This window comes from Clarias gariepinus, chromosome 10 (genome assembly GCF_024256425.1).
Source record: "Clarias gariepinus isolate MV-2021 ecotype Netherlands chromosome 10, CGAR_prim_01v2, whole genome shotgun sequence".
NCBI lineage: Eukaryota > Metazoa > Chordata > Actinopteri > Siluriformes > Clariidae > Clarias > Clarias gariepinus.
The window spans coordinates 13,207,383-13,329,278 of NC_071109.1; the positions used below are offsets into that span (position 1 = coordinate 13,207,383).

The 121,896-nt window shown below is 36.7% G+C and overlaps 5 protein-coding genes across 9 annotated transcripts; 2 read left to right on the top strand and 3 right to left on the bottom strand.

Annotated features, from left to right (window-relative positions):
- Nucleotides 1–64,509: 64,509 nt before the first annotated feature.
- Nucleotides 64,510–68,748, bottom strand: rhogd (ras homolog gene family, member Gd). 2 transcript variants are annotated; one of them, XM_053505796.1, is made up of 2 exons: nt 68,665–68,748; nt 64,510–66,686 (listed from the first exon to the last, which is right to left on the bottom strand). In XM_053505796.1, exon 2 carries the CDS (start codon nt 66,655–66,657, stop codon nt 66,082–66,084), a length of 576 nt encoding a protein of 191 aa, XP_053361771.1. In that variant the 5' UTR covers nt 66,658–66,686; nt 68,665–68,748; the 3' UTR covers nt 64,510–66,081. The 2 variants fall into 2 exon arrangements, with proteins under 2 accessions (XP_053361771.1, XP_053361773.1); XM_053505798.1 differs by having other exon boundaries at nt 68,612–68,710.
- A 4,841-nt stretch (nt 68,749–73,589) lies between these two features.
- Nucleotides 73,590–86,130, top strand: si:ch211-274f20.2 (calnexin). Its single transcript, XM_053505874.1, has 14 exons — nt 73,590–73,822; nt 74,593–74,666; nt 74,814–74,872; nt 76,717–76,858; nt 78,394–78,475; nt 78,564–78,756; nt 79,086–79,275; nt 81,356–81,469; nt 81,984–82,140; nt 82,782–82,979; nt 84,820–84,939; nt 85,106–85,208; nt 85,309–85,382; nt 85,462–86,130. Exons 1-14 carry the CDS (start codon nt 73,751–73,753, stop codon nt 85,471–85,473), a joined length of 1,590 nt encoding a protein of 529 aa, XP_053361849.1. The 5' UTR covers nt 73,590–73,750; the 3' UTR covers nt 85,474–86,130.
- Nucleotides 86,131–86,956: 826 nt separating this feature from the next.
- Nucleotides 86,957–99,295, bottom strand: sybl1 (synaptobrevin-like 1). 4 transcript variants are annotated; one of them, XM_053505877.1, is made up of 10 exons: nt 99,192–99,289; nt 97,674–97,780; nt 95,902–96,027; nt 93,677–93,831; nt 93,519–93,576; nt 92,489–92,626; nt 90,745–90,835; nt 89,935–90,002; nt 89,758–89,850; nt 86,957–88,383 (listed from the first exon to the last, which is right to left on the bottom strand). In XM_053505877.1, the coding sequence occupies exons 4-10, from the start codon at nt 93,820–93,822 to the stop codon at nt 88,315–88,317; spliced, it is 663 nt and encodes a 220-aa protein (XP_053361852.1). In that variant the 5' UTR covers nt 93,823–93,831; nt 95,902–96,027; nt 97,674–97,780; nt 99,192–99,289; the 3' UTR covers nt 86,957–88,314. The 4 variants fall into 4 exon arrangements, with proteins under 4 accessions (XP_053361852.1, XP_053361850.1, XP_053361851.1 ...); XM_053505875.1 differs by lacking the exon at nt 97,674–97,780; XM_053505876.1 differs by lacking the exons at nt 97,674–97,780; nt 99,192–99,289 and adding an exon at nt 98,677–98,956.
- Nucleotides 99,296–102,960: 3,665 nt separating this feature from the next.
- polr1d (RNA polymerase I and III subunit D) lies at nt 102,961–112,863 on the top strand. Its single transcript, XM_053506072.1, has 5 exons — nt 102,961–103,052; nt 106,022–106,119; nt 106,970–107,046; nt 108,417–108,499; nt 112,535–112,863. Exons 1-5 carry the CDS (start codon nt 103,011–103,013, stop codon nt 112,580–112,582), a joined length of 348 nt encoding a protein of 115 aa, XP_053362047.1. The 5' UTR covers nt 102,961–103,010; the 3' UTR covers nt 112,583–112,863.
- Nucleotides 112,864–113,014: 151 nt separating this feature from the next.
- LOC128531889 (endothelin receptor type B-like) lies at nt 113,015–121,471 on the bottom strand. Its single transcript, XM_053506071.1, has 8 exons — nt 121,275–121,471; nt 118,415–118,869; nt 117,052–117,164; nt 115,198–115,402; nt 114,891–115,040; nt 114,652–114,785; nt 114,383–114,491; nt 113,015–114,297 (listed from the first exon to the last, which is right to left on the bottom strand). The coding sequence occupies exons 2-8, from the start codon at nt 118,799–118,801 to the stop codon at nt 114,160–114,162; spliced, it is 1,236 nt and encodes a 411-aa protein (XP_053362046.1). The 5' UTR covers nt 118,802–118,869; nt 121,275–121,471; the 3' UTR covers nt 113,015–114,159.
- Nucleotides 121,472–121,896: the final 425 nt, after the last annotated feature.

A 121,896-nucleotide genomic window follows, 5' to 3' on the forward strand; every position in this document is an offset into this window, starting at 1 on the left:
AATAAAGCATGTGTTTAAAGAGCTATTCAAAGTCTGCATGTACTTTAGACTGAATAAATGTATCACATGAGCATGGTTTATACTGCCTTTGAGACTGAAAATAAAAGATGATTATGCATCATTACAAAGAACATTTTAGAATGCAAGAGCATTTTAACACTTTTCACAAGTTCAGAAGTTTGAACACTGCCATGTTTAGGCATGTTTAGGCTATTTAACCTGATTTATTTTTGTATTTATTGTAACCATAACTGGGAAGTCAATTTAAATATTTAAAAATTTCTCTTACTAAAAACAGAGACAAGTTTGATTTTTCTTTCATATCATATTTGTGCTGGCATTAGTTCTTTGAACTGGCAATAACTACTGCCCTGTATCCTTCTCTTATTTTGTTTATAAAACACCATATGACATTCAATAAAAAAAGCACATGTCTGTAGTTTTGGTCCTGACTAGTTTTATGAATTTTAATGAAATGCACAGTATTTTATATGCCTAAAAGAAACTCACCAATCTAAAATGATATTTCAATGGACAACGAGGTTATGAGCCTCTGGCTGAATTGACAGGGATATTCTGTTTGGCCTCTTCCTGAGGCTCCCAAAGAGGCCTTTTTTTAAATTCACTTCCAAGCCCTTGCGAGTGTTTTCGCTTCTTCAGCTGTCAATTTGTTCCAAGATTCAAGGTCCTTGTTCAGTACTGCAGCTCTCCAGTAAGTATTGCCTTATCAGCTCATTTTCAACAGTTTATATTAGTATGCTGCCTGGTGTTCTGGAGCGAAAGGCCAAAGCCAAGTCATTAAAAGGGGCTCCTATCAATCAAGAACCTGCTGCAGAAAGTACGATTTACACACATACACATCCAAATCAATAATGCATACTGGGCTTGTATTCAGAGTTAAGTGTGTGTAGAGAGGATTTATTACCAAAATTGTACACAGTGGTATTCAAATGTATATCCAACGTGACTACAGACTTGAGCTTCTCACACAGTTGCACAGGATAGGAATGTGCAGGTGGAGGTTTACAGAAAACAGAAGTGTTTGAGTTTTATGTGAATCACACCTTAAACAATTCTCAGGTGCAATAAAACACCATAAACACAACGTGGTAAGATTTATGTTTTGACTTTAAATAAACTAAAAACATTATGGAATCCCATTTAAAGCTAATATTAAATTCATTATATAGACCCTAAAATTAATGGAAGTATATGATTTTTTTTTCCACAAGTAAGATATTCGATATATACAGTATAATAAATTATGAACAACAACTTATCTTTCTTAATGTGACCAAATTGACCATTGGGCTGTTTATTTGGCATTTAAAAAATGTTTAAGTCATAAACATAAATATTAAGTGTCTTTGCAGTTATTTTAATATTACAATTAACATGGGTGTTTTAGTGGTAATAAGCTTGTGTTTGAGCTTTGCTGAAGATGGATGGCTATAGGAGGAAAATACATGGGCCTTTTTTAGTTTTATTAAACTTTAGAGATTGTTTTGGGTAAAATCCCCAGAAGTTCAATCTTTTCTAAAATAAAAGGACATGTTTTGGACTTGTTAAAGCCGAGCGTTATCTCTATGATCAGGTCGTTTTTCTCTTCATTCAGAAGAAAAGAAGGATGAATTTTGTTTTTGAGTGAACATCGATGGCATTATATTTATATAATATTAGTTTTTATCGTTGTTAGTTGTTTAATAAAACCTAATGCATTACTGTTTTGCTAATAGGTTCTATGAGGTACATTTTAGATTGTTTGTTTAATAGATAAGGTTTTGGGCATCCTCTAAAAGTGTGTTTTTGTTCATATATTCTTCAGGATAGAATCAGAGCGATACCAGAACAAACTTATAACAGGCACAGATGTGCACATGCATGGATATAGCAGGACTCATAATACCTGTTATCCTTGTAGCTGTTTCAAAAAGTGAAAGATTGCTTTGCTGTCTAAATGTTTTTATTAGTTAATGTAAGCTAGAAACACAGCTATATTTTCTGTGCTGCTGAGGGCAACCAGAAGCTTTTAAGGTGGAATGTTTCCTTGAAGGTTACCTAAGGTTGAGATTCAATTATTTCTTACATATACAGTATTATTATTATTTTTTTGCATATTGAAGTTATGAAACTGGAGTCAGAGTGCATGGTCAGCTAGGATACAGCGCCCTGGAGCAAATAGGATTAGGAGACTTGCACAAGGGCAGTGCTGGGGCTTGAACCCCGACCTTCTAACTAGTAACAATCAACACCTTAAATTTTACCATGCCAAGTTACACAATTCTATTAATTGTTTTTTAAGCTTTCTTGCATAACATATACTTTATTGATGGTTGGACCTTTAAGTCCTTATCAAAAAGGTATATGAATTACAATCAGAGAAGGCAGGTATTTTTTTCTCTACACTACATGAATATAATGCTTGATTATAAATTAAAATATATAAGTACACTTAGTATATAAAGTATATAAGTAAGTATAAAAAACCTATGTATGTCACAAAAAAACGGGAGTATAGTCAAAGTACAATAGAAGATTGAATGGTTTGTATTTATAAACAGAAAAAATGGCCAAGTCTAAGGATCTGAGTGACTTTAACTAAACCCTAACAAGGGCAAAATTAGGGTGACTAGACGACTGAGTTAGCACATCTCAGTAATGACAGGTATTGGGAAGTGTTCCCAGTATGCAATGGTTAGTACCTGGCAGTGGTCCAGTGGGAACCCAAGGCTCAATGATGTGTGAATGATTAGTAAGGCCTAGGCTTGTCTGGTCTGATCCCACAGAAGGGCTACTGCAGCATAAACTGATATAATAGTAATGTGTCAGAACACATAGTACATTGCAGCTTGCTACTTTTTGTGCTGCATTGTCACAAACAAAGTGACCCCTGTCTACAATGGGCAAGTAATCACCAGAACAAGATGATGGACCAGAAAATAGAATACCCAGCCACATGGCATATTTTTTAACTGAACCAAATTTAGAATGATTAATGTGATTATTATAACTTGGACAATTCATGCAGCACTATATTGCCTACGCATAATATTCAATAAAAGTTTCTTTTTTTAGTATTTGTCATCCTCTCATTTATGTTTCATCATACTAGTCTATTTTATTTTTTACATAATGTAGACATTGTTATATAAGACACTCAACATTTACATTTACATTTAGGCATTTAGCAGACGCTCTTATCCAGAGCGACTTACATTTTTTTTTTTTTATCTTATTACACATCTGAGCAGTTGAGGGTTAAGGGCCTTGCTCAAGGGCCCAACAGTGGCAACTTGGTGGTTGTGGGGTTTGAACCTGGGATCTTCCGAACCATAGTCCAATGCCTTAACCACTGAGCTACCCCTGGCCCGTTGTAACAAAACACGAAATGCTACCTTAAGCACATGAAGGAAAAACAAGTGGATGCTATGATGAAATCAAATATTATAGTAGTTATCATGACAAAGGTACAAGCACTTTGCTATATAACTGGACACAAGCTACAGTATTATGAGAGCTCATGGCAGCATACAGTATAACATACTGTATTATATGAACACCTTTTAACATCCTTAACATGTAGTGTTCAAGTAATTTCTTTTTTACTAATAACCGTTTTCTTGTCATGCCATGCTTACCTGTGCACAATCTTGGGGTAAAAACTTTATCTTGTATTTAAGATATTACAACACAAGATCTCATTAGTACCTCTTCTGCAACCTTTTCAGAACTTCAAAACACTCTGGTCTTGCATATTCCTTATCATCAGGTACTGTATCTAACGAAATGCCTTGAAGTCCAAACGTTTTTTCAGTCTGAGATGAGTGGATATGTGTTAATGCTGAGATCTTGAGAATCATATGAAATGGAACACTGTGTTTTTCACCTGTGCATAATCAAAGGTTTTACTAGAGATAAAAGCAAATTACTATAGAAAAAGTTGGGTAAAATTCTGTTATTCCTTAGACTGTGTAACTTTTGCGAGATAGAGACTACAAGAGAGAGAGAGACTTTTGATTAAATATACCTAAGAAAACTTGGCTGTTTGCAACATTGCCAGCTCATTTTCATCATCAAGCAGTAAGTCAAAAAATGCATTCAGTTTAAATGTTAACATTGCAAAAAATTATTGTGATTAGTTTCTGCACTATGGTCTTCTGTGTGCTAAGAGAATACACATTTTTTAAAAGTACTTAACAGAACTCTTTTATTAAGTAATGGTTTTAAGGGTAATTTTAATGAGGGCAGGCTTTTTTTGGTTATCTTTTTGTACTTTTTGAAAAGCAATGAGTTGCCCACTGAGGGACAAGGTTCAGTAAGCAATGCCATCTGCCATGAGTGCTGCAGCCTGGGTTGTAAAGCATGACTACAATGATCTTTAATCTTCGGGAAAAACGGCCAAAATGGAATGTATTTATCCCTGGCCATGGCTGCCTTAATGGTGTCTATAGTGTTCTTTGTCAGTGAGTTAGGATCTCAGAGCCTTCACACAAATACTGAGGATTCACAGTATATGTACAAATAAATTGTTATGCTTGATCTGACACAATGTTTCACATGGATAAGCTTCCCAGGAACCCTCAGGTTATGAATTTTAGGCTTTAAGGATCTTGGATATTAGTTTGTGCATACAACATAATAATAGTTTAATAGAGATTTCTCCTTCTATTTTCTATAGTAAGTATTAAAATGCATGATCATTAGGATAAATGATCACTGACAAAATGATGTCCCTCTGAAGCTTTTTTTTTTTTTTTTGTTTTAACAGCACATTCTGTAATTTTCAAATCATCTTACACTACAGAAATGTTCCAGCAATTGACACTTCATATTGCATTCACCTACCCCTGGCCCTATACTATATATATATTGTCTATGCACAATACAGTTGCATTCTGGAATGCACTGTGTTTCTACACTTGGTACTGTTGATTGTTAAGCTGTAGCAAACACAACGACCCCCAATGCAGTTGTATGCAATAAATGAATTCTGAATCTATCAGTGATCCCTCACTAACTTCTCCTTATTTCTCTGAAGACTTCTTACAGTAGATCAAAATTACACCCGACTATTACAAAACATGTCTACTGAGAACTTCTTCCAGAAAACTGACAGCTACTTAAATATACAGGTTACTATAGGAACAATAATGAATTTGAACACATGCATTAATTTAAACCTTGCAGCCAAACCTTTATCTGAGACTAACTGTTCTAAAAAAAATTTATTCACACCATCTGACCATTTGACACAACCACTGTAATATAATGCAATATTGCTTAGTATTTGTTTAGACATTTTAGACATTGATTTTAGCTGATTATACGGATAATATCTTCAGGTCAGAACTTCATCTTAAAAGACACCATAAATTAAATTGTTAAGCTTTAAAAAAAAAAGTAATGAAACTGGTCTGGACGAAAATGATGGTATCCTTAATTTAATATTGTGTTGCAAAACCTTTCGAGGCAAGCACTACAGTCATGTGATTTCTGTAACTCTAAGTGAGATTTCTCTTAGGTGAGATTTCCAGACTGCATGTTTCAGCTCTTTCCACAGATGCTCCATAGGATTTACATCAGGCCTCATAAAAGGCCACCTTTACATCTAAACTCCCTGGAAGTTCTTCTAAGCTCTTTGGTTACCATTTGTATTATCTGTTTCTTCTATTTGTCATCAATTTTACTCCCATGACCATAGAGGTTGACCATAGTCCTGTGGACCTTAAACTTCTATATAATATGAGCAACTGTGTCCACAGGAACACCAACTGCTTGGGGATGGTCTTATAGCTTTTACCTTTAACATGTTTGTCTATCATTTTCTTTCTAATTCCCTAAGACAACTATCTCCTTAGAGTTCTGTGGTCTATGTTCAGTTTGATACACACCACGATACCAATCAGCACAGTGACCACTACAGACTGACTGATTCCAAGTTTGAAGACACCTGTTGTGTACAGAACACACTTTAGTTTAACATGGCCCTATACTCAAAGTATTTTCAATCTTTTCTAAGGGTGCCATCATTTTTGTCCGGCCCAGTTTTGCTAGTTTGTTTTTTTAAATGCTTCTTTTAAATTACAATTCAAAAGCAATGTCTGATCTTCTTTAGTAGTCATTTTATTTTATTATTAAATTTCTTAGTTGCAAGTTATTTCAGTGAGTTTTATCTTTCTATAACGGAAGGGTACCAATAATAAAGGTAATGCGTAAATACCGCTGTAGGTTTAAAAGAAAAAGCCATTCATCTTTCTGCCCTTAAGATTAATCCAATGAGTGTTTTGAACTCAGCCAAATCTCATTCCTTGCTGTATCTGATGTCTTTATCAATAATAAGACAAAAGAGATGGCCACACACCCACACACTGCCTTCCTGCACTGCTTTGATATCTTTAGCACAACACAGTACAAAAGGGATGATTATCCATACAAATACATATACATATACACCTATCACATACACCTATAGACTATATCCATGTTACTGTATATCCTACAATACAGCAACAGAAGTTGACATGTTTTATGAGGCACACGAAAGAATCTTCATGATAAAAATTAAAAGGTGACAAGAAAAAGTTATAACAAAGTTCATTAAAACAAACAAGCTTTGTCTTTAATAAACCATAAGTAGTGTTAACAAAGTAAATCAGCATACTGTATATAAAGAGCATTTGTGTTTGAAAGTTTTGTTAATATGTTCAAATTAATTCATGATATAATTTATATAAAAATATAATGTGAATTATATAATTATTCAATTATTGAATTTGTATAAATCATATAACGTTTGTATAAATTAGCAAAAATCAAAGCATGTTATATAGTGTTTATAATCAACCAAACTCAGTATAGGTGATGTGAATAATGTTGATTATCTTATTACAGTGGCACCTGTATTATTGCAAATATGAGTAAATGATTTACTGTAAATAACATAGGCAGCATGATGCATGATAGTGGAGTGACAGTTCACTGCTCCAGAGACACACAGTCAGTCCTGAGCTTGAGTTACTGTCTGTGTGCTACATGTACACAAGTCCTCTGGTTCTCTTCAACCTCTCATGTTCATGCCATTAGATGGATTGGTCATGATAATTTGCCTCCAGGGACGAATAAGTGAGATGTTTGTGCATGATAGTCTGATGAGTGCAACCCTGCTTGGAACCCATGTCCAGGGTTAGCAGGATAGGTTCCAGACTCTTGACCTTGATCAGAATGAAGCAGTTACTGAAGATGAATAATTGTACATATTGGTGCTTTATAAAAATCTAAAAAAAAAAAAAAATATATATATATATATATATATATATATATATAGCTCTGGGTAAAGCCTAATGTTAATGTGTAATTATATAACACCAGTGTTAGCGTTTTACATGTTCCCATGAAGTGTTCCTGTGTTCAGTCATAAAAGCATGCCAATAGGTGGTTTAGCTATGCCCCTAAATGGCCACTTTGTGCAAATGAGTCTGTGAGTGGTGTCCTGATGGATGAAATCCTGTTTCTTGTCCTGTGTTGCCAAAACATGCTCTGTATCCACTTAGACATTGATCAGAACAAAGCACTTAAATGCTAGTTAAAAAACAAAAAACAAAAAAACAAAACAAAAGCAAAAACCTTTCTTAACAAGAAGAATTAAGATAGCATTTGATAACCGTACTATAAATGAATTTGTAACATTCATTCCATAAGTACGAATATGTTTCTAAAAATATATTTAATGTTTTATTGCAAATTCCTTTTATGATACAAGACTTAAATCTCTCTCTCTCTCTGAGAGTGTGTGTATGTGTGTGTGTACCACCATGCTACACTAATGAAGAACACAGATACAACTCTCTCTCTCGCTCTCTCTCTCTCATGAACATTTTCTCTCTGACATTGCTGTATCCTGTTTAGATGTGATAGATGGGGTACTGCAGCAGCATCTAGCAACCAAACTCACCTGAGAGCTGCAGATCATCCTCTCAGATACCATACCCTATCTAAAGCATACTAAAGCTTGGTATACATATAAAATATGGGAAGAGACTATACCCTAAACATTGTGTCTTCTTGGCTTTGAAGTGGAATTGTTATTCTTTTTTTAGTAGGTATCGTTTGATCTCTAATTGTGTTTTTCACTGTCTGGTCTGATGCTCATGGTTTTTGCTACAAACTCCTACAGTTTCAAAAGGATGACTTGCTGTGGTTCCAACAGTCTCTGAACTCATTAGCTGGACCATAGCTCACAAAGAGTGAGATCCAAATATGGTGGTGCTTCAGAAAAAAATAGAAAAACTGATTACTTGGTACTGTGCATGGTGTTGTACATGAATAATGACAATTAGTTACTGTACAAACATAGTTCTCTAATCTTCTTCAACGGTCTATGGATCACAATAACTTTTTGTCACAATCCTGGTATTTATTAACCAAGATTATTTATTCAGCTTTATTATGGCAGCTGCTGCAGTATTTCTTGGCACGCCATAGCTGTTTCTATAGATGTTACTGTAGTGTCATGGCAGTCCTCTGACAGCTGCATGCTTTTGGACTTTGGTGTTTCAAGGGATTTCATTTTAACATTTGTTTTGCGTTACATGCCTGTTTTCATAGTGCCTATTTACATCCTGTTTGCTGTAGCCCCATTTGTAGGTCTCTGTAGATTGGCCAGCTAGAATTGCCCAATTTAAACATTGGCTAATTTTAATCTTAACTCTATTTTACTGATATTGATAACATCATCATAATGCTTCAGCTGAATGTCTTTCCTTCTGATCTCCCTTTTCATATAGTGGCATCATGGTATTTAGTCTTCTAGTTTATGCTTTGACAGACTTGGATATGGATAAAATAACCAGTCATCAGGGCAGCACTTTGCCAGGGGTGTACAGAAAAAAAAACTAAATAAAAGCTCAATGTGATCAAATTTGAGTGATTAGTTTTTTCATTTGCATGTAACATTTGTCATTTCACGGGGTGGGTCAAGTACTCTTATTAGTGCCAGGAAACTGAAGTACAAGATGAGAAAGAGGTGGCATGTCTCCCTATAGAACTATGACCGCAGTGGAAAAGCACACATCTAACTTTTTACAGCAATGCAGTTATAAAAATCAATAACAACAAAATGCTACAAAACAACCCACTATAATACATTATATTAAAACTGTGAAGATAATGTAATGTAACTTTATAATGTACTGTATACTGTAGGTTTGTAGGCATGGGTTATTCATCTGTTTTGTGTGAAATTGTTCGGAATAATATATATTCAGTCTGCACATAGATGAGGTGAAATGTTTTAGTCTTGACTCTTAATTGGAGTGTTTATGACCTAATTCTTTTTCAAATAAAATAAATGAATTAGAAAAGGTTAAAGCCATTTGGTGCTTTGATTAGAAAAAAAGGTGAAAAGAAAAGGAAAAACAGGCAAAAAATAAAGTTATGCAGCAATGTCATCACTTTATGAGTGTAATATTATGTGTGTAATAAAACAGGCTAGTATAACACCTTTGTTACCCTGTGTTGCTGCGTTGCTTGTGAGTTTTTATCTTGTTCTGCTATATAAATAAATTAAAGTTATGCTTTTCTTCTTTTTTTTCTTTCCCTTTTTATAGTGGTGCGCTGAAGGGAAGTTCACCCAGGGTGATATGCACCCTATAGCTGCCTCTGAGTGTATGGCTACAGTATATGGCTCATTAACATTGAGCAATTGTGAAATTGTGATGGATTTGTAGATCACATCAAAGCCAGTAGTCATTTTACTTAAAATTCACAATCGATGCCATTGATTGAAAGAAAAAGCAGAGTCTGGATTAAGGGACAGAAATCCATAATCAGTAAGTCCAAATACAAGCATAAGAACGATGAGAAAAGTAAAACTGGAGTAACATTGCTAAACAAATAGCATGTCAAATATTACAATAATTAAAAAAAATTAAATGCAATGTAGGAATGTGTTTGATTTCAAACTAGACAACAAGGGGTGTGTAATGACACAAGTACAATAGGATAAGTACAGTGAGACAATATGGGGAAGAATCTATGACAATTGCAGTAAATAACACACTTTCATGGCCAGTGAATCCCTGGTTGTAAAGTCTACCCTCAAAGGGCAGACCATCAAAGAGCAGACCATCAAATACACTCCTACACTGACCATCCTTTAATTCCTAACACTGACAGGCTTTGCTGCAGTGGAATGGCATGCTACAAAACACCAAATTGTTTCTTTTCATAGAGAAATCACTTTGAATTACATTGTCAGCTTGTGATTAAATACAAAGTTAAAAACAAGGCTAATGCTAATGTGAATTTTATTTTATTTTCATTAGGCCTATATAAACCAGAATCCATTTGGAAAGATCTGTCTCTGTAAACATGCTGCAGCACAGAAGGCATGATTATCTAAAGTGAAATAGTATTACACATGTCAAAAATGTCAAAAGCCTTTCAAATAAAACAGGACATGACCAGAAGTAGACGCTGCACATCACACTACAAATCACACAGCAGATAACCTTAAATGTCCAAAGACATAGACTGTAGACATGTACAGTAAAGAAATCATAAACATACATGTCACTCATTTCTTTTTCAAACAAACCTAACAATGGTTTCCAACTACTGTACTATAATATGGTAACTCATACCAGGAATCTCTGAAAGCATTAATAAACAAGAATTTATTTGAACGTAACTTGGATAGACATCAGAATCGTTATACTACTCATACCTCTACACAAAGTAACCAAATTATTAGTTCCATTGTGATTTACATGCCTGGTCTTTTATGTCCAAAATCTAGAAACAAATGTATTCTTTTACTCCATTTATGCCAGCATCTTCCCTTTGCTTTACATATATATATATATCAGTCAACATCTGTGCACTGTTGTATGTACTGTTTACTATAATATTGTGACCACGTATGTGTGAAAGCATGTAAAGCATTTTTTTGTGTGTGTGTCAAAGTGTAGTGACTGTTCTTTAGTGACTGTATTGCAACAATAGCCGCCTTGAAGAAAAAAAGTTGTCTGTAGCCGTGTGGGAGATGGTCCTGTTTAGAGGAGTGATTCCATTTGTATGTGTGTGTGAAAGTTGTCAAGTTGTCCTACACTGTACCCCCCTCCCCCTGTCTTACTCCAGCCACAATTCTTTTCGAAGGTAAAGTGCAGGTTAATTTAATTTATTTTTGTATTTTGTATGAAATATTTTTTTATATGAATATTTTTGGGATGTGGAACAAATTATTGGAGTTTTCATTATTTCTTATGGGGTGAATTTGACATACAAGTGCTTTGATATACAAGCACGGTTCTGAAATAACTTATGCTTGCAATCCAAGGTTCTATTTTTTTTTCTCAAGTAATTATCATACAACCATAGTAGAAAATGTATTCAAAGACTAGTGTCTCACACAGTGAAGCAGTTTATATTTATATCTTTGTTATGTGTTACCTATTACATAGCTCTGCAGCTGTCGTTATGTACTTTATATGTAGTAGATTATTTGGATGATTAGTTAGAAAACATCTTATTTTTATTCTATTTTAATTCTGTGATAATTCTAAGTTTTAGTCCATCTGTAAAGCTGCTCTCCATCTCTGTAAAAGGTCTTATCAATGGCACATTAAGATCCTGGAGTTATCTGCATAGATTTAGCAGGCGTAGGCAGATTGTGAATAGAGTGCAAGTTTTGCAGTGTCAGGCTGAGTCACACTCTGGCTCTATGCAGTGCTGAATGGGGCTACAGGAACGCGGCAGCCTCATACATCATAATTCTCTTCTATACGCCACCTGGCCAGCCCCCATACTCCTTCAGGGACTCTCTTGAATTACAGATATACACTGCACCAAGTGCACAGCTTTCTCATCTGTCAGTTCATAACCACCGTAAAGACAAGCAGAAGCAGCAGAAAATCACAAATGTGTTTGGAATATTGGCAGCTCACACATGGATGTCAACACAAAGAAACATGAAGAAAATCAGAGGCAGCAAAAGACTGCAATGGTTAGCTTTAACTGTCAATCTCGTAGCCATCGCTCAAAATGCACAGACATTTTTGTCCTTGTAAGAGTCAACTGCGGACATACAGTAATTGTAGCATAATTGTTATTTAATTTATGATATACTATTTATTATGGGAATGAGCTAAATGTTCTAAACCGGTCAAGTTGAATTTTCTATTGTTCTGGGGACATTTAGTTTTGATTTAATGCTTGTTAACAAACCAGGATGAATTTTGAGATTTAAAACTAAGACTTGTTAAAATTTTTCAGACTAGCACGCACATGTTACATGCACGTTACATGCACCGCTATCAATAAATATCCGATATTGTGCTGTGACAAGTTTCTTTTTTTACTGTCGCACTTCAATGATTCTTATTTTTCTAGGAATCACTTACATTGTAAATATAATAAATATAATAATGATTTAAATATTAATATGATATAATCTATCCTATTCAAGGAGTTTTCAGTAATTTGTTTAACTACTGATTTTTTAAAATTAGTTTTTATAGTTTATCCAAAACAATTATAGTTCAGCTTTGTGTTATCCTTCTAAAGACATAATCAGTTAATTTCACAAATCCCAGAGGTGTGAGGGTGTGAGAACAAAGGTGCCAGGCTGTTACATAGACTGTAGGGTGTTTTTTTTTTTTTTCGCTCTTAGTAATCATTGAACATTCAGAGTTGGAAACATTTGTGAGATTTGTTTGAAAAAGAAACGAGTGACATCCATTTTTAACTGCAACCTTTAAAACTGCTGAGTCTCAGATAATATTTTTTCACTGTGGGGTAATTACTGGTGTTGCAACAGCTAGTTCTATTTAAAAGATGACCTTTAGGTGACATTGTGTACTATTAAATGCTTCCTGTAGAATGAGGGCTGCTCATGTATTGGCATAGGGTCATGTTTGTGAAAACAAGCATCCTCAAAAACCTTCTAAAATCTAGTTGGCCTTGGACCCCAACAGCCAAGCGCACACTAAACTGACTGCGATTGAACGAGTGGAGTCTGCACTGCAACTGAGGTGCGAATTAGAATGATTTATACACCCTATGCTTGTGATCAGAAAGTAAACAGAAACATTCAGACCTCAGCAGAATCAATCAACAGGCAGTCCCTCTGAGAAGTGTGCTCCTCCATCACCCCACTGAGACCCGCTGAGCTTGCTGCAGCGCTAAATGCTAAATGCCTACCCTACTGCTGCAGCAAAATTGATTCTTAAATTGAGTTGTAAGAAATGTCATTATTTTAACATTCTATAAGTCACAACTCTGGCTATGTGGCTGTCAGGATATTCATAACAAAGGAATGTACAATATTGCACAAGATCATTACAAAAGTATTTGTCACAATCTGCACAAAATGCTTACATTTCTGTTGCGAGGTGCATGCTTGTCCCTTTGGAACTGCTCACTTTTAATATTATGACAGAGGGACAACATTTTGTCATCTACACCTACTTCAGCACCACCACCACTTACCCTTACCCCTAGAACAAATTCAAATAAGTAACACACAGATGATGTCTCTAACTACCATTTAATTTCAATTTCAATTTACCAGTGTTATAGTCTTATCCAGGCCAGAATCTGTTTTGCATGCATATACTGTACTAAAAGTGAGTATAATCACAAAGCAGTGGTTTCTAAGCACAAGAAACAATAAATTACTTTCAGATTAGTCTATGACAATTATATTCCTTTTTTTTGCAAGAAGTGAAAATGAACCAGCAAATAATAATTAGAGGCAAATCAAACAGTAATTAAAGAAATTACTGCAAAGAATTAAATGGGATGAAATTATAGGTGGATAAATAAATGTATCTATGTTATCTAACAGTTAGCCAACAATCTTGATGGCTACATTAATCAAATTATCGAATAGATTGTTTGGAGAATTGAAATACTGTATAACGTATTTGTCCACAGAAATAATGATAAAAGTAATATAAACAGTTTCCTCCACACAATTATGGCTTATTTTATTGGAACCAATTTGTATTCTATAACTTGTGATGTACTGCTGAGTTGCCTGACTTTTATTGCAGTAAGTGCTTCGAGCATTTTCTGTCTCATTATGGAGCACACATAGTTTTAATAGAAGTTTTAAAAGTTTTAAAAAGGAGCTCATAAACCAATCTGACACCTTGGGGTGTGGCCAGTGGGTCCCAGGGGTTTACCCTTTGACGCCCCCTGCCACTGAAGCTACTCTGTAGGGTGTGTTAGCATTGGAAAACATAAAGTCATGTTTAAAAGTTATTGCTCGCTATGTTTTTTTGTGCAAAAACATAAAAATAATTTCATTATAGTCTCAATATTAGGCAAATACAATCTTAAGCAACATACAACATATCTCATCATGCCATTATTTATTTAATAAAACTGTACTCATAACTGCCATTATTTATTTAACTACCCTTTACTGCATTCACATGATTGTAGTTGCAGCCAGGTGCTGCTAATCATCATTCTTTAAATAACTGATCATGAAAAGATGTGTAGACCTCTATAAAAGCAGAAGTTTGGGCGGTTTGCTGGTCTGCATTCAGGTGTGTGTTAAAAATTTTGGCAAGAAGGAAAGTCATAAGCAGTGGTTTGAGCACTGATTATTGCTGCACATCAATCTGAAAAGGATTGTAAAACCATTTCCAAGAAACGTTTTACAACGTTCTACAGCGAGAAAAAATTTTAGATTTATAAAAGTTGCCAATTTTTCCAGGAGTGAACGTCTCAACACATTCACCCAAAGGTCAAACCATGCAATGCTGAGAGAAATACAAAAAACCCAACAGCTATCACTCAGGCTATAAAGGCCTCACTAAACATGTACTGTAAATGTTAAAGTTCACAACAGCACAATTAGAAGAAGACCGAACAAATGTGATTTGATTAGAAATGGTTCCAGAAGAAAGCCTCTTCTGTCTAAAAAGAACACAGACCCATGACTAAGCTTTGCAAAACTGTATCTAAACATTCCCCAAGGCTTCTGGAACAATGTCCCCACACATTGCTAACCTAAATTGTTCTTGTCGATTTGTTCCTTACAAGATCAAAAGAATCCGCCCATTTCTTTCTTCACAGGCCACTCAGGTGCTTTTTCAGTCCCTTGTTATTTCAAGACTGGACTACTGCGTCTCACTTCTGGCAGGTCTGCCTATGTCCACAATTTGACCTTTGCAGCTGATCCAGTCTCACAATCCAGTCTCGTTTTCTTCCACCACCACCCCACTTCTCCACTTCCTGGCTTCCTGTAGCTGCCTGCATCAAATTCAAAACCGTGATGCTTGCCTACAAAGCTAAAAATGGCCCAGCACCCACTTACCTCTCAGCTCTAATCACACCACTCACCGCTCCACATTCCCTCTGATCCTCCAGCACTGCTCGTCTGGTCCCACTATCTCTCAGGGATCAACAGGACATTCATCCAGACTCTTTTCTGTTCGGGCACCTAGGTGGTGGAATGAACTTTATCTAGATGTCTGTACAGCTGAGTCTTTGACTATCGTTAAACGAAGACTCAAGACGTATTTGTTTCTTCAGTACTTGAACTAATTCCCCAACCGCATTAAAAAAAAAACCTCTTCCCAACTGTGTTGGACTGATGGCACTTAGTTAGTAACCTAGTAACCCAGTGTTAGTATCTGTCCAATGATTGAAACTTTAAAGGACTTTTTGTAAGTCATTCGGGATAAGAGTGTCTGCCAAATGCCTAAATGTAAATGTAAAAGTAGAGTTGTTTCCGCTTGCCCAGATCAATGTTTGTTGAAAAACCAAACATCGTTTCAGCAGAAACGCCTCATATTCAATGTCAACCACGGCTGTGGAGGGGTGATAATTTAGACCCCCTGCCCTGCACATTTTTCTGTTTTTCCAGCTTTATCACACACATTTCAATTTAGCAAAAATGCTTAATTATCATAGTTAGGTACAGGTGTGCTGGGAGCTGGGACAGCACTACAATATGTAGGGCAGTGGTCCTCCAGGACCAGGGCTGGGAACAACTGTTCTACAGCACACAAAGACCTTCTGTTTGCTTCGAAGTAAACAAACAAATCCTGATTCAAAAAACACGGCAGCTTGTGCAAGATTAATTCAGTGACAACCACTGATATACTGCTACAGTTTGAATTTTGCATACCCACTGTCACTCACAGTTTAGATATTAGTCAATCTAGTTTATTGTTACTGGCTGAGGATTTAGTAGAGGATTTAATTGTAATGCACAGACAGAGGCACATGTAGATGAAATGTGATTGAATGCAATTGTTCAGCATGGAACAGAGTTAGATGAAGCTTCATTTATGTAAGTGCTTTATCGCCTTTTCTCATTTTGTCAAAGAATGCAGAAAAGTGAGTTTCCTGAAAGCTACAGCAGGGATGTGAGGATAGATTAGCTGAGAAAGAAGGTCTTTTGCTCTACTGAGCTGCACTGTTACACATCTGTCCCTGCCATTAGGTTCACAACATATAATGTATCAGTTCACTGAATGTTATAGGAGAAAATTCTCATTTTTGTTGCCTTGGGTCATGTAAAGCTAAACACGGACAATTCATTTCACACGCCATTTCTTCCCAGAACTGCACGTTTCATCTGCTCTAAAAACACTATAGGGACAAACTGTGATTTAAAATCATGTCTTGTTTAGTTTAAAAATTCAACCACTTAAATGTGGGAGCAATCAACAATGTCGGGCTGTATGACAAACAGCAGTCTAGAGGATAGTGGAAAGGTGGATAAAGAACAGACAGGAAAAGTGTAGCCCAAACAGCAAATGTTAGGATAAAGAGGATCTGGTTTCCTCTACAGCTAGCCTTTCCAGAGTCCTGTAAATTAACATATTTCATGCATTAAAAAAGAAAAGAATTAATTAATTTTATCTTGAAAATGAAATATGTAATGACATGCTATGTTATTAAATTATGGAAACCATTTGACTAATTACATAATTCACATGTAATATAAGAAACATTCTACAAACAGTTTGTTTTACTCATTCAAATTGCATGCAAAAATCACAAAACTCATAAAAGCATTTTTATAAAATAAAAATTGAAACTCAGGGCACAGGCATGCTTAAAACTCACCTTTCAAATTTAAAATATGTGGCATGAGCAAGGTAAATAAGTAAATAAGTGCACCCAGACTGTTTCACTGGGAATCAAAACCTCCTCACTTCTCCCTCCTGACACAACAAACACAAACAGAGAGCCCATAAATGTGATTGAGATGGCACTTAGGTAATGTGGCTGCCTGCCTAAAAGCTCTGTTCCAGCCGGAGATTATAGTTCCATTCACAGCAAACAGAGTGACATTTACAGCGGCAAATCCGTGGGAGGAAACCAAGCTTTAATTCAAGCACACACACATGCACAATAACACAGCATTTAGGTCACAGGAATATCTTGCATCTACACAGATGTCGTTTGTTTAAACGCTACTGTTTAAGCAGTGGTAGTAAAAATGCAGTAAATGTTAAATAATAATAATAATAATAATAATAATAATAATAATGGAAAGTGTATTGCATCATGGTTTTGTTTCCATAAAAGGTACTTTGAGATTTCAGACAAAATTCAAATGTGAATTTTCTTTTACATTAAACTGTAGAGTAAGATTAAGATTTGGTATCACTGAATGAAAACAGATATTACTACGGATGCTGGTAAATACTAGCCAAGTATGCTGCAGCAATATCCAGGCTTTTCTTTTTAAACACATCACGAATCTTGATTTGGAAAATAATTCTGGCACATAATTATCAGGGTTGTTGTTGTTGTTCAACGTTTAATCCCAACTGTGCTCTGTTGGCTGTAGGCAGTACACTCTGCAGCATTCCCTTGTGTTGCAAAGCACCAAGAATGTAGTCAAATTAAGCTAAACACAATAAGTAAACAAAATCTACAACAAAATAAAAAAACTTCTTATAACTATCCACATTTTTGTAATGTGTTGTTCTTAGTAGTGGCTGACAGGTGCACAGAGTAAAACATGAAAGGTAAGTAAATAATTGAAAGAGTAGCATTACTGTTATATTTACCTGAGGGCGATATGACTTATGTTCGTAGCATGGCGTCAGAAACATTTATTTGAGATGAGATACTTCTATGCAATTCTGATAACACATGGATACTAATATTGACCCTGCATTAACCTTACCAAGTCACTATGTGGATATTATTGCTTTTGCTCCTGTCATATATAATTTACAGATTGCATTGTGAAGGACAGCTTGCACCATTCGTCTGAGGAGACCATATTTTTTGTCTGATACTTATCATTCTGTCAAAAATAATAGTTATAAAAATTCTCAATTCCAAATCTTTTTTGCTATATGTCACAAACTTACATGGTAATGAATGGCCACCTGCTGCATTGTCACTTGAACAGCAAAACTAGAACACAGCCATTTTATTGTCTGCAAACACACATGGTTTTTGGTCATTTCCCAAAATGTTTACCTATCACTATTACTTATTGGATTGCCTCCTTTAGGCATAATTATGTTTAAATATATTCCCTGTCTTTCACAATTAATAAACATTCCTGTATAACCAACCCATAATTTTGATAGTACCTTGTTTTTCCAGTAAGATCTACTAACCAACACTGTGGCACTCCAGGAACAGGTGATCTGATGACACTTTAATTGCATATTGGTTTGCACTCACCTTCTAATTAACTTCCCCCATCCTCCACCTGCCCTTCAATGACATACATGAAAATCTCAAACAAGTACATTTCTGTTCCAATTCCAGGAGTTCATGGTTCAGTAGGGTGTTCATGGTATTGTATCTTTGCTCAGTGTGTCCAATTGTTAATTTTTAATTCTGACTAGCTAATAATTAAATATTTAGTTAATAGAATACACACATTAACAGTTACATGAAGTGTCATTTTAAAATTTCATTAACAACTTATTAAGTGTGACCAACCTTTTTTTTTTGCAATATATATATATATAAACAGTAGAAATCTTAGGAATCTGCTCCACTGCTTCTCTCTAATGCATTATGTGTATAGGTCTAGTAAACATTATAAATATTTGATTCATGGTCCTACATGAGGGTTTATCTCCATCTCTATTACATTGCAAATAATTTATTGCTGCTGCTTAAAAAAATATAGGTTACATTGTGATATACCTGTATGAAACATGTTTGTGTTGTTTAAAAGACATTTATATTCCAAATTAAAAATGCAGCTCTGAACACGTTTTTATCGTTTTAATGTGGCATCATCACAGACACTTGCTCCAAACACAAGCTCAAATAATGCTGTAAGTCCTGTCCAGGCATATGATTAGGTGTAGAATGGCTTAATGAGCCTACTTCCTTTAGAAACTCTACTTTTTCTTTCTTTTTTTCACTTTGCAATGTCATCTTAGGTTGAATTTGTTTTGTATTATTCGCATTACCAGATGTGTCATTTTCAGTGACTCCAGAAAATTGGGGATTATATAAAACATCCCAAATTTTATCTGACAGTCAGGCAGGCTTGTTTACCGACACAACTGAAATTTGCAAAAGCAACAGTATGAAAAAACTTGGGAGCTGGTAGGGAAATTAATAGAAAATAAGGCTAAAAGGCGGAAACATTTAAATCACATCATGATTTATGAAAAAAATGAAGCAATGCAAAATGCAAGAAGAACCCATAGTCTAGAAAATATGCAGCTTGCAAATTTTTATCTCCTCGTATTTACAAAGAACATTTCTGGCATGGTGGGATTCACGGTTAGTTCAGCAGTACAGTAATCGCTTTTCCTTCTGTGTAAAGCATTGTGTGAGCTCAAATCCAGTGGTATGAGGGGGGCTGCTTTCACCACCAACAAGGTTAGTATCTCATTCGGAACTTGTATGCCAGAAATACCCTAATAATATACTTTGAACAAAGGATGCTTTTGATCAGGAAAAAAGTAAAAAGATATCTGACCTTACTGTGACTGTAACTATGTTTGGATACTGTAAATATCAAAATGTAATAAGTTCATCTTGGTTGCAAAGATGAATCCATGTGAATCATGCATGTACTGTAAATGTACAAACACACTGTCGAATTCACAAGTATATTAGAAAATTGATAGATAGCTAATTCAATTGAATTTTGTATACAGTGCTTTTAACAATTGTCATTGTTGCTTGTGGTAAAGATTTGAAAAGATTTAAGATTAAAGAATTAAAGATTAAGTAACATCTTTGAAGAAATAAAACTGGAAGAAAAAGCTATTTAAAAAAGTATTTAGATTCTTGTTTTAAGACCTTTATAAAAAATTGTTGTTGTGTGTGATTTTATAATTCCATAAAAATCCTACAAATATTTCGCCACTCGTTCTTGGGATAACAAGAATTTTAAATGGATGAATGATAAATGGAACAAACAGACAACTTGAAAACAAAATGCCTCCTTCACTCAGTGCTTAGGGTTAATGATAAATCATTGTTTACCCAGGGAATATTAGTCATATGCAGAGTTGTATTACACAGATAAATGTTAAAGAGATACTGCATGAAAAAGGAAATAGTAAGAAAAAAATCTCTCTCTCTCTCTCTCTCTCTCTCTGTATATATATATATATATAAAAGTTTGGGGTCACTTTCTAACTCAATGATTGTTCCTGATTTTTATTTATTTCTACATTTTAAAGGAATGCTGAAGGCGTCCAAAAATGCATTAATCTTCTTTGAACAGTTGATATTGACATGTTTCTGCTACTTATGCTCTGTAAAGACTTTATAATGCAGAGGTAGGTTTAGGTCTCACCTTCCTGGGAAGGCCTTCATGAGAGCCAGTTTCATTATGGTGCTTGACGGATTTTGCAAATGCACTTGACAATACTATTCTTGCAAGAACTATTACAGAAAGGCTGACCTCTGTGTCTTAAAATAACAACTAACTGTTGTTTTTGTTGTAATTACGTAATTACCTAATCCCATATGTGTTATTTTATAGTTTTGAAATTCCCAGTATTGTTGTAGAATGTAGAAAATAAATCACTTACAAAAAACAAAGAAATTTGCAAATGACCCCAAACTTTTGAACGGTAGTGTATATATATTGTCTATGTTGCTGGATGAATTTTCCTAGTTGCATTTATCACATTTAGCAAATTGGATTAAAAAATACGGCTTCCGCTCATTATTCGGCAGCTTATAAAATAGTGCTTAATTTAGCACTACCAATTAATTTGCATTATTTTTTTATTCCATGCACTGACAGTTAATTGCGTGCAAAAACTAATGAAGCTGCTAGTGATTAAAATCCAAGTCATGAAATCATAATGTGTGCAGGATATAGGGTATTTTATCGTGCTCATAATTCATTATTTTCAGTTGTAGAATTAATAACTAAATTTTGTTAATTATTTTTATTAGCTTCTAAATAATAAGGGCGGATACCATGTTTTTAATTTAAAACTAAATTTGCAGTGATTAATGTTGTGATAACAGCTAGGACGCTTCCTGAGAAAATCTATTTTCAATTAAATAGCCTCCTCTTAGAGTTTTCTTTGTAATAACAATTTTTCTAGCATAGGGACTTAAATTCATATCGACATTATAGTACAGTATAGGATGGAATAAGACATTTTATAAAATATTTTAATGAGCAAAGGAGATTTTAAATTAGATATTTTCTGAACAGTGGTTTAGCGGTCAGCAATGTTGTCTTGGACCTTCAGGATTGCTTGGTGTGTTTCATGCAGGTGCTTTAGTTTCCTTCTACTCTCTATGCACTGTATGACTGACTGTACAGTATGATGACATGCATTTCCAAATTGCCCATTGTTGATCATTGTGTGTGAGTCTTTGCACCATTCAGGGTGTACCTCACCTGAGTTTGGTACAAAAGATTCCATGGATAGGTTCCTGGCCCCTGTGACCCTGCACAGGTTAAGGGGTACAGAGAACAGCTGGATAGAAGGATACATAGATGTAATGACAGATGGATGGATGGATGGATGGATGGATGGATGGATGGATGGATATTTGATCCATAGTCTATTGCAATTAGGAGTTGAGGGAGCACTCGCAGGTACACATCATATGACTACTAAAAAAAAGTACATTGTGTTCCATACACCATAATTTAAATGGTCAAATTCAAATTCAAATTTTATTTGTCACATACACAGTCATACACAGTACGATATGCAGTGAAATGCTTGTACGACCGCCGGTGACCTTAAAAAAGAAAATAAAAACTATATATAAGGAATAAATATTAATAAAAACAAAGGTTAATACATGTAAAATTAGTTAGACTGTAAAATCCGCATGTTAGCATGAGCAAGGACTTAAGTTCTTTGCTTTAACACAAAAGAAGTGTAAGGCAGTTATACAGTAAGTATCCTTATACCCTTATGTACTATACGTTATAAGGGTATAAGTTACTTGGCATAACCCAATATAGAGATTTGTCTTAGTTTGTACTGTTGATAGTCTGTAACTAGTATCTCTTCATCCAGTCAAACAGTGTTTACCACTGAACGCTGTTTAACTTGGCTCTTATCAATAATTCAGACTCAAGCAGGCAGGAGCACACAGGTCACCATGCGGCTTTGAACAGAAGGGCAGGCCACGCTGGCATTAATTTAATCCTTCCGCCCGGCCCCCTTGGAAAAGGCTTCTCCCCATGGTGGTGGCATTCATTAGCCCTTTCTATCCAGCAGTGTGCTTCCTTCGACATCACCCACAAGACCACCAATCATGAATCCATGGTAAATAACTGAACATATGCCCTGTTTGTTACAAAAGGAAAGCATATGCCAAAAACTATCCCTAGGTCTGCTTGTGTTTATTCAAAAATTATTGAAAATGTGCCTAGCCAAATTGTTTGCTTCCAGTTAATTCACACAATCTGTTTCGGTAAATTGAAAAGTAAATACTTGTGCTTTTGTTCTTGGCTCTTGGCACAAATGTTAAGAAATAGAGAGAGAGAGAGAGAGAGAGAGAGAGAGAGAGAGATTTGGATTAAATTGTGCATCATCTCGTAAGATTTGATGACAAAACGGCCTTGCAGCTGCTCCCACCTCTTACTTAATGACAAATACAAAGTTCATCAAAACCACCAAGGATTTTATTCAGGCTTAAGAGGGATCACTTACCTGAATGCATCCTGCAAATACTGTAGATAAATATTTACGAAATAAAAATGTACTTTGTTTAAGATATTAACTAAATAAATATTTACTACATTACTACTTTTTCATTTATCAATACCTGAATCTAACTATGTGTTTGGTCCAAGCATATTCAACCTTACTCTAAACTTAACATCACTGTTAACATAAGTCGTTTGCTACAGTACCTACAGTATAGCATATCCATTAAAACAGACATTACCTGATAGAAACAAAGCAAATACTTGATGTTAATTGCTTTCAGTTGAGTTAGATTTGTTCAGCAGTCTCCGCTGTGGTTGCTGCATGGGCTGACAAATTATAGAATCTAGTTTAGTGGTGTAGAATGAGGAGCGTAGCCTGGCATATGATTACTGCCATGTCTGCTGATGATTGTGGTTCCTGCAGTGAGAAAGACTGCAAGATCCTTGCACTGCAGATGTGGAAAGAGAGAGAACACATAGAGAACAATTGCCATGAATATTTTACACTGATGAGTAAGAGACAGGAATTGTCTGCTGATCACATGCATCACTACACATCATTTAGGGTGCTGAGATGCACATCATTACACATCATTCAGGGTGTTGACTGGAAAGTGAGAGGAATATTTTACAGAAACCAGAGCTTACATAATGGAACATAGAGTCAGGTTGCAAATGAGAAGGGTCAATGAATGGTGACTCAGTATGTTAATGTTTTTTCTTATTTAGTTTTAAATGTCTAATCCTACACCAAGATGTCAGAAAAGGCTAGGTTCACAACTGAGTCAATAATAGTTTCACTCAAAAAGTAAAAATGGATCAATGAAATTAATTACCATTACTCAAATGTTTTTTATAGGCTATATCATATTTGCTTATTTGAATTCAATTATAAGGGAAAACGATGCATTATAATTCATGCCCCTTACTTTTACTTACATTGTTTGATATATACAATAACACCATTCCCATATTTGAGATCTAAAGATCACAAAAAAATTTATAGAGATTAACCGTAAATGCATACATACATAGGTTATTATGGATTGTGGCTTATGGGTGGTGTGTAGGCCTAGTGGGTCATTTATTTCTTTTGTAATGGATTGTTTAATGGAATGAGTCCAAAAATATGCAGACTTTCTTGTTTACTGTTAATGTGGACAGCTTTGTGCTGTCACTATTGGAACACTTGAAAAAAAACATAAAAACACTCATAAAAACCTCTTACTGTATATAGTGGATACAGCAAATTGGTTAAAAAGGCTAAATCCAAAGTTCTTGTAACTGTATCCAAACCAAGGGTACCCAGGTCACTGATAACAGGGCAGAAGTCATAGCAGTTCTTGCCAATCCTAATAATGAATTAATATAGCATGTAAAAGGTGCTTTGAAAGTAAATAATGTAAGGATAAGTTTGGCTAAGTTTGGCAATGGACATGGTTTTATAGCAGAATCATAACTGATTACATCATAATTTTAAGTATGTTGAACAATTTAATGGGCAATTTGTAGATAAAAGAAGACATGTGACATCATAGATTCGAGAGATTAAATTTTGAAATATGGAAAAGACACGTTGACAATAAATTAACAATCGACATTTAGAATTAGTAAAGGTCCAGTTTAATAAAATCTCTTCTTTATAATGTTTTGGACATGTGACTTTTGTAAGTGAATGGTGACAGAAGATACCTCTATCATGTGAGTATTAAAGATTAGTTCATGGCTTCTAATCAAGTGAAATAAGACTTAACAAAAGTACATTTAATTGTAGTTACTGTAGGGCCCAAGTACTATGACATCAGCTGTATGTCATTATAGTATGTGAGGGCCCTCTTGTTCTTTTAAGTATTGCACACTCTTAACATCAACTGTAGTTGTAATTTTAAAATTAGCAAATGAATTATGCATTATTTCACACATTTCACACCATCTAAAAATTTGGTACTGCATCTTGTTTTGTAAATGTTTGTACACTTTTTTTGCTGTCATAATTTTTTCTATCTATCTATCTATCTATCTATCTATCTATCTATCTATCTATCTATCTATCTATCTATCAATGTCTTACTGTATTTTTTATTTCTAGATAGATAGATAGAAAGATAGATAGATAGATAGATAGATAGATAGATAGATAGATAGATAGATACTTCTTTGTCTTTCGGCTGTTCCCTTTCAGGGGTCGCCACAGCGAATCATCTGCCTCCATCTAACCCTATCCTCTGCATCCTCTTTTCTCAGACCAACTAACTTCATGTCCTCTCTCACTGCATCCATAAATCTCCTCTTTGGTCTTCCTCTAGACCTCCTGCCTGGCAGTTCCAACCTCAGCATCCTTCTACCAATATATTCACAATCTCTCCTCTGAACATGCCCAAACCACCTCAATCTGGCCTCTCTGACTTTATCTCCAAAACATCTAACGTGGGTTGTCCCTCTGATAAACTCATTCTTAATCCTATCCATCCTTGTCACTCCCAAAGAGAACCTCAACATCTTCAGCTCTGCTACCTCCAACTCTGCCTCCTGTCTTTTCTTCAGCGCCACTGTCTCTAAGCCGTAGAGCATCGCTGGTCTCACCACTGTCCTGTACACCTTTCCTTTCATAAGGAAAGGAAATATAGACATGCAGTAAAAGCAGCTTTACATACAACATGCAGACGAAATCCTAAGAGGAATCAGGCAATTAAAGAAAACCTATCGTCTTCAGGGTCTACAGTCTTTGTCACTTGAACTTTGTCACTAATACGTCTGCAGTATCAAGCCTAGATTTTGTAATAAAAGTGTTTGAGGAAGTAGTGTTTGAGGAAACTACAGGATATCTGTGTGGGACTATCCAAAGCAACAGAGAGTCTGACAAAACGTCAGTACAGAAAGTTCAAACCACATGTAAAGCTTTATTATGAGGCATGAAGGGCAATTGCAGTTGAATAGCACCAGAGCAGAACAGGAGCAGTTGAAGTAACATACTTATTAACTCCTAAGTTACTACTGTTACCTACTAAGAAATTCTGGTTCATTACTCAGTAACTACTGATTAGTTTGCTGTTAGCTGTACTAAATTACTCTACTCATTTTCATTTTATGTATTAATTTATTTGAGTTTGTTTAAATCCTTCTTAGATCATGTTGTTATTTTGTTCTTGTCTTTGAGGTCTTGATGTGAGTTTAGCATCATAAATTCAACTACTGCTAGACTATCCACTACCGTGGATAACTTACTTCTACTACTTATGATCATCTGAAACAAGGACATGTACACAAAAGGCTTGAGTTTCTGAACTCAAACTAAATTATGCATTTTTTTTTCAATCTAATGGGCTAAACTACAGTACATCGCCAGACATACCACTGAGTGCAGGCCATTTACTGAGTTATTGCACTAGTTGTTCTTGTGCTGTGCAGACCTTAGGGCCACTATTACAGACTTCAAATAATACCAGCTCAAAAGATTTTGCAAGCTCTACCAGGTCTCAGCCTTCATAAACACAAATTACAACATGCTTACAATGTGATTAGAGGTCAAGCATGGGTTATTCTGATTCGATCACCCACCGTCAGATACTTTATTATAAACTTATAAATGCTTAGTGCTCAGGCTCAGAGGGAGCATCCTAAATTACCTCTGCCTGGAGTTAGTTTTAAATGCAGCTTATGGTGCATTTTTATTATTACACTAAAATTGTGTTCACACAGAATGGAAATATATTGCAATATTTTCCAATGTATTTGACATACACTGTTGTGCAAAGTTCATAGACAGAATTTTTTTTATTGTTTTGTCTTTAAAGATTATTTTATATATTTTGCATCCATTTGTCAAAATTATAATTTGCTTTAATTTTATTTGTTATCTAAACAAAACATATAAGTGTTGTATGCTATGTTTAATAAACAAGAATATTGAATATGAAGCAATTATTTAGATAAATGGCTGAACCTGACCATAATAATAACCCGTAGAAACTGAAACAAGTAAAATAGTTTACAAAAGTGCAATAGCAAGAACTTCAAACAAATGTGGATTACCCAACCAGCCAATTTTCTCACAAAACTGCAGGATCATGTACCCAAGGCAATAGAGGCGATTTTAAAATCAGAGTTTTTCAGTAACGTACAAAACATTTACAGAATTTGGCAAATGCTTTTACATTTGCAGTCCAGATTGACTTATTTTAACCTCATCTATTCAACTGAGCAGTTGAGGGTTAAGGGCTTAACTCAAGTGCCTAGAAAGCAGCATTGCAGAGCTAGGATTTGAACCTTCCAATCAGTAATCAAACATCCACCCACTTCGCTCACTCTGCTAGACTATCCTTCATCTTATTTTATTTTAACCAGCGGCAACAGTACACAAGGGACCATATATAGATTTCTAGACAATTGCATCAATCAAAAACAACATTATTTAAGTAATGCACCCATCATGCATAGTACATACATGAACAACATGTAAAACCCTCTGGAGGCAGTGTTATGATCTTGGGTTGCTTTGGTTAATCAGGTCTAAACTCAACATCATTATGCGGCACTAAGTTTAGGTCAGATGACTACTGAATATAGTACTGTAAATAACACTTAAATGGTTTTAGTTTGTATATGTACACAAATCTTTGAAATACGACTTATAGTGCATCTTTTATACAACAATCGAGATAGGTTTAAAGTCTAAGTACAAATGACATTAGCTTGTTCCTGGGCCTCAGTGAACCCTAGAACCTTCATAAATTATTTGTGTATAAATTGGCACTTTAATCAAAAAGAAAATCTTATTGGAAAAACAAGCATTGCTTTCAAGTTCAATTACTCGTCCTCTGTTATGCCTAACAAAGAGACCTGATGTCCTTTTGATACAAATTGCTCTGTTACTAAAGCCAAATTAGGAGTTGATGCATGTTTCTTTACATAAGATTTAGTATAGTACAATAGTCTATATAATCCCCTGCTACACTATTGCACTTATCCTAGTGTTTCACTAGTGCTTGGATATCATCAAGGTAGAAAGTTTTCTCAGTAATTTGGAGTCAGGATTAGACTGTCTGCTTTACGTCTGAAATGCTGGCCCCCCTGGAACCCCAGTAATGTACAAAACATGTGGAACTGGCTTGTACATGTGAAAATCAGGACTGTACAGGAGATGTGGCAGTAACTTTCAGCCAGGTTCCTGTAATGTGCAAATAGTGTCCAGTTCCCACAGGCAGATTCAAGTTTGACAGGCAGATAAGAGTCTTATTACCGTGTTGTGTAAGTCTTCTGTAAATGTCAATCAGTTTTATGACTTTTTCATGAGAAATTTCCAGTTTGACTTAAAAGCCCCTCATAATTGTGTTTACAGTTTGTGTTACTAGTCTAATAGTATAAACACAATATAAATTGAAAAAGCATCAATAATCTATTTTGTAAAATAATGTCAAAGTGTTTTTTGTTATTATTTCAGCCATATACAGTACAGTGGGTACAGTTCACAGTAATAGGAAACAACACTCTATCAAAACTGTCGTGCCACATTAAACAACGCAGAACTACAAAGACTAAACATTTTCAAATCCTATACTAAAAGAAACATAAACTGCACAACGTGCACATGTGCAAGCATGTGTAAAAAATTTAATGTAAAAATACAGTTACATGTGGTTCTTTTGAATAAGGAACGATGTGTGTTAATACTTTGAGACAGCAGCTAGAGGGGGTCAGCTGAGGGTGTAAAGTGACAGCAAGCGTGACCCACTCAGTATGACAGAGAATTGGCATGGGTTGTAATGATAGCTTGTGTATGCATGTCTTGTTATGGGGGTTTATCTGAGATTCAAGCAAAAGCACTATTGATTCCATACAGGCTAATATTTGGCTACTTGACTGCTTGCATACACAATGAAGACAGAGTATGTGTAGAAGCAAGTGTGTGTGTGTGTGTGTGTGTGTGAAGAGGAGAGAAAGAGTGCACTATCTACTCAGTGCTGTTTCCATGGCCACTGCAAGAAAACTGTCAGTCCTGGTCGAACACACGTTTGCACTTTCCCCCCCACACAGTACCTCAAGATTAATTGTACATGATGCTTATCATTAGAAGAAACCATGATGATTTAGCTTCTGTACATTCTTAGAAAATGTCATCAGATAATCATCACTACACTGTAAACCCTAATGTTGTCTTTACTTATACAATCAAGTAATGTTGACTAAACATTACTTAAAATTTTGCATTTTGGACCCATCACTTAAAAATATAAGTTCATTTAACTTATTTACCATCAAAATGCATAAACTTAAGATTTCAAGTGTTGTGAACTCAAAATCATGATTAATCCTTTGGGGGAAAAAACATTTTCAAAAGGTCAATTTTCACAAATGTGAATGTGGCGTGGGCGGGGCGGCGGCTGATGACCAGCATGCTTTGCGGGGATGTCGGTGTGTTCACCATGTTGAGGAAGGGTGTTTGGGTTAGTGGCTTCGGCCCTGTTTGTGTGTGTGGGTAAGGGGTGATGGGTGAAATGTGCTCCAGTTCATGCTGAGGCTGAATTGGATGGTGGTTCCTGTGTGAATGTGCTGCTCATGGCATACATGCTGTGTGCCTAATAAAGTACTCTCCAACATTCTTTCTGGTGGAAAATTGTGGCATTTTGTCAATAAAAAAAATCTAAGCTTAAAAATGCTGTTCATTGTTTTATTTCAGTTCAAATATAAGAACATTGTATAACAGGTTTAAGTTACATTTTCATGTTGAGTTAACTTAAATATATAAGTACACTTTAAAAAAAATTATACCAAGTGAACGCAATTTTTTAAGTACATTAAATAAGTGCTAAGTTTGTTGAACTAAATGATTTAAGTACAGTCTACAAAACCGCCAAGTTAAATAAACTTAAATATGCAAGTTTTGGAAGATTCCATTACTCAATTAAATTGAGGCAACGAGTTTACTCAATCAAATTAGTCCAATTAACTTATTAGGGTTTTCAGTGTATAAAGGAGAAAATAATTTCAAGTTCGTGAGAGATTATTATATGTGATCAAATGAATCACAAAGCAGTTTCAGTGTAAACACAAACGGCATTAACTGAGTTTATTTCTGTGACTCAGTAAACACTAGCAATCAATTTGTTTACATGCTTCTTAATATATTATGAATAAAGGTAAAGTCTGTAAGGCATCCTTGTTTATTCTCCAAGCTTGTGCTTGTTAGAGACGATTGAGATCAATGTCAATCTTCATATAAACACAAGCACCAATTGTTGTCTTAAACAAAACATTTTCTTAAATAATTGTTATATATTTCTCTTTTAGAAACTTTGAAGTATCAATATTACAATGTTTGCTGCATTTAGGGAACATATTACACTTGATTTTCTATTTACAAAAAAAACTAAGCCAAGGTCTAGTGCTACAACACTCAGAAGACACATGATTGCTTCGTGTACAGGACACATGCAATTCACGTGTTGCGTGTGGGAAGCTGTTGGGTTTGGTCCATCTGGTAAAGTCTGCTTAAGCCTGTTCTCCAATCAGGATTTTTAAACTCTGCTATAACCTTATGGATCACAGACATGTATTGCGTTGAATGATGCATGATCAGTCCTTGGATGATGTTTGGACAGTGGGTCAGTTGATGATGCCCGATCGGACTATTTCACCAAGGTGCTGTTATCATATAGTGGGGTGAAACTAAATGGCAGGGGAAAAAGTTTGCTCATGTGAAACTACAGTATATATATGCATATGTGGATGTATACAGTATATACACATACAACAACTCCACAATGAAAAGTAAATGCAGGTTGGAGTGAATACCCCTTATATAAGTTTTCAGACCCTTTGCTATAACACTTGCAATTGAGTTCTAGTGCATGCTAAAAAAATGCATCCTAAACCTGTCAATCGTTTTTGAGATGCTTCTACACCTTGATTGGTGCCCTTTTGTGCCTAATTGAATTTATTGGCCATAATTAGGAATGGCACCATCTGTATACTTATATAAGGTCTCACTACAGATGGCGCTTATCAGAGTGAAATTGAAAAATCCATGAGGTTGAGATAATTATGTGTGGTCCTGTGAGGATTTCCTCAAGATGCAGATCTAGGGAAGCATCCAAGAAAATTCCTGCAGAATTTAAAGTGCACAAGAGCACAGTAGCCTCCATCATTCTAAAATATGGAACTCACAGATCCATCTGCCTTTCCAAACTGTAGTTGTGGGCAAAGGGCCTCATACAGAAAGGAAACCTAGACCCCAAGGGTCAATACAAATAAAATCCAGAATTCCCTTGTGGAGATGGGAGAGGCTTACAGAATGACAACTATCACTGCAGCAATGCACCAACTATGCCCTTGTAGTGGAGTGGCCAGACCGAAGCCAAAAAGCTCCTGACGTTTTCCGAAAAAGCCCCTGAAGGAGTCTCAGACCATGAGAAACATTTGTTTTTTTGAATGATGCAAAGAAGCAACTATTTGGAATCTGGAAATATAAAGAGCTACCCTGGTGAAAAAGCTTCTCCAGCATGCCCAGGCAACAGTTTACATTTCAACAAAACAACAACCCCAAAATGACCACCAGGAAAACACAAGAGTAGCTTTAGAACAACTCTGTGAAAGTCATGGAGTGGCTTATTCAGCATCTGGACCTGAACTCACAAAAGCATCTCTGGAGAGACATGGCAATGGCTGTGCCCATCCAACCTGGTTGAACTTGAATGATTTTGCCATGATGAATGGAAGAACCTTCCAAAATAAAGGTGCGCCAGGCTTGTGGCTTCATTTAAAAGCAAATGTAATACTGCCAAAGGTGCTTTAACCAAGTACTAAACTGTTGGTCTGAATACTTATGTTTATATACGATTTCAGTCTTTCTTACTTTATATAAGTAACTCCAAACACCTGGCTTTACTTTGAAATTGTGGGATATTGTGGGTAGAATGATAAGAGGAATTTAAATCAATTTTAAATTTATTACTACAAATTTATTACTACAAACATACCACAATGTGGAAAACTGTCTGCCGTTACTGTATATATGAGCAGTATTCAAGTCAAACTTGGACGGAATTTCTCGTGAATCAGTGCATAGAATAATTGACATTTACAGACGTCTTTAAGCACAGTACAGTCATGAGACTCCTAACTGCAGTAAAATGAGTAGACACAATAGATATATACTGTACACTACATATATACAGACATACAGTAGATGGATAGATATATAGATTTTAATAGATAAAGAAATAAGAAAAACATCTCAGCATGCAGAGGGACATTGGACCTTGAGGAGAACTGGCCATTTTTTCTAGATCTTACTGTATTCCACTTCTGTCATCCAAGAATAGTAATATAATGCTTTCATTAGCACAGTGATCAAAACTGGAAAGTTAAACATAAATAAAAAAACCTGTGCCCATAATAGCCCTCACATTCATCTGACAGGGGTGGAACCTGATGTGCCCGTCTGTTGTTGAGCTTATCCACCTCATGGTTTGATGTATGTTCTGTTATTATTCTCTGCTTATTTGTGATTGAGTGCTTATTTAAGTTACTACATGCTTTCTTTCAGCTCAACTCACTCTGGACATTGTCTGCTAACAGGATGGGATTTTTTTCTACCAATCTGTGTAAAGTCCAGACTGTTGCCAGTGAAATTTATAGGAGATAAATATTTTATAGATATATAAATTTATAGTGGCTTGGGAGTAAATGTAAACCATGGATCAATTTTTTGTTGACCTGCTGTGCTAATTTGAGGTGCTAAGCCATCACTCTGCTCATTACATAATGGTCTAATGCCATCTACATACACATGGGGTGCAGGACTGGTGAAGCTGGGCCTGATTGCCCCCTTTTTAACACCCCTACTGAGCTCAGCTGGTGGCAAGAGCATAACAGAGCTTATCACCATGATAAAAAACAGCTGCCCTTGCTGAGTGACGGAAAAAGATGGGCCAGAAAAAAAGAGAGAAATTAAAAGCTTGATGAGTGCCAAAGAGTTTATCTCCTGCGCCCTTGCTATATTCCCACTCTAACCTCTTAAAAGATTCTTTCCTGTTTTTGGTGATGTTTACAAAAGCAGCATCTACATTCAGCTCTTTTTATTTCTAGCTCACTCAGCCTTGCCACTTCATTTTCAAGTCCAGGAAAGCAGAGTGCCAGTGACTGTTGGTATAGCTTTTCAAAAGGATAAAGTTAATTTAATTTCCATACAAGAGCAGATATCTAAAAAGCAAGTCACTGTGTTTGTTTTAAATTTTTCTGAGCTTGTCATTATTCTTGGGATTCACTCCAGCTCAACAAATAATACGATGTAACAAATCAAGTGTTAGTTATCTACCAAATAACCAAGAGGCAGAATTATTGTTAACCAAATGTAAAATATATATTTTTTTTTATCATTATAACTAAGACTATTCCTGTCACAATATACTGACAGTATACTAGATTTAGGTTAAAATTTTATATTTAATGTCAATGTCAAACAGATACAGTATGTGCTATCTGCTGGCATTATAAGTAGTCCCTGGCAACCCTGCACACAGAATAGAAACACAGACATGGATATTTTGGGTGCTAAATTGATACAGATAATAGTGATATAACTGATGCAGTGAGTAGCTTCTCATTTCCCAAACAACTATGTCAGAAGACATATCCTGTGGTCATTGCAAAATATATTACTCTGTTTCTTAAGAGCCAAATTGTTGGTCTGTATAAAGAAGAAAAAAAAACTTGTTAGCTGAGAAGATTGCTAAAACTACTAAAATGAGCTAAGAATTGTAAAATGCATTATTAAAACCTTAATTGATAGTGCTGAACCATCATCTTCGAGAAAGACATGTGGTCAGAAAAACATCCTGAACATCCTGTAATGGGAGATCACTTAAACTTGGTAAGATGTTAAAAAACAACAGCAGAACTCATTACTATGCTTAATGGTGTAAATTAGATCATTTCCTCACACACAAACTTAAAGGATTGGGACTAAACAGCTGTGTAGGCTTAAAGAAAAGCAATTATGTATGGGGCTAATTCGGAGAAGAAGGTCTAATTTTCTAGTGAACATAAAGAATTGATTGTGGAGTGTCATGATTTATGCCCGGTCTGCCTTGTGCCCCCTTTTTCCCACGCTGTCACTTTGTCCATGTGCTCATGTTTACCTTAGTCTGTCTGTGTCCTTTCCCACGCCCCCGTTTCCGCCCCGTCTGCACACCTGTCTCTAATCCCCGTCTGATTACTCCAGCATTTAAGCACGCGCTGCGCGCTGCTTAAATCGCTGGATTATCTTGTGTATTTTGCCTCGATTCTCTCGCGTTATTTTTGTTCCTGCTTTCACGTTGCCAAGTCTGCTTTGTTTCTCGTTTTTGCTTTCGGTTTCTCGTCTCGGTTTTGTTTGCCTCGCTCTTTGATCTCCCGGTTTTGACCTCACGCTTCCTTGCTTTGACCACGGCTTTTGTCTCTCGTTTTTTGGTTGTCGCTTCGCTGATTGATTTCCCGGTTACCGATTAAACGCCTCCCCTTCTGACTACTGCTCTCGTTTTACGATTTGACTTAAACGCTGCGCTGATTTATCTCCCGGTATTGACCTCCGATTCCGCATTCCGACCTCGTTCTTGTTTTCACGTTGCTGCCACTCATCTGCGCCTGGATTCACCTCGTTCCGCTCTGCCCCGTGACAGAATAATCCAGCCACGAAATGAATCCAGCAGATATCGACCGCCTGAAATCAGCGCTGGAGAGTCAAGGTGCACTTCTCGGAGCTCACCAGCAGGAGCTGCTCAACACCAAGCAAACCCTCACTGATGTCATGAATCAGCTCCAACGGCTCCATCTCTCTCCGGCACAAAATGGGGGCCTCTGCACGCAACGGGAGCCACGACTTCCCGCGCCCCCCACGTATGAAGGAGATCCAGGCACCTGTCGCTCCTTCCTCTCTCAGTGCACGCTGATATTTGAACTCCAGTCATCCACATTTCTCACTGAACGCTCCAAGGTCGCCTACGTGATAACTCTCCTCTCAGGACGGGCTAGGGAGTGGAGCACTGCACTCTGGGATGCTCATGACCCCTGCTGCTCCAACTACGAGCACTTCGCTAAGGAGATGAAGAGGGTGTTTGATCGCTCGTGTCACGGCAGGGAGGCAGGTCACAAACTGTTAACACTCCACCAAGGTTCACGTTCAGCCTATGACTACGCCATAGAGTTCCAGACCCTAGCTCTCTCCAGCGGGTGGAATAGTCGGGCCCTAAGTGACGCCTTCTTTGAAGGTCTAACTGAGACGCTCCAGGATACCTTGATCTCCCAAGAACTTCCCTCGTCGCTCCAAGATCTCATGGATCTAGCCGGCCGAGTAGATTCGCACCTCCGCCTTCGAAAGCCAACTAGACTCTCGCCTCTCAAAGACCTCCCGCGACCTCGCTCCCCTCAAACTGATCCTCAGGAGAGACCCATGCGACTGGACAGGACCCGCGTCTCTCCTGAAGAACGACGACGACGCAGAGTAGATGGTGCGTGCTTCTACTGTGGGAGATCTTGTCATCAGCTCAGGAACTGTCCTGTAAAAAGGAAGCGTCTTCTAGTACAGCTGGGAGGATTGGAGGGTGTGACACCAGAAAAATTCTCAGATCAACGCCGCCTGTTTCCAGTCTTTCTCCTCCACGAGCAACGGACCCATCTGGTGCAGGCACTGATTGATTCAGGTTCAGATCGCAACCTGATCAATGCGACTTCGGCCAAGACCCTAGGAATCCCCGCTCTACCCTTGGAGACCCATCTCAAAGTTCAGGCGCTCGACGGTAGCCCGCTCCCACCTATCACGCACAGAACGCCCCTCATCGGGCTAAGGGTCTCAGGCAACCATTTTGAACAGACTTCATTATTTATCATGGAGGGATCACATGCTACTGTTGTCCTGGGCCTGCCCTGGCTAACCCGTCACAATCCTCAACTCGATTGGGTCAGAAACACAATCATAGCTTGGAGCCCGTCATGCGCCACTACCTGCCTGCGAGCTGCAGCCACGTCTTGCCTCAGTCCTGCATCTGTGAAGGAACCGCTGGATCTCACAGCCGTCCCGTCAGAGTACCATGATCTCAAGGAGGTCTTCAGTAAATCTCGTGCTGTCTCCCTGCCCCCCCACCGACCATATGACTGCGCTATCGACTTGCTCCCAGGCACCACGCCCCCCAAGGGCCGCCTATATTCTCTGTCACCCAGGGAACGTGAAGCTATGAACCATTACATCTCGGAGTCCCTTGCGGCAGGGATCATTCGCCCCTCCTCCTCCCCGGCGGGAGCCGGCTTCTTCTTCGTGGGCAAAAAAGATGGGTCCCTTCGTCCATGCATCGACTATAGGGGCCTGAACCAGATCACAGTAAAGAACCGCTATCCCCTTCCACTAATGACAACCGCCTTTGAACTTCTCCAGGAAGCAAAGATCTTTTCCAAACTGGACCTTCGCAACGCATACCACCTCGTCCGAATCCGAGAGGGTGACGAATGGAAAACTGCTTTTAATACTCCAACAGGACACTATGAGTACCTGGTGGTCCCGTTTGGCCTGACCAACGCCCCGGCCGTCTTTCAGGCTCTCATCAACGATGTCCTCAGAGATTTTCTGAATTTATTTGTATTTGTGTATTTAGATGACATTTTAATCTTCTCCCGAGACCTAGGGGAGCACCAACACCATGTTCGACGGGTGCTACAAAGACTGTTAGAAAACAATCTCTTCGTCAAAGCAGAGAAGTGCGAATTTCACACAACAACCACCACCTTCCTGGGATTTGTTATTGGCCCCTCAGGCATCGAAATGGAGCCTGCCAAGCTCCATGCAGTCACAAACTGGCCCACGCCCACCACAAGACAGGAACTTCAAAGATTCTTGGGTTTTGCCAACTTTTATCGTCGGTTCATCCGAGGCTACAGCTCCATCGCTGCCCCTTTAACGGCCCTGACTTCTCCCAAGATGTGTTTCCGTTGGGACATGACCTCTGAAAAAGCCTTCTCGGAACTCAAGAAACGCTTCACGTCTGCCCCAATCCTGACTATTCCAGATCCGTCACGCCAATTTGTTGTGGAAGTCGACGCCTCCAGCACAGGGGTAGGAGGTGTCCTTTCCCAGAGAGCTGCACATGACAACAAGCTACACCCGTGCTCTTTCTTCTCTCACCGCTTAACTCCTGCTGAGGTGAATTACGGCATCGGCGATCGAGAACTGCTGGCCATCAAGCTGGCCCTAGAAGAATGGAGACACTGGTTAGAGGGGACGGAGACCCCATTTTTGGTCTGGACCGACCACAAGAACCTCGAATATCTGCAGAACGCCAAGAGGCTAAACTCTCGCCAGGCTCGGTGGGCACTGTTCTTCGCCAGATTCAACTTCGTTCTCTCCTATCGTCCTGGGTCCAAGAATTCCAAGCCAGATGCACTCTCCAGACAGTTTTCTCCTACTCACGACTCCGCTGCCAACGAAACCATTATTCCCCCGTCATGCTTGCTCGCAGCTGCTGAGCTTGATATCGAAACCAAGGTCCAGCAAGCCCTGTCTCATGAACCCGGGCCAAGTAACGTGCCTCCAAACCGCTTGTTTGTTCCACTTCCCCTACGTTCTCAAGTTCTGGAATGGGCACACAGCTCCAAGCTTTCCTGTCATCCTGGCTCAGCTCGAACTCTGTCTCTAATCCAACAACGTTTCTGGTGGTCCACGGTCAAGGAAGACACCTCCAGCTTTGTGGCAGCATGTGACACCTGTGCTAGATGCAAGCACACCAACACCGCGCCGGCAGGCCTCCTCAGACCATTACCTATCCCATCTCGTCCATGGTCTAACATTGCCCTGGACTTTGTCACAGGGTTACCCTCCTCCAACGGCCACTCATGCATTATGACCGTGGTGGATCGGTTCTCTAAGGCCGCCCATTTCATTCCGCTACCCAAGCTTCCATCCGCCAAGGAAACCGCTGATCTCATGATAACGCACGTTTTCAGGCTGCACGGTCTCCCCAATGACATCGTCTCTGACCGTGGGCCCCAATTTACATCACAATTTTGGAAGGCGTTCTGTAGACTCATTGGAGCCACCCCCAGTCTGTCCTCAGGCTTTCACCCCCAATCCAACGGACAGACGGAAAGAAAGAACCAGTCCCTTGAGGTAGCCTTAAGGTGCATGGCCTCCCGAGATGTCGCCTCCTGGAGCAAGTTCCTGCCTTGGGTGGAATACGCCCACAACTCCCAAGTATCGTCATCTACTGGTTTGTCTCCCTTCCAGTGCTGCCTGGGCTATCAACCACCCTTATTCCCGTCTCAGGAGGAGGAGGTCAGTGTCCCATCAGCCCAAGCTTTTGTTAGGCGCTGCAGAAAGACCTGGCTGCAAGCGAGGAGAACACTGTTACGGGTCGGCAGAAGATATAAGACACAGGCTGACCGCAGACGCTCTCAGGCTCCCAAGTACAGGGTGGGGCAGAGAGTCATGCTCGCCGCCAGAGATATTCCCCTAAAGACCACCTGCCGCAAGCTTTCCCCTCGTTACCTCGGCCCCTTCACCATCACCAAGATAGTCAACCCCTGCGCTGTTAAACTCTTGCTCCCCTCAACCATGCGACGAATCAATCCTACGTTTCACGTGTCCCAGCTGCGCCGTCTCGCCTCATGTCCATTAAGTCCCCCCACCCACCCTCTACCTCCTCCCCGTATCATTGACGGCAGTGAAGCCTACACTGTCCGCCGACTCCTGAAAGCTCGCCGCCAAGGTAGGGGCATTCAGTTCCTGGTGGACTGGGAGGGCTATGGACCTGAGGAGAGAAGCTGGATCCCTGCCAAGTTTGTCCTAGACCCCAAGTTAATTTCTGACTTTTATAAACGCTACCCTGAGGCTCCACGCTCTAACGCCCAGAGGCGTTCATAAAGGGGGGGGTACTGTCATGATTTATGCCCGGTCTGCCTTGTGCCCCCTTTTTCCCACGCTGTCACTTTGTCCATGTGCTCATGTTTACCTTAGTCTGTCTGTGTCCTTTCCCACGCCCCCGTTTCCGCCCCGTCTGCACACCTGTCTCTAATCCCCGTCTGATTACTCCAGCATTTAAGCACGCGCTGCGCGCTGCTTAAATCGCTGGATTATCTTGTGTATTTTGCCTCGATTCTCTCGCGTTATTTTTGTTCCTGCTTTCACGTTGCCAAGTCTGCTTTGTTTCTCGTTTTTGCTTTCGGTTTCTCGTCTCGGTTTTGTTTGCCTCGCTCTTTGATCTCCCGGTTTTGACCTCACGCTTCCTTGCTTTGACCACGGCTTTTGTCTCTCGTTTTTTGGTTGTCGCTTCGCTGATTGATTTCCCGGTTACCGATTAAACGCCTCCCCTTCTGACTACTGCTCTCGTTTTACGATTTGACTTAAACGCTGCGCTGATTTATCTCCCGGTATTGACCTCCGATTCCGCATTCCGACCTCGTTCTTGTTTTCACGTTGCTGCCACTCATCTGCGCCTGGATTCACCTCGTTCCGCTCTGCCCCGTGACAGTGGAGCACTGGGAAAAGATCATGTGGTCTGATGAGTCAAGAGGTTACTCCACGCTAGGTTAGGATTTACCCATCGTGGCTTGTGCCTACAAGCAGTGTTATAATCTGGGGTTGCATCAGTTGGTCATGTTAAGTAATGTTATTTACTAAAAAAAAAAGGTCAGCTGACTACCTTAATATTCTGAAATACTATATTTTCCCCATCAATTAATTCTTTTCTTCCCTGATAGCATGAGCATATTGCAAGCTAACAAAGCCAGAATTAATTGGCCTTAAACTGTGAATTAGTGGTTTAGTGAACATGCAACATTATTTTTTGGCCAGCACAGAGTCCAGAATCAACCCTATTGAGATTCTCTGGGATGGACTGGAAAAGGCTTTAAAGTATGCAATGGTTTGACTCTCCCATCATAAATACAACATCTTGGAGAGAAATTAATGTGACACTGGACTGACATAAATTTTGCGACACTGCTTGCCAAAATGTTTCCACAGCCATAATCAAAGTAAAAGGGTTCCAACAAATATTTAACTGATTGACTTTTTATTGGCTGGAGAGTCTATTTGACTTTAGTTGCCAATTGACCAATACAGAAAAATGGCTCAGTACCTTCTCTTTCTTCTTGTATTTTTGTGTTATAACATAATAAAAATCATCTGATTATAGCAAGTCTATGTATTTGGCAAAAACAACCTCAGATGACCAACATATAACTTTTTTTGGTACTGGGCATTAATGCCAAACAAATCCACAGTGGTCTTTTCTGCCCAAGGCTTATGGTTTGTTCAGTTGCAGTGTGAACCTCAGTCATGTAGATGTCTCTTGACTCTTGGCTTTTTTTGTATTTCTCTGAGCATTGCACAGTCTGATTTTGGGGTAAATGTCCTGGGAAATCGACTCCTGGAAAGGTTGGAAACTGTCTTGAAAGTTTTTCACTTGTAACTAATCTTTTTCACTTCAACTTGTTTGAACAGTTGCTTCACTAATACCACAGCTTATGTCTTTCCTTTATAGAATTGTGTTAACACACACCTTCAGACCAGCAAACTGCCAAAACTTCTGCTTTTACAAAGATCTGCACATGTGCTGATGATCAATTAATCAAGGGCTGATGATTAGCAGGAGCTGGCTACAACTGATTCTCTAAAATTCCGTGGAAGCAGAAAGAGAGTACTTAGTATTGCCAGTCTTTTTTTTTTCCTTCATTTTTGAAATACTGTAACAATCACCTATAGGAAAAAGTAATATGTTGTTGTTCATCTAAGGTTGTTTTTACCTAATACCAAGACCTGTTAAGATATGATTATTTTAATGATATTTTTCACAAAAAAACAAATAGAAATAAAAGAGGGAGTACTAACCTTTGATTAGTGACTGTGTCCTTTGTCATTCTATGGAAAAGTGTGGTGATTCATGTAATATTATAGCTTATACCAGCCAGTGAGTTATAGTAACATAAAGTGGTTCTCTATCATTTGTGAAGATTTCATATTGGCCCTCTCTTGTGAAAATACTCTCAATTTCAATAGTAAGACTTGGCAGTTACAGATTTGAAATAAAAGTCCAGATTCCGGTTCTTTGCTAACAGAAGTGGATCCCAATGGTCTTATATTGTGGTCTTATATCCACATCATGGTTTGACATGTTGTTCATTGAGGTGGTTTTATGCCCACTGTGGATTTAAAGCAGGGTTATGTGAGTTATTCTTTCTCTCCGATAAGCTTGAAGCAGGCTAACCATTCTCCTTTTAATGTCTCTAATAATTTCTCTAAGGCATTTTTAATGAAAGTTTATTTGTAAATGATAGAGATTGCTTTTCATGAAAATCCCAGAAGATCAGCAGTTTCTGAAACAATTAAACCAGCACACCTGGCCGGTAACAACCACAACAGGGTTGAAGTTACTGAAACTTTATAACAATGCGAAATTTATACGCATTATTTAGTTTTCCTACTTGGATTCTTAATCCTAGTCATGAGTCTTAGTCCCTAATTAGTTTGACCTTAGCTTGTCAGATTTATTTATTTTTTGTCTTTTGATGACACTAATGAATTTCCCTCTGATGTTTAAGTCTGCCTCTTTATTGATCCCTGCCATGAATTTGTCAGTGATTTTTGGAAAGCCTCATAAACATGCTTGGCAGTTACATTCTGTGTTGCAGCCTGTGCAATATTGTTCATTAAAGAAATACCACGCAAGATGTGTACTGCCTTTTAAATGACTGAACTAGTAGTGATACAGTAGCTGAACTGATTATTAGCTTGGAGGGGTAAATTCTATCAGTATTTCAACAATATAATTATTGCCATTGAACATTGCATTATATCACAAAGTTTCTTTAATAGATTATGCAGTTGTTCTAATTAATTTTAATTTCTTTCTGTAATGCAGTAATGCCAGACTTAGTTCATGCTTTGTACAGCGACCAGAAAAGCTCTAATCCTTTAACTGAAACAAGAAACATTAACAGTACAGCACTGTGCGAGTCTTGAGCTACACCTCATTTCTTAATAATTTGCTTTCAAAGAGCCAGGCTGTCTTGTATTATGTGAGTTACTGTATCCTTCCCATCAGCTTGAACAAGGCTGGCCATTATCCTCAAATTTCTCTAATCAACAAGTCGTTTTTGCATGACAATTTTACACCATTCTTTGTAAATGGTAGAGATTGTTACCCTTCAATTCTAGGTAAATTGCTTCCAAAGAGCTAGCATAAATACCTTGTATTTTAATGTTGTATTGAAAAAAAAATATTCAGGCTTTTTGAAGGACTTTTTTTGCTCTTATTTTTGCCAAGTTTTTGGCTCTCATTATAAATCCAATTCCTGTACCTGACCAGTTTCAGAGAAATGTTAAGCCACACAGTAGAAAAACATAAATGTTAAGTGCATAAATAGGTGCAAATGATGACAGATGTTCAATATGTGACCGGTATATAATTAGTATACTGGTGATGTTGAATACTGTGCGGTTGGAACAGACGAGAGAGGAAATGAGGTTGCTGCTGAGGTTGTTACATAAACAACTAATATTTGAATTGCACCTTTAAACACCTGCAGCCTTTCAACATTTGTTCCGAATTCTTTTATTTAATCCACATAATTTTTGGTCCTTTAGTGCTTTGTGAAATTTATACTTTGATTGGAGGTATTTATGTTTCATTCAAATACATTAACTATTACTTTCAGAGGCATTTAGAGGGGAAATAATATTAGTAGTAAACTTTGCTGTTTAAAAATTTAAGACTGACAATAGCCAGAATTTATCAACAATTTAATAAAATTGTACGAAAATGACAATCCAAACAAAAATATCTTGTTGCTGGATTTACAAAAGTTTCTTAGTACTCATGTGCATATGTTGATCTTTCATTGGTGCAAATGGTATAAGGGCAAAATGGTATTGAAAGCTTTTTGTTTTAGATTTTTCATTTGCCATAATTGGTTAGTTTAGCTGACTAGCTGGTATTTAGCACAGTTTCTGTCAACACTGCCATTTAACATTTCAACAGTAACAATATTATTTAGGGTTTCATAAAATTTTTTAATTATTTGTATGCATAGAGAGTGTCGTAGAGAGGTACCAGAGGACTACTGTCTGCCTAAAAAGGTGAGCATTTGTTACATGTTTTTAATATAAAGTAATGAAGAAATCAATCAAATGCTTCTTTTACTTTGTGGAGAGATGCCCTTACAAATAAGTAAACTATTTGATTCTGTTTTTGGGATGTGATGCTCGAGTGAAGTCTCTGAGGTGGCATTTTGTCAGGAGGATATCAACTAATAAATGTAATTTACACTGTTTGAAATTATCTAGATGTTACTGAGATTTGCTAGTTGTTTGGTTAAATGGTGACCTAAACCGTGCAAGATGCAGACAATGATTATATATTTCAATAGCCAGATGGATCATAGCACGAGCCCATGTTTTGAGGCGCAGCACTTTTTCTCGTCATTTAGTTTTATTACTATTTAATATTATTAGTGTAGTAGGTGGCATGGTAGCATAGTGGTAAGCACAGTGACCTTGCACCTCTACGGTCGAGGGTTTGATTCCTACCTTGGTCCTGTGTTTTACAAGGGATAAAATGTTTTAGGCCAATGTCTTTAATGTTTTAGGCCAATGTAAAGTTATATTAATGATTAAACTAGTCGATTTAGACATGGCTGGACAGAAAGGAATGAACACTGCATAGGTTTTTGCACAAAGGACATAACAGCTAGAAGGTTAAATAACTTTCATCATTGGAGTTTTATAAATTAGAATTGATAAATTAGTATTTTATGGATGAGTATTTTACCATTCTATTGATGTAACTCATAACCTCAGTCAGGGTAAGGGCTGCAACCCCTTGACGCGTGGGTACTGCAGTACCCTCAGCACCCCTGCTTCCCACAGTTATGCTGCAACCATGGGCCTGGCTAGCTACAAATACAACATTAAGATTATGCAACATTTAAGATTGCATAATAAAATAGCTACAGCATGCTCATAGTTCAAAATTAGCAGCTAACAGAACACCAACAAAATCTTGCACCTAACGACATGTAAATTTATTAAATTAATTTATGAATGTTTTTATTGTGTGTAAAGTACAAAAATACATGGAAATGTGCTTAGTTTGAAAAAACAAAAGGTTGCAGAAAATGAACAATTTTATTAAGGAAACTTTAATAACTGCAGATAGAAATTTGGTGTACATGTGCTGGCATATACAGGTCTCTTTTTAACAAAACAAAGGGTCTTAAAATAATAATGACATCACTCTGGTCAATAACAGCAAAATAACTCAACATACAGTAACCCATGTTCCACCTGTCATACTCTGGCGTTTCCCTTGACCTGACTGCACCAGGTGTCATGGCTCTTCCCCGCTCAATTCTACTTGTTTTTTTTTTTTCAATTAATTTTCGTTTCTGTCAGTAGTAATGGAGATCGTTTATCAAAGTAATCGCAATGGTTAGCAACATATTCTGACCTTACCAGACATTGACAGACAGCACTTATGAAATGGGCCAATACCATTCTTTATTGAGACTGGGCTGGATCTCATTACACAAACCTTGCTGTTATTGCCTACTATATGCACTAAGTGAATATGGCAAATGTAAAGCTGATGTTAAATGATGAAAACATTGAACATAGAGCCATCAGTAAAGCATGATGGCTCCTACGAAGAGGAATTGCAGGGTTTAATACTGAACTGATCTCCTAATAATGGAATTATTTTACTTACAACAAATAAGGCCTTACTGTCAAAATTAGTGCAGCAAACACTTGGTTTGGGAGGCAGACAGAATTACATGCAGGCAACTGCACAGAGGCAAATGAAACTTTTTCTTTGCACCAGCTTCCTTCTTTTTACACAATTGTTCCACAAAAGAATAATGATTGAGTGTTTGAGTGTGCAACTTTTTTTGTCCATGATTACATTGAATTAAACTGGCATAGATATATTCTGATATTCGATCCGTAACGATTCCTGTTCTCGGTCCACAAAAATGAGTTAATAAATAAATAAAGATTTTACTGCTGTACTCAGCATCTTTGAATCCATTTAATCAACTCTGTGACCAAATAAGAATGAAAAATCAATAAAGCGTGACAGAGCAAGGACCTTTTTTATTCCTCCCACACTGGGTTATGGTCACTGAGGTGATAATGAGCTGCGGGAATAGTCAAGCGTTTTTTTTTTGAAGGAGAATATTAAGAGAATTTAAAATGTGAAAACAGTATATTAGAATTTTTAAACTGTAATATTTAAACCAATTACAGTTTTAGTAGATCATGCTAAAACCCTCAGGGATATACCATATGTTGTGTTTAAATATGGGGGAAATGAATTGTTATTAATTAAATTATGGTCATGGTTTCCCATGTGCTCATGTTTGGCACTGAAATGTCTTCCAGACTCCATTCCCCAGCTTGGCCTTTCCTATTCACATGGTTGTAATGACATTCACCGTCACCTAGTCCTGTCTCTTTAGTCCATTTCACAAATTACTTTGTACAGAAATCAAAGTGAAAAGAACCTACCAGTTTATGGTTTAACAAAGAACAGATGTTAAGCATAACTGCCAGATTGTGGGTTTGGCCACTATTTTTGTTCACCGAACTCAGTCCCTTATTTTCTATAAAGCATATTCTGTTCAGGATTTTGGCATGCCTGGAGCCTATCTCAGGGGTCTCAGGTCACTAGGTGGCCTACATCCTGGATATGAAAAATTTGGAAATGCAAATTAGCCTACTGTAATTTGCATGTCTTTGGAAATTGAGAGAAAACCGAAGAATCCGACCAAGGATGGGGAGAACATCTGAATCAAACCCGTATCCCTGGAGGTGCCAGGTCACAATGCTAATCACTACACCTCCGTGCCACCTCTATGCAGCTCATATCCCAAACAAAACATTTTCCATACTGTATAAACGCTGTCAAAAGAAATTCTATTTGAATGTCCACATTCAATCCACTAACTCTTTCTGACAGGTATAGACACAGGCCCTCATACACTTGCTGAAATCAATCACAAGTTCCTAATGACATACATAATGAGATTTTTTGTTAAAGAACCTGACATTTCTGTGAATACTGCCTATTATGTGCAACTGTAATTCCAAGTATGCCTAACCAGTAACCTTCCACTCACTCATTCACTCACTCACTCACTCCCTCCCTCCCTCACTCACTCACTCACTCCCTCCCTCCCTCACTCACTCACTCACTCACTCACTCACTCCCTCACTCACTCACTCACTCACTCACTCCCTCACTCACTCACTCACTTACTTACTCACTCACTCATTGTCTATACTGCCTACCCTATACAGGGTTGTGGCAGGCCTGGAGCCTATCCCAGAGGGGCAGGAAAAGGTAGACCCATGATGAGATGCCAATCCATCACAGGATAAAACCATGCACACATAGACACACTACAAAGAATATCTTGGAAATACCAATTAGCCTAACTTGCATGTCCTTGGACTGTGGAAGGAAACTGGAGTATGTTAAGGAAATCCTTCAAGCACAGGGAGAGCATGCAAACTTCATGCACACAAACCTGAGGAGGGAATCGAACAGTGCTAACCACTAATTCCCCATGCTGTCACCAGCATCCACAATTCAAGATGATATTAAAGACTTTAAAATGTGAAAGAAACAACCAGTGTTCTTTATAACATTAAAAAAACTCTCAATAATGGATGAGCAAGCCAAAGAAAACCATTTAAAAAGCTTTACTGGGGACATATGACAGGAGTGGGACAGTTTTCACTTTTTTAGGCTTATAAATGTTCACCTCTAGTCAGGTGAAGTATCGAATAAAAGATGAGACAACATGCAGAGCGTTGTGATAAATCTATTTACCATTAGATAGATTGGGTAGATCTGTCATTAAAGCCTCTGTGTATTAGTTTTTACTACAGACATAAGAAAGTGTTGGAATTAGCACCTTAATATAAACCTGTACTTAACGTTAAAGTTGTTGTAACTACTGCAAGAATATTTACACATTTGTGTTTCCATATCAGCACATTCTGACACCCAGATTCAAGAATTTCACAATGCTGTAGTATAAGAGAGACATTTCACACTGGCCATGGGTTGGACGTAACAGTTCATAAGCAACACTTCTAGCTTCTTTTCCTGTGGTACAGGCACATTTCAAAGAAAAAGAAGAAACCTTTTCATTTATTTAGCTGTACTAATGTTATCAGTTTGTTGAGTTGTAATACAGTGTTCATTATTATTATTATTATTATTATTATTATTATTGTTTATAAATTATACATTTGTTTTAAATGTTATGCCTAGTTTTAGGAGTAGAGACCAGATGAAGGATGTCTGTTTTTTGCAGTATGATTAGGGAATAGCTTATGTCTAATGTCTCATTTTTTTCCCCCGAATAAATCCAAACTCTGGCACTAAGTGTACTCTGAATATCTGAGCACTAACATGACATTTTCAATGTTCTCACTTATAAGGGAATAAATGGATTTTGAGTGGAGGAACAGTCATTGTACTTGTTGTGTTTCATAATACAGTACATGGTGGTGAAAAATACTAAATACATAGACATTTCTCCTTATATGAAATGGGAAATATTTGTACTTTTTTTTTTTTTTACAGCAGGTGAAAAGGTGTTTAACCTTATAGTGGGTTTGCCACTAAGAAATTAACACCAACAATTGTTTGTTGGTTTTTTTTTTGTTTTGTTTTGTGTTTGGCTTCTTCTGCAGTTATTTTTTTCTCTTTGTTAGCGAAGGAACATCTAAAATCTAATAAACCTTTTCTTTATTTTTTAACTTATTCTACCTTTTATATATATATATATATATATATATATATATATATATATATATATATATATATATATATATCTGCATCTACAGTACATCTGGAACGTGAAAGGGGGATTCGGTCCTCTAAAAATTAGTGCTACAGAAAGTTTATCATGGATGTAACTTGTGGTTATGCTTTTGTTCTAAACAAATTCCTGGATGTTTATAGCCCTTTTTTTTTTCATTATTTGAGCAGTAATGATTAACAGCAGGAAATAAACCTGTATATAATTGCTAAAGAATTTGTGGACTCAGCTGTGAGCTATAGCCAAAAATCTGACCACCAGCCTCCTATCTGTAAGTTGAATTTTTTTTGTATGGTGTTATCAATAATTTCATGTTCGGTGCAACTTGCAAGTATCTCTGCATAAAGTCATTTCTGTTTTCTTACCTCTGTCCTCTCTATATGCTACAGGCTGTGGGTGGTCACTGACAATTTTACGGACAAGTTGTAAAAGGATTTGTCAGCTCTGATGGACAGTACATAAAATACAATAAATAATTGCTCTTTAGATAACGAAAAAATGTATGCATTTTTTAAATAACAAAAATGAATTGAATGCTCTTGCTTGTATTTTTATTTAAAAGTATAATTTAACAACCAATTTCCATTAGCTTGTCAGATATAAAAACAGATTATTCAGTAAGAAGGATTCCTCCTCAGTCAGGAGACGATATTGGTCCAGTGCTCCAAGGCCAGACATTTATCAGGCATGCCGAACTACCCAGTAACCTTTTCCTTGCTGTGACAGCTTATACTTGGAAGGGTACAGATGATTTGCTTGGCGTGCACACACACACACACACACACACACACACACTGCAGTCAGCAGACAGCAAAGTAACAAAATAACACAGAAGGAGGTGTCTGATTTGGGTTTCAGGAGCCCTTCATCACTGGTCTGACAGCTCATACTGGAGAATGTGACAACATAAGGGGTAGTTGCTAATTGGACAAAAAAAATAGACTGATAAGGAAAGCAGCACAGACCTGTCAAGAAGAAGAAGAAGAAGTCTTTATTATCGGACAAAGAATGTCAGGCCTGAAATCAGAGTTAAAGCAGTGTTGCTGTGATTTAAAACAAGGTTGTATTACAGAAAAGAAAAGAGACAATTGCACAAAGAAATCTATTCACTCATTCAACGCTTTATCATGTTCTCTCATCAGTAATGATTGTTTGTCTAAGTCAGAATATCAACAGGATAATATTAATTCTGCTGAAAACACAAAATTGTTCAGGGACCTTCTCCTTTCAGCTGACAGATATACGGTCTCAGCGCACCAGCACAATTAACAGCTGAGTGATTGTAAAGCAACAGGCCCCAAAGTTCCACCTGCACATGACAGTAAATAACCCTGGGGGCTACAGCTGGTCCTCTTCACTGATTGAAATATAAATATAGAGATAATTTAACTATACACCCTGTCAGTGAATATTGGGTGTAATTGTGCTACAGTCTCAACAACAACGCTTCAAGTCATGGAAATAAATATGGAGCTGTCTCATACATAAACTCGGAAGCCTCTGATTCAATAATGTGAGTTTCTGAATCATTCTAAAAAAACAAACCATGTGCTTTATTACATTATTGATTCTCGTGCTACTTTTTGAACCCAGTTTCTTTTGTGTCTCAATATGCAGAGCAAAAATGCTGCCAAGTCAAACTCAGAACAAACTTGTTCAAGTTGACAAGATCAGTTATGGCCAGTCATTCATTCATTCATTCATTCATTCATTTATTCATCTTCAATAAATGCTTCATCTTGCTTTGGGTCTTGCTTTGAATCTAGAGCATCGCTAAATGTATATAAATGTACACAGCTAGTACCACTGCATACAAATACCCCACCTTACGAATTTTTACCTTAAGAACAGACATTTTGCAAGAAATTTGCATCGGCATGTAAAACAAACCTACCAAACAGAACCCCAGCTAAGGTGTGTGTATACCCAGAAGCAGATCATTGCATCAATAGAAAGCCAAATAAAGAGAGTTTAAAACTTTTTGTGGGCTTTGTTGCATTTTGTATTTCATCTTGAATTAGTAAGGACATAGCACCATGGGTACCGTTAGCAAGAATGGTAGCAAAAAGGTAGCAAGAACGGTAGCAAAAAGAAAAGGCAGCCCCTTTTAGTTACGCTAAAAAAGCAGCCAGTGACAAGTGGAATCATAAATTAAGATTAACTCATGTCTAATGTCTATTTATTTCATATTTTACTTAATTTACATGTAATTTCTGAATGTTTTTATTGTTTTTAAATGCAAAAATATAGTTATAGTGTTGAAAATTGGTAATAGTGGTAATATGTTTGGGTGGCCCAGTTGTGTGCATTCAGATACATGTTAAGCATTGTTTGTGAGTACAGTACTCGATGTGTAATACATTTCTGTTTGTATTAGCCAAGGTTCACTGGGCTAATATTCTTGCACCTGGTTATTGTAAATACAGTAAGTCCTCAAATCTTTGTGGTGAAACTGTGTTTGTGTATATGTAATTCTACATATAAGGAATTTTGTGGTAGTTTTCTAATTCATATACAAGTTCCTAAGCTTATGATGCTGTGTTGCTAATTATAACAATCTGCTTTGCTTTTGTACTAATTATTCCTTTTTTCCATTTTTTTTACAGAACCACACACACACACACACACACACACACACACACACACACACACACAGACAGACTTTGACTTCACATATCCATTATTGTAAAATTACTTTATCATATAGTTCAATAAACTATTAATTAGTGAGAGGTTTAGTTAGAGCTATTCAGCAGAATTCCCAATATAAGTGCTGCAAAACATTTCTAAATTAAATAACACTAATTAAATAGTAGGCATAGTGGCACAGCAGGTACCACTGATTCTTTCCAGGTCCTGGGTGCCCAGTTTAAATGAATATATGTATACAAATTATTGGTTGGGTCGCTGTTATCTGATCTAATTAACACATACAGCACATAGTAGACATAACAATTTTCAATTTGATTACTGGAAGGTAAATAAATTAGGTTTCATCCTAAAGTTTCATGATATGACCTTGGGCAGAAATCCCAGATTACACTTATAAGGTCAGTCAAGAAGTGCACCAATGCACACATCCGCAGTGTGCTGTCCCCAACTCCTTCAGCTTAAAAGAGTGCTAGAAAACAAAAAAAGGTAAAAAAAAAAAAAAACGGTTTTAAGGACACTTCAATTCAGCTTTATCTACGGGGGTCGTTATGAGAGAACAAGAATAAGTTACCGGACACCTCCTGGATCAGTATTTTCAAATTTAGGACGCTTTATGGGAACACAGATAATTGCCATTCATGGTGCTGTGCTGTAACGCGATGTCATGCAACATTAGGGTAGATTAGGACTTGCTACTGTTTTGCAGTCTTTAACGGTCAAAAATCCTTGGAAAAAACTGCAGATGGTATAGACAATCAGGTGAATACCATTCAAAGAAAAACTTAATTAATGAAATATTAGACCCATATGTTAGTATCTGTTTAGTATGTTAAATAGCAGTGTCTCATGGACTTCTAGTTTGCATGCTTCAATAGTCAATTCAATTCAAATATTCTGGGCTTAAACAGTTCCGGTAAGCCCAAGGGGAACACTGATTTAGCAGGCATAATCATTCCCTACATCCTCTAAAGATGGCACTACTGCATTTGGCAGCCTGGCTAGAGCTGATTGACAAGCATAATAATATTCTTTACGTAATCACCCAGGGTTGATGATGTTACAGGATGTCCTTGGACACAGCTGACAGAGTGGCTGCTTACACTCTGGTCAAAATGTGAATGCATTTAGGCCTTTTCTTTTTTTATTCAGCATTTTTTTTTTTATCTTCTTGATCCATTCCTTCCCTGTTCCTCGTGCTTGTTCATGTGGTAATTTCCGCATTGTTGACTCAACTCATGTGGTTATAGATGATCTCACATGGGTACCCTAAATGCTGACACAAAGACTCTACTTGCTTTGGATATTGTGGACTTGCATGCTGCATTGTGTAATTTTACAGGGATATTGTAGACTTATAGATCAAAAACAGTTATGTGTTTGTACTAGGGCTATGGGGTAAGGTTACATTCTTCATTATGACTTACAAGCATTATGTTACTGCCAAAAGTTACCCAACAGCAATGTAAAAAACTGGTGGCGAGCATACCAAAACGCATGAAAGCTGTACAGTAATTGCAAATCCCACCAAATATTGATTTCTTAATGTTATTTAGCTGAAGAAGTAGCACAATTTGTTTACAAATTATTTGCATTTTGTTTTATTTAGATTATTATAGCTCTGCAAATACTACATGATCTTGGGTTATTTTTACTGTATGTGCTGTGATGTTGTCACGTCCCTTAAATATACAATCTAAATAACAATAGTTAGGCCTATATTTTGAATTTGGAGAAATTTTGTTAGCAGTTCACAAAAGTTTTAACAAAACTGTTCATCTCACTAATACATGCACCTGGGTGCAAGGCGACAGTGATAACCACTACCACCACCATGCCACCATTGTTATTTACATATGGAGAAAAAATAACATGTAAGTCAGATATTTTCTGACACATACTCAACTCTGCACTTAAACAGAAATCTAGATCTATATTTGTATTTTTGTAGAACTATTTGTTAATGGCACTAAATAAAACTTTACCTCTATGTTATTGAAGATAGAACTAATCTGTGAGGTTCTAAAGGTTCCACATAAATGAATTGTTTAGTAATGCTAGAAATGTGATTTGTAAACATGTACCTTCCTATCCAAGGTTTTTTTCTTTTTTTGGAGGCAAAGGTCCAAAGCTTAAAAGTGCCAAAGTGCTTATATTTGCACACACTATGCAGAGGAAATTGTGGCAATTGCACATAGTGATGCATAAAAAAAGAAAAAAGAACTGATACCCCTTATCCAGGAGAAGAAGGTGTCAGTTACCACGCTTGTAGAAGGGTCAACAAATGCATACTGGGAGCAGTAGACTGCTTGATTGTTAGCAGCAGAATAGTGCCAGTGTCTGCCACATAAAACACAATATAATACATTTTCCACAGGAATCATCAGTGCATTTGTTCTTAGCACTCGGATAATGCAATTTCTTTGTGTAACTGCTTTGTTTGGTGTGAACATAAGTATAAGTGAATGGCATATTGACAAATCCAACCTGCTAATATTTAATTATATGAAAAATAAATTCTTGTGGCCATCTCACAATAATCATATTACGTGCTCTGTCTTTCTAACTGTGTAACGGTCATCTGACTCCTAAATACAATAGGACTTGACTGATAAACACACGCGCACACGCACACACACACACACACACACACACACACACACACACACACACAATTAGATGAACACCAACCTGCACAGCTGTTTTTTTGCACAATATTTGCTGCTGCTATTTGTACAAGAACTTTTTTTTTTTTGCTGCTATAACGACACGGAATGTTTACTGCATTTACCATCTCATGGACATTTACCTCAGTTTGCCTCTGTGTACTGGTCCGTGCTACACTGTCACTGTGTATTGCATTGTGTCGTGTTTGTACATTTGCACAAGTGCAGTTTATATTGTCTTTTTGTCTTTTGTATAGTTCTTAGCTTGTTCTTGTTAATTTATGTTTAATTTAATTCAGTTTTATTTGTAAAGTGCTTCTAACAATGGTCATTGTCGCAAAGAGGATTAACAGGATAAAAATTTGCAAATGTGTATGTGGGCAAAACTCCCTTAGATGGAAATAGGAAGAAACCTTAAGAGGAACCAAATGTAATATAGAACCCATCCTCATTTGGGTGATAACAGATAGCAGGGATTGAGCTGCAGTCATATAGTGTGTTAGGCTGCTGGAAGTTCAATATAACAAATTGTGTTTAAGTTAATATGGAGTCCAAAAGCTGTAGAAACGTCCGTTCTCAAAGACCATGAGACACTAGCAGTTCACTCAGGTACTGTGGCATGAGACCATTCAGTGCTTTATTAGTCATAAGTAGTATTTTAAAATCAATGCAAAATTTCACTAGGAGTCAATGGAGTATGGATAAGATAGAGGTGATGAGATAGTATATTTCTGGTTCTAGTGAGGACTCTCGCTACTGAGTCCTGGACTTAGTGAAGCTTGTTCATGTGTCTAGTTGAGCAACCAGACAGTAAGGCGTTACAGTAATCCAACCTAGAGGTAATTTAAGCATGAACTACTTTTTCTGCATTGTTTAGTGCTAATATATTCCTTATCTTGGCAATATTTCTGAGGAGAAAATAATGCTATCCTGGTAAAATTACATTATTATTATTATTATTATTATTATTATTATTATTGTTGTTGTTGTTGTTGTTGTTGTTGGTGGTGGTGGTGGTGGTGTTGTTGTTGTATGTAGTTTCTTGATCCTGGAGGGATGTTATTTGGTTTCACTGTTTGCTGAATTGTATATAGTTGAAATGACAATAAAAAGCATACTTGACTTGACTCTGCCTTTTTATGAACATTGCATCAGTTTACCAGTAACATCCTAAAACGCTGCCTCTTCCATGGTATCTGTAGTCCAAAACATTGACTTCATCTACAGGTTCTCTAAAGGAAGCCTCATTGTGCCTATAGTTTAATATAATTAAATTTTAATTTATTTGTATATGTATTTTTGTAATCTTTATAGCTTTTTTAATAACATACACAGTGAAACCTTAGAGTGCAAGTAACACGGTTTGCGAGTGTTCCGCAGAACGAGCAAAGATTTTAAGAAATTTTGACTTGGAAAATGAACAAGTCTTGGTTTACGAGTACCGAGTATCACGTATCACGTATGTGCTTCTTGTTTTGACGCCGAGCGTCACGTGATCACAACTGAGCCAAATGCTTTTCTTTCTCTTGCACTGCGGAATTGTGGGTAATCGTCTCCCCTGCTGGGTCTTAGTGCGCATTTCTTACTGGTACAATCAATAGATCGCACTTTTTTTTTCCAGCACATCTCACAGATGCCCGATTGGATTAAGACCTGGAGAATTTGGAGGCCAGGTCAACACTCAAACTCATTGTTGTGTTCCTCAAACTATTGTGTTCTTGAACCATTTTTGCAGTGTGTAAGGGTGCATTATCCTGCTAAAAGAGACCACTGTGTACTTGGTCAGCAACCATGATTAGGTAAGTTGTACATGTCAAAGTAACTACCACATAAATGGCAGGACCCAAGCTTTCCCAGCAGTACACACTGCCTTTCACAGCATGCCTTCTACTCATAGTGCCATCTCTTCCCTAGGCTGATTGGCTGATATACAATTTAACTCAATTTAATTCAATAAAATTTTATTTGTATAGCGCTTTTAACAATTGTCATTGTCACAAAGCAACCATACTCAATCAAAAGAAATTATGGAAATTTGTATGAAATGTAAATGTGTATGAAGACTGTTTCTAGGTTTGAAAGGAAATCTGCAAATTCACAGAGAAATTCAGAGTATGGCCCTGAGGGTCTGTAAATGATGATTAGCGGGATTGACTAAAACACTATACATACACCCTGGATCCATGAAACAGTTCACTGTTTTTTCTTCTATGAACACTTTTAATAGGTCCTGACCACAACAGACTAGGAACATCCCAATAGAGCTGCAGCTCGGGAGTTGCTCTGTCAATTTTACCAAACAACTCAAACAATAAAGTCACTAAAATCCTTATGCTTGCCCATTTTTCCTGCTTCCAACACATCAACAATGTTCAGTTGCTGGTTAACTGTATAGAACCTACAAACAGTAGGTATGGTCACAGTCACACAATGTATAAAGTAAATGTATAGCAAATCTAAGGCAAATCTGTTTACAAAAATGCTTCGCTAAGTAAATAAGTTTTTAGCCTAAACTTAAACACTGAGACTGTGTCTCGAACATTAATTGGAAGACTGTTTCATAACTTTGTAGGAATAGGTAAGAAAAGGCTCTGCCCCCTGCTGTAGTTTTCATAATACTGTATGTGGTACTGACAAGCAGCCTGCATCCTTTGATTGAAGTAGGCGTGGCAGATCGTAGTGAGACCATTAAATGCTTTATATGTCAGAAGTAGTGTTTTAAAATTGATGTAAATCGACTTTTACTGGGAACCAATACAGTGTGGATAAGATAGGGGTGATGTGCTCATATTTTCTAGTTCTAGTAAGGACTCTCATTGCTGCATTCTGGACTAACTGAAGCTTGTTTACCTATTTGAACATCCAGGCAGTAAGGCGTTACAATAGTCCAACCTCAAGGTAATAAAAGCATGAAATAGTTTTTCTGCATCGTTAAGTGACAATATATTCCTCATCTTGACAATATTTCTGAGGTGAATGAATGCTATCCTGGTAATATTATTCACATGTGCTTCGAATAAAAGACTGGAATCTATAATCATACCGAGGTCTTATACTGTTGCACTTGATGGAACAGAAAGTCCATCTAAAGTTACAGTGTGATCAAAAAGCTTGCTTAAAGCTGCAGTTGGACCTATGACTCTCGTCTGACTGTGCTGAGACATATAACTGTTTGTCATCAGAATAACAATGAAAACTAATACCAAGCTTATGAATTATGTTGTCCAGAAGAAGCATGTAAAAAAAAAAAAGCAGGGAGCCTAAAACTGAACCCTGTGGAACACCAAACTCCACTCCTCAATATGCAAAATAGCTATGGTATTAAATAAAAATCTAAGATTCTTTTTTTATTTTCTTTAAGGGGGGGGAGATATAGATCTAGCAGCACTAAGAGCTTTTTTATAGTTCAGGATATTCTCCTTCCATGCTATTTGAAATACTAACAATTTAGTTTGATGCCAATTACAGTCTAATTTTTGAGCTGTCTGTTTTAAAATGCGTGTGTGGTCATCATACTGGGGAGCGAGTTTTTTTTTTTTTATCTCTAATCATTTTCCTTTTAACTGAAGCTACATTATTAAGGTATAATGGAATGTTGACTCTAAATATTCAGATGCTTGATCGAGTTCTGTGGTGTCAGGCGGTGATCCAATCAAAGTTAATAACTCTGGGAGATTACTGATGTGTGTTAGTTGATGTGAATGTACGTTTAATGCGGTAGCAAGGCACTGCTTGCTATGACATATTTTAACTGAGACAAGATAGTAATTTGAGATAACTTCAGACTATGGAATTGTGATTATATTTTTTATACTGTACTTAATCTGAAGGATAATATTAAATCTAAAGTGTGACCTGCTTTATAAGCTGGTCCTACTACACAATGATTTACTCCTACTGAGTCCAGTATGGACATAAATGGTTTTCTCAGAGGGTCTTCTGGATTCTCAAAATGAATATTAAATTCTTCAGCAATTAATGCTTTGTCTACAGAAACAACCAGGTTTGAAAGGAAATCTGCAAATTCTCAGAGAAATACAGAGTACGGCCCCGAGGGTCTGTAAATGATGATTAGCGGGATTGACTGATACACTATACACACACCCTGCATCCATAAAACGTTCACTAGTTCACTGGTTTTCCTTCTCTAAACACTTTTGATAGGTCCTGACCACAACAGACTAGGAACATCCCAATAGAGCTGCAGCCTTGGACTTGCTCTGTCAATTTCGCCAAACAACTCAAACAATAAAGTCACTTATGCTTGCCCATTTTTCCTGCTTTCAACTTCAGGTACAAAAACGTTCAGCTGCTGGTTACCTGAACGTGTGTTCAATCATATGTTCATGTATGATGCTTTTCCAGAGGACATTAAGTGAACATAGAGTGGTTTAGGTGAGCTCTTGGTTCAAGAATGTTAATGTCAATTAAGAATTAGTGCTTGTCTTGAAATGCTTAAACAGGGTATTGGAAGATTTATTATACAAGAAACCAACATGACAAGATGTATCTGAGAGTTGTAATATTAATCTTGTATCACTTGTATCACTGGCTGCTCTTTTGGCTGCTCCTTTGACGGATATGCGCAGTCAGTTTTTGATAAAGTGGAAACACCTTTCTAATGTAAAATCCTTCTCCTGCTTCTTGACATGACCCTTGTTTCTTCACAATGTTTGGTCTCAAGTAGTGATCATATCATTTCACCCCAACGGCAATCTTTCATTATGCCTACATCAAAGCAGTAATTAAAGTGCGCTTTTTGAACTGGCCTGAAGTAGAGCCTGGACAATTGCAATAGTTCCTCTTACATAAATTTCATGAATATATGAATATTTCAGGCCATTATGGCTAGAATATATAAAAAGCAATTGTTCATATTACTCAAGGGTAGTACAGACTGTGCAGGTTATAGAGCTGCAGTGTTCTTAAGGGTCACACATTTTTCAATATTTTTCAATATTTGGAATGGCTTTTGAATTGATAGCACTTCTGTCTTACTTTTTGATTTATGACAAGAACATTGTGTCTAGAAACACTTGTCATACAGTACACAAATCCTTATGAGCACATGTATAAAAAGTGACCATCAGTAGTTGTAAGTTTTTTAGTTTTTTTATAGTTGCATGTGTAATTTTTACAACTTTGCTCCATGTTCATGTGGGTTTTCTCTCGATACTCTGGTTTCTTCTCACCATTCAAAAACATGCAGGTAGAAGAATTGCATTTAGGTGAATGTGTGAGTGCTGGGATAGGCTCCAGATCCACCTCAACCCTGGCCAGGATAAAATGGTTACTGAAGATGAACCAGGCTCCATCAGTATGATGGCTTAGTGATTAGCTCTATTGCCTCACACCTTGGTCGGGGGTTCAAATCTCACCTCAGAGGTCAAAACGTGAGACGTGGTTGACTGGCTGACTGCAATTTCCAAATAGGTCACAGTGTGTGAATGAACGAGTATGCTTGTGCCTTGCAATGAGCTGTTCTTTGGGTGTGGCTTTAAGACCCTAACTAAGAAGTATAGGCAGTGGATGGATGGATAGCTATAGGCTGTGTTAAGTAAAATGCCTATTCTACAAAAGTACATTTAGAATTACGGCTGTGTTTGTGAAGAATGTTAATCAGATAACTCAGTCTGAAGTTCCTGATTCTCATTGTTTTTTTGTGTTAAAACTGTGAGTGTATGGCCAGGTTAGATTTGACTCCAAGGTGTTTTGTAAAAGTTTGGGGGATTGTGCTGTTTTCAGAGCCAAAGCATCACATTGTAATGAAGTGCTTTATTGCCCTCTAGTGGAATTATAGGAAAAAGTTGATATCATGGTATTACTATTAATACAGTATATAAGCTACTTTCAAATATGATATACTGTTCATTGATTGAATAATATGATAATAAATGGAACTTTTTAATTATTATTGTGTCTTGTTATTATGTTTGTAATTGTGGATTTATGCTATGAACAATATTTTTATATATAATACATTGCTTATATAAGATTATTATATATAATACATTTGCTAATTTGCACTCGGTTTAGTTGTCCATGTGTCCATTAGTAATCCGTGTGTTCAGTCTGGTCTGTGTGGAATACTAAACCGAGTGCATGGACTACTAAACTGAGTAAGTGGACTACTAAACCAACCCCGGATAGCTAAACTACTGATTTGAGTTCATGTATGGCAAATCAAGCACATAGATAACTAAACTGAGCACACAGTTTGACAAATTATTTATTATTATTATATGATCCATGCACACAGTTAAATAGTCAATGAGCTCCATTTAGTAAAAATGACTTGTTAACTCACTCAGGTAAATGCACTCACTGTTTGGGTGTTTTCTCTAATGACTCGTGTTTTATCTCATAGTGGTGCTTCACATTACTGCTTTGATTAGCACCAGAGTTTCAGAACATACTGTATGTGACAAACTGGTTTTAAACTTTCCACAGGAAGAATAAACATACAATGATCTGTCCATACATCTTTGAAGGTTTAGTTTTCAAAAGTTATATACCTTTTTGGAGTAAACCATGCTGTGTCAGGTTTTTGTGGTTTGTGAGGATTTGGGCACTTTGTAGATGCATTAAGGTTGATTCTGTGTCTTCCGCAAACCCTGTGTATTCAATGTATCACAGTGATTGTCTTTGTTGAGTGATGCCTACCTCGAGCTATATTCATCCAAAACAACTCTGCCTGCTGTAACGTAATCTGGCACAATATGCATATTACCATTTCCATGGTTTACTGTAAGAATAGTGTTATTTGGATGGTGAGCTGTATTGGATTTCTGCCAGATATATCATTTGGTGTTGTGGAAATAATTCAATTTTCATTTCATCTGATCATAACACCTTTTTCCATGTTGCTTCCAAAAATTTAAAATGCATTTTGCAAAATTTCAGTCATGCATTTTTCTTGCAACCCCTTTAATAAAAGCCACATTTGTGGAGAATTTCTGATAATGTTGTCACATGCACAAAATTACCACTCTTTGTCATAAATTCCTGCAACTACTTCAGAGTTGCTGTAGGCCTCTCTGTAGCCTCTCTGACCAGTTTCCTTCTGGATCTTTCATCTAGTTTGGCGCAACGTCCTGATCCAGGGATACTTTTCACTTTTTGTTGATAATAGATCTCATTGTGCTTATAGGCAGTGAAAAATAGACTTTATCCTGGAAATCTTTTGACAGTGCCTTGCCACACATATAGTTGATTGCTTGCTTCAGTTGCAATGCCCCAGCTTTTCATGCTGAGCTAATCAAAATGACCACAGTTGATCACAATTGAAAGTCAAATGGTTTTAACTGCTCCATGGAGGCAGTAATATCCATTTGTGCAGGTTATGTCACAGTAGGGTAGGCAGTGTTGTTTTGGATGAATATAGCTTTTTTTCCCCCTCGGGGTGGGCGTGGCTATACGTGTCACTCAGAGGCAATTAATGCGATAGTTTACAGTCAATACATTGAGTATGCGGAACACACAGAAACAACCTTAATGCATCTACAAAGCGCCCAAATCCTGGTATGGCTTACTCCAAACAGTATGTAACTTTTGAAAACTGAATCTTCAAAGATATATGGACAGATCATTGTATGCTTATTCTTCCTGCGGGAAGTTTCAAACCAGTTTGTCACATACAGTACTGTATGTTCTAAAACTGTGGTGCTAATCAAAGCAGTAATGCACCACTATGAGATAAAACACGGGTGATTAAAGCAAACCGCAGGATATCACTCAAATGAGGGCATGTAAAATACCCAAACTGTGAGTGTTATGTGCTAAAATTAACATATTGAGTAAAATGATGTTATGAACAGTTATGTGTGTATGTTTTAATGATGAAGGACAGACAAATACAGAAAGACAGACAGACATGTATTTGGGCTTCCATCTGAAATAATAATATCACCGATTACATTAAAGCTGATCAGCTTATTTTTAGCTTTAACCTGTTAAATATTTCTAAAAATGCTCTACCTGTCAATGATGGTTATTTGATTTTGTCATTTAATCTATATTTTGAAACTTTACCTGAGAGTTTATGGGCAGTTGATGAAATACTGCCACCTACTGGACTAAAGTGTGGATCAGAAGATGGACAGGAAAAGAGATCACCACTTTGTATAAGACACAACATTTAAATAATAAACACCGTGCATTTCAATGGTTTTTAGATACTGCTTTAGACTAATAAGACAACAAAAATGAGAGCTATTGAATCTAATTGAATGAAAAATTCTCAATCCACAAAAATGGAATCCAAACTGATAATTCACAGCTCTAGTAGAGATCTGAAAAATCATCTCACTTTGCTGTTTTATTACCCTCACTCTTCTGGAAAGGTTCACTCCCAGATTTTAAAGCGTGGGTTCGAAGAGGCATCAGGATTTTAATTCATCCCCTAGGTGTTCAGTGAGGTAGAGGCCAGGGCTCTATGTACTGTACACACTTGATCATTATTTCCATCTGTCCACCTTTGTCTGGTAAAGTTTTTTGCCTGATCTGCTGCACTACCTTAGTGTGCAAGAACCACTATTCTGGGTCCATTCACTGAATAGTATGATTACTGTCCCACTGTGCTGACCTGGTCAATAAGTAGCTATGAATGAGGCTAGCTGTAGGTAAGTCACCTTTCTCATGGGTAATATGTAATGATGACTGTAATGATGTAATGATGTTCTCCCCTTTAGGGATTCTTTAGCCATATGTACAAAGAGCAAATCAGGCATCAGGGAAGACTACACAGCTTTTCTTATAATCCTCCCAGTTTGTGTCACCTAGTGCAGGTTTAAGTTGAAGGAAACAGGTTGGACACACGCACATAGACACATACTGTATGTGGGCACATTGTTATGTATAGAAAAAAAAGCAGTGATGTGGCATGAAGGTATTTACTTACTTTATTTGGTAATAAACTAACACAAGTTTATGTTTGACAGAAGGGTTGAAATAAAACTGGTCTTGTTTAGTTTCATTTTCACAAACTTTCTTCAATTGAGGAAGAATTTTATAGCTTAAAAAGATGGGCGCGGTGGAGTTTTTATGCACACAGGCAGTGGACACTCTTGCAGCCTGTAGCTGATTGAAGCCTGTGTCAATGATGCAACTGACCCTAATTACAACTAAACTAATACTTTTAAAATAAACCTTATGACATAACATCAGTAAAAGGTTCTTTACACAGCAGCCCTTTTTTTCTCTTAAGACATTATAGAGGAGCATCTGCAGAGCACATCATCATCCATCATGATGACTTTCCTTTGCGCTATAGGAACTGCCTTAGCTCTGGCAGCTACAAAGCACTGGCACTGGAGACTCCTTTAATAAATCTTAAACAGAAAGATTCAACACACAGTACTTGCTGTAACAGACACAACCTCCAACACCACAATATTTATTTCAAGAAAAGCAGTCCTAGGAATTGTTTTAGCAAACTATTCTTTTGATAACCATTATAACGGTCATACTTAAATGTTTAGTATATTATACGATATACCTGATGATTTCTATAAAAAATTACAACTGTTGACCAGATTTGGGGAAAAAAATAAAAATAATTTCCGCTGTGCATGGTGATAGACTGATATTATTGCCAGAACCTTAACTTATTAAAAATGAGGGCATTTACAAAGCTGTGGTTTGAGTGACAACAAGCGCTTCTGCTCGCACAAAGTAAGAATTTAAAAGCATTGTGGCTGTACAGAGTTGTACTCACCATATCATTTAAGTGATTTAGTTCCTGTTACAGGACTCAAGTACAACTTTTTTCCTTCAAAGTATAAATTTTTTTTATAATTAAAGATTTTCAATCAACAGAAACAACCATTCTGATATGTTAGGCATGATTTTTGGTATAACTAATCCTTGTCTTTAATTTACATACAGTATTTATCATTATAACAGCATACCTACAGATTTAGTCATGATAAAGTACAAATAAAATCTGACTGCTTTCTTTCACACATGAAGTTACACCCACGGTGAGATCTCTGATGAACTACAGTGAGGTGCTGATATTGTTATGCTGCAGCAGCTGATGCACATCAATACCTTTGATGTGGCTTTTGCATGAGAGCAGCAGAAAACGGTTTAAATAACGACACAAGCTTGTGCACTTATTCATGTCACAAAAATAAGGCGGGGGGGCGGAATACCCCATCCGGCTTACTGATTGGTTTCCTCTTTCCGTTATTGTAGGCAATCATTTCCATGACTAGTAACTTTTTCCCGTGAATGCTACAGAAAAAAAAAATTCGAAAAACAAAACAAAAAAAAACAACAATAAACTGTAAATTATAGTTTTATTTAGCATAATTTAAAATCATTACACTGTTAGTTCATTTATACAAATGTTTGTTATAAAAATTGAAAATTTTGGGGAAAAAAAATATCAAGTTCCCAGTGTATAAATGCAGTACCATACACCAAAGCAGGCAGACAAAAAGCAACATGAGGCCATGTCTGCTTAATTTTAACAGGATTGCAGATAGACGGTAATGAAAAGAACAGTACACCAAGCAGATGGCAATTCATTCTCACATTGATCCTTTTAAACAGGCTAATTAGTGACCCCAACATAGATTTGATTTGGTCAAATCGTGGAAAAGGTTTTAATGAAGATGCGTACGAAGGCAAAACAAAAAACAAACAAACAAAAAAAAAAAGGCTTGTATGGTTTTTACCCTTAGACAAAAAAAAAACAAAAAAAAAAAAAAACACATACACACAACAGGTCCGCTTTCTCATTGTGCTCTCATGCTGATATCTTTGTATCCAAAGGCACTCTTTGGCGAATTATTGTAGTCAAAAATAAAAAATATATATAAAATTAAAAGCTATTAGCATATGAGAAGCCTGCCAAACTCTGAGACACTAAAAATAAGCCTTGATACGTGTAGAAATGTGCAAAATTTTTAGCACAGAAAACAAAATTACATATATATATATATCCAAGTACCACTTCACTTTTGAAACCACACTACAGTTGAGCGATGTCAGTCTTTGCATCAGCCACAAACCAAGATGGCGATTACATGTGAGGCGCTGAAAAGTGACAAAGTTGCAACCACATGGCATTTATAACTGCTGCTGAAACACCAAAATGAAAGTGGGAGGGGAAAAAGCGCCTTGCTTGTTATATAACGCGTTTGTCAGAAATGGTTGACTGGTTACGCATGTAATAAGTTCTGAAGACAAACTAATTGGACCAGACAAACTGGAACATAAGATCAATCAGTGTTGTTTTTTTTTGTCTTGCTTATGGCAAGCCACTCCCTTTGAAGCATGCATACATAATTCCGGGTCCTAGAACCACTTGCACCCAGAACTTAAGGTTTTTAGTTCTGGTAAAATAATTATAAGGCTCTTTAAAATACTTAATGTTTCACAAAGAAACCTAAAAGCTATAGTTGCTTAATGTTTTAGAGATATTAAGTATTCCGAGACATTGATATCGACTCCACATAATCATGCATAAAGGGATTTTGCCGCACAGAACTAATGCCTGAGGAAAAACATGCTCTCATCAATACCTGCCAGGGCTAAGCACTGACTCATGGTAAAATGCTGTGAAACGCAGTGATTAAGAATGAATCACTGAGGGTTAAGAATGGAGCAGCCACACACGCCTGGCACTAAACCTTCGCCTAGAGAGGACAAATGCTCTATTTACTTTAATAGCTCAGTTTGCTCAGGCAGTACTGAAATGCGGGCTTACTTGTTCACAGGACTTAATGAGTTGGTTCCTAAATTGAACGAACACTTTCAATCAATTTTGTTTAATTCCAATCAAATCCACAAACAAATCAGGCACTTGGAATTCAACTGGTGAGGCACCACTAGATGCGAAAGAGTCAGTAAGGCATTTAGGAAATCTGAAGAAAAGAAGACAACAAGGAAGTCTGGGCTTCAGGCATACAAAGATCTGATAGCACTTACAGTTGTTACATACAGTCAAGACAAGACTTGTAAAAACCTTATACTGTTATACTGTAGCCACTGTATTATGTAGCAGGCTTTTAATTCAGCCCAAAATGGTTTAAGCTTTTGTATAAGGCATAAAAATGTCAGTATAATGGCATACCAAATATCTCATTTAACAGAAGCGAATAAAAGAATTGTAATATTAATAATAATTATTATTATAATAATGACATCTTGGGTAATAGTAAAATATAATGTATATCTTAAGAGGGGTTTTTTTTGCAGACAAGCTGTTCATTCTCAGTTGTTAAGGTTTCTGTATGTGTATAAATATTTCATATTGTTCTCCTCACTGTTTTGTATCAGGTAATGATATGAGCTAACCTGTTAGGCACAAAAAGAACAATAAAAAAAACAGATTACAAACACCAGGCAGTGAGAAAGAGCAGCTTCTCTCAGACACTGCTTGAGTAAACAATGCCACCTTCCTTCACCACTGGGTGACAGGTCAGACTGTTAAGTATCATTTTTTCTGTACTGCTTTGATTTGTTATTAATGTTCATATATTGCCATGGACATTGAAATTCCATTTATAACCATGAGGTAAGTGCGAGCGATCTTGACAACCACATCGTTCCTAGGAGACAAAGGAGGCCAAAAGGGAAAGTGGTTTTGAAATCAATAGAAGTTTCTTCAGTTCTAGTAAAGAGTGCATACTTTGGTGACTGTATGGGCGGGGGAAAAAAAAAAAAAAAAAAAAAAGGCAAAAACAATATCTAAAGTGGTTAAAAACACGAGTGAGGAAAGAGAGATGGCCATCAATAAGAGAATCATCCGTTTGTCCTCTGAGCTCTCCAAGTCCATTTCCATCAGTCTCCTAGGCCAAACTACAAGAGGACGCATTTTTTGGAATTCTTTTTGGTGACAGGATAGAGAACGGCACGCACAGCCTGAGCAAAAACTTCCCTGACGCCTTCTTGTAGTAGAGCTGAGCACTCCATATACTTCACGGCATTGATCTGCTTAGCCAGCGCGGTGCCCTGCTGCTGTGTTGTGGGTGCCAGGTTTTGCTCCTTTAACTTCTTAACGGTCTCTGCATCGTTGCGCAGATCACGTTTGGTTCCCACAAGCAACACAGGCACACTGGGGCAGTGATGAGAGACCTCAGGGAACCACTTGTGCCGCACGTTGGCATACGACGACGGACTGCCGATGGAAAAGCAGATAATAAAAACATTGGTCTGGGGGTAGGAGAGTGTGCGCAGACGGTCATACTCCTCTTGACCTGCCGTGTCCCACAGGTTCAGGCTGACTGTGCGTCCGTCAACACTCATCTGGGCGCTGTAGTTGTCAAACACGGTGGGGATGTACTCCTCAGGGAAGGCATTGGTGGTGTACGAGATGAGAAGGCACGTTTTTCCCACTGCCCCATCGCCAACAACGACGCACTTTATCGTCTGCATCCTTCTTAAGGCCACACAGGCAGGGACACCTAGAGCACAGAAGACCCAAGTCAGTCAGGGTCACTGATGCTTAAAGAATATCAAATAGGGATGGAAATCAACAATCACCACTCGATATCACTATACCTGGGTGCTGATTCGACTAATATTGTGATTTTTTTCTGATTTTGTTACAATTTTAAGTCTTCAAACCTTAAAAAAAGTAATAATTCAAAAGCTTTAACTTTATAGCCGCACAATTGAATACAACATGAATAATTAAACGTAGCCCATTCGGTATAGCAAAAAGTTTCAAAAAAAAAAAAAGGGGCTGCATTTAAATAGTCCAGGGTATACCATCTGTAGGATCTTAAAAAAAACTATAAGGTTTTATGACCTCAAATGTTACCAAAGTTTCTAATGCAGGCAAGCATAGCTATGTTGTGAGACTAATTAGTGCTCGTAGTGTTCTGAGACTGGTGCAAGTATGATGTGCAATTCACACAGAGTTTGGAAGGGAAAAAAAAAAAAAAAAAAGACAGGTAGAGACATTATAACATTGTGCAACTTCTGATAATGTAAAATCATAAAAGTGTGTTTCTGTTGCACAACTCAGAAGCTTGTGCACTCTGCACAGAATCGTTTATATAAAAATCTCATCTGTCAAGACCGGAACAGTCAATTCCGTTCACTGGCTGATCGACAGGTTTATCTCAAATGTTATAAACAAATAATTTTAAAAAACAATCTTGAAATTAATTTGATAATACATGGATCAGCATACAAAAGAATTGCAATTCATAACTGAATCAATTTTTCCCTGATCTCTAATATCAAGTAATAACCCTAAACATGATTTCCACTGCAGTCGTTACACTGGAAGCATTAATAAAAAACATAGAAACATCAATACAATTAATGCTGTCCACAAAAAAGCTCAATATGTGTAAAAAGCTAATAAAATGTTGCCACAATTCACATCATTTTTAAATGTTTTGTATTCAAATGAATGTTCGTCTACTTTGTTTAAATTCTAAGATGTGCATCATTAAACAAAAAAATGATAAATCCCTAAAAACATCAATCCACTTATAAAAGCTGGGTTGCTGTTATTCACTCAGGTGTTTATTAAACACCCCAGTAATGTGTGAAGCTTCCCAAGTAACTGTTACCTAAAGTTAGCAAACATTACCAGAAATATCATGACTTTTAAAGAATCCTAACGAGCTCGTTTAAACTGTCCAGACACCATTTAGGAAGCCAGCACAGTAAACAAAGGGGTAAATATTTCAGGAAAAATAACAATGAACTTGGGATGTTTTCTTAGCCTTCGGCGGAAGGAAGCTCGTGCAGCTCTTGGCTCTTGGATCTAGCAGGCTAAGCTAGCGTTTTATCCGGCTAATAGCAACAAAGCTACAATGTTAATAACTGGATAAATCAGATTAGTGGCTAAAATATGCAGAAAAAAAACTAACAAAAGTGTAATATATCTGATATTCTGTTTAAAATAAATACATAAATAAGTAAGACAACTACGTCTTATGTTTACAACGTTACATTAAACAAGCCTGGGCCAGAGTTAGCGAGCTAGCACACCGTTAGCCCGGCTACTAGCTTGCTAATTCATTTCCTCTTTCCTCTCGGCAATTCAAAGCAGTTTAGCTAACTCTTAACAGCAGCAGCCGCAAAAGGAGAGACACTCTAGTCAATACAGACTCGTTAAAACACTAACAGTTCATTTTATCTAATCTACATCTAGCCCTGCTCCTAACAGGAATTCGAGGATTTTTCTCCCAAGTAACAGCTTCATTAGCCGACTCTGGATAGCACTTTGGCTAATTACCGAACTGTTTCTGTTGTTTGTTTGTTTTTTACCCTAAATTGAGAGTCGGTTTAAAACAGTGCAGTTGAGTTGTCTATACAAGTTAACAAGCCCTTTATTTAAAAAGCATAACTCAAGTGAAGGTGAAATAACCTCGGTCAGAGGGTTAAGCAGCTCCCATAAAAAGTTAAAATGAAATTTCTCACCGCCTCAGAGATCCTCCCGCGCCCAGGTCTAGCGCCGCTCAAAGCCGAGCAGAGGAACACAGCGACACACAGACACTGGCGCGGGCAGGGCACAGCTCCGTCAGAATAAAAGTCCAATGTTGACGTGAGCAGTGTAAGACTTTTACGTGTCACTCTTTTTATGCCATCTAGTCACAGTGTTGCCAGATGTACGATAATTATCGTATTTACACGGTCTTTGCGCGATGACTTAATGATAATTGTAAAAAGTCATAAAAGTGATAATTTTATGTCATAGTTTTTAGGCGGTGTAGTTTAACACAGCATGGGTCTGATTTGAAACCAGTCTGGCATTCACTATATAATTATATACACTATGCTCTGTCAGGGGCTTAGTGGTTCATTATACAGTATATGCTCTGTCAGGTGGCGTAGTGGTTATCACTGTGGCCTCACACCTCCAGGGTCAAGGGTTTGATGCATGTGTGTGTGTACAGGTCTGTGTGCTGTGTGGGCTGTATGCATGTACTCCTTGTGCTTGGTGGGTTTCGTCTGCATGCCCCAGTTGCTATGGACTGGCACCCCTTCCAGGGTGTACGCCACCTTGTGCCTCATGGGATACGCACCAGGCCCCTACAACCCTATATACAGGATAAGCAGTACAGATGATGAGTGAGTGGCATGGTTGTTGTCACAAATCAGCTATACAAAACCAAAAAGAAAATTACAAAAAATTAGTATGACATGTGTGAGGAAATATAAATAAATCAAAATTATGAGTTTGTCCCTGATGAGCAAGCAGAGTGCGATGGCGGCAAAGAAAATCTCCCTTGGATGGCAATAGGAATAAACATTGAGAGGAACCAGACTTAACACGGAACCCGTCCTCATCTAGGGAATAATGGGTAACAGAAGTTCAGTATAACAGTAAAAGTGTTTAAATATATATGGAGTCCATTTTTATTGGAGCCATGGGTACAAACAGTTTGTGAAAATTTAAATCCCGAATTTCTGAGTGACTGCAGTCACAAGTCATCAAAGAACAGCTGTCTGCATCAGCCCAAGTCCAAAACCATCTTCATGGTAAGATGGCACAGGGCCTTCATGCAACAACAGAAGATGGCATGCAAACATACTAGTTCACCACAACATTCCATGCCCATAAATCCTCCAAATCTGCTCCTTTACCTAAAACAAATTTACTTACAAAAAGTCTTGGGTAAATAAATTGGTTTTCAGTTTCAAATCCTGAATACACTGAGATTGTGAGATCTCTTCTCTCTCTCTCTCTCTCTCTCTCTCTCTCTCTCTCTCTTCCCTCTCACTGTCGAGCTACACATGTCGTTCCAGAGCTGCCAGTGATCCAGACTCCCTCTGCCCTCCGGACCTGTCAGACCCATCCTGGTGCCCCGCATCTGGTTAGAGATCTCATCGCATGTGTGCCCCGTATGTCTCTTTGGGATGCATCCGGTGTCTGGGGATAGTTTCACTTTACCATAAAGACGGTTCTGGCCTAAACTGCTGTTGACAGCTGTTTCTCTGAGGATTTGACTTGGCTGCGGTTGCTCAATAGTTCAAGATTGCAATTGTCTCCAATAACTACCTTGACTCCATATTTACATCAATTAACATCAACTATCATAGCTGAAGCTTTGTAGGAAAAGACCCTAGTAGTAGTAGTAGATAAAAGATTGAATATACAGTACTCTGTCATGACATCTCACAGAAAAAAGACCCTGCGTTTTTAGTAAATAAGACAATCCACATCTCTTTTGACTTCTAATAAGGCAGCAACTGTCACCTCCTATCCTGTGGTAAACAATGCAGCTTATATGGGCATAAAAATAGATGGTCAACAACAATCGCTTGAAAAGGTGGAGTCCATTGCAGTTTGTACAGTATATTTCCTTGGTTCTTGGGGCATTGCAATCAACTTTTTAGTGTATGATAATTTAAAATTAAAATTCAGTTTGTTTTCAGCTGCACAATTATACAAAATATGATATGCTATTAAATGCTTATATAACAGGCCGAGACCTAAAATAGGAAAATGTAACTTAAATTAAATTAAACTACAGATTAAAAAAAAAAAAAAAAAAGAATTTTCATTAAAATAAGATTTTAAACTGGAAATTAATCTATTACAAAATGAAATAAAATTACAACAGAAATTTAAATTACACAGAAACAGAATTTATAAAATGAAAGTGTAAACAGTTAAATAAAAAATTATAAAAATATAAAAGTTTAGAAATGTAAAAATATAGTGTGAGTATGACAGCAACCGTATGATTTGAAACAGGGAGTAAGAAATGATATAAGATGTGTATCAGCAGCAGTGTAGTTCATCGCCTAAAGTGCAATTTGGTGCAGAATAAGAGAATGCTATAAAAAGATTTATATTTATATTACCAAAAATATCTTTAAAATAGCCAGAGTAAGTGCAAAATTTATATACAGTATATTTAAAAAAAAACAAAAAAAAAAACAATAAAACTGTCCTATTGTTGTCCAGAGAATCCAATGCAATGTTTTAGATTTCTATCAGTAAAACAAATGATGTGTGACATTTATTTTCGAATCATCTAATGGTAAGTTGCTAAGTTGCTAACATTAGCTTGTTACCAAGTCATGTTGATATTGGGTTAGGACTCTTAAACCTGATTTTTAAACTTTATTATGGGATCTAGGCTTTGGAATAAGTTAACCTACAGCAAACATCTTTAACGTAGCTTAGCTTGTCAAAAATATCCAAGAATTTTAAATGTAGCACTAATGTGATGTGGCTAATGTTAGTAAGTATTTGATTGCTCCCACAACAGATTTATACAACATTTATACATATAATTTATACTAATACATAAATATTAACATATTTCAACTGCTAAATACTTTTATATATCAACACCAACATCATCTAGTAACAATTGAGGTCAGAATCACTTGTAATTTAATTTAAGTCAATATAGAATTTCTTTGTTTCAAGGTCTCATTATTATAAATAAATAAGTAAATATGCATTGTTGATCATAATAATATCATTATAATGGCTGGCTGCCAGTCCTGAAAAGCAGCTTTTCTGCTACTGATACTTTTAAATACTTATATTAAAGTAACTATAACAATACTCTAATAGTAACGGATCAAATTAGAGATCCTAATAATTAATATATAAAAATCGATCAGAAATAATACGATTAATCAGACTGTATAGGTTGCATGTAAAATTCCGTAATATTCCAATCTCTAGAGTTTGAGAGCAGCTCCCTTACTGTCCTGTAATTGAACTGTTTAAACATCTGATAAGTCACATACACAGCTGAAAGACCTAAAAATAGGTTTGCGAGTTCTTATTAAAATGGTGGTGACTCATTCAGACTTGGACATTGCAACTCAACTTACAGCGCCAGTGGTGGTCTTTTCACTCACTTTCAATTACAGAGTGCTTCATACCACAGTATAGATATTATATGGACAATTATTTGGCAAGTTTCCAGCAGCTGCCTTCCCTGCTCTAAAGTTCATGGAACATTGCCCTGCTTAATAAGTACATCCACACTAAAGAGCTGTTTGGTATTAAGTGCTGACCTGATGACAACTGACTAACAGCAGGAGATGTGGAATGCATTGAGGTATGAGGAAACAGTGAGTCTGGCACAGTCTACTCTGCCTGAAGAATACAAAATGTACCTATGTCAACTACCTACATATTTCTTTAACACCTTTTCAACCCTGGGCCTAACCAGACTATAGAGAGAAAAACCCAGGCTTTGGAATAGCAAAGCTAACAGAATGACACATGCAAAATACATCAATGATTATTTGGCTTTCTTTGTTATATAACATTTACCATCATGTTAAATCTGTTTATTATTAGAATAGATTATGTTGAAAGGCCACCATGCAAGTCCGTACACAAGCTGATAGGGACAGCATTTCTGTAAGAGAATGAGCACATTAATATAATTCATGTTATAATTTAAATATTTATATCCATACTGCTCGCAAAATTTAATCAGTATAAATACTGTGTATGAATTCCAAACCTGGTCTGCTGCCCATTTTTTGCAATAAAAAAGTCACTATCTATGTTACAGTGGTTCTACCTGGCATGCTCTCCCAGGAGTCTACTGTAGCATGGAATCTTTTCCTTTTGTTAAGATCCTTCAAGTCCTCTCTGTTATTTCTACAGGCAATCAGCTCAGCAAGAACAGTAGCCGAATTACTACTATTATTTCTTAGCTCACCTTACATGATTTAGCAGCCAAATAATTATAGATACAGTAAACCTTATATCATGATATCATGTTGCAAACCAGGAGAACGAATCTGTACTGTTCTACAAACAGTTCTAACCATTCTCATCTGTGTCTAGTGCATGATTTCAATTACTATTGTAACCTCATGGCAGCTATTTCTTTATTGAAGCTATTATTTATCTGACATTGGATAATGCTCAACTGTCTACATCGAAACTCGCTGCAGTCATTACCATGACCCTCAATGATTAGCCCTTACAATGAAATGCCATTTCACAAAGAGAATTTCATTCACATTAATATTCCTGAAAGTTTTATCATTCCAGGAGATCATAGGTGAGTCAGCTCCAAACAACCTCCTAACAGAGGAGTATTAAGGGTTTATGCACTCCCCCTAGTGGTTAGGTGAGGTGAACCAGAACAGAACAGGTGAAAAAAGACTTTAAAAAGGACTATAGACTTTTTATGCAAGGTCCTATACCAATACATATACTTGTAACTGTCATCATAAATATTGTCTAATGCACCTGAAAATTGACAGTGTAACACATTTATATGTATATTTTATATATAAGACAGTCACCTGACATTTGAAAGTGTAGATGCTTAATTCATGGGTCTGTAAATAGTTGAACACTGATCAAAGTCCACCCTAGATAACCGGTAGTATTCAGGAGACTTCTTTTGCTTACGAGTGCAGTGAGACAGAGACCTTGTTCATGGTCATTGCTTTTCGTTTAATTCTCCTTCTGTTTGTAAAACTTACATAACAGGATCAAAGGCAAACACAGGATAATATTACAGTATAACTGTTCAGGAAGTTTCATGTCCTTCTGAAAAACCTTACCATGCTCTTCAGACAGGGGGTGCTCATTATTTCCTGTTTCTATTTAACCTTGGTTGTGAGCAGAGGCGAGCAGGTCAGTTCAACCTATTTTATAATAATAATAATAATAATAATAATAATGAAGATTCCTATCTCTGTGTGCATAGAATTTGCATGTTCTCCCAGTGCTTGCTGGGTTTCCTCCAGGTACTCCAGTTTCCTCCCACTGTCCAAAGACTACAATCCCACAGATTAGGCTAATTTGCATTTCCAAATTGCCCGTAGTGTGTGAATGGGTGTGTGAACGTGTATGTGTGTGTGCCCCGCGATGGATTGGAACCCTGTCCAGGGTGTACCCTGCCTCATGACCCAAGGCCTGGGATAGGCTCCAGGCCCCCGCGACCTTGAATACAGAATAAAGCGGTATAGACGATGAGTGAGTGAGATAATAATAATAATAATAATAATAATAATTTATTATGCTGCTGCCCTAGTAATATATGCATTATTGTTTTAGTAATACATTTTTTTCTTGGTATTTATAATATATTATTCATTTGTACATTTATTTGTATAAAGACAATATTCAGCTTTGGTCGCATTGACAACAACAACAACAACAATTAAACAGAAATCATCATCATCATTCAATAAAAAAAAAAATTAAATAAAATTCTATTTGTATAGGGCTTTTAACAATGGTTAAAATTATGAAAGTTTGTATGAATCAAAACGATCAGATTGTTCCTGATGAGCAAGCCGAAAGAGACAGTCATCGTCATGATCATCATCATCATCATCATCATCATTATCATCATCATCATAATAACAAATTTTCCCTACTTTCCTTTTTCCACTTCTAAGGACATTTACAGTTCTGTCACCACTCCAGACCAGGCATATTTTGCAGAAACGTTTGACAAAAGCCCATTGGATAGGTACAGTTCTTGCGTTTGTTATACTTATATGTAGTCTACATTTTTGCAAATTTAAAAGCATGCATTTTAATTTTGGTAGTCAGTCATTTTTTGTCAAAGCTGAATGTTATTTACATCTCATCTGTTTCCACTTTCTTTGTGCGGAAGAAAATGGGTTCTTTCCCAATCACTGAAAGAAGGAGACTTGGACATTTATAAATATGATGGTAAGATTAAAGTCTTTTAGAACTACATTTCAAAAGTTTGGGATCATTTTCTTACTTCATGGTTGTTCCTGATTTTAATTGGTCATTTTTAAGGCTGGTGCCTCTAAATGAACTTCCCCTCAGGTCAGAGGTGAGTTTTAGTCTTGCTTTCATGGGAAGGTCTTCATGAGAGCCAGTTTCACCAAAGTGCTTGATGTTTGGGTTTGCTTAATTGGAATGCACTTGACCATACTGTACTTGCAAGAACTGTTCCAGTAAGGCTGATCTCCATGTCTTAAAATAACAACTGACTGTTTTTGTTGTTGTTGTTACATAATTACCTAATTCCACATGTGTTATTTCATAGTTTTGAAATCCCCAGTATTGTTGTAGAATGTAGAAAATAAACCCCAAACCTTTTAGCGGTAGTGTACATGTAGTGGTCCGATCTTACACCCTGGTGATTTAAAAAGTTGATGAAATAGTGATTTGAAAATATTAATATGTTGGAAAAGTAAGCATTACCTTGATCAGTTTAATTATCTACAGTTTTGTGCATTAGGCCTCAGTATGCCACCAAATTGAATTTAAAATTAAATATTAAAATGCTGTTTGTAATTACTGTATGTTAGACTGTGCAATTATTTATACTGTAAGCCACCCCAAATGTGTACATGCATGAAAATGGCTGTAATGGTTAATGCTACACTTTTGTCAAACCCCTTAAATTTAAGCTGAAAGACTAAACTTCGTTCACATCTTAAGTGTTTTATTTAAAATTTATTGTGGTGGTGTCCCAAAACGTAACAGATTTATGGCCCTGACTGCATATAAGCCAATGTTTATTGATGTGCTCTAGATCTACAATCATGTGGCAGTACAATTTATTGTTAATATTGGAACAAGTTATTAAAAAATTGGGCCAGGAAGAACAGGTTTCAGTTATCATGCCAGAAAACTGTATCTCGGGTCCCTGAATAATGTAAGGATTCTGAAAATCTGAGAGAAAATGAGAATTATGGGGTATAAATACTTCAAAACCACTCAAAACAAACTCTAAGACTTTGTGCTGTACGTAAAGACATTGCTGACTCTCAGCTACCCATTACAGGGTTACTAATAAAATTCGCTGTAGTGTCGGACATGTGTGTATTATAGTTGTCCTGCCCAACCAGAATTAAAGGTCATGAGTCACTGACATTTTTTCCCTTTCTTTTTTTTTTAGAATGTTAAACTGGTTACTCATATGCAACTATTCCATCACTGTCCTTATCTAAAAGTAATTGCTAAAGTAATTGTTTCACTTAGAGTATCTAGTAAAAATAGGAGTCACATTAAATAAAACTTAAATGAACCATTGTAAATTTTCATGTTCCTTTTTTTTTCATACAGTATGGCATTCTAAAAGAGATTATTCTGCATTTTGTAATCAATACACATTTGACCTAAAGCTGCAGTAGTCAATATTTTTATTTCATAGTAAAACATGAAACATCTATATATAATATCTAATGATGGCAGGGTGGTGTAGGGGTTAGCACTGTGGCCTCCTACCTCCAAGGTCCCCTACACAAGATAAACTGGTATAGAAAATGAATGAATGAATGAATGAATGAACATTCAATCTATCTATGAAACCGCAACCTACAATTTGCCTTAAATAATATTGTTTTGTAATGCTATGGTTAATATTATTCAGATGTGATATTCAGCATTTAGTTTAACTATAAAATGGCGAACAATTTTAATTTGACATGTACAGTATACTTCTTGATTCTTAGATACTTTGTCAGATGAGAACAAAACCTCCAGTTGGCAAACCCTTTATATACAGTATGTAATAATGCACGTTTATTTTTATATAGGAGTATGGCTTTTAGAGGAGCCAAAGAATCAAGCATCACCAGGAAACAAGGGGCTTGTGCTTAAGTCTCCTGGACGTCATCATGCTATTTCTGCATACCTGCGGACAGTGTTTCACTTCAAAGAAAAACCTCTGTGTCTACAGTAAGCCTTTTTATGAATTTAGCTTCTTTAAACACATCTTTACTTTGTTCATAAAAAAATATTAATAGCACCTTATGATGTAACTTTTGCTTGTAATGCAGCTGTAATTTAAACCAGGATTATATCAACGTGCTCCTTCTAATACATATTTATTGCATTAGTAAGAATGAACTTACCAGGACTAGTACTGTATGCTGGATTTTATGGCAGAGGTTCAATATAAAATTATAAAAAATGTGTTGTTATTTAGCAATTAATTAAGTAAATCAATGTAAATACTTTATACAGTACCACTTAGTGAGGAAAAATAAAGACTTCATATGCAACAAAATATCCTGAATAAAGTAAATGGTATCCAATATTTGGTTACAATACATATAAAACCATTAAGTCTATTTTGAGAGACAAATTCTAGTTTAAGGCTTTTGTTTCCCTAGAACTAAGAATAAAACTGTGAGGAATCGCCACTAGAGGGCACTGTTTGTCCTTTTGTAGTTTTTGTTTTGCAGACTCAGTTTCCCAGAAGGCACCTCGGTCAGGTGATGCGGGAGCACACCTGAACCGAGGGAGGTCATTAAATCTTCTATAAATAGCTGGTTAGTCTGGGAAACTGAGCATTGTTGGTAATTTCTGTCATTTGTGTGGGCATTTTGTTTTGTTTTGTATTTTGGTTTCCTTTCTATTGTATTTTGGTTGGGTGTGCAATGGAACCAACAAGTATGTCTCAAGGCTCAAGCGTGTGGTCATATGTAGGTCCTTTGTGTGTGTGTGTGTGTGTGGAGCTGATTCGGTGTTGTCAAGTTGTGTATTAGAGTATGGGTAAGTAATTAGTCTCTGCGTGTCCCTTAGCCTAGCCTCGTCGTGTCCCTTGTCTCGTCACGTCTCTAGTATCTTGTCATGTGTTGTCCCGTTTCAGCTCCATGCTTAGTTTCTGGGTCATGTCAGGTATGTCGTTAAGAAGCCTGTGTCACAACATAGAGTTTGGAATACGTAAAAGGTATTAGTGCCTGTGTTTCACCATCGCGCCGAAGCCTTGTATGGACCGCCAGCGAGCCGGTGGCTCCCCATAGCACCCATGTCACAATATGCCTCTGTAGTAGTTAAAGTTTTTGTTTTTGTCTATTCTTTATGCTCAGTTTGGTATTTTTTCATTAAAGATCTTTTTGTTGAAAAGAACCCACTGCGCCTATGCCTGCACCTTTTTGCCCACGGCAACACCATCAGCCATAACACCCAGTACATGACAAACTAGTAATTTCAAGCTGAAAATGAATAAAATATGTTGAAATTAGCCTAATATTACAGTTTTCTAATAAAGAGAAATACACTAAATTTGCATATGCAATTTAATTGATTAATGTATTTATTGTGACAGTTATTGATTTTTTTTATTTTTCTTATTTATGTGCAGTGTATTTGTTATACGTAACATCAGGAACTAACTAAATTGTTGTCAAATTGATATGTAGTAAAGTGTAACAGCACTTTCTATCAAGATTTATTATTAACTTGACATGTTTAACTATTCTACACAGATATGAAGTTTTCTTCCAAAATGGGATTGATTGTGGAGGGGGCTACATAAAGTTGCTGTCTAATTCAGATGACCTGCGTTTGGTGCGAGCATGACTATCATCACTAGTGCAGTTTATGACAACCAATCTGTCATTGAATAGACTTAACATGCTTTGTTGTATTCTTTTAGAGTCAGTTTAATGATGCCACACCATATACAATTATGTTTGGTCCAGACAAATGTGGAAGTATATACAAGTTACATTTCATCTTCCGCCACCGAAACCCACTGACAGGACTATATGAAGAGAAACATGCTCGGCAACCTGAGATTGACATGAGTGACTATTTCACTGATCACAACTCTCATCTTTACACACTCAGTGAGTATTAACAAGAGCACAGTATTAGGCCTGAAATCACTGAGCCAGACTTGGGGTTGGAACTTGTTTCAGAACCTTAATTGCATTATAAGTTTAAAAAACTAGGGACCAGCAACTGTATAATAGTAGAAATACCTCTGCTAGTATAATGATGAGATAAATTATATGTATAATTCATACATCTCAACAGTAAAAATAATTAAATAAATGGAAATTACATTAATCTGAGAATTATTGTTAGTGATCCTATTCCATATATGCAACTTTCATATCTAAAAATGCCACCACCAAGGACCAATTTAAGAAAAAAAAACGCACTTGTTTTGCAGATTTGTATCCTGATAATACATTTGAAATTCTCATCGACCAAACACTTGTCAATAATGGAAGTCTTCTAGAAGACATGGATCCGCCAGTGATGCCTCCCCATGAGATAGAGGACCCAGAAGATGTTAAACCTCCTAACTGGGATGACAGACGTTATATCCCAGATCCTACTGTAACCAAACCCCTCGACTGGTATGTTTATGCTTTTAGCTCTTTTTACGGCAAATGTTGTTGATTAACAAAGGTGGCCAAAGGTAATAAAACACCAAATGCAATGTATGAATTCTCCCTGCGCGAAAAAACAGGTAAATCACTAATTATTTCCAGCCTATCTGGTTAAAGAGTTAATGGACTGAAAAAAGTTAAAACTGGCTATGTGACCATGGTATTCAGCTTCTGGACATCTCCAGACCTAAACTTAATAAAAAAAAAAATGTTGGACAATGGTGAAGAAGGCAGGACAAGTCAAGAAATCAGCTGTTTTTTTGTTTTTTTTTGTATTAACATTTAGTTGTATACAATTAAAATTATTAGTTTTTTTTCAATCATTTTGTCATTAAAACACTGAATTTCACTTTTGTCTCAATAATCGTTTGGCCATTACTGTAGATATCTACTTACTTTAGGGCAACACATTTATTACAAATAAGTTACAATACCAATATAACGCTAAAAAAAAATCTTAATTCTCTCACATATTTTAAACAATGCTATAGATATCGACGTACTGTATACACCCTTTTATTGCCCTTTTCCTAATGGCATATATAAAAAGGTTGAAGATGTAATAAATGTAAGCATTAAATAATTAATTAATCAATTGATTGATTGATTGACGAATTGAGTGATCCATTCATCCATTATTATATATTATCCATATAGTCAGCCAAATACATATTTATAGGTACAGGTTATGTTAAAATCCATAATTACTATAGTAAGGGAAGTATGGTGTGTGTGAATTCAACTGTGGCATGGTTGTTAGTGCCAAATGGGCTGGTTTGTGTATTTTAGAACCTTATGATCTTTTGGGATTTTCACACAGAACATAATCTAGAGTTTACATAGACTGTGAAAAAAAAAACATTATGTAAGAGGGGACAGTAAGAGAGTAAGAGAAACTGTAAGAGAGTTTTTGCAGACTGAAACACCTTATTGATGAAAGAGATCAGAGAATCATTAGACAGGTCTGAGCTGACAGGAAATCTATAATGTGCAGTAAAAACATTATATTTATATGCCTGTAAACATGATAGTCATCATGTTTTTGACTGTCAGAAATGGAACTCATTATGGTTCTCTTTTGTTATAACCCATCCACCTCAAGTTTAATGGGCTGTGAAATCTGGGATGCTTTTCTGCAGTTATTATATCCTTCCTGGCAGCACAAATCGGGCAATTTTTCTTTGAAATCTTTAAGCAACAAGCCATTTTCACAAGCCATTGCGTATTAGTAGTAGTAGTAGTAGTATTAGCAGTAGTAGTATACACCATTCTGTGTAAATTCTAAAAACTGGTACCAACATCCATGCCACAATCACAGATATTACACCTTTTCTTTATTTTGATGGTTGATGTGAACACTATTTGAAGCTCTTCACCTCTAGCTGTATATTTTTTCTACGGTGCTACTGCAACATAATTAGATAACTGCATAAATGTGCAGCTGTATAGGTGCTTCATATAAAGTGGACAGGTGCAGTGATGGCTTAGAAGGCTAAGGCACTGAGTTACTGATCGGAAGGTCGACAGTTCGAGCACCAGCTCCACCAGGTTGCCATTGTTGGGCCCTTAAGCAAGGCCCTTAACCCTATATGCTTCAGGGGTTCTGTATCATGGCTGACCCTGCGCTTTGACCCCAGTTACGCTGGGATATGCAAAAAAAGAATTTCACTGTGCAGTAATGTATATGTGACAAATAAAGGCCTAACTTACCTATGTGAGTTAAAGCCAGGATTTCTTTACTCTGCTGCTGAAGATAATACACAATTCCAGTCTATTATCTCAACCTACGGATATGAATCTAATCTATAACACATTAAAATGTTTTTTAAATTTCTGAAAAGTAAAGGCAAAAGAAACTACTTGATTTCTTATGCTAAAGTACTTAATAGCAGCTACTTCATGATGATATCATATTAGATATTTTAAAGATGGCTAACCGAATGCAATTATCGAGAGAATATGCCTAGATGCACACTGATTATGCTGTACCACAGTAACTGCACTAGGTAGTGATGGCAGATTTAGTCTCTCTTTATTGTGTGTAAAGGGATGAAGAAGCTCCTCAGTTTATTGCTGACCCTACAGCGCAGAAACCAGCCGGCTGGATAGAAGAGGAAGAGCCTTTTGTTCCTGACCCAGAGGCTCAGGCTCCACATGACTGGTGCGTGAGGCAGCTCCACCACACATGATTGTGTTTACGAGTCACACCTCATTCTTTACTCTATCGCCTAACTCCTGTGACTTTAACATTTTCTGTACAAAAGACTTTTACCGGACTGACATTATCCCACTAATTTAATCTCAAATATTCACATTCAAATTCAGTTACCACCGCTAAGTACATTTAAATAGGGTGGATCGAATACACTAAATTGCTCTGTGGTGTAAAGAAGTATGAGTGTGCATAGTAACCTGTGATAGACTGCTGTATTTTATTGTATTGTCTCAATTATAAACAGCATTCATTAAAATACAAGTGCAATTTTTATTAACATTCTTATGTATATCCATCTAATGACCACTAGGTTTGTATAAAAGAGGTACAGGTAATAAGGGTTACTTTTTGTTAAAATCATGACCATTGCTATTTGATGTGCCTGAGATTTTTAAATGTTTTTATGTTTACGTTTAAAAATGGTTGGACAAACTTTGACATTCATTACTTTTCTGGACAGGTCAGTGGAGATGGATGGAGAGTGGGAAGCTCCTCTTATTGCTAACCCTGCCTGCTCCCATGCTGTAGGATGTGGGCCATGGAAGTCTCCCATGGTGCCCAACCCAGAATATAAGGGAAAATGGAAACCCCCTAAGATTGACAACCCGAATTATCAGGTAATTCTGGCAATAGTGTATGGTGGTGTGTGAGTTGGCATCACTTAAACAGTGTACCTGCCTTGTACCCTGAGGTACTGTACCTGTGATAAGGGACACCCAAGCTGGCCACAACCCTATACAGGATATAAGAACTAGATACTCTACAGTAATGGACAGACAGATTGGATGTTCTTGTCTCAATTTTGCTAACAAACTTTATAAAAATTTTTTTAAAAAAGCTGTATTATACAGACCAAAGGACTGGGCGATTCTTATATGATAATAATATAAACAATTCTGAAACGATATTGAAACAAACAAAAGTCCAAATTTGTGTCCTTATTGAAAATTTCAGTTCCTCTAACATATCCCAGTCACATGTGCACACAAAAATGCAGGCTTTCCTAAACTGAAATGTCTTAAAGTACAAAGTAAAAGTTATCATGGATGGAAATTTGAAGCTTTAAAGGCACTGAAATTACTTTAATATAAAATTTCCCCTTCCTGTAAATATCATAAACTGCACCTTTAAACTATATTTTGCCATTAAAAACAAGATTACAAGCATAGTGAACATCAAAAGTACATCAAACATGTATAAAAGTACACGAGGGTTACATTTTCTAAAATAAAGCCTGGCTTGCTGGTTTCTTCATTAGGGAAAGTGGCAGCCACGAATGATCCCTAACCCGGCATATTTTGAGGACACTCAGCCATTCAGAATGAGTCCTGTAGCTGCAGTAGGCTTGGAGCTGTGGTCCCTTACTGGAGATGTCCTGTTTGACAACATCCTTCTGTGTGACGACCTCATGATTGCCAGACACTGGACGAAGGACACCTGGGGTCAAAGGCAGACCGTAAGTTTTAAGATTCCTAGAAGAAAAATGCTGTTGCCTCAAGCAAAAGCATCAATGTCACGTGAAATACAGAAACCTGAATGAATGCAATTGGCATTTAAATTGTGAAATGACATTGTTGTGTAAAGAGGGCACTGGTGGCTCAGTGCCCTCTTTACGTTTCGCCTGCCATGCGGAAGGCCCGGGTTCGATTTGCAGCCAGTGCCCAAACCCCCCAGCCACTGGATGCAGTGCCGGTCCCAAGCCCGGATAAAATGGGAGGGTTGCGTCAGGAAGGGCATCCGGCGTAAAACCTGTGCCAAGTTGTAGTGCGGACTGGATATTCCGCCGTGGCGACCCCTTACCGGGAGCAGCCAAAAGACTACAACATTGTTGTGTAAAAGGAGGTCAAAAATGTGAAGCATTCTGGTACAATAATTTATCTTCAGTAATCACTTCATCCTTATTAGGATTGCAGTAAATATTAGCCTATCATGGAAACATTACACACTTGATGGGATTCCAGTCCATCACAGTGCACTGTGAACGCACATACTGTACTGTATTAACAAGGTCTTTGACATCTACAAGGAATTTAGTGTAACCAGTCCAATTAACAACATGTTTTTGGGAGGTGGGGGAACATTAGAGAACTCAGCAGAAATACATGGAGAACAGAAACTTCCCACAGACAGAAACCTGAGCTCAGGCTCAAAGTAGGGCATCAAATAATTTGATTGAATTTGACTGTAGCAGTGCGTTTTTAAAACCAAGGCAACCTTAATCTCTAGCTAATTACACTCATTAGTGGAACTAGCATCTTGACAAGTATTTTTTTATATTTAATATTTTTATAGGATTAATAATAAATAAAATATAAGATTGTTGACACTGTTTTTTATGCATTTTTCATATTATTAGCAGATAATTTAGTAACTTTCTAAAATAAATGTGACAAAATCTCTGTCTATAAAATTTGAAGATTAAGTTTAAACTACGCATAATTAAGATATTTTGGTCTAATTAAGTGTGATTGGTCTAGAAATCGATTAATTAATCTCATGGTTTAAGGTGGAGGTGGGACTGCACCAGGGTTCACCTTTTAGCCCTTTCCTGTTTGCAGTGGTGATGGAGTGGCTGACGGATAGGTTTAGACAAGAGTTTCCATAAATTATGATGTTTGTAGATGATATTGTGATCAGCAATAAGAGTAGGGAGCGGGCTGGGATGAGTTTAAAGATTTGCAGGAACGCACCAGAGAGAAGAGCACGAAGATCAGTAGAAGAAGGATGGAGTTCCTGTGTGTAAATGTGAGAGAGAGATTGGGGAGGGTGCAGTTAGTTAAGGTGAGGAAGAGAGTGCAGGCAGGGTGGAATGGGTGGAGAAGAGTAGCAAAGGTGATCTGTGACATAAAGATATCGGCAAGAATGAAAGGAAAAGTTTACAAGATATGGACAAAGTTAAAAAGGCCAGATTGAGATGGTTTGGACATGTGCAGAGGAGGGATGGGTGTATCTGGAGGAGAATGTTAGAGATGGAGCTGCTGGACAAAGTCTTGAGTGGAGGATGGTTTATGGATGTGGTGTGGAAGCACATGCAAGAGTTTGCGGTGATAAAGGAAGATGTAGTAGACACAGTTAGATGGAGACTAAGGGTCCGCTGTGGCCACCCCTAACGGGAAAGTAGAAGAAGAATCTCATGTTTGGCGTATTTTAATCTTATTATATGAAAATTATGGTGACTGTCAGATTCTCACTAGTTATTTATTGTGTTGCATCTGTCTTATAGACCATCAGTAGATCAGTGGAAAAGTGAGTTTAGTAATGCACTTATAGAGCTTGTTTCTTCCTGTCTCTTGCAGCATGGAGTTCTGGAGCGGTTACTGTTTGCCACAGAAAAGCGTCCCTGGCTCTGGGGTGTGTACGTCTTCACTGTGGGCCTTCCCATCATTCTTTTTGTCAGTTTCATGTGGCCTGATAAGGTAAAACCTGCCAGATGGTTTATATATTTTAACAAGTTTTTAATTCAATTAATTTATTGCATTATATTTATAGTATTATTCTACTGAGTCATCTGACTGGTGTGATGGTACAGGACTGACATAGGTAAAGTTAATATATATACGTGACCTGTCTATTGTGTGTCAGCGATTTGGCCCTTCAGATCAGGATTATTTTTACAAAAAATGTGATGAGCCTCAGCCAGACAGTCCACGGGATTCAGAAGACCATGAGAGTTTCAATGACTACGGTGGGAACATTCAATTTTAAATGTTTGTTAGAATTGTTAGATAAATGATGGCTTTTTATTCTAAATTATATATTGATATGTTACGTATATGGGGATCAAGAACCCAGCAACTCTACTAGCCTGAGGAAACGGGAGGGCAACAAAGTGCAGAAAAAGTCAGACTTAGAGTTAAAGGTAATTATGTATTTATAGATAATTAAAATTTCCAAAAGTTTGAAAATTATACTTATAAACTTGTTCATTTCTGGTACAGGTCTCCAAATGATGCAAGCGAACTGCAGCTTTCTTCATGGTTTACTAACCCTGGCATGGATAAAGCAAAGGGAGATCTACTATAACACCAATGGGTTCTGAATGTTTGTGTGCCTAAACAACTAGCTACTTAAAATATCCTAAACTTGAAAATAATTCACCAGACACTCCAGTGGACATAAAAAAAAACATTTTATCATGTGGCTGGGATCATGTCTTATTGAATATGGAAGTATAATAATTTTTTTTATGAGTTTTCCTGAATGGTAGCAAAAGCAAGTTTGTCTGTGGTTGAAATACAGGTAACTTTCAGTAATATGAAATAAAGCTGAGAATTTTTTCCTTAAACAAAACCTAGACACATTTTGAGTATTTACTTTAATATTATATTGTCTGTAACAATTTAATAGTGTCATTCTTGATTTTAGAAGAATGTTTGAAGAAGAAGGCTGTTCAAGTCTGAACTTTTGTTTGTGCAAAATAACATAACACAGTTAATGAGAGTAAAAGCGACTTTGAATTCTCTATATAATCCCCAGCTACACAAATGCATTTATCTCAGTTTCACTAATGCTTGCATACCATCAAGGTAGGAAGTTTTCTCAGTACGACATGATTGGATGGCCTAATTTATATCTGAAATACAGGCCTTCCAGGAACCCCTTGTTTAAAATTGACATTCCTGTAATGTGTAAGTGATGTTCATGAATGAGTGTATGTACAGTTGACAAGTTATCATCAATTTTCAAGGATCAGGTGTTCCACTCGCTGAATGCTCACGAGAACGACTGCAGTGGGATCTGAGTCACCTCAGTCAGGATTGTCATTCACTGACACTGGCAATCCCAGCCTTCTTAAAAAAATTAGTTGTACGCCTTTATTTATGAGAAACTTCATCACAAGTCCTGGTTTGATTTGAACACCCCTCATACTTTTCAGTTTTACTTGTTATTTCAACTTTCGACAAAATCACTTATTTTGCGTAAGTCTTCCGGTAGTATTTGATAGAGCCAGCTTTGTATGCAACTAGAGTCTTGCTAACCCAAACTACAGCTGGAGCATGTCTCCTTTATTATTGCCCATCCTAATCCTCATATTTTGGCTCATTCTTCTTGGCAAAAATGCTATAGCTCTGAAAGGATGATGGGTGTGTCTGCATGCATGTATGAATACTTATGTTCGATCCCAAATAAGATCCCAACGCCTTTTAATTTTTTCAAGCATTTAGGTTTTTTTGAAAAATCAAACATAAAATCTTTCTTGGAACAACAAGAAGGAGTAGAAGAATCATAGATGAACTGGTCACATTTTGTCTATTTGACCTGTAGTACTGCTTATAAATGTATTAACTGTACTCGATAAGTTATGATAAGCAGCACACCACAGTTAATAAAAACAACAATAAAATGGCAGATTCAGTTTTATTAATGCATGGTGCCAGACCTTTATTCTAAGCCAGAACTTATTTTTTCTTCCAATTGAACACAATACAACCATTTAAGATAGAACTTTATTTTCTTAAATGTGATGAATTAAATAATTACATGATTCCTGGCATTATAATAATTACATTGGTATGGCAAAAAGCAAACAAAAAAGTGCATTGTGGATGAACAAAAAACCAATTGACACATGTAACAATCAACCAGGGAGAAATCTCCTTCAACTCACCAGTGCATCTTTTATATTAACTGTACATCTGCAGTTGGGCTCAATATGAGTCGAAGGCATGTACATAATAGAATTGTGGGAAATACTTTTCTGAACTCAAGTGAAGTGTAATTACTGTGTAATAATGTAAATCACTTCTACCAGAAATAAAAATACAAGGTTATTACACATATGCTACAGATCCGGTTTGATCAAAGTGGAACTGTAAACTCTGACCTAAAGGTTTGAGAAACTCAGTTTAGAGAAATCATCGAGCCAGTGTTACTGGAGATAAGAGAAGAATATATGGAATAAATGTCTATGTACACATAAAAAAAGTACATGGCCTGTACAACAGTGACAGTATTTATGGCTCTGCACACTAATTGTATTGTATTACGTGAATAAAAGTGTGCTTCTGAATTATAATTTGCTCTTAAAAAGAAACAAGTGGCACTTCCAACCACACTAGCCCTGTACATCAGTTATGTATCTCCCTAAAGAGAATAACTGTGAACCTGCATCGTTGAGCTTTACACACTTAATGATGATTATTGTTGTTTGACTTTCTTACTAATAACACTAATGCCATCTTACATTTCATTCACTACATATATCATATTGGTCATAATAAAGTGTATTGTCACCTAGATATTCATATTATTCCAAACATCATTGATTATTATTAAACCAGATGAATTTTGAACAATGTTGTCTGTATTAAGTTGTTGAGTAGTTAGTTGTGATTAATGAACTGGTGTGTGGTGAACTTGAAAAAAAAAGAAAAAGAAATCAACCGTTCACCACAGTGTGTTGATTTTGCACAAATGTGTGCCATAAAAATGTGCCTTGTTAACCAAGATTTCATGTAAGAACGTATCTGCTTTACATAGTCTGATAAAAGAAAATGTTCCAGAAAGGTATCACACTTACATACATTCACTGAATCGATCAGGACATACAGGAAATCCTGGAGTAAGATGAAGGATTTAGAGAGAGGGTGTTTAATTTCCAGGCTCTCCTGAGTCCTGTGTGTGTAAAGCTACATAGTCATTGTTAAGACGCCTGCAGCTGAGAGAGCCAGGCTAAACAGAAGACAGATCAGGAACACCTGACAAATGTACAGATGGCATAATGGTCTTGGGTGAGTAGTTTATCCCTTCCAAGTCAAGCAGCAGGAAGGAGGACGCTTCAGTTTTGACTGCTACTTGCTCCGGCAGTTGGGCCAAGTCACGCCTCCACACGCCGCTGTTATGATGATGAACAGGACCACCTAAAAATGCAAAGATTAAACATTGCTAAATTCATATCTGTTGACAGTATCTGGCCATATATGGGCTTCCCCACACTGTATATAATGTCTTGTAAAGAATGTCTTTATTACAGTCAAGTGTAAAAGTTAGTGCCCTTTTTTTTTTTAAATTGTTTTTTTTTTTGTGTAAAAACAATAAAAATTCATCTAAATTTTAGCTGGTCTTAGTATTAGACAAAATAAAACGCAGACGAGCAAAATAACCTTTTTCCCCACAGTGCCTGATTTATGTAAAAAACAATTAAGCCAAAAAAAAAAACAATCATGTTGACAATACTAAGTACTCCCTAATTCAATATCTTAAGTCCACCTTTACCATCAATAACAAAAAAAACACTTTATCAGTGTTTTTATCAGCCAGAGGTTAGACCCTCCAATGACGGTGAATTAAAAAAATTCTGCAAAAAAGAGTGGGCCAAAATTCCTCCACATCCATGTGAAAGACTCATTGCCAGTTATCTCAAATGCTTGATTGCTGTTGTTGCCATGGGGTGGCATGATCATGTTTAGGGGCAATTACTTTTTTACATAGGGCCAGGTAGGTTTAGACAGCTTTTTCCCTTAATTAATGAAATCATAATTTATTTTGTATTTACTCTGGTTATCTTTGCGTAATTATAAATTTGTTTGGTGATCTGAATCATTTAAGTGTGACCAAAAAAAAAAATCTTCAAAATAGTCAAAATAGTAACCTGTTTTGCAAATGTTCCCCAATGCATGGTTAAAGGACTATAATTAATAAATTAATGAATGAATTTAATCGGTGACAAATCACTATGGTGTAAGAGGAACAAAACACAATATTGTAAGTGGTGTTAAAGGAATGAATCTTTTCTTCAAGCCACATCACACCACTGTGTTGTGTTTTGTTCTGGACTTTTATGCAGAATGGTATGGTAAATAATAAGTCCTCATCATTTACATAATTGTGCATATTTAAAAGCACAGCTGATTTATCTACAAGTCCAAAAAAAATCTAGCTACAATATGATCCATGTTACACCTGGCAACAAAATTACTGCCCATAAACGCAATTATATTTGTGAGAAATTATCACAATCTTAAAAACTGAATATTTTCACCTTCCCAGAAACAGAACAGCTATTTATATTCCATCCCTGTAAGTATAATAGCTATCAATATAACATTAGTGGGAAATGTAATATGTTCGTGAGATTATTAGAATTAAAAGTTGCAGATTTCTATTAAATTTGTGGGCTTTTATTATGTTGGCAGATGTCACAAGCCATAACAGATTTGGTATGATTTACTGAAGTTTGTATTTTACTCTAATGTTCCTGTGCTGTACCATAATACTTTTTCTGCTTTACTTACGAGTGCTACAATTATGATGATGATCATTAATTTCAGGTTCTTCATACACATGGCGCGAGCTAGGTTGCGACTCGTTGTCTTGAAGGTCACAGACTGGGTTGTAAAAGAAACAAGATGCAAAAGTTAAACATCACTTCTAAAAAATGTCGATATGTAAGAGTGAAGAAAAACACTTACTGAATCCACCAAGTTCTCAGTCTTGTCAATAAGAAGTTCCAGCTTCTCTCCTCTCTGCGCCACAAGATCTAAAATGAGAAAGTTGCATTATAAGATATGCTAACCATGACAGTTAAGTGAGCATATCTGAATTTCTTAAGCCAATCTATCTGCTTTAGACTTGGCCCTCAGTTTATGCTTTAAAAATAGTTTCTAAAACAATCAAACTAGCCTATCTGGCATCAACAACCACAGCCAAAACTTAGCCCACATAATGGTGCCCTCTGATGGTACTGTAACAACTAGATGTGTTAAAAGCAAGTTAGATCATGATACCTGTTCTGGAAGACTATCTAATTTTAAGATGAGCAAAATTATTAGAACAAAGTCTTGAAACACATTACAATACAATACCAGGGTTTGCTCGTTTTCTTCCAGCAAAGTGATGAACCATTGTTCACTTGTTCCCTAAACTGTTTCCAGTTAACTTTGAACTAAGCCGTATTGATCCTTATAGTTCTGAAGAGTTCCAAGTTAAGATCACTGAATACCCTGTGCAATCCACGTCGCAAGGAACTACTAGCTTACCAGAATACAGCACAAGTGTATTAATTGTAAAAACGTAACAGCACACCTGGGCAACATGACACATCTTGCAGTCAACATATTCAATCGTTCGAATGGGTGGGTTCAAACAAAAAGTTCCATGTACTTATTTGTTAATCACATCTATATGTAAACATAAAAAAAACACATTCCAAACAAAAATTTCTAACACTGCACTAAATTTTTATAGTTTCATAATTAAAAAATAGTTAGATGCAATCTCACCAATATTCCGGACCATAATGCCTTTTAAGTCATCCACCTGCATTTGTGTCTCTGTCAACCGATCTGAGCTTCTGGGATCTGAGTGGTGTTTCTGTGAGAAAATCAAAATAAAAAAAATAAATGCAAATTAGTACTGATACACACAGTATAGAGCACTGGACAGGACAAATATAATACCCATGTTATGTTAAATTACATTATTATTTTATTTTAAGGTATCATCATTCAGGCTCTAATGTACACCACTAGATTTTAACTGATTAATTTTCTTTCTGCCTTTATGGCTTTGTTCTCTTGAATGTATCTATAACAGTTTTGAACAGATGTAAATCTTTTTTTTTTTATTCACGTAGTGTTACACTCTTTACTCTCAGTAAACAACTTTAATTCACTGTTTATTATAAGCACAACAATCACGTGACTGCAGCATGTGGACCTGACATTCTCAAATGGCTAATGCCTGGGGTTTTTAAGCACAGACCATGAAAAAAAAAAGTAGAAAAAGAAAGCCACTAACACTTGTACGGTCATCTGTATTCCAATAGCAACATACCCACGAGAGATAGCGTGCGTCTCATTTGTTTAAAAAGTAAACGTACAGCAAGTATGTTTGGGGAAATAGATAGAGCTGTAAAGTTGTCCACGTTTTTACCACTTAACACGCTACTATTTAGCTGCTAGCTACCTTTTTTGTCGATTTTTGTCATCCGTGACATAGTAGTTCTTAAGTTCTCCCACACCACTCCACTTCTCTGCTCCCTGCACTAGCTTCGTGCAGCTGCCCGCCTTGAATAGAAAACCCTGATGCTTGCCTACGAAGGCCCAGCACCTACATACCTCTCAGCCCTAATCACACCACGCACCGCACCACGTTCCCTCTATTCCTCCAGCACTGCTCGGCTGGTCCCACCATCTCTCAGAGATCGAGGAAGACTACAAGCATCTAGACTCTTTTCTGTTCTGGCACCTAGGTGGTGGAATTAACTTTCTTAGCTGGGTCTTTGGAAATCTTTAAACGATGATGTAGTACTGCAGTACTTGGAATAATCTCTCCCTTTCCTCAACCCCCTCAAACACACACACACAAACTAACCTGGTCTGGATAAAAGCACCTGCAAAATGCCTTAACGTAAATGTAGTTCAATAAGCTGAAAAAGGGAATATCGACACCTATCGTAGCAGAGTCACACATACTTTGGTTAATAAATCAATGCTTGTATAAAGGGACAAGGACTTTATTCCAAATAGAGGGCCTAGTCGGTCTCTATCCATAGCATTGCTTAACTGTGCATGCAAACACACTGACTGACTTTGTCCAACCTAAAAAATCACAACAAGGTTTAAGAAGTTTGCATTCAGTAGTAAAGAGTGCAGGATTCAGAAACATATCTAAAACTAAGGACACACTGATTAGCCTTAGCATTAAAACAGCAACAACAACAACAAAAATACTAATAATAATAATTTTGTGGTGACATATAGTCCATAGCAGCTTTTTTATGTGCGCATGCAACACCAGGACTAACTGTAGTTAAGACTTTCAGAAACACCTTTTATAGTGATTCTGTGTTAGGAAAGAAATTCTTAAAAAATGATTTTTGTGAGTCTGTGTTTAATGTGTGTGTGTGTGCGAAATCTATGCAAATGAATGTGTACATTTATAGTGAAGGAGTTCAGTGATGAGCAGAAAAAAACGGGTAGCTTGGGTGAGGAAGATTTTATGAAAAATGTCATTATGTCATACCATTTGTGCAGCAAGAGTGCTGGAGAACTCGCTGTTCATGGCATAGGGTAAAGCGGTCTGAGCCCGAGAGCCATACGTGGTCTGGAACCGTTTCTTGACTTCATTAAGGAAACTGAATGCACGCGACCTCTCAAAGTCCTGCACACAAATCCACAGGACTGTCGTTAATGTCATCACAATCATTTTTACCTGAAAATAAGTTGATGTAATAGTTTAACACAGAGAGCCATGGCGTTTTTCCACTGCACACTCAAAAACAGACACTGACTATTCATATACTTATCTTTATTTGTATCTCTAAAATAAAATAGAGCACATTTATGCCTCCTGCAAAAAGTACTGTGCAAAATACCCATGAATGCTTTAGGAGTTGTGGATAGAAAATTTGACCTGCTTTCCTAAAAACAAACAAAAGAAATTTATCCCCCAGAGAAATAAATGACATTAGAAACCTTATTTATTAGAAAATGAAATAGCTAGTGCACAAATATGCTTCCTAATAAAGACTATAAATTCCATAAATGTAGTCAGAGTTGTGAGTAAAAAAACTGTGATGATGACAGACACCGGTGTGACATAATGATTCCTATGTTGCACCCATGCTGTTGCAGGCAACACGAAACTAATTTAAAAAATGACAAAAGAAATGCTGGCGTATAAATAGAGGACAGGTTAGTACATCTGTGCACAGCCATAAACTATACAAAAAAAAAAAAAAATTCAGCAAGCTTTAGCAGATGGAAGATTTATTGCACAGCATGCTTAAAAGCCCTCTGTGTACTTTACCTTACACTAAATGAGAATAATCAGGGTCAGGATCTCGTTGAACTATATGGGCGCTCATGCAAATAATGCAAAAAAACAATCCAGAGAAAAATTTGAGTTCTTTGTTTTTTTTTTACACACAAGGTTGATACAAAGTGCACCAGGAAATTGTTCCAACCTGTGTTGCGACATTTCCAGTACTTAGTGCTGTGGAAAAAGACCTGTGCAACTGTGGAATTTCAGCAAATAAGGAACTAATACTCACGTCATCTGTGATGCATAAATAGATAATTCGGTCATGACAGATGTAGTGGAAAAGATAGCTGAAAACAAGAGCGATAAAGTCAGGAGTTAAGATTATTTATTTCCTTTTTTAAAGTGCTCATTTAACAGAACCTGAAAGAACGATTCATGTTTCCTTACATGCCATGCGAGTAGGTTAATTTGTTGTTTTCCGATGGAATCTTTGCCAAAATCTGTTCTGTCACCTCAAGAAAGTTCCCTCCACACCAGGCATGTTTGGCAAGTATGGTGGTTCCACGAGCTACGACAGCGAAAAGGATCGCCATAGCACAGAGCTGGAAAGTGAAAAATGACAACGGAGGTCATCAGTTTGTTGCAGTAGAGCAGTTACAATGAGGTTATAATGAGCACAGTGTACTCCCACACAAAGTAGACACCAGTTTAGTGTTGCTACACTGATTAGATTACAACACTGACATCTGTCACAATGGTTGTGAAAAATATTCTTTGTTGGTAAAGTTCTTTAAAAGAACTTTAATTGTGTTTCTGCTCAAAGAAAATTGATAAAATTAATATTTGTGCAAGCAGTGGCATTTTCTATCCATACATGACTTATAAAAAGAAGACTCAGTTTATTTTACAACAGAGCTACAACTGGAAGATCTGTTGCACACCTTTGTTGAATATGGTGAAGGTAATACAACTGATATTGAAATAAAAATATAACTGTCCCACGGTAGACACATGACTGGCAGCTTGGAATCCCAACTATCAATGTTAAACATAATTTTTTTTTTATGCATATGAATATACTTAGTGTTTCCCACAGTTCTGAAATATACTTGCAATGATAGCCATCGAAAGCGTCATATAATATGCAGTGAAATGCTTAAAGATCTGTCATACCTAACTGAAGCAAAATTAAAGGTTAAACTTACTAGAAGTTAACGTTGTGGACAAAAACAAAGAAAGAGAGGTTGGAGCAGTTGACCTCTCCAGCGTCATTTTAGTACAAAGAACTAAACTCTCTTTGGTGTACAAAGATGGCACTGTTTGTCAGAGTACATAGCCCCCTAAAGCCCAGAGCATTTTCAGTAAATTTGCATTAATATAGGGCTTAGAATTATTAAAATTCATACGATCAAATGTTCTTATGGTTTTTCAGTTGTGTCTGTGCCTAAAAAAATTATAATATGTGCATTTTGTTTTACAATTTTGCGACATCATTATAGTAGCAGTAAAATTTGTGCATTTAAAAGTAATAATAACTTTTGTTCTACATGACATATAGGAAAACCCAAGTGCACACTGATGTCTGAAGCCTTCCCCGTCGACACACCAGTATACCTCTGTATAAGCTTTTTTTTTTATCTGTTACCGGTAAATGCTCTGTTGCTGGCACAGATCTGTGCTGCTTGTTTCATGTTTTTTTTTTTTATAGAAGAGCCCATTTACCATGCAAAACTATCTTCTCTGCAGATCATGTGCGATCAGTATGCCCTTCTTGATCTTATTTTTTTTTTGGCAGCTGGCATCCACTGCATTTACTTCACTTATCAACGATAACTTGATTGCTGTACTGTAGAGCATTGTTTGGCTGAGAGTCCAAAATGGAGCTCTGCTATTTACTAATTATTTTATTTATAACTGTTAATATTCAGTTAATGTTCAACAGCTTTCAAGTTATTCACTTAAATATGGAAAAGAGGGCACTTTTTTGAGTGCAATGCAATAAATGTTTTAATTGAAAAATAGAGGTTTGTGTGACAACATCATGAACTCAGTTTCAATGTTAAACAATCCCGATTAATATTTTAGCAAAAATAGTGCAGCTCTAACAGCAAGATACACATTTTTATAAATGCACAATCCCAACAAATTTGTTATGTGAGACAAATAAACAAACATTCAAACAAACAAAATAAATTTTTTAAATGATAAATATTAATGATGTAACAGAATGGAGTTAATATGTAATCTGTACAGATCTCCTTGCACGGTTCAGCATGCATTTGAACTGTGGATTAATTGTACAATTTTACCGCCATAGTGCAAAATACTGTTTCACCCTTACATATTTTAGGCACACATGAATTATCAAAACTTTATATTGAACTTTATCTCGTGCAAACTTGCTCTGTATTCCAGGGCTGCCCGATCATAACGTAAAAAAGGTTAAGTAGTGCTGAAAACGAATAATAAAATCAGTACTAGAACTCATACTGCACTTTAACTACTTAAGCACATAAGTTCTTTTACTAAAATTAGCCTAATATTTATTACCACTTTTTCTAGCGAAAGACATTACAAAAAAGTGCCTGATCTGACAACACTGCTTGCTTAACATTGCACAGCCTGACAAGGCAAAGTCTGCCTGACTGTTTCTTTTCCAGATCAACACTCACCGAGGCAGTGGTAGCTCAGTAGATTAGGGCTCTGCGGTTCTGAACAGAAGGTTGGTGGTAATCCTGTCTGCTCCAAAGGTGCAATATAATGTCTGGCTGTGCGCTCTGACTCCAGATCCTAACAAGCTGTGATATGTAAAAAAAAAAAAGGAATCTCACCCTGCTGCAATGAGTATGTGACACACAAAGGCTTTATTTTCAATACTTTCAACCTTTGAACTGCAAGAACACCCCTCTTGCGGTGGACAAGTTAATAGATATGCAAGCACTATTACCCAAAACAAACATAGTAGTAAATACTATTTTAAATTCTTAAACATGATTAATCAATTGTTGATTAATCTTTAACATCAATTGATAAAAAAAGGTGACAATATTCTGAAGACCAAACAACATCCATCAGCACTTACAGTAGCGCCGACAGTAATCAAATCACAGTGTTACCGGATATTGATGTGGCAATTAAAATAATAATAATAACAATATGTTGTGATTGCTATAGTATTAGATCTTTCACAGGAACTTACATAATGCATGAGCTACATAATCAAAGGCTAAAAACAAAAGTTCGTGTTAAAGAACCCATGAGATGATGAGGTCGTTCTTAAGAATGTGTTTGTCAAAGGCGTCTTGAGCGTCAATGCTTTTTAAGGGTCAGAAAGATTTGTGCCATTGGAACAACTTAAGGACTGAGGACTTTACACTTCATGTTTCTTAATAATGTGTTGCGCATTTTGTCCTTTAAACTTAAAGAAAGTGAGGAAACAGCTGTTTACAGCTGCAATAACAGAAGACATTACAGAAACTAACCCTTTCCCTTTTCCTAAGCATGAAAAAAAAATTCCATGGTACTGAAATTTGCAAAACAGTGTAAAAAATATATATATATATATATAAATAATAATAATAAATAAATAAATATATATATACATCATAAAATGAAAAAACTAACACCACCATATTTGATCTGGCTAATAGAAACAAGGCTATTCTAGCACAACGCTGACAGCAGTCGTGTTGCATTCAAGTTGTTTGTAATATGAGACTTAGCAAGCGTGACTATAAGTCATAAGTGACTAGCAGCAGTAGAGAGAGAGATGAACTCTTTTTCTTTTTGTTTAGAGACTAGATTTGAAAAGTTAGCAGCAGATTCAGCAGTACCTGTAAAGCTCCAGCTATGTTCACATGGACGATGTTTCTTTAATCTGACTGAAATCATTCTTACTAGAAATCTTTTACTTTTTACTTCAAAATCCATTTATATTTTCTTAAAGCATGTAATCAAAATATAAGTGGTTTTTAAATGCACAAAGTCATTCTAAATCAGGTCAGACTTTTCTCATGACGTGTTTATACGTGGCAGTTTTATTTCAACTGGGCGACTGTTCTGATCACTCGTTGAAAATTGGGGTCCATGTAAACACAACGATTAGATGATTATCTGGTTATTTTTTTTGTTTCACATGCAGTGAAGCTCAACTAGTCATATATGAGACTGAATTCTTGTAACGAGTCTCAACACAGAGGGCAGGATTTGTAGAAAATATTAAAAGCCCAACCCAAATTTAACGTTGGAGTGTGGAGGTGCTTTCACATTAGGGGCCCTGGGATCATTTCCGAACACTTGACCCAAAGTCTGGTTAATTTTTCTCAGTGAGAACACAAACGTTTCACATTCGGGAACCAGTCCTAAGCCTGCTTGAAGAGAAGGTCTCAGGCACGGTACATCATACTTGGGCACAGATCAAATCAGATATGGAAGCCAATTGTACCTTAGAAGGAAAGCAGATCACTGTATAGACGTGACGTCATCAGTGCTGTCGGTCTCCTTGTCTAAGTAGTACTCGCCAATCTCATCCTCTGACCTACACAGTCATAACTGGTAAAGTAAGAAAGCACACGAGATTGCCACTCTTGGTCCATTTTTCCAGGCCATTGATAATATTAGGCGTCGCGTGAAAGTAGGCCTTTAGGCTAGGGTTAGGATTAGTGTACCTAGGCACTAACCCTGGAACAAATCAATCATGCCTAATGTGAAAAATGCCCCTAGCAACTCATGCCCAGAATTTTTTTTTTTTTTCATTCAACGCCACAAGAGGTTGTTTTATAGTTTTTGTGCACTTGGGCACACATCTTACTAAATCCGTGTCCATGTAAAGAGTTAAGTTGAAATCATTCATCAGAATGATTTCAATTAGATTGAAGAAATACTGTTTATGTAAACAGAGTTATTGATAAAAAAAAATTAAAAAAAAGACAGTGACCAAAGGTTGAGGAAAAGGCAAGCCTTTAATTCTTAAAACTGAAGCAGGCCAGATTGGTGCTGGCAACAGTGAATAGGTCAATGATGAATAACAAAAATATATGTGCTTATACATTCCTGAGCCCTAGATATGTTTATTAAAAAGAAAAAAAGAAAAAATGGCTAAAATGCTCTGGGCTTTAAGCTTTATACAGCAGCACTGGCACTGTATAAAGTCTGTGACATAAAGGGAGGCAACACGTCAAACCATCACGTCAGTCACGCGTCTGTCAGAGACACATTCTGCAAGATCGAGAGGTAATATTTGACTAATTCACTCCTCTGCTACGTCAATAAAAGACATACTTAGTGAGTGAGCAAAATGCACATAGCTGGTTAAATGAGATGAGATTAAGACATGTTATGTTTGGTCCATTTGTTCACAGCAAAGAACAAACTATACTTTGAGCATTTCAGAGAGAATAATAATCACATCTTTGCTGACACCAGATCAGTTTATGTGTTAACGTTACCTGTGGAAAATCCCCTGATTCCTCAACCAGCCTGGCAAACAGTGTTAGCTACTGAAACAAACCCGTGCAGCTTCCTGTAAAGCAACGATGTCTCGTTCCTTTCTCTTTTACTAGAACTCTCTATGAACTGATTAATCACCGCGTACATCTAGCTTTCAAACTGACTCACTCCAACAAGCACGACTTATTTCAGCCCCGTATTCCGACAAACCCCGCCTCGTGTACAATGACTGGCTGTCAGCTTCCAGTCTGGATTGGCTAATACGCCATCCTCTTACAGATTCAGCCAATCTGCTGTTATTATAAACCATCATCCAATCGAATTAAAAGGGGCGGGTTTAACGGAAAACGGGTGAGAAAAAAAGCGACTGACATAGGTATTTAGCCATTAGCATAACATGTAGCATACTGGAAGCGAAAGGAAACAAATCGATGCAAATCTCTCCTGCTGGATAGACGTGCAATTTATAATGATGCTATAAGCATATCGGAACTAATATTTGACATAAACATACCTGACAGAGGTTTAACCGAGGCTTCTAGGATTTATTTTCGATGTAAACATTAAAAGGCTTAAAAGCTGCTGAAAGTTCCTTCCGCAGGTTCCAGTCACTTCCTCAACACCGCATACCGGAAATGACGTTTTCTTCAGCGGCGCAGCGTGCCTGGACCGCGACGTTTGGTTGTTGTATTTAGTATTATTAGAGCCCAAGCACTATTACATTAGCTTTAACTCGTCATAGTGTGTAAAGGGCCCTTTTGTTCTTTTAAGGATTTTTCTTTCAAGCATCCTGGGCCTTTTTGTGGTCGTAACATGCTTAAAAATGAGCATATTGATTAACCTGCTGTTATTAGGACGCCTGAGCAGCTGGGCCCCTGAGCATGGGTCGGGGAAAACATATGAGATTTTGCTGCATAGAGACATGCATACCTACGAAACCCTGTACACATTTAGATCTTATTGAGCTGAACAACATTGGCTGTGCATGCCATAGGCTCTAATTAACAGGAAGTCAGTTATTTTCAAATGAAATTTGATATACTCCTCCTAGGGGATGTGATCGCAAGGATGCAAATTTGTAAAGAGAATTTTCATAAACCAAAAGGTTCAGCTATGATGATGTCTTAAACTTGCCGAAAAGTGGCTAATAACTTCCTGAGTCACATCATATTAAGCGACATCATAGTGTGATGCTTTTAAACGTGCTCAAAAAACACACAGGTTGGGCTCTGCTGCCATTAGAATGAAAAGTGGCTAATAACGTCCTTATATATTGTTTCATAATGATGTTGATGTCTATCCTTTAAATCCACTGTTCCCAGTGATTGCAGGTGCTTGGGCCCGATCATTGTTGCTTGCATTTATTATTATTATTATTATTATTATTATTATTCATTATTATTTTTTTGTAATAAACAATATAATATAATTGTATTATATAATTATTATTATTACTATAACACATCATTACTATGTAATTATTAATTTATTATTTAACCTCCCTCATAGACATTTCTTTAGATTTCTGCAAATAAGAAATTATATACAAGCTCATACAGCTTTATCAGATAATATATCACCCTCTATACTGATAAGCGTCTTGATCACTCGCTGTAAAGGAACTAAAAAGGCATTATTAATAATTTATGATCTCCTACAATCCTTCGATTTTCCTTCTACTAAATTTCTTAAGGAAAAGTGGGTCTAAAAACTAGGAGTGAAAATTTCAGATGAAACATCGCAGAAGAGTTTAAAGGATATTAATTAACATTCTATCAATTCTGGACACCGCCTTATTTAGTTTAAAATTATTCACAGACTGCATTATTCAAAAAAGAAACTGCATAGAATTTTCCAAAATGTCTTACCTCTCTGTGAAAAATGTAATTTAGTAGATGCTGATTTGTCCCATAGTTTTATTTTGTGCTCCAAGATATAGAGTTAGTGTGTGCGTGTGTGCGTGTATGTTTGATGCCTGCAATAGATTGGCACCCCAACCAGGGTAATCCCTGCCTCATCAGCAACCTTAGTAGTCTGAAAGTGTAATTTGATCAGAACATTGGGCTTCATTTAGCAACCTAAACAGATTTATTTAAAAACATGAAAAAACGGAAAAAAGGGACATTTACACATAAAATTTGGTATTTATGAAAATTCTGTATATTGAGAAGAACGTTTATGTCTAGTTATGCTCTTGAGTTTTTGTAAAACTAGGCCTATGAAAACTAACTAATGTAATTGTTGGCTAATTGGCTTCAAATCATATTTTAATGCATTATTGCACTTCTATATACAGGTTACACTTTCTAGTTGAAATAGCTTATGCAAGTCATTTGCAGACACAAATAAAATTTATATTTTGTAAAACAAATGAATTAATCAAATATCCGCCAATTACAGAATTTAAAAACTAATTAATGCAACGTGAGAAAAATATTCACATTAAGTCAATATCTCAAATTAAACTTTTCTGTAATTCAGTTCCAGATTTTAGCTCTTCAGGTTATAATATGCTGTTACGTATTTTTATTGGCAGGGACAGCAACCAAAAATTATTTCCTCTTCTTTTTTTTTGTAAAGGTTCTCTTTTTCTCCACTTCAATCAGATCTGTGAATTTGGACTTTTATGGGCATCACTATATGCGAATGCTAATGAATAATTAAAGTATGTATGTGAGTATAAAGAAAATCCATCATAATTTTTATAAATCAGAAATGTTTAGCCTAGAATGCCTTATGTAAACTTTTATGCAAATAGAGTATTTCAAATATTTTCGAAACTATTAATAAATATTAATTTGATGAGCAATGTGTGTCGATAAATACACAACAAAATGGCATTATTTATATTCAAAACAGAGAAAAACAGCCCTAATACAATATTATAATAAATATTATACATATACATATCATAAATCCATATAAAATATAAAACATTTCATTTTAATTTTACCAAGGGCATCTGAGAAACATTGTATGTCATTTTAAAATATAATAGACAAAGGAGGAGATTTAAAATATCAATGTAGGATTTTGCTAATAAAATATTTTTTATTAATCAAATCTCACAAAACAGAGCACTCTTTGGTTGTCCCGTAAATAACATTTTTTAAAGTGAGAGTGAAATTATCATCTACCACACCCTTTTCTACCAGCCAGTCCTGCAATGCTTTCCGAAAAGGAAGAGAATAATTACAAATATATATATATATATATGTTCTGTATCTTCAGATGAGTGCTTACATACAGTAGATGACAAGGCATATTTTTAAAATGAAATTTCAAATGTAGCAATTTATTGGAAGGGTACACGTCATTTAATATTTTAAAGTGTGTTTTTTTTCTCTTTGGGAAGAAGAATAAATTTTAAATAGGCCATCCCAGGAGGGTGAGACCAAAACCTACCTCTGCCGCAGACGAGAAGTTAATTTAGAGTTATCAGCCTGAAAAATCAACAGCACCTCAGATTAGAGGCGCTATGAAGTCTTTACAGAGCAGAAGTAGCAGACACATCTCACTATTAACTGTTCAAAGGAGATTAATGCATTTTTAGACGCCTTCAGCATTCCTTTAAAACGTAGAAAGAAATAAAAACCAGGAACCATCATGGAGTTAAAACTTTGAACGGTAGTGTGTGTGTGTGTGTGTGTATATATATATATATATATATATATATATATATATATACATATTAAATTATACTATATATATATTTAATTTATTTTTTAATACTTGACAGAGGCAACATGACTGGATGATAATTTGTCCTATATATTTTTTAATGCAAAGTTTACTTTCTATTTCAGTGACACCAACATATAATGAGGGAGGAACTGAATTAATTTTGGAATAAGAGAGGGAACAACTCATTAACATTTTTATTCCTGAGGTCATTGGATTAACAACAGTAAAGAACTGTTTTGGATGACAGGCAAATCACAGTTTTAAAGTAAAAAAGTTTTATTCTAGGACATTGCCACTCTAGTCCATTCAATCCAGCACTGACCAGATATTTCTATATACCCATTCATCATAAAAAATGATTTGTTTCTGTATAAAATATATATATATTTTTATTTCAAATAGTAGTATTGTTGGGTGTAAAAATATGTCTGTATCAATTTCCGACATAATAAGACTTGGTTGGTGGAAAACATCTGAGAAGTAAACGAATACCTCCCAATTTACAAAACAAAGCAGAAGGCACTGTATACTAGAAGCGCGCATGTAATTGAACCCCTCAGAGGAAGGAAAACAAAAAACGTCATGAATCTGCGGCGCGCGCGAAACGTCATCTCTAAGCGACTAAATCCAAATCTTTGGCGTTACAAGCATGGCTGGAACTGAAACAGAGAAGAAGCCGGTATTGGAGATGGTGAGTTTAATAAATAGATTGTCGTGTAACCTTCCATTCTAATAATACTAATAAGCATTTTCTGGTCATTAAAAGTTCTTGCGAGATGTAAATAAAAATACAATGTAATACGGAGAATTTCAGCAAACAATCACGAGCACACTGTACACACACTGTACACATACTGTAGACTTTACACATACTGTTTACTTTACACATACTGTTTACTTTAAAGTTCGTAATATAATGCACTTTATGAAAGATAAAAAGCTTGTGCGATAAACTGCACACCTTTTTCTTAATATCCGTGTGATGTCTTTGGGTTGTATTAAATCTTTCTTTAACCAAAACTTGTTAAGGACGTGTTTGACAGACAGTCTGATGCCATGGGAGGATGTGATTTGTTCTGAAAAGCATATACGTACAGTATGTATGTGACGAGCATAAATGAATTGTAGTTTCAAGCTTCGCAGGTATAACAGCATGCAGTCATGCTTTTCAAAATCATATTTAGAGGTTCGTTTTATGTTGTGAAACACATTCAAATTGATTTGGTTCTTATTACATTATAGCAGCTATAAACATTCCCTCACCGGCCTCTCTCTCTCTCTCTCTCTTTTTTTCATTAACAAGAAATTTGTCTGTTTTGAAGACTGTCATGGTGGAAGACCTAACAGCATAACCAAGTGCTGATCCTGGAGAATTCTTCCATAATATGAAGCTAAATTTATTACTTGCTAGAGTTAAATGGCTAGCTTGTTGCTTTTTTTATTAGCTTTAAGTATTAAAAAAAAAGAAACAAAACATAAAAGACTGTTTTCTACACAGTTATGAGCTCCGAGTTCCAACACAGTAGGAAACACAGTATGATTGAATTGGAGGAGGCAATAGATCACATAACTGCAATCTTTTTTTCCTTCACTAGGGGGCGCTGATAGAGTGTACAGGTGCATCTAAAACCGGCTTGTAAAGTAGTGGACCAAAAAAGTGTGTATACAACTGCCCCAATGGGTTGTTTAATATTAGAATCTGACTCATTTATTTCATTACTAATTTATTTGTTTACTTATTACTTTTTCAGGATCTGAACTTGCTGTGAAATTCGTTTGTATTATTTAAATATTGCCAGGAAGCTAATATTTTAAGGAATGGTCCACATTTAACTACTCAGTGAATGTTCTGTTCAGTTGTGAAGCTCTTGAACAAAAGAAAAAAATTTTTTCTTTAAATGTTTAATATTCTAAAATTGTAACATCCTTTCATCCATCTAGGTACCTCTGTAGTCCAACTAGGGGCCATGGAGGCCAGTGGTGATTACTAATGTATTTACTGTATTCCCTTTTTGGTGCTAGGACCTCTGGTCGTCATTCACATATGCATTGACAGAATACGGGCAGTTTGGGAACCCCAGTTAGTCTAATCTATATGTCTTTAAACTGTGGGAGAAAACCAGAGTACCAGGGGAAAAAAAAACACCAAGCATGGTGAGAACTTGCAAACTCTATGCACACAGACCCTGAGGCAGGTTAACAACAAAAAAACAAACAAACAAAAAAACCTCAGGAAATCAGGACGAAACATTTCATATCGCACCAGGATATTTATAAAATCGTACTTAATTGCAATATTAATCAAATTGCCTCCTTTAAATGTATATAATAACTTTTTTCCTATAAATTCAAAACCTTTTTATTTTCTCTGTATGTACATTAGTGTTTCTCCAATGTTCATTAGTGTAGCATCCACATTTTTTAAATGAAACAATTAAGATGTGATTAAAGTGTAGACTGTCGGCTTCAATTTAAGGTGTTTAACAAAAAATATTTTATCAAGTTGTAACAGGCTTAAAGGTGATTCGACAATTGACTAAGAAGGTTCATGATCAGCTGCGACACTGGGAACATTCAGGAGCAGAAAGCCTAGATGGGTAAATTGGGTAACGTTCAGAATGGACATGCATGCTCAGCAAAACTTTCAGTATTGAGACTTTCCCTCAGGCCACAACCATGTGACCTTCCTGTTTAATCTGATAAAACGAAATAAAAGTTGACAACCTTGATAATATAGCTTTAATCTGTCACCCCCTCCCCACATGTATTCTTTATCTTTGTTCAGTTTTGACTCAGGCTGCCCCTCCTGTCCTGTGTCAACAGACCTTTCCGTCCCTAAACAGAGAATATCTCATGATCAATGGATTTCCCTGACTTTTCTGACTTCTCCACCTTTCCTGCCGTATATTAACAGCTGATTGTCCTCAGTCATTTGGAGCCTACATCAGCTTTTATCAATTATTAAGTATCTGTATTTTGACTAGCAGTTTGCCAAAGTTTTAATGGTTATAAGATCATTAGAATCACTAGAAATTCAATTATTCCTACAAAGTAACTTTATCATGGATTACAATACCACCACAACTCGAGTTAACCACATACAGTAAGAGTTAAATTTTGCAGTTTAACCACCACAACTCGAGGTAAACTGCAATATTTAACTATTAAACGCAGGGCTTTAAATGACTTTATTAGTCTAAAGATTATTTTCTGAGTTACTCTAGCACTAATTTTCTGGTAACCATAAGCTTTGGTTGATCTTTAAATTTTTTATTTAAGCATTTTCTTTTAAAAAATATTTAATTTACAAATTACAAATTTCCAACGTAAAAAAAATACTTGTCAAAAATGAATAGTTACAGAGGTCATGTGAGGTGCGCATACAAAGTACAACTGTATTGCAATACAACTGTGTGCTTCCAACATTGTGGCAACAGTTTGGAGTAAACCCACTTAGATAAAAATCTTTGACACAAATTATTGAAAACTGGGATAGGACATGTCAGATTTTTTTGTTTGTTAGTTTTTAAATCAAGACAACAGCCTGTAGCATAATATGATTCATTGGTACAGTAGATACAGGTACCCAGAATCTCTTTCTAGAGGGGAACGTGTCAAAGTTACTCAAAGCTGCTGTTCCTGTGTTTGATATTTTTATAGGTCCAAGCAGACGGTGCTGATGAAGGCTGTGTGACATTCGTCCTACATGAAGAGGACCACACGCTGGGGAATTCACTCAGATACATGGTCATGAAGAAGTAAGAGATGGCTCCTACTGGTAACTCGACATGGTTAATAGAAACATGGGCTGTTTTTAGGGGAATAATTGTTAATGCCATTTTCACGTCAGCTTAGGTTTGCACATGCCTAATTTATTCCTTTATCAAAAAACTCTTCCTTAGATGCACCTGTTCAACTGCATGTTAACACAAATATCTAATCAGCCAATCACATGGGAGCAACACAATGCATTCATGCCTGTAGACATGGTAAAGATAAACTGTCGAAGTTTAAACCGAACATCACGATGGGGTAAAAGGTCATTTAAGTGATGTTGAACATGCTTCTTGGTGCTGGTCTAAGTATTTCCGAAACTGCTGATCTACTGGGATTTTCACAGCTGAGGTATGTCGAGGAGCATCTCTAAACTGGCAACACACAGAACCTTAAAGCAGATGGGCTACATCAACAGATGACCACACCAGATGCTGCTCCTGTCAGCTAAGAACAGGAAACTCAAGCTACAATTCATGTGGGCTCACCAAAATGGAAGACAATGGAAGATTGGAATGAAATGTTGAAATGTTGCCCGGTCTGATGCGTGGATCGACAACTACCTGTTTTTGTTGTTACTTAATTACTTAATGCTATATGTGATATTTCAAAATATTGTTTAAGAATGTAGAATGGAAATAAATCCAAACCTGTCTCCAGACTTTTGATATACACACTATTCAATATATAAATTTGGATTCAATAGATAGTATCGAACTAACAGCTACTAACAGCTACAGTAGTCTATGTAATGATCAAGTCATACTCATGTAAAAAAATCTGTTTATCCCAACAGGTTAATGTAATATGTGTGTGTGTGTGTGTGTCCAACAGTCCTGAAGTGGAGTTCTGTGGCTACAGCATTACACACCCATCTGAGAGCAAAATCAACTTCCGCATACAGACACGAGGTGAGATTTGGACTTCTTTGGAAATTTCCTAAAAAATGTGCCCTGTGTTATGTAGGTTATCATATTCCGTACAAGTGACCTGTTTTGATGTTCTAAGAAACTTCTTAAGTTCAACTTTCTTTAGCGTGAGATAAGCTTATTTCATGTTAATTCGATTAGTCTTAGTTCTTAATGAGGTTAGACACAGAACAAAAGCTTCTCTAGAAAGGGATATTTTTTCTTTGTTCCAGACATCTGTGTGTTGCGTGTCCCAGACCACAGCATTACTGACTGACAAAAACACATACAAAACACACCTAAAATTCCAGCTGTAAAATGCACTGAAAGTTTTTATTTAATTTCATTTGCCACAAGCAGAATTTAATAAGGCATATCAGCAGGGTCAGTTAATGCATTGTTACTCCTCTCGGCTTAACAACCTAAAACCCATGACAAGACTTGTATTTATTTCTTTTTTACTTTTACCCCATAATTTTTTTGGCCCAGGAGTTAATTGGAGTCTGGTGGTTTGTGTGTACGTGCTGGGGAGGAGCTCTGCCACTTCTACACAAATGCCTTCATACAAGCTATTGTAAAACAGCATGCAAAGAATGAATTCTGTTCTAATTTTGTGGACATGATATTATATTATGTTATATTCTAATACAGTTAGAATCAGTTAGGATCAGTTTTAGTACTAAAGTTTCACACGTCATTCTAACAACTGTAGGAAATTCTTTATTTTATATTTTTTTTAAACACATTACACTATAAATACAAATAAAATTGAATTGAATTGAATTACACTGAGATGTCACTGATTTCAACTACACACAAGACTCCACAACAATTTTTTTTTAAAGCATTACTATAAAGTGCTAGTGACCAGTTTTTCTAAATTAAAAAAAAAAAATTTCTTTATTTTGAAAAAATTTAAAATAGCTCTAATCCAGTCATCTAGCCATCACAATCCTCCTTCTTCACATCAACATTGAGAAAAGATTGTGCATCAGAATCAGAAAGAGTTTTATTGCCAAGTACGCTTGCACATACAAGAAATTTGTTTTAATGACAGAGCTTCCAGAACAAAAAAAGCGCTATACAAATAAAATTGAATTGAATTGAACATAACAAATGACAAAACAAAACAGCACGACACAAAAAAAGAAAAAGTTTAAAACAAATGGAATAGGATTTCATTTATTTTTTTTAAAGAAAAAGGTTAACAACAAATGGAGTCGGTCCAATGTCCTGTCCAATATACTCCACCCACTGACAGTTGCCATTGTAACAAGATAATTAGTTTTTTTCACATATACAAATACACTTTTTTGTTGCTACTTGGCCTCCTATCTGTTTTCATTGTATATATTTTTCCTTAATTTTCCCAGGAGATCTTCCAGCGACCGAACCCCTGCGTAAGGGCTTGAATGACCTCACTGATGTCTCTAAACATGTCCTGCAAACATTCGAGGTAAGGCCGAACCTAAACACACACTCACATCACACCTCTTCCTCAACTCTCTGCCACCTGCTAACACCCAGATAAACCCCTCAACCTCTTTTCCTGGGTTTCCTGTTAGTATTAGCAAATTGCAAACACAGCTGGTCCTTTAGGTTCTTTTTTGGAAACGGAGGTGTAGTTTTTGGATTAGACGAAAGATTGTCCCTGTTCCGGATATCCGTGGGGGTGTCTTTATTTTTAGAGTATTCAGTGTGCACAATTCTCACTAAACTATTATCATTCTTGGACACAAAAGTCTCTCATTTAGATAATAGGATAATATTGGCATGACGTTTAAGTTTAAATGATAATTACGAGTAGTTCTGGATCCTCTTAAAATGTTTTTCAATGCCCCGCCCCCCCTGGATGTTCAGCAAACTGTGTGGGTGTAATGGTCAGGCATCCAAATGCTGTGTATATATATAATGTGTATATGTATTTGAATATACAGTACTGTGCAAATTTAAAGTGAGTGAACAGAAATCTAAATCAAGACCAATATTTGGCGTGACTACCCTTTGGCTTCATAATCCAGCATTTTGTAGGATTAGCGTCAGTTGTATGATTAACCAATTATACCAATCAGGTGCTAATGATCATCAATTACATATATAGGCTAAAATACATTCATTAACTGGAAGAGAAACAGCTGTGTAGGAGACTTAAAACTGGCTAAGGAACAGCTAAACTCAGTCAAAGCAGACTGATGTTTCGTGAAGGACGGTAAGATAAAGTGGTCGGCCAAGGAAACTTAATGCAGCGGATGAAACCGTCAGCGGATCACATCATGCTTACTTTATCTGTTTTTCCAAATGTCCAGCGGGGCAATCAGCAAAATAAGGGGGAAAACCAATGAGAACCAATGGCCTGAAACACGGCTAAGCAACTCAACTATGCATGAAAACGTGCAAAAAATTACAGCAGGTTCTCTGTACTGATGAGTAAAAGTTTAAAATATTTGGTTGTAGCGGGAAGCAGGTTGCAAGTGCTGGAGAGCGGTACAATAATGAGTGTCTGCAGACAACTGCAAAGAATGTTTGAGGCATTTTTGTAAATGGAGTTGGAGATTTGGTCAGGATTAATGGTGTCCTCAAGGCTGAGAAATACAAGCAGATATTTAAACATAATGCAATACCATCAGGGACGGTTTGATCCCAGAGAGCCGAGATCTTAGAATACTCAAGTCCATCTGAATTTCCATAAAGAGACAAGGTTTTCAGTCAGCCCACATCCACAGATCATGTGTGGTTAATTCTCAAAGATGTATGGCGCAATCTACCTGCCAAGTTCCTTCAAAAACTGTATTCAAGTGTACCTAGAAGAACAGATGGCGCTTCTGGTTTTGACAGCAAAGGGTGGTCACACCAGATACTAATTTGATTTTAATTTCTCTTCTGTTTATTTCCATTTCATTTTAATGTTCCAGTATTAATTGACAAAAATGAACTATAAGCCCTGCTGTTTTTGAAAGCATTGTTTTTACAGAACTTTTCACACTTGCCGAAAACTTTTGCACAGTACTGTACAGTGTATATATATATATATATATATATATATATATATATATATGAACACATACCTATCAGGTACCACGTTAAAACCACTTACCATGTTAAAACCTAGGTTTTGGGTTCCTCTTGTGCAGTCTGACTCCATAAGGCCTCTGTGATGTGTTGTGGTGTCTAGCACCAGGACATTGCCAGAGGGTCCTCTTGGTGGTGATGGTTATGGAGTAGAGCCTCTGTGGATGGGATTTGGATTGGGCCTCCATTTTGATATTTGACATTTCCCACAATTGGAAACTTCATTTCTAACTTGTGCTTTTTGTCATCTTCCACGTACAGTCATGTGTAAAAGTTCATATTTTTCTCTTTTAATTGTGTTTTTGTGTACAAATATGAACAAATTCATCTGATCATAGTGGGTATCAGAAAAAAAATCATGGGAAATATTACGTACCCATGTTTCAATGATTCCACCTTTAGCAACAATAACTTGAAGTTTCTGTATAATGTTATCAGTCTCTCACATATTGTGGAAGAAAAGCCCCATTTTTCTTTACAACATTGCTTCAGTTAATTTAGGTTTTTGGCCATTCGCATATGCACAACCATCTTAAGGTCCTGTCGCAGCATTTCAATTGGGTTGAGGTCTAGACATTAACTAGGCCATTCCAAAACCTTGAGTTTTTTATTTTTTACCCATTCTGTTGTAGAGTTACTGGTGTGCTTTGGGTCATTGTTCTGTTGCATGACCCAATTTCAACCAAGCTTTAACTGTTAGACAGGTGCCCTTACCTCTATTTTTGACAAATATGGAACTGAGCATTAAGTCCAAACAACTGCACTTTGGTGTAATTGTCTATAGGACATTGCTCCAGAAGCTTTGTTCAGCACAGTCGTGCTTCCAAATAATTTTTAGACAAAAGCTTTCTCCTGGCAAATCTTTCAAATAAACCATGCAGGCTTCTTTGAATTGTGCGGTCATGTACTTTAACATGCAACATGCTCAGTAAAGCCTGTACAGTCTAACATGTAGCTCTTGTTTTTTTTTTTTTTGTTTTTTTCTGAGCATTGTGATGGGACACCCACTCCTGGAAAAAAATGCTTTCCACTTGTGAATAATCTTTTTTACTGTGGAATGATGAACTTCATATTGTTTAGAAATGATTTTATTACTCTTCTCAGATTAATGTTCAGCAGCAATTACTCCTGTAAAGTATTGTTTGTCTTTCCATCTTGACTTTGCTTTAACACAAACCTGAATGTTTCAGACCAGCAAACTGGCACAACTACTTAATGCCCAGTTCCATATTTGTTAAAAATCAAGGTGAGGCCACCTGTCTGACAGTTAAAGCTTGGTTGAAATTAGATTGTGCAACAAGACAATGACCCAAACCCCTAATAGAGCTGCAGCTTACCCTCTTGAATCCTGTGGAAGCAGTAAGGGGGTACATGCACAGCATGTTTTCTACATTTTGACTTCGTTTTTGTCAGCCATTGGCTTGGAGAAAGAAGTTCATCTGAGGTTGTATTTGCCTAATACTAAGACCCTCTACGATCAGATGATTTTTATTATGTTTCTTCGCAAAAGCACATATAATTAAAAGTAGGGGGCACTAACATTTACACATGTCTGAAAATACATCAGCACACCGGAACCCGTGATTGGTTAGTTTCGTGCTGTCTGACAAGAGGGAGCATATCTCTCCCATTCAGAGGACAGAGCCAATTATTTTTTCTGGGCTCTTTCTGAAGCATTTGAACGTTTAGTGTCCTAAGAGTAAGTCAGACATTTTGCTGCTGCATGACCTATACACTTGCATGCATGACCTATGTTTGCTATTACTATTGTCCATGTTAATGTACTTACTATATTGCCTGGCCAAAACATCAGTCGCTGTTTTAGAGGGGTCAAATTATTGGCCTGAATCAACCAAAAAACAAACAAACACTGGACTTGGGTCACTAACTGTCTGTGTTCTTAATATCTGTAAGGATAGTGTTGATCTTTGTTAGAGTCAGTGGAAAAAAAGTTACAAATGTTTAATAGTGAAAGTAAAAGCATTACTACATCTCCAATGGGATAATAGCTCAAAGTATTTGGCCTCAATGGTGAGGCTCATTGGGGGGGGGGGATTGTGCTTCAGTTTGTAAGTGAGCATAAAGATGAGACTTCGGAGCATTTGAAAAAAGTAATGTGATGTGATTAGTCCAAATTTAGCCTATTTTAGAGTGATGGTACATCAGGGTAAGAAGGGAAGCACATGAAGCAATGCACCCATCATGCATAGTGGCCATTGTACAAACTCCAATGGCAGTGTTATGATCTGGGGAGGGGGGGTTAAAGAATAATTATGGTAAAATTCATTTTTCATATACTTATTAAAATCTAAATTGATTTAACTCTGTTCAATGTCTGTGAGTGTATGTTTGTTAATGAGGTAAGGTAAATGGTTTTGGTGTCAAACATTTTCATTAATTCTGCTAATGCTTGATTCAACAGGCAAAAGTGAAAGACTTCAGAGAACAGCAAGGAGAGGCCATGGAATAAACCAGACAAAGTAAATTGGCAACGCTGCATCTGATGCTGGACTGATATTTGTAGAAAGCCTGGAAACCCACTCCTTTTGAGGATTTATTCACACAAATTCCAGGTGTATGTTCAGTGATGACCAGGTTCTTACAGCATGCTGTTCCAAACAAACCACAGCACTGGCAACGTAGTGTGATATCTTTTATTGCAGAATAAATGACAATAAGCAGGTATAATATAAAAGCATTGTTAATAATTAAAAAATAAAATCCTTCTATGAGGAATGAAAATATACACAATGGATAAAATAAAATATATCAAATTTTTTTGGGAAAAAAATAGAACAGTTGATCTATGAAGCCATGTGTCAAGTTAATTGAGACTAGTATTAGTAGTTGTAATAGTGCTGATATGGAAACATTAAATAAGTATGGAATAAAAAAAATGTATATACACACCCTATATTTTGAAAAATAAAATGAACTAATGAAGATAATGTAGTATATAATAGCCTGTATACTAATTGAATATATTTAATGCAATGGACATCACAATCACGCTGCACTCTGTCATTACCAAAATGCACAACCAAATTTTCTCCTATTTGTCTACAGTAAATTTATTTTTCTTCCTCTTACTGTTACAGGCAGTCTTATGGCATGTGATTTTGAAAAGACTGTAGCGGTAACATCATAAATGTAAATGTAAACATAAAGGTCCATGAATTCACAGGTCAAAGTTCACATAAAGTTGACACAAATGAAAGTAACTGCTACTAGAAGCACACAAGCATTTCTCATGCCGCTTCATTACAAGTCCAGAGATTTGGCTTTTAAACTGGGTGAGTTTTGTGTCTTACTCTGACTTCTTTTCAGCAAGTGTGTCACAAATCGCCATAGATGTACATATCTTTTTTTACTAAAGAACAAATTTAAGCTGCATATATAACCAGTGTATCTTCAGTTTTGAATGAATGGTTGTAGTGGGATGAGTGGAATAAACATTTACAGAAACTAGAACCATTGGAAAATGTGAAGGAGCAATCTAAGCATGATCATCTTTCTTGTTTGCTATAAAGCTTACACAATACATGTCATATTTACCAATAGTGTATTACACACTGCTACAAGTTGGCAAAGTACAAGCATGTATTATTCCTTTTGTTTTATGGAAGTTCTTAAGTTCTGTCTAAAGTAAAAATGGACACCAAAAACTCATAGTGCTTTACTCTCACTCCAGTGCAGTTTCAGTCTTATCATGGGCCCCTAAAGCCCCCAAACTGGAGCCATCCAGTGGCAATACTATATTTAGACCTCCAGGATCCAGCCTGTATGGGCCAGAAGTGACTAAGATAACGTGCAAGACTCATCCAGTCTATGAATTACCATGTAAATGTGTTCTTTGTGCTGGGAGTCTTCTTGAACAGAAGTGATTTGGTGACTCTGCTCAATTGTCCTGGTCCATAGTTTTAATGTGGAAGTCTCTTGAAAATAAATGGCAGTTTGAGCCCTCAGGGATGATGGGAATTGATTTTGTGGTACCGAGGCCAAACCTGGTGGCTGCAAAGCCCAGGAACCTTAGGTATGATGAAGTATTTATGAGGAGCTGTACTTCTGACTAGACCGTGAGCTGGACCGATCAAGACCATTACCATGACTTGACCCTTTCCAGCGGACTCCTGAGCCTTGCTCGATGGCTGAAGAATTCCTCTGGCACCAACAGCAAAGGCAGGACTAAGAGATTAGAAGCAATAGAGAGAATTAGCGATTTATGACCTGCTCATGCATGTGAAATGCAATGCAAGGGTCATTTCCATACCTTGAAACAATTTTTGAACTTCTGACTGACAAAGTAGAGAGCCACAGGGTTGATGCATGAATTGAGGGAAGCCATATTGATGCCGATATAGTCCATCACAAGAAGGAAGCTGGCAACATAGACAGGGGAACAGGAAGTAAGCTTTGGGACTGCACTGAAGATCATTAAACCTGCTAAACTGATCATTCAAATGTTCAGCTGTATTTCATGGCTAAATTTGGGCTATAAGCTCATAGAAGATCAAGTAATGTTAAAAGAAGCACCTGTACCTTAGAAGCTCACAGCGGTTGGGGTCATTCAGATTGTAGACAGTCTTTTTCAGTATGCGGCTGAGGTGAAGTGGTAGCCAGCAGAGAGCAAAAATTACCACGAGGCAGAATACAGTTTTAGCCACTTCCCGCCGCTGAAGAATGGACAATACACAAGCATAAATAAATCACATGAAAATATGGGTGGCTAAATTTAGCATTTCTTATTACATTTCAAAGGACTCAAAATGTGGTAATACCTGCTTCATATGATCGTTAAGGGCAATGCGCATTCCTTTCTTCCTTTTCAGCATCTCACATGACATAAGGGTGTAGAAGACACCAGTGCAAGCCAGTGGTAAACAGAAGTAAAAGCCAAACAGCCACCAGTCCTTTATATCCTGATAAAACTTTGAGAGAGAAAAAAGATAATTAATGCAGAAGATAATTAATGCAATTGAATACAGACAAAAAAAAAGATACCATTACAATCTGTTCATGGCAGAAATTGTGGTTAAATATATATCAAGTCTTATCTGTGTTTGAATACAGGGAATGTAGTAGTACCTTCAGAAACTCTGTGGTCTGTACAGGATGAAGCAAGCACACCCGCAGTTTCTTGCCTCTGTAAAACATGTCCATTATGTCAAAGGCCAAAGCCTCAGGAACTGCTAGGATCACTGACAGTAGCCAGATGAGTGTTACTTCCACAGCTTTCCATAACGGAATGCCCATTCCTTTCACTCGGCTCCATGAGGTCACAGCGTGATATCTGATCAGATAGCAATGTATGATTTAATACAACTTGATCTTTGATCAAAGTATTTGATCTTATCATTTTTTATTTATAAACATTCATATTTCATACAAACTTCCATAATTTTAATTGTGTAAAGCTGCTGTGCGACCAGTGTTGGGTGTAACGCGTTACCAAGTACCTGGACCTGGAAGTACTTGGATTACTTTTTTGATGTAACGAGTAATCTAACACGTTAGGTCCGCCATTTAAGTACTCAGTTATTTAGTTATTTTTTCAAAAATGTAATTGTTATTCAGACAATTTATGTAATCTGTGAGCCAGACAGCATTCATTCCCAACCTGTTATTGTGTGTGTGTGAAAGTCATCCTACAAGCCCTGCCCCCCTCTGTTATTTCTGCTGGTATACCCCTATCTCACCTACACGGTTTAACTATGCGATTGCGATAACTGATAACTTTTTAAAGACAGTAATTTTGTAATGTAATTAGTTACTTCAAAAAGTAGCGTCCCCCAACACTGTTTGCGACAATGACAATTGTTAAAAGCGCTATACAAATAAAACTAATTTGAATATTTGCTGAAAGAATTCTTTTCATTGTGACATTTTATATACCCACCACACACTGCTCCAACTTCAGCTCTTGATACAGGTCAAGTGCTTCAGTTAATGTTCACATTAAACATCAGAATATAAAAAAAAAAATGTTTGCTGGTTTGGTTATTTGAGAAACTGCTAAGCTCCTGGAATTTTCGCATACAACATCCAAAGTTTACACAGCCGGGCACAAAAAACAACAAAAAGTATTCAGTGAATGCCAGTTCTGTGGTGACATAGGCCAGCCAAAATGGCTGGAGCCGACAGGAGGGTGTTGGTAACTCAAATAACCTCTCTTTGCAAACATGCTGAGCAGAAAAGGAACTTAGAATGCAGATCAAACTATAAGGTAGACAGGCTACAACAGCAGAAGTCAGCATTGAGTTCCACTTCTCTAAACCAAGAACATGAGTCTGATGCTATGAAACTATGCAGCTAAAGACTGGAAAAATACAACACATTTTATTTCCTGGTTATTTTAATTAGCCATCTTCAGCTGTCCAGAGTTAAATCCAGTGAACTGTCTGACTGTTCTTGAGATTAACGTGTATGTAAAATACTAGATCCACATTTTTAAAAATTATTTTATCAGCCTATCTGGCACCAACAACCATGTTACATTCCAGGATTAAATTACATTCTTTCAACATGCTAATATTACATTAGCTAAAACTTTTTACCTGTCTGTATGATTTTATGGATTGTGCTGGTGCAACATAATTGGATAGTTGCCTGAATCAATACATGAATACACAAGATTGATACTGTAATGATTTAAGCGTCAGAAGTTGTTTGTTTTAAATTCAAGGTAAAATTGAGCACTTTGTTTCTTTTGATCTTCACCATATTTATCCTTCAAGTTACTTACTGTGCAATATGTCTCAGTATTTATAATTGAAAGTACATTATTATTACTTCTTAGTATTACTATTTAGTATTACTCCCATTTGTGTTGGAGGTACAATCTGCTATTTGCATTTTATAAGTCAAGTAAAATATTTAAAAAGAACAAAATGTCACAAGCCCATATACAGTATATATATTTCTGGGCCTTTTCTTACTAACCTGTCAATACTAAGGGCACACAGGCTAAGAACTGTGATGCCCACTGAGGCCTTCTGAATAAACGGCGTGAGCTTGCAGATGTACACACCAAATGGCCAGTCTTCTGCTAGAAGCTAAGGAAGAAAAATAATGTTTTTTAAACATCCTATGTATGTTACCTCAGACAGATTAAAGAATTACATTAGGAACATTATTATTCTTCATATCTTCCATTCACACACTATGGACAATTTGGGAACACCGATTAGCCTAACGGGGAGAACATGCAAACTTCATGCACACAGAGATGGGAATCAAACCCAGAACCTGGAGGTGCAAGGCGACATTGCTAACCACTACGCCACCGTGAAGTTAATACCTCTCAAGTAAATTTAAAGCTAAAGTTTTAAACTCTTGGCTTTTAAGCCATTCTACAAAATAACAAGAACTTCCTTTCTTCTTTTTCCAGATTAGATTTTTGTCTTTGTCAGTGTGTGTGTTAAACCACTTGTTTGTAGGTTTCTATTACATAAATAAACAATTACATGCTATCATAATTTTCAAATCTAAGCAGTCAGAAACTTTAATTAGATTTAATTAACAGCGGCCCTATGACTGCATTTTTATATTAACACACTCATTCTAACATTTTATTATCTTATATTAACAGCTCATCTACATGAACTTGACCCATAGTAGACAATAGACAGGACATATAATAATAAGTGTTTTTAAAAGTACAAGAAAGTATAGGATCTAGGACATTTTGTAATATTCCAATAAAAATCAATGACCTGTTCTTTGATTGAATCAAAATTTACAATCATTGGGAAATAAATGTGGTATAAACAGAATAAACCATTAATTATTATCCTCTAACTGCATTGTATCCTGTTGTCGTCTATCCATTATAAACTATACTTTAACAAGATTTTAAAAATATTCCTTAATTAATTTTTTGGCGACTTTTTACAAGGCTGTTCTAAATCCTGTAAAGAATGAAGCACATAATTTTCCAAATGATGTCAGAGATATCTGGTTCTAATTTCTTATTAAAACGTACTACTTGGCTGAGCCCTAAGTTCACTTGCTGTCCAAGTTTCCTAAACACAATGAACTAATTTATCATTCCAGGGACGTGAGATGAAATCTGTATACATAGTATATGTCCACCCAGCTTTATCCCATAAGCCAAAAATTGACTATATAATTTGTTTTAGAATAACCTGTATGTTAAATGCAACTCCTATGTATATTAGAGCTTTTACTTATTCATTTTGACCCCTCACATGAGGCTGAAATGAATATTTACAAACTGAATGCCACTGAAACAGTATCAGGTTGGCATGACTTTTTTCTTTTTCCTACAACACTTGTATCCTACCTTGAAGACGTTGATAGGGATGGCAATAAGAATGTAGAGAAGATCTCCCAAAGCTAAGCTGCCAATGAGCACATTTGGCCCATTCCTCATGCACTTGTTCTTGTAGATGATGCGCAGCAGTGTTGAGTTTCCGATGATGCCCACCACAAAAATCATGCAGGATATGACAGTGTTTATGTACTTAAACGTGTGCCTGATCTCACTGGGTCTGACGCACATGGGTGGAATCGGGGTGTTGGGTGTGTTCCGTGACCCAGATTGCTCTGCACTGGAGTCGTTCCAGGCTGTATTCTCTTCCTGATTGGGAACTTGGGTTGAGTCTTGACTGAAACGGGAAGCCCAACAGCAACCTGTCAGCACCACAATCACCAGCCAAACGGACTTCATTCTCTGTTGGAACTCTGAACAAGATGTGTTTGAAGGTTTTCGAGTCCTTTTGGAAGTCTGTAATGCACCTGTGCCAAAACCAAATTGTGTAAGACAATGCAAAAGAACAGCTCTTGACATCACACATTTAGTGGGGTAAGAAGAGTATTTGCTTTTGGAGGACCTAAATGTGTTCCAGCAGGATCTCTCCAATTCATAGTACATCCTAAATTACAGAAAGCAAAATAAAGGCATGCAGCAGATCTGTTTTCTGAACAAAAACTCTTTAATCTTATCGAAATGGACCACCACCTTTTACTATCATATCCTATCTGTAAACATACACACAACAGACAGCTTTCAAACAAGATTATGGACTCAGTATGGTCATTCTGTGCACTAGTCTGTTTAGAGTAATGTCTCTAATACTACATTTTTACTACTGACATTTTTTCCCTTTGCCATTTGCTTGTAAACAAAGATATCCAAAGTCCAAAAAGGTGGCCATAGTGTGACAATTTTTCATGCTCTGCCCTTTTGTGTCCCATAAAAGTTCCCCCTCCAGACACTATATATTATTATATTAGCTGCTAAGAGCTGGGAGAGCTGGTGTGGGACAATAGACAGAAAGGTCCTTTCTTTTTCTAGTCTTGGGGGCATTAGAAGTCATGAGTGCCCCCTCAGTATGAATAGCTTGATTGATCAACCACTAAAGCATATGAGAGACAACTTGAAAACTGGCAAGCCAAATTAGTAATTGTGGATTTATGCTTAAAATAGGTTGTAAGAATTTGGACAGTAGATAGTATTATTATGATAAGATATTGTGGATAATGTGACATTTACATTTAATTTAAAAATTATTTGTTGTGCTTAACATTGTACATGCAAAACATGCCAAAAATAGATTAACAGTAATATGAAGAATTGAATAAAAATTAGACTATCCTGCTACAAAGAAACTAATTTAAGAAGTGAAACACAATGTACATCACTATCACCTATATGAAGAGTCAAGCTGGCTAGGTCTAAAATAGTGGTAAGTGATGCTACTGGATACTATTAAACTACTATTAATTTCATAACAATACAAGGGAGTCAGTGTATTAGTCCCCACGGGTACTGAGTATGAAGCTCAGCAACAGAGGTGGAGGGCAAGGGGCATAACCTTCAGCAGACATGACACAGATTAATATTGACACCAACATTTGACATGTTTCAAGAAAGAAATGTAACACAACAGCCGCATTGCTAACTTTTGCCATTTGATTAAGTCATCCCGTAGCACCCTCAGGGCAATGTTGCATTTTTAATTCCCTCTTTTGTATCACCACATGTGAATTTTCATTGTCAGTGTGCACACACTTGACTAAAAGAGCACAGTAAAAGTAATCATTTAAGAAAAAGTGCATCCATTTTAAGTTAAGTAATTTACCTTCATTGAAGTTGTCAAAGTTTAATAATTAAATTATATAATTCTTGAGTTTTTGGAAGAAGTGGTTTACAAAGTGGGAATTGTGATTGGAAGCATAATTAATGATTTTGTTTTGGGTTTTATTAATCACAAACTAATATTTGTAGTATGACTTATTGGTTAGTTTAATAAAGAAGCACCTACATATATAGGTATTAGACCGGTAGACTTAATGAATATTATATGTCCCTTTGTTACATTAGCACTGAGTGTTCTGTCTGTTTGTAAAAATCTGTATATCTTGTCTGAAACCCCTACTTTTAAAACAAGTATTAATGAACATTATCCATAAAAAGCAACCCTCTTTTTATTTATTTTTTTAATGTATTACATTTTAACATATTTAAATTAAGGGCAGAATTTCCATTCAAGAAAAAGTTGTAAAAACATAAATACCGGTCAATAAGTTTGTAATGATAAATTTTAGTATAATATAATATAATATAAATTGTTATGATTGGATTTATTAAGTAGAATTATATACATAAAAAGCCCATGTATTTTATTAGAATAGACAAAATATAAACATAAACAAGCCCAAATCATTTTTGAGTGAAAGTAAATAAACGTTACATAGTATAGTAATAGTAATATAGATATTATATTAAGATGTAAAAGTTAAACAAGGACAAACGCTTTTTAGACGTAGACACAGTGTTTAACTTTTATCAATAAATGTCCAGATTCGACCTGAAATGAGTCTGATCCATGAGGGGAAAGATTTATCAACATACTTACATCATTAAGGGTAAAAAATCCACTTAAGTAAAATATTAAAGTTGAACAAAGATACAAAAATGGTATGTTTGTGGTAAAGGTGTCAAATGGAAGTACTTACAATTAAATTTCCAAACTTCACTTATTGTAGTAAAATGCGAAAGCTACACGAGTCCAAAATCATGTCTGAGTGAACATTTTATAAGAACGCGAAAAGTTGATTTAGGGTTATTTTATCTGCTGCTGTTTTGTTCATTTCTAATAAAAACAGTTTTAAACATAACGCATATTACTGAACCTTACCGTCCTTCTACGTTGCTTCTGCTCTCCGCTCCTAACGCAGTGTGTGCTTCCGTGTATCCACAAGCTGTGTTACTGTAGCTCTCACCGCTCGGTCGCTGTGTACTCTCACTTACCGCGTCTCATCCAGCGAGTCCTCACGCGCACTGACCTCTCTCTCTCTCTCACACACACTCTCTCTCTCGGAGTGCTCAATGTGTGTGTGTACGCGCGCGCGTGTGTCGGTGTGTGCGTGTGTTGCTGTTAAATATGCGCTCAGTCAAAGGGAAGAGCTGATGAGGTTCTTACCCCCCTGTTACACTTTCACTCCATTTCACTTTTAGTATTATTCATTTATGGCTTTTTTAAACTACTTGTTACGTATATACTTTATTTTTGTTCTTTTTATATGTCTTGTGTCTATTTGTTCTTAGCATTGCACTATATTAACTTTTGGTCAGTAATCACATCTATCTATCTATCTATCTATCTACAGGTATCTATCTATCTATCTATCTATCTATCTATCTATCTATCTATCTATCTATCTATCGGTATCTATCTATCTATCTATCTATCTATCTATCTATCTATCTATCTATCTATCTATCTATCTATCTATCTATCTATGTCTGTCTGTCTGTCT

Excerpts from the sequence above, each read along its gene's own strand:
- rhogd (XM_053505796.1), bottom strand. The coding sequence starts at position 66,657 with ATGCAGACGATAAAGTGCGTCGTTGTTGGCGATGGGGCAGTGGGAAAA.
- si:ch211-274f20.2 (XM_053505874.1), top strand. The coding sequence starts at position 73,751 with ATGCTCTTCAGACAGGGGGTGCTCATTATTTCCTGTTTCTATTTAACC. Across the intron at positions 74,667-74,813 it reads GACAAAAGCCCATTGGATAG|AAAATGGGTTCTTTCCCAAT; the intron begins GTACAGTTCTTG and ends TTTGTGCGGAAG. Across the intron at positions 82,141-82,781 it reads TTGACAACCCGAATTATCAG|GGAAAGTGGCAGCCACGAAT; the intron begins GTAATTCTGGCA and ends TTTCTTCATTAG.
- sybl1 (XM_053505878.1), bottom strand. The coding sequence starts at position 93,822 with ATGGCGATCCTTTTCGCTGTCGTAGCTCGTGGAACCACCATACTTGCC. Across the intron at positions 90,836-92,488 it reads GCACTCTTGCTGCACAAATG|AAACACCACTCAGATCCCAG; the intron begins GTATGACATAAT and ends ATTTTCTCACAG. Across the intron at positions 90,003-90,744 it reads CATTATGGTCCGGAATATTG|ATCTTGTGGCGCAGAGAGGA; the intron begins GTGAGATTGCAT and ends TTCTCATTTTAG.
- polr1d (XM_053506072.1), top strand. The coding sequence starts at position 103,011 with ATGGCTGGAACTGAAACAGAGAAGAAGCCGGTATTGGAGATG. Across the intron at positions 106,120-106,969 it reads AGATACATGGTCATGAAGAA|TCCTGAAGTGGAGTTCTGTG; the intron begins GTAAGAGATGGC and ends TGTGTCCAACAG. Across the intron at positions 108,500-112,534 it reads ATGTCCTGCAAACATTCGAG|GCAAAAGTGAAAGACTTCAG; the intron begins GTAAGGCCGAAC and ends TTGATTCAACAG.
- LOC128531889 (XM_053506071.1), bottom strand. The coding sequence starts at position 118,801 with ATGAAGTCCGTTTGGCTGGTGATTGTGGTGCTGACAGGTTGCTGTTGG. Across the intron at positions 117,165-118,414 it reads TCCCTATCAACGTCTTCAAG|CTTCTAGCAGAAGACTGGCC; the intron begins GTAGGATACAAG and ends TTTCTTCCTTAG. Across the intron at positions 115,041-115,197 it reads AGACCACAGAGTTTCTGAAG|TTTTATCAGGATATAAAGGA; the intron begins GTACTACTACAT and ends TCTCTCTCAAAG.